The 144,179-nt window shown below is 45.2% G+C and overlaps 1 protein-coding gene and 1 long non-coding RNA gene across 3 annotated transcripts; one reads left to right on the top strand and one right to left on the bottom strand.

Moving 5' to 3' along the window:
• Positions 1 to 61,090: 61,090 nt before the first annotated feature.
• On the bottom strand, positions 61,091 to 100,602 carry LOC138540565 (uncharacterized). 2 transcript variants are annotated; one of them, XR_011288613.1, is made up of 2 exons: positions 98,659 to 100,602; positions 61,091 to 62,382 (listed from the first exon to the last, which is right to left on the bottom strand). It is a non-coding gene; the product is annotated as an uncharacterized lncRNA (long non-coding RNA). The 2 variants fall into 2 exon arrangements; XR_011288619.1 differs by having other exon boundaries at positions 98,857 to 100,602.
• Positions 100,603 to 117,162: 16,560 nt separating this feature from the next.
• On the top strand, positions 117,163 to 122,285 carry CCN1 (cellular communication network factor 1). The gene is made up of 5 exons (XM_069641694.1): positions 117,163 to 117,444; positions 118,680 to 118,893; positions 119,657 to 120,004; positions 120,917 to 121,119; positions 121,256 to 122,285. The coding sequence occupies exons 1-5, from the start codon at positions 117,388 to 117,390 to the stop codon at positions 121,553 to 121,555; spliced, it is 1,122 nt and encodes a 373-aa protein (XP_069497795.1). The 5' UTR covers positions 117,163 to 117,387; the 3' UTR covers positions 121,556 to 122,285.
• The last annotated feature ends 21,894 nt before the right edge of the window (positions 122,286 to 144,179 follow it).

The following is a 144,179-nucleotide window of genomic DNA, read 5'->3' as shown; positions in this document are numbered from 1 at the left end:
ACATGTGGCCACACTACCAGAAGGGTGTAGCTGAAATCCAGTGTTTGTACGCCAGTATAGACTACCGCTGGCATGTTTAGAATCATTGGCAGAGATTATTAAAAATTTGGAATCGCGGGGAATCATCAGGCCCATTCATAGCACATCCAATACACCTATTTTAGGTGTGTTAAAGCCAAATGGTCAATGGCGGCTGTGTGCAGACTTGAGAGAGTTAAATAAAAGGGTACCAGTATCTAGATGGCCACTGCCATTCATTGATCAGGGCCTATCTCAGGTACATGGTTCAAATGTATTTACCACATTAGATCTCACCTCTGGATATTGGTGCGTGCCATTGGCAGAGGAGATACAACATTTATTTTCCTTTACATTTGACAGGACTCAATATGCCTGGCTTAGAGCTCCGTTCGGGTACATCAATAGTGGGAGTGAATTTGGCATATTTTTGAGAAAGGCCATGCCGGATGCAGCGGAAAGAGGAACAATAGTTTATGTGGACGATGTCCTGATAAAAAATGAAAGCCTGAAAAGCCATTTTGATGAAATAAGACATGTACTTGGCCAATTGTAGAAAGCAGGCGCCAAAGTATCTTTGCAAAAAGCACAATGGTGCAAGAAAAAAGTGAACTTTCTAGGGCATGGAGTGACTGAACATGGGCTAAATCCACAAAATAAGAAAATAGAGGCCATAGAAAGATTAAAAGATCCTAAAAATGTGAAAGGAGTAAAAAGTTTATTAGGGATGACAGGCTATAACAGAAAGTTCATTGAAAATTATGCAGAAATCACTCAACCATTGACTAAACTGCTTAAACTGAATACCCCCTGGAAATGGGAAAAAGAGCAGTCTGATGCAGTGGCTAAATTAAAGGAATGTCTCGTAAAGGCACCATGTTTAGCATACCCCATAAAGGACAGGGATTTCTTTATAGAAACAGGTTTTTCTGAACATTGTATGTCAGCAGTGTTATCACAAAAACACGATTTGAATCACAAAACCATTGCATATGCAAGTAAGGCATTTTCCCAAGTTGAAATTAAATTTAATGAATGTGAAAAGGCCCTATTAACCACTGTGTGGGCGCTACAACATTTCCGCCCCATTGTTCAGGTAGAAAAGGTGATTATTGAAACAAATCATCAACCTTTGCAATTTTTAGAGAGTAAAAGAATTAGATCAGGTAATCTAGCGCAATCCAGAATCACTTCATGGACGCTGGCATTACAAGGTTTTCCCGTAGAAGTGAGATATGGACAAAATAAAAAGAACCCAATTGCTCAAGGGTTAGCTGACTTACATGACTGCGCAGCTGAACAAATACCAAATGAAATGGAAGTGGAAACTAGTTTGCAGGAATTTGAACAATCACCACACAAAGCATTTGATGAAAAAACATGCACGGATTTGCCAACTGTATATGTGGATGGTTGTGCTTTTCACATTGAAAATGACAGTAATAAACAATTAGTGGCAGGAATAGGAAATGTCTGGTTGAAATGTGAAGGTGTCCCCAGTATAGGGATGAGGATTGGAGATAGGAGCAGTCAGGTGGCGGAATTGGCAGCCATTTATAAAGCAATTGCTACTGCAGTTGATACAAAGTTCAGTGAAATTGTCCTGGTGACTGATTCTGACTATGCACGGAATAGCTTTGTGGAGTATTTGCCTGGTTGGAAAGCAAGAGGCATGGTTACATACAACAAAAAGCCACTTAAACATGGAAAAATGATACAAGCCATAGACAAATTGGTGTCAGAGAATAATTTAACAATATAAGGGAGAAAAATTTGTGGGCATTTAAAAACACCAGGAGAGGATAAGGAGGGAAATGATAAGGGAGACCACCTGGCTAAGATCGGGGCTGTGATGGGAGAATTGCTACCTATTGATTATTAATGGGTGAAATACAAATTGATGCAGTGACACGTTCTAAAGTACCAAAGGAGGTAGATCAACCGGTGGTGCAGTGGAGTCATGACACGCCAGACCAAGATTTGATTGAGGCACAAAAGAATGATCGAATTTTGGGAATCTATTATAATCATTTGATAGATCCTGAACAAAATTCTTTAACAGAAAATGATTGTATGGGAAAAGAAGAGTTGAGGGTGCTATTAAAGAATCCTGAGATTTTGATTGAAAAACACTTGAACAATATCGGAATTAAGATTGAACAGACTAAAGGGTGGCTGGAAATAAGAAAAGAGGACACTAAGCAGTCAATAAGAGATATATTAATGCAATTGGAAAAAACATTTGTGAATTCAGCAGACATTAAGAAGACGAGAGGAAAGAGAGGTGCGGTGATGCTCGCGATATCATTGGTAATGTCTATAGTTGGAGCCATAATAGGTACCACAATATCAACAGCCAATTCTATTTCGGTAGGAACACTGAGTACTAAAGCGCAACAACTGAGTATTGACCTAGAAATTATACAAAAAACATTAGATGGAATTAGAGGGGGACTGGATGAACAAGTAAGATTCATAAATGAAACTGCAATCATTCTAAATGAACAAGCGGATGTAATGCAACGGGCGACTAAAATAATACTTAAGCATGATAGAACTTTAAATGAAATATTGAACATAATGAGTCCTGTTGATAGATTATTAACGAATTATATGAGAGAAGTTCAAACTGCAGTTTCACAATTGATTCAAGGACATATCCCCTTGTATTTTGTTTCGCAGGATATTATTCGTCAAATGATAGAAAGATTGACCAGGAGGGAAATTGATATAATACAGGTAAAAATTGCATTCGAAATGGGTAATGCAATGCCGTTATATGTGGACTTGGAAAGACTAGAGATCGTATTTTTGCTCTGCATCCCATATGTAGCCCCTGAACTTATTTATCAAACGAAGTGGGTACACAACGTGGGATTTTGGCAAGAGGACAAATGTATTAAGATTAAGACTCCAGAAGTGGTGGCATTTCAGTCATGGGAACCTGAAGTTTATTTAATACCAAACCTGGAAACATGTGTAAAATTTAAAGAACAAAATTATATGTGTCCAGGTAAACCGTTTGTTCCTGATGCCACAGATGCTATTTGTGGTTTGAAATCTGACCCAAGTATATCAGAGGGATGTAAAGTGATTATTAGCAATATGGGGAGTGAAGAAATGGCACAGGCTAAGATGGTCAGAGGTAAATGGTTGGTCAGCACCTGTTTAAAGAACATGACGGTAGTACATTTAAACCATGGAACATACGTGGTTAAACAGGTGAAATATAATGTTTTTTATTTACAGGTTCCAAAGGATACAATTGTGTCAATTGGGGGGTTAACATTGTTTCATGTAACAAATGATGTTTGGGAAAGCCAAGTGGAAAATATTGATTTTTTCCAAAGGGATACTTTTCCAATAGATCCGGATGTGGAATATTTATTGAATCACAAAGAAAGACAAGTTATAAAAATGAATTTGAGAAAAAACAATATTACAATTAGTAATCTGGGGATAATAGAAGTGGAAAGATTTAATTGGGGAACCTGGGGGGAACACTCAATAGTGGGTTTGGCTGTCCTGGTGATAATCATGGGTGGATGGTTGATTGTGCTATCAGTAAAAATGAAAATGTTACTGATTTTACTAGCTACGTCAGGAAGAGAAAGATATCCCAATACACATGCATTTTAAAAGAAAAAAAGAACAAGTTGTTTTTAGGAATTGGCTTGGATTGTAGCCAAGTTCTAAAAACAAAAGGAGGGTATATGTAAGGATATTTGGCGTGTTACAGCACAGAGTACAGCACTACTGCACAGGTAGCAATTTTTTGATGCAGCACCACCACATGGGTGTGGTGCATTGCTATATGTGTTGCCAGATTAACATGGACATATAAGTAAAGACAGGCTATTCAGTCAAAAATGATTTTAACATATAAGATGCAAATCTATTTTTACAGTTAAAAGCACACGTGCACATTCAAAAATGCACACTATTTTTCACCTGAAATGCCTATGGTGCAAGAGACACATTTGAAAATTAATAACTAACATTATTAATAAATAACCTGACTAATAAAACTGCATTTAACATAACCCACTAATAAAAATGTGTCTCCACTGCAGAATTAGGCCTACTCTGAAAGTGAACTTTTAAACGCACATTCATTTTTTTCTTTTTCTCTGCTGCTCTGTCCACATAACTACAGGAAGCAAAAGGACTTGAAGGAACAGGAAATCAGTTGGTTACAAATAATTACTGTAGAAATGAGCCATTGTGTAGTGAGGGAGGAGATGGCATGATTGATTTCTGATTGGAGCAGCGTCATAGCAAGTATCATGCTAGAGGCAGTGATGAGAGTTTTGCTGGGGGAGCTTGAGGAGAAGGGGAGGACAGTCGGGATTTGGCAGAGCTGGGAGAAGGGCCTGTTTCCTGGCTGAAGCATTCCTGCTGCAAAAGCTGAGAATTCCAGGCAATAACCCCGGTTTGAGAACGAAAGACGCTTGTTTTCACTGGGGTTAATCTTCAAGGGAGCCAAATTCAGAAAGAGAACAGCTGAAGAAAACTCATGCTGCACAGATAAGGTAATTACAGAAGTGTGGGGGCTGAGTGTGTACGAGAATATTCAGTCAGTGTAGGAAAGGAGATTCCTGTGCTTTACTCACATGTTTAATGTTGCAAATTGAGTTCTTGTCTCCGCCACTCTCTTTTCAGTGTATCACAGACAATGCTGTTACTGTGCTATTTTATTTATTTCTGTAAAGAGTGAGATCATGTTTAAATGCAACTCTTATAATACACAAAAATATTTGAAAGCAGACGGGTGGTGTGTTTTATATTTACCAATACAGTGCTGATGATGTGGGGAGATGTTTAGACAGTGCAATTGTCATTTTCAAGGTAGCTAAATGTCAAATTTGCTGCAGCCGCGTGCACAATGTATTTCAGTATGAGCAATTATAACTAACTGTGTGTGTTGTAGTTTGTCGGAGGTCTATGAGTCGGCAAAAAGGGAGGCCCGGGACATAGTTCACTACCGTATATGAGATAGTGGAAATACCACATGATAGCTCGCTGCCGTAGATAAGACAGAGAGAAATTGCCCATGGTGGCACACTAAAAATGAAAATGTGGTGTTCCTGAAATGCAAGCCTGAGGTCTCTCTAGTGATTACACGAAAAATCTAAACAAAAATAAGGGGTTCTGGATATTGGGGCCACAAATAAAACAAGGGAATTATGCTCACCAAAATACCACCAACCACGCATAACAACCACGCATACCAAATACGCATGTCTGTGTGCTGAAATAATGCATGTCCACTGTATTATTGTTGTACATGGCCCAATCTGAATACAAGGAGTGATTTTGCTAAGTTATTTTTCGGCGGTAAGAAAATATCGTCAGGCCCCAAATCTCCACAAAATACCCTACAAGCCTCTGCTCAGAAGAGACCAGGTCAGATTGTACCTTCTCTAACGCCATCTGTCGCCTATTTGCCAGATCTTGGCTTTCAGTACATTTATCCTGCATGTCTCCCATATATAGGTACAGGTATGCCGCTATCCTGGCAATCTTATTGTGTTCATCTTTGGCTTTTGGAGCCATATATAGTTCACTCAGGGCCACATGTAATGGACCCTGATCTCTCCATGTGTCTGACCCTGTTGCAGTGACCTGTTGCGCGATGGCCTGCAACCAGACCGTTTGGTCCTGGTGAGTCCACTCACCTCTCACAAATAGCTTATGTAAGAGGTGCTCCCTCGCTATTTTCATGTGTACCAAGGTCATCATTCTAGAGATTGATCTCTGTCCTGACTTACAGAAATTAGTATTTTATTTTTGCAAAACAGACCTTTTCCTTAGAGTGTCCATTTGAAGAGTGCTTTACAGCGTAAAACAGCGTGGTGATCCGACCGGATGTATGTATCCCGTCAGTTAGCACACTGTATTAAGCTGCACAAGTGATAGATCTAACCCAGACGTCCGGCTCGAGCCCCCAATTTGTAAGAAGATTCAATTCAACACTACAGTTAAGTCAATGCCTAGTCTGGGATACTGAATGGAAACCCTTATTGATATATCTTTATGTCCAGTTCATGGGTTCTGGATGACTACCCCTATATAACACCCCTCTCTTAGAATCCCCCTGACCCCACTGAGCCAAGAAGTAATTCTGTTTTGCAAGTTTAAAATGTTTATTTGAGAATTTAAACAATATATATATGTATATATCACACTTTATAATAAATTAATATCTGATAGTACACTTAGACATTTGATGTTGATCAACAATGGGTAATCTGGCACTAGCACACTTCTTTACAATCAATGAGGAGTTAGTATAGGATGGATAAAGTAGCAAAACTACTTTTATGATTTCAAGGGAAAAGCAATGAGGAATAAAATGCAGTACAGAAATACTTGATATGATTTTAGCAAAAGATAAAATAATCACTTTTTCTCTGGCAATTCACCCCTCTCCCCTATGCAATGTAAGAAATGGAAGGAGATGGAAGTAACACACACAGTTCTTAGGAATGCAATCAAATATAATTCAGTTCACCCCAGCAAGCTTAGACCACAGATAGAAGTTTGAAACACAGGCCCAAAATGATTTTAAAAGGTGATGGCAATGAAGTGAGAAATATGCTGAAAAAGCTTTTAATTCCCTTTAGGAGGTTCTGGGTGAGTGAGAGATACTTGGGATGAGTTCAGGCTCACTATAGCAATGATTCACAGATGGTGATTAAGAGGCAAACAAATTTTTAGCAAGGAAAGAAATGACTGCTGATGGTTACACGTGGCTGGATTTTTAACCAAATCGCAAATCGCGGTAAAATTTGCGAGTGCGTGAATCGTGATTGCGGAAGAAGTATATATTCAGAGGAAAGTTAAACCAAGTTCGTAGCCCAAACGGTTCCAGAGATATGAACGATTTTGTAAAGGTCGTTTTTCGGATTTAAAGTAAACTCAAAATGACAGGTGACAGCTTTGCAGCTGCAGAATTAACAAGTGACAGTGGTGCAGCTTTACAAATGACAGGTGACAGTTAGGAGGCAGTTCTACATAGGTTAAAGAGATTGAATTATATTACTTTAAACTAAGAGATTTGGTTTTTGCCCCGTCCTAGCTGTACTCACAATATATTTGGAAGGACTGGGTCTCGTCACGGATCTGATCAATCAGGCTAGCGGCACTTCACAGTGATCTGGTCTCTGGGTCTGCGGTTCTGCACGGTCTGGTCTGGCACTGGTCTGGTCTGTCCGGATACAGCGGTCTCTGCACGGCTCCTGGATCTCTGCACTGGTCCTGGCAAAAGTTCTTGGCAAGGGATTCAAGCAGCTCACCCGGCTGTGAGTAGCTTGCAATTATTTGCGGCCTGCTGCAGAGAACTCAGCTTGTGGTTTTAGGCCTCTGATTTAGGTTCTAAAGTATAAGTTCTAGGTTCTGGAGTATGTAGCTGGAGTCAGTCTGGAACTGGTATCTTCTGGATGTTGTGTGGTCCGGCAAAATGCTCCGTAGCAACTGGATTTGAATGTCTCTACCTGTCCCAGCAGTCTCTTTTTATGTGTTTTGAAAATGGGTGTGTGCCTGGGCCTAGCTAAGCCTGCCCCTCTCTACTTGTCATTGGCCCAATTCTCCCCTCTGTGATGTGAGTCAGAGTGATGCTGTAGGTTTTATGGGTCAGAGGATCCTCCCCTGGTCAGTTTGCCTGCAAATCTATATTTGATTCAAATACATATTGCACAGATACACAGTTGTTTAAAATTGCATGCACCCATCACATATCACATGAGGTATACTCTGTTCAAACTCTGCTCTTCCTGGGGCTTACATTCAGAAATGGCAACATTTTGCACTTTTTAACTGGTTTTGCAATATCGGACATTTACCCAAATTTACACACATGTGCGCAAGGAGTATGGACATTAATTGATGAAGTGTCAGATTTTTAACATGCAGACATTTGGAGTGAGACCCTATTTTCCGCTAGCAACCCCCCAGAATACACCACAGGGTCCTAACGCATCTCAAAATGTTCACAGAAAAATCACAAGAATTGTGGTATCATTTAGATAATTTTGACAAGTCCACACCATGAGTTATACATCTTTCTTAAAATCATATTCTGGCCAACAGGGGTGTGTCTTCCCAGGTCACATGGTGGAGAAACCAGTCTATCCACTTTCTTTAAGCTCAGCCTGTCCTCAGAGGGGGCTGCCCCTCCCCGTTTCTGCCAAGAGGAAGCCACTTTTACGACGCCCCCAATATAACATTTGCCTGAGTCCAGGACAGGCCTTTGTTCAACTCCCTGTAGTTGCTCCACCCCTAATCTAATCAGAGAGGTGACAACTCCTTTTGGCAAGGGGAAGAGTGGCTGAGCAGGTGTTAACTCCTGTGGGGGTAGATGTCAGGCAGAATTGGAATCTCTTTAAGCCAGTTTTTAGCTACATGTCATTTTTTTGTTCCCAGTTTAAATCACTTACAATTTTTACATACACATTAAATAATTACTTCCTTCAAGTCATTTCAGAGTATAGTTTTACATTGTATCCACCTATTAGCAAGTCTTTCCTTGGTCTGGTTTTGTTTCATTTGTTCAGTTTTACACAAAAGTCTGGTAGTTTTAAAACACCGGCTTTCTGATAGTGGTGAGTACTGGTAATGCAACCATTTTTGTGATTTAAGAAAATGAATTCCCCACAGTTCTAGGTTGCTTTTGGCAATCAGCATTGCCATTCCCAATGGTTTCAAGCTACTGTGTGGGTAGCCCAATGGTGGTTTTAGGCAGTGCCCTCCTGTGCTCACAACATAGGCAAAAATGGGTGGTAGCCTATTCTTCATGCATTTCCCTGTGCATTTTCTGGGAATTTCTGGCCATCATGATGTTTTCCATGCCAGTACTGCACAGTTTTCCTATTCTGGCGTACATGTGGGCTTTTTGGCCATTTTGGATTTTCTAAGCCCACAGCACCAAATGTTGCAGCATGATAGCTCAAACGTGGGTCAGGACACCCAACAAGATCCTGATTTAGTACCATTTTTCATCCCGTCATGAGCTCAAATGTGGACATTTTTGTTGCAGAAGATGGTGTAGACCTAATGGACAAGTGGTAATCAGATGTCCCAACTAGGTCCAGAGTCTGCCACAAACTTCTTCAAGATGCCCACAATTATTTTATTGTACCTCTCAACCCCCCACTGGCGGCTTGGCGGTGGACAATGTCAGTCCGACTCAATCCTTTGGGGAAGGCCGAAACGAGAGAAAATGTGATTGATCATTAGTGCCGCAGCTGTCTCCGCGTTACCATTTCAGGCCCGAAGACATTCCACCCACGTGGTAAACAAGCATGTCACAGTCAACATGTACTTGTTTCCTCTAGAGAAGTGAATCACTGGCCCAATGAAATTGACTTGCAAATCTGACCAAGGCAGTGTCATTCCCATTTTCTGTAGGGAAGCTCTGTGTGTGAGAGAACTCGACTGAAACTGAGCACACACAAGACAACCCTTTACGTATAGGTTAAGGTCCTGACCCATGCGTGGCCAGTATGCGACCTCTCGCAAGATTTATAAGGTTGTATGAAACCCCCTATGACCAACAGTGGCCCTTGTCATGGGCCTGACTTAACATCAGGCTTCAGAATGAGGTAGGTACCACCTACTAGTCACATCCAGAATTGGAACTCCATACCAACAAACCATGTTGAATTCAGAACATTTTGGAAAACTTCATCAACACGCAGAGATCCTCTTTTCTGATATAATTGAATTCTGTCAGGGGAAAGCACCTTGGTGCTTTCAGGGTCATCTGGGTGAGATTGTGGGGTTTACGAATGTGTTGCTCTGGGTCAGTCTCCATACTTAAATCAGGGTCTTATGGCACCCATTATTCCTTGGGAGGGAACCCTCCATCCCTGAAAGAGAAGATTTTCTTCCCTGACTCCTCCAGGGTTTCTTCCCCTTCAAACGGGATGATGCGGACTTCCTCAACAAAGTGGGTTAGCTTTTGCTCTTGATTTCTCCTACTTACCCTCTGTTCCCTAAGTTTGAGATTTTCAGGGGTAGAAGATTTGTGTTTAGGTTCAGAAATTTCCAGGGGTTTTGTTCTGGTGAGAAAGGAAGCTTCCTCTAGGACTTTGCATCTGTGGGATGTATTGACCCACTAGGCTCTGCCCTGCGACATCACTGTGTGCTGCTTTCACCAGAACAAACAGAATGGCCGCAAAAAGCCCTGTGCATGCTAAAACCACTGAGAAGTGTGCAGTGAAACCGGAAAAATTGGATGCCAATCTACTTTGCCCGTGTCATTGGTAGAACAGGAGACCACACTGCCAAAACATGTCATTGGGCTGCCCACAGAGTGAAATGGAACTACCTGAAAAGACAGTGCTTAATTGCAAGGAAACCCAGAAGTGCTCTAAAATCCGTTTTTCCTTGGCTGTTGAAATTACAAAAGAATGGTTCCCAAACATCAGAAAAGATCCAACATCCTGGCTGGGTGTTAACCATCACCTCATTTAAGGAATCCACATAAGCGCACTACGTCAGCAAAAGCAGAATCTATTAGAGAATATCCACATTAAAAAGGTGCTTGCCTGGGAAAATCTATCAGATATGGGCGCAGTACTGCTGGCCGCCTGTATCAAAGCTGTCATTTAATTACACTGGCAGTTTAAAACTTGTGCATTAAAATCAAGCTGTTGAAAAGAAGTGACTTGCCACCAAAAGCAATGTAGGTTGCCACTATTCAATCTCTATGTTTTAAAAATACTGGAATTAGAGATCTGTGTGTCTATTTTTGAAACTGTAAAGTTTATTTTAGCAAAGACAATTTTAAACAAAGTGTGTTAAAGTAACCTCTGATGCCAGCCACAGAACTTCAAAGGCAAATTCCACAGCTTGGCCCAAACAAAAGGTACCTTCCTTTGGTCTCTGCCCCAGGAACTCTCAGTTGGATGTTAATGAAGGGGAAGGAGATGTTGTTCTGCTTCTCTGGGGAGAGACAATAGACTTCCTGGACTGAAAGGGTATGCAAATTCAAGTGTCAACAAGAAACCCCTGCCAGCAGGAAGAGAGGCCTGAATTGCTCTTGGCCCAGCAAAACTTTGGGGGCGGGCCAGACAGATATGTGTATCCTTAAACCACAAGAACATATATTTTTGAAAAAGACTCATAGAGAACTGTGCAAAATTGTAAAAATCTGTAAAATATAGTGTTCTTAACATGAAAATCCTGGTCACATTTTGAAACTACTCAGGACTGTGCTATGTTCAGAGACATGACTACGGAAATGGTGATTTTGTAGAAATTGTGATGATGCTAAAAATATGAAACTTCACAGGATAATGCCCAGATGTCCTGCGCATATTTGTATAAAAATGTGGACAAATCTGACATTGGGTACCCAACCAAAAGCAGGAAAAACTGTCAAAACTGAACTAAAGCTCTCACCGAGATGGAACTCGGCCGGATACTTGCTACACTAAATCTGTGATGTAAATTGCTATTGCTAGCAAGTTGGTAATATTGTAAATATGCTTTATATGAAAAATAGATTTACTGTGCAGAACAAAGGGGAGGTTCTCCCTGGATTGTAAAATACTGCATCATCATGACACCATGTGTTCTTTTCAAATCAGGGGAGAGGACAGACCCTAACCAATAGGATTCCTAGAGGGTGTGCCTAGTATAATTCAGCCTACCCACCCCTTTGGGAAATAAATAAATAGAGACAGCTTAGGACCTAGAGAGACACAGACACATTCACCCATCAACTGATTGCTGGCGAAGCACTCTGCAGGAGAACCCCATATCCAAGACTCCAGAAGTTTGAAAGCAGAAAGACCCAATTCCAAAGCTGAACCCTTCTCAGCTTGGCCTTTTAAAATCCTGAAACCAGATTTTACCCCAGACTTCCAAAGGAAACACAAAAAAGAACAGCCTGGCTGTGCTGTTTCTGCTTTCTTGCAAATAATTCTTGCTAGACTACAGAGATCCAAACCAGTAGAGCAGAGCTGTAACTAGATAGCCGTGCAGTATCCAGACTGCTGTGCTGAGTGCAGAACCCTAGCGCCCTGAATCCCGTCTGGTGGGCTAGCAGAATTCCAGTCCAGAAATCTTTGACCAGATCCCTGACGGGCCCATTCCAAACAGTAGTAGTGAGTATCTATAGCATAGAATTGTCACTAGCAAGTATCTTATCCAAACCCATTCTATCATAACCAGAACTGCATTGTAGAAAATCTTTTGTCTTTCCTGAATCTTTCTCTCATTCCTATAGTCCTTTGGTAATTGTAGTGATAATCTCATCTTTCCGCTCATATATTTGCTGAAGAAAGATAAGTGTCTCGGCGGGCAAAAGCCAGACAGCGGCGTCACTGATCTGGTGGCTGTACCGTTGCTTTTTCCGCAATCGTGCTCCCGAGCGCGGAAAAGTTTGGCGCAAATTTTTCATTTGGCTCAATTTCATCACGTGTAAAAAAGCTGTTCTTTGCATCCGACCTCAGAATTAAGTGTTCAATCTGCTAGTTATTCAATAATCATTGCTAGTGTTTATCTGATACTATAAAAAGCGGCTCCCACTAGTTTTGACTCCAGTTTACTGAATTAAATCAATTTTTCAGTGTGTGTACCCATTCATTCAAAGCCACATTCAAAAGCATTTGACCTGTTTGCTATCATTCCTGTCTCTCTCTGAGTTTGCTGGGGGAAATTAGGATTGAAACTGTATTTGTTGAATTTGTATTCTTGAAACCTGTTTTCTCTCCTTCCATCTCTTTATCTTGCATATTGGGGGGATTGAGTGTGCAGGGGGAAAGGGTGACATTGCATTTGACTGAACCCACACAAAGTATTATTCTATGCTGCATTATTTTTCTTATCCATACTTCTTCTGATTAAAGAGATTGTTGATTGTAACATCACCCCATTGGTGATCCTTGAATAAATATTAAATAGTGTGATATATATATATATATTGTTCAAATTCAGAAAATAAATCTTTTTAATTTTGCAAAACAGCCTGCTTCCTGGTTCAGTGCGACCGGGGCGGGGGGGGGTTAAAAGAGAGGGGCGTGATATAAGGGTATATCATTCAGAAATAAAATAATTTATAGACAAAAATATATAATTAAGGGTTTCAATTGTGCATCCCACGCTAGGCATTGACTTAGGTGAAGTGCTGGGTTGAAATCACTTACACATCTCACTTTTCCCGGACCCCCTCCTTTGGAACCTGTTGGTTGTCAGATGTTTCTTACCGTCATTGCTCCGGGACACCAGACCCAGGTGTCGAGTTGTTCTCGGCAGCAATTTCCAGTTGAGGGCTCTTCTGACCCCTCAACATGCGACCCAGGTCTTGTATTAAGTGTGGGACTTGTCGCTCTAGCGGAGACATCCTTTCCGGGTGGTAGGGGTCTGGATTCAGACCTTTGCTGCTCCCGCAACGGGTAGCTCTCCCTTCTACCAGAGTAGCTTGGTTATTGGGAGTTTCCCTGACAACCATCCATCCTAGGTCTCCCTTCTCCCAGATTTGGTTTTCTATTGTCCTGAAAGCAGGGAGAGAGAGGAGGATTGTTCTGGAAATTGGGTCTTGAAAGGTATCTGGGAAAGAAATTTAGGTTGGGGGGTGGAGTATTTCTTCCCTCCTGAGGGAAGTTATGAGGGAAGTTTTGAGGGAGGTTTCCTGGGGCAGTACTTACCTGATTGGGCCCCCCCTTGTGCCTGAGGAGTCCATACATACCCCAACATGGGTCTGTTACCCTTATATCTTGGGCTGACATAGGTGGCAGGGTCAGATGGAGCGTTGGTCTGATACCCTGCTTGGCTACCACACGATTGGGTTGGATCAGAGTCCAATCCAATCCAGGGTCCTCCGCTAATGGAAGTGCCTTACCAGTTGGGTCATAATGTATTTCAGGAGCGCATAGAAGTAAGTGTTGATGAACTCAAGGCTATTGGTGTTCACCCGCCTAGTGGCCTGTGCAAATGCCTGTTTCAGCTTTACACAAACTTTCATGGTGCCTGGTCTTCCCCACACTGCAGGTTGTAGGCTGCCTTGCAGGCTTCCTGAGGGTTCCTGTGAATGGAGAAAGGCTTTAAGATAGCCGCCTTATAGGTGGACCATCTTTGGTGATCTTGGTGCTCCAGCCCTGCAAAGAAGCTGGAGTATTCCGGGGAGAATGTCCATTTGATGAATTTCATGGAATTTTTATCATTCTTGATACCAAATGAAGTCATCATTTGGTCATAAAGTTCTAGATGCTCCAATACTGAATATTTGGTGTTCTTCTGGTAGGGAGGCATAAAGCTCTTTATGGCCTTTATCTGCCGAATTGGGTCTTTCACAAGACCTCTCATGTGTTTGGCAGACTTTCTTTCTGCTGCACCTGAATCCACTAGGTGCTCCCTACCTCTATGAGACTGGCAATCCTTCCCAGAATGACGAGGTCTAGACTCTTCTCCCCTGTGGTGCTGTGGGCTTTCAGGGTCATTTCCCTGGTATTCCCCTTTTTTCACAGGGAAGTACTCATCCTCCTCATCCCTTCTTCCGGGTATGGTGGAGAATTCCTACCACCTGCCTGAATGGGTGAAGGTTTTTAAATTACTCTTTTGAGGCCTGGACTCTGGTTCTTCTCTGGTGGGTGGTTGGTGGTGAGTGAGATATATATGTGGTTGTAATGTTTGTGGGTGTGGTCATTTGTTCATGAGGGATGTTTACATTCTGAGGTGAGGGTGGGAATTGTCAGTTGGATGGGTGCGGTGAAGAATATTGTGCTGACCTGTCAGGTTGAGGTGTGTGAGTTGCAGTAGAACTGTCATCTCAGGGTGGGGGATGTCCCTTGTCGGGATTGAAGCTGCTAGCAAAATAGGGTTTAATCCACAGCATCTACAATTTTAGCCTGGCTCTATATATGTAACTCGCTCCCCTTAAATTGAGAGTTAACTAATAATCAGCATGTGTGTGCAAAATGTCTATAACATTATAATCAAGCGTAGTAAAGCTCAGCTTCCCCTGGCTCCACACCCATTGACTGTCCCTTTGTGTGTGTGCCTCGCAAGGAGCATTTCCAACAAACACAAGGGTATGCCTTTTATGCTTCAGAATGCAGTGCATTTGCATCAATTAGCCATGAGGGTTGTGCTGCCGGTGCTATGTCTGGAAGGGATGAGGCCCTAAATATGCAGGCCTCTTTAGACCCAAATTACCTGGGTGCTGCTGCTGGGTGTGCCTTTCCTCAGCGTGATGCTCCTGAGCTAGTCGGATGCTATACAAACCACCACTGCATCCCGCCACTGCTGCGCTTTCTCAGACCATACAGCACATGTGGCACGGGACGCGAATCACACGCAGCCCGGGGTTAACACCTCCAGTCTACCGGCTGCACCTGAGCTCCATCTGACCCACTTCTGGTGTACATGGCCCGGACAACAAAGACTTTGTTGTGTGACAAGCTCATCATGGGGACTCCACTGTTGTGGAATTTAAATTACATTTCTATATATTTTTAAGTATTTTACTGCAGCTGCTTAGATAGGTTGTTGAATATCCCTTTTATGCAAAATACAGAAAACACTGGTGTACTGAGTGTGGCTTTGCCTGTTGCCAATTGAATGAAAATGCTAACTAACGAAACAGTGAACCAGAGACAAAGGGGCCAATGCTTATTTGTGTCACCTCTTGTCTTCATATTGCTGCCTTTTTACAGTGCATAATAAAGTGTTTTTAAACAAATATTTAAGGGACCCTTCCTCTAGAACCTTGCTTTCCCTCTACACTGCCTTCATGCATCTTCCCTCCTTCCCATCTCGCACAATCCTTGGGCCAGGGTTGTCCAACTCCAGGCCTTGAGGGCTAGAATCCTGACAGGCTTTCAGGATATCCATCATTAATATTCATGAGACACAATTTGCATACATTTAGAATCATTGTATGCACATTTATCTCATGAATATCAATGAGGGATGTCCTGAAAATCCAACATGGATCAGTCCCTCAAGGGCTGTGGTTGGACAATCCTGGCTTGGGTGGTCCTTGGTCTGCAGGTCCAGTGGGGCACGAGAGAAATATAGAGATAGAGCAAGGGTTATAATAACAATGTTTACACAGTTAGTTCACAGTCTTGCCTTGCCCGCCTATGCCTATCTCTGGCTCAGAGTACCACAGTTTATCCACCTACTACACATATGAGTCCCAAGCATTTTTGTAAGCAAGGGCGGAAGCAATATATAGGCTTGGATTCATTGTTTGTATGCAACTTTCAACAGCTAGGCCAATTAAGAGTTAGGGCCTGTTTGTATCTAGCCTGTACAGTGCTGGTGAACTTCTATGTCTTGTACCCAGACATGACACACTTATCGTTGAACTATGGAGTCGCAGAGATGGCAAACCAAACAGAATTCAGATGAGCCTCAACAATTTATGGAATGTATGCCTTCAGTTAAATTGTGATCTATCCCCTGAGATTTAGAAGAAACTCATTACTTGGATGTAGTTATCAAAGTACTCAACGAGGTGCGATGATTGATAAAGGTGGTGTATGCCTGCAGACCTTGTTGCCGCTCAGTTTCCTTTAGAAGGTGTATGTGGTCTTCATTATTTATTTATATGGTATCTTGTAACACACGGTTGCATACAAAAATCATCCCTTCTAGGTGACATCACTCCTATCCTGATATAAAAAAAGACCTGTATTGTATTCTAGTCAGGTGTTGTGTGGCGCCAAACCTCGAGTGGCACCACTAAACATTTCTAAATCATACTCATAGACAATGACAGTCACATCCGCAAGCATTCAAGCACCTGAGTACACTGCTTCCAGTGGGCCCCAAACACTCATGGTGTGAAATACCAATACTATTTCCCAGAGTTCTTCGCCCAGCAGCTTCAGCATTTTTCAATAGGAAAGGTGGGCACGTTTTCTCTGCATTTCAGTTTCTGGTGCCATATCAATGGGTCTGAGTTGTTGGTCCATGGGATAACATATGGGCAGCGTGTGTGTATACTATGGAAACAGAATTCCTTAGATGTCACGAAATCATCCCATGTGGCAGGAGTACAAATGGGTAACAGTCTATTTGATTGGATTCTTGGAAGTGGGCTAATTTGACTTGTGATTTTCAGAGACCAGGACGTTCAGTGAATTGGGGGCACTATTGGCATGTGGCGGAGGGGGTAACATATTCCATGCAATTCATTTGTGTTTCATTGATCAAATCCTTTGAGTGCCATAGATTATATATATATAAAAACAGTCTTAATATAACGATACAATAAAATGTACAGTTTTATTGGCACATGTAAACATCACTCAAAAAAAGTACATTCTCTTATAGGTTCAACAGTTGAACAGCATCTGAGGTATTTGACATCCTATTGGCAGCTACCCACCACACAAACAATAAACAATCAATCAGACGTAAATAAATCCCACCTTCCCTCCTCAGGTAATCTTCATTTCTAATTCTAATATCTGAGATGACAAGCAGTTTTTTTTCTATCACACTACAATGGAAAACTACATGGAATGGCGGGAGGAAATGTATCCAGCACAGGAAGACATTAAAAAAGAAAATGCTCAAGAAAAGGAACCAGAAGAAAATACATCACATTCAGGATCTTGAGACTAACAATAATATTTTAAGGAACAAATATCAGTGGAACAATCACTTACATGTGAACTACACAGAAAACCAACAGGGTCAAACATGCCACTTCATGCCAAAAGTGGACATCCAAAGAGTTTAATTTGGAGTGTACCATACGGAGAATTCGTTAGGATAAGAAGAAACAGCTCCACTCTGGACACATGATGCAGAGAGTAAAACCACAGCTAGAGGATTCTTACAACAATGTTATCTGAAGAAAGTCATCGAAAGAGCGTACCTAAGAGCTAGAAGTCACGACAGACAAATTCTCCTGGCGGACAAAGAAAAGACAACCACGAAAGAGAATGAAGAGACACGTCTCATCCTAACGTATGATAGTAGAACAACTGAAGTAAAACGAGTGTTGCAGAGACATTGGAAAGTGCTCACTATTGACAAGGACATTGGTAAGTCACTAAAAAAACATCCAGATATCAGCTTTAGAAGAAGCATTTCGATTAAAGACAGTTTAGTCCACAGTTTTATGGATAAAGAAATACTTGATGATGCGAGTTCCTGGCTAAAGAATAGGAAGAAAGGTTTCTATAAATGCACAAGGTGTAATATGTGTAAGTTTGCTAAAAACTGTGCTACATTGGAGCACCCAGTAACAGGGGTAACTGTACACATCAACGAAAAAATCACGTGCGACACCGAATACGTGGTATACATTCTGTTATGTAAGTGCAACAAGTGGTACGTGGGAAGCACCAAGTGCAAATTAAAAACAAGAGTGCAACAACATGTCAGGGCTATACACAACAAAGATGCGAACTATCCAATGGCCAAACACTTTACTGAATACCACGAGAACAACATGGAAAGTTTCACATTCTTCGGAATCCATGCCATTGAGAATGGCCCTAGAAGAGGAGACCGAGAAAAAAAGCTAGGACAACAAGAAACTCGTTGCATTCTAGATTTCGAAACTAAACAGCCAAGAGGCCACAACATTGACGAAGAACTTTACACCTTTTTAGGACATTGATTTGCATGACCAATGGTCCTTATGTCTGATATATAACTGATTAGAAGTGATTTCATTAACTGGATTCCAAATAAGTGTGAATCCAGATTTGTTGCAGATTTTAACTAAATGTTTATCACATGTGTTGTTGTGGTGATGGGTATTTGTGTGCTTTTTGTGGAGAGCCACGATGGTGGATTGTTGTATATTTTTATATATTTGGAACAGTATGAACTGACACATAATGTAGGCTAGAGACATGCAGGTAACATTAATTGGGATATTTCCAAAAAATTAATCTGATCCGAGGCTGCTAAGTACTAAGCACCAAGCACTTTATGGACAATTAAGTCTTTATGCACGTAAGCACCTGGCACTTTGACAAACTGCACTAGGCACTTTATTTGACAAATGTCGAATGCACTATGCACTTTACATTAAGGCATAAGACACTTTTAATAAAGGGAACAAGGTACTAGATCAAAACCATATAGTACCACATTACTCGGATCAAGTGGAATATTATTCGAACAAATTGCAGGCACTATGCACTTTATTTGCATAAATGGCTAATGCACCATGCACTCTACATGAAGGCATAAAACATTTCATACTCAGGGAAATAGGCAGCTTATGGTAATTAGAGATTACCACACTACTTGGATCACGTGTAAACCATTCAACACACCTGACAACGGCAATACCAGTACAAAGTGTGCCGTAGATGAGACCATACTATTAAGAAGTTATTAATAGTTCACGAATGATAGTACTGGGTATTATGAGAGTCTGTAATGATTATTCAATTACTGACTTCACATGAACCAACTCAAATGGGATAAAATACATCATAGGAACTAAGCCTATCTTAAGATGGCCGCTGGCACACAATCAACTAGTTACTAACATGCAAGACCCTTGTTTGTTACCACTAAATGTCGATCCAAATGTCCTGTTTCTATGCCTACAGTCTGTCTCTTTGTATTTTAACACTATGGTGATAGGATACTGGTGTTTTGAGCAAGCGGCGAGTAACGCTGCGAAATGCGTCAACTTTTTGTTGGGAAAGCCGATATGCAAGGCGTATTATATACGTGGATGCCAACTTTTAACCAATAAAGAGGTTATAAAAAATATGCTGAGAGTGATGTAAATCTCTGAAGTAACATCCGAAGGCGAGTGCTCCTCGAATGACTGATGGCAAGTCAGTTGCATGGATAACACATATATATATATATACAAAAATACACACGTCTAGAGGAAGGTTGTAGCACTTCAAAAAACCCTCAACAACAACATGTAGCACAATAATCCCTGCACACAAGACCAAGCCGCTTGCTCAAAAAAGTATTTTTATTTCATTACAAAACATCTCATGCAACCAACACTGCCTAATGGCTTAAAAAGGGTAGGCATCTCTCCTGCCTCCCTTACTGATAAACAGGTTATAAAGGCACTCACCCCACCAGGGTGGAAATCGCCACGCGTTCCGCTTGTATACCAAGCTTCCTCAGGATTTTTTTTTCCTTTTTACGTGAGAACACCTTCCTTTTATAATATATATCAGCTAAATACCGTGTTGGAGAAATACAAAAGCAAATGGGAGAGGCTGCCTACCATACGCCAGAACCTGCTTCCTGACACCATATTAAAATTGTAATCATGTGTTCATGCGCGCCAGTGCGCAAAATTGTATAAAAATGGTTCGGTTTCATCCTACATGATGAAACGATCGACCATTTTACCTCATGGCTTAGAATGCCTTAAGCAAAAGCCAGAGATGAGCACAGCGCATTTCCTTTCTTAGGTATCTTGTTACATGACCTGCTGAGCACTATTTTGGCATATCAGTTGTTTTCTTATATATATATATATATATATATATATATATATATATATATATATATATATATATATATATATATACATACATATATATATATATATATATATATATATATATATATATATATATATATATATACATATATATATATATATACATATACATATATATATATATGTCTTTCAAAGGTGAGTGGGTTCTGTTTTAGGCATTAGTCTAAGTACCATGTCACTAGCAGAGCAGGGTGATTTTTGCTTCCTGAACACTCTTGGATGGCAAAAGCCAAAGTTCAGCATGCCAGACATTACAGGTATTGATCACACCGATTTAGACACACCATTGATCAATGGAAGTGCAGAATCACCCGCTCCTTCTTATTCTGGATTTGGAGATTATCTTCATCAACTCAGTCTATTCTAAGGGATGTTCTATTCTTCCTCATTGGTGCTCCTGAAGCAGCCCATTAGGATGTTGCATACCATCTAAGTACTCTCTCAGTGCTACCATGGTTAGTGGGATATATTTGTTTTTCATCTGTCTACTGATGGCGCCGCAGTCCCTGTCATCTAGTGAATATTTAAGAAGACTCACATTCATGAGTTAACAACAGGGTGAGTGTGCAGAACCCTTGGAGATACTCTGAAATCCTAATACTACAATTCAACAATCCAAGGAGTCTTATTCAACACAAAAACCCTAAACTGGGTCATGTTGAAGACCACTGATGCTATCAAGATGACACATTTTAAACAAACATCTCCTATGAATGGCCGTTTAAAACACATCAGCCATGCAGAGCATAGCAGGCTTGGTACAATAACATGCTCTAAAGTTGGACTAAGTGGTGTCAACAAAGCTTGCCACTTTTAAATGGAACTCAAGTTTTCAAGCAACAAATACCTTCTATGGAATGGGGCCCAAAAAGGTGTATGCAATGTTTATTTTACAATGATCCTCGAATTATGCCTTTAGAAAGTGAACTGTTGATGAAATCTGCTCATTTGGAATAGAACACTTGAAATGCCTCCTGCCGGACCCACAAGGGCAGCAGTTGGCTTAACACATATTCAAATGTATCATCGTGATGTGCAACTGCAATTCCTAGAGAGGCACTTGACTCAGTTCCACCTTGGGTCCTGAAATCCAATAGTCTAGAGCTTGCAGAGCTGCTCAATGGTCTGGTTAATCACTATCCACAGACTGGCACCATTCTGGGATTCCTGATACATGCATTGGTCACTCCTCTGCTCAAAAAGCCTTCCCTGGACCCTACAGTGCCTGCAAACATTCGCCCTATTTCACTGCTGCGTTCTTTGATGAAGGTTCTCGAGTCTATCATGATGCCTCAACTGAGTCACTACCTACGTGTTGATCATGATCAGAGGCTGCAGCTGCTTGTTTAAAAAGCTGCGTGTCTGACAAAGTTTGGATGCGCATAAACTGGCTCAAGCTCAATGCAGACAAGACAAAACTGATGGTTCTGGGAGCTGATCCCTTGCAGGGTTCTGCCTGGTCCACTGCCTCCTGGCTGTCTGCCTTGAGCCCACTTCTGAGTCCTGTGGCCACAGTAAAGAATGTGGGTATTACTATCTATGCCTCCTTCTTCGCCGCCCCTCAGGTTAAGGTAAGAAGCAGTGCTGCCCATTTCAAGCTTAAACGTCTGAAGAAAGAGATTCCGTTCATGCGCGCGTATCTTCGTGGTTTGTTGGCTTCCACTTTTGTCAAGGGGAATCTGGATTATTGTAATGCAACCCTTTTTTCCCATCACAACACCTTTCTCCATCGTTTACAGATTGTGCAGATGGTGGCTTCCCGCTTGACGATGTGTTTGCCTAAATTTGCTAGAACCTCAAAGGTACTCCAAAAACTGCACTGGCTCCCTATTGCCGACAGGATAATATTTAAAATCCTCTGCCTGGTGCATCAGGTCATGCATGCACTGGAAGTCATCTTTTTATGCCAGAAAATCAAGCATTATTCTCCCTCCCGAAATCTTCGCTCTACCGGCCAAGCCTTATGCCAGGTCCCGTGTTTTTTCGCAAATCTACAGTTGGGGGTTGAGCCTTTTCGGAGACGGATCCTTTGTTATGGATTTCCCTCCCCACATCCCTGCGGAAGACTGAGGGCCATCTTCACTTCCGTAGGGCTTTAAAAACGTTTTTGTTAAATCAATAACTTGTGGTGCTCTCCTTTTATCTCTCTGCCTTTCTGCCGGTAGTCTCCCCACACCACGGGTGAGGGGTCCTCTGCTTAGGGCCGCGATGCCTTAGGGCCATGGTTGTGCTTTGTGAAATGCTATAACAGCGTTAACAGGCAGTTGTGAGAACAAAGCTACAGAGCTTGCTGATCCGATGCTACCAATATTGCCAAATTATCAGTGGAACTGCTTGCATTTCTAAAAAGATGGAAAAAACGCTTGGTTACTTAATTAGGAGGAAGAAGTAATATGCTGTAGGTGTTCACTCAGGTGGTAGCTGTAATCTTTATTCAGGTCTGCCTGTTTGAATATGGGGGCATCAGACTTCTGCTATGAGAGATTCCGCCAGATATTTCTCCATTTCATCATTGATGTCGCTATCAATTTTCTTTGCTGCGACTGGCGAGAATTCACAAACTGCATCTTAGAAGAGTAACTAAATTCTATGGCAAGCAGAGCCTACTCTTACTGACCTAATAGGTTCGGCAATCTCAGTGTCCAGGGTTCTCTGGGAGACACTCGAATCACTGAATCATTATCCATAGCTTCTGTAAGAGACTCAATGGGAAACCACTCATGTGAAAATGAAAGCTGGAACTCACTGACTGCAAATCTAACATCCTATCGGAAGAAAAACAGATATGGGAATTGAGGGAATGATTTGGCTCTTAGGAACGAGCAATGATGTCTACAATGCAGTAATTCCAAGCTCTCTGAGGGACATAATGTTGGGGCCACTGATATACACTGCAAAACTGGAGAAGCATGGATACATGGTTATGAGCAACTGATAACCTCTGGTATTGCTCTGGACAACCTTCAAAACCATTGACATTACAGAAGGGGAAAAATCATATGCATATCAAACTTGGTCACACTGCATAATAAGTCCAATGTTTATTGCTCATCCATTCTGCATGAGATCACAAACAACCCGAGACATGTTTCGGCCTCATTGGGTGACATCAGTCTGGGACTCTAGGTGCAGCACATTTGGCACCCGTATCTGCGCGTATCGTTCCATTGAGTAGGACTATTCCAAAACTGAAGTGTGATGGCTAGAAGAGCTTGAATGAGTAGTAACCACTGGCCTTGCAGTGGGAATACCAAATCACCATTGGTTAGGTTGTGATGTATTCGAATCCTTCCATTGATCACTCTTCAATTTTGTATAGGTCACTCTAATTGGGATGGGTAAGACCAGATGTTAGTTGAACGTTTTCTCTGCCCCAAAACTCATGCTGCACCTCACTGATGATTGATGTCTAACAATAGTGGTACACAGGCCTGGGTCTCAGCTACAATATGTGTCCTGGGTGATTGCTCTTCAAACTTTTTAGGAGGGAGAAGAACCTCTGAGCACCATGCCCTTCAGTCTCTTTTTCCTTAGAGTTTGATGTGAGCTTGTCCCATATTTCAGGAGTTTGAGTTCGCCTCATAATATCTGCTGACCCAATAGAAGATCTTCTGAAGCTTCAGTGCTTGTGATTCTGTACATTTGCATCATCAGTGGTTTTCATGTGGCAGCTCAGGATTTCATTTCCACTTTTCAGTTGTGCTACTTATCTTAATTTGTTGTAGTACTTGTTGGAGTTTAGTGCTTTGGAAGCAGTGTAACCTGGTGATGTTGTAATCATTGTCACAATCATTATTCTTTACTCGAAACAATACATTGTTTTATTTTTTCTTTGTGTCCCTTCAGGTCCCTCTGCAAATCAAGGAGTGCCTGTGTGCTTCGCTCTGCCTTTCCAAAGGAAACTAAGCCTGCGCATGGTAACAAAAGGCAAGCTGTCAGCTCCTATACCTACTAAAGGCAAACCTGACACTTCTACCATTATTACTCTCATTGGGGAAGTCTGAGCTACCAGATTAAATATAGAAATTAAAGTATATGCACGCAGGAAAGAAATTGATAGCCTAAAAGCTATTGCTTCTCAGAAGGCTTCTCTAAAAAGAACTCTTGTTGCGATCTAGAATTGCAATGCGCAGAATAACTTTTGAATTTTTAACCTGCCAGAAGCCTAGTCAGTTAATGATTGTAATAGGTTTATTTAGAGGCTTTTCTCAGAATTAAAATAAAGGTGTCTCCAAAATTCAAAGCAGAGAGTTAGATGGCTTCCAGGACACACAACCCTTCAAATAATTAAATTTAAAGTCCTGAGGCACAATCAATTGATTTAAATCAGAAGAGCGCTGAAAGAGTTTCCTAAGTAAACTGTTAAAGAGAACACATTTCTATCCAAGACAGCTTTGCTAGAGAGCCAGTGACTTTAAGAGAGAAGTTTACAAAGTTCGGACCAAAGCTAAAGAAATCTGGCCTTAGGTTCCGCCTGTTAGATTTGTGTCAATGATTCTTGGAGACACTTCACTGACCCTAAAGCTCGGTCGTGTTTTCCTAATGCTGATTGCTATATGGCCATGGATCTTCCTACTTCTGCTGAGATGTCTAGTTGCATGTGCTCTCAATGATATGTATCATCAGTTGTAATGTTTAATTGGTCCTCTAGTTATTCAAATGTACATGTTGTCCCATACATGAACCGCCTAATTGTTAATACAGTGCAGCTCTTGCTGTTTACGTGCATCTATTCATATTTAATTGTTATCCGTTGCTTGAGCTATAGTAATGTAATTACTTTGGCGGAGTGAATCCTTTTGTTGCATTGAGTCTGTCTCAGTGGATCGCTTATCGGGTACATATACAGAAAACTGTTAATTGTTTTCATGATTCATTGTCTTGACTGTATGGTCCTACACCTCGGTTTCCTCTTTGGTTTTAAGTGTTGCCAATAGCTTTGAACTGGTGTTTATACTTATTTTTAATAAAATTGCTCTAATTACATTCAATTTCTCCATTTGAAAGTGAATGGCCTCAGGTATACAGCTTAAAAGCTAAAATAAGGGAACATATAAAAAAAATCAAAGGTGTGGTCTCATTTCTTTCAAGAAACACATTTGATATTTGTAGGATTACGAATAATGTTATAGATCAAATTGTTTTCTCACAATCGACCAGAAACACGGGTGGAGTGTTTGCATTGTTTAATAGAGCAGTAAATGTCCACATTATGAATAAGGTGAATGCTTTCCTGTGACGATATATTCATATTAAAGCTCACATGTATGTATTACCCTTTTATTGTATTTGTTTGTATAGTACAACACTTGACAATCTATTTTTCTGGAGAACAATTATTACAAGCATTCCAGATTCGGGGAAGAAGCCATTAGTGAATGAATGATCCTCTTCTGGAAGGACTGTGTTAGTTTAATATAGATGTAACAAGGTACAGGCTGTTTTAGGTCTATGCTAAAAGGAACAGAAATGGAGCACCCTAGGACATTCTTTAATAAACAGTTTTCTCTGGTAGCAGCATCTCGTTTATCTCATTCCAGAATTGATTGTTATTCAATGATAATCCTTCTATAGGTCTATGTTTATCTCAGACTATGCCACCGTTACAGAACCTTCGACAATGTATCGAGAAGCGCCCTGATGTCTGCGGCGTTATATAAGTATATAAAATAAAAATACATTCAGGTGTAAAGAATTACATGTAGAGACCGAATTCCAATGCCTCAAAGCCTCAGTGATCAATGCATACCAATAGGAACTCGGCTGTTCTGATGAGTATTTGCATCCATGAATCTTGGGGCTACTGCACTGACCCTAATGTTCCGTTGCGTTATTAATGCTAACTTCTGTACAGCCGTAAAGCTTCCTACGTGTCTTCTTCTGATTGATCTAGCTGCCGTAGCTCCAAGTGAATATATTGAATGTGTATACCACACTAGTTGTATAGGTTAATTGACACTGCCCTGTTATTGCAACTTGCATGTTGTTGCTTACCTACAGCCCATTGTTTTCAATGCAGTGCAGCTCTTGCCATTACTGTTCATGTCCAAGTATTCATACTTGAAGAAGACACAGCCCGTTTTTGACATGGTCAAACTCGTATATCATAGTCCTAAAGCTTTTAATCTGGTGATTGGTTTTATGGCCCCCTTTCTGTTTGTGGCTGAACGAATGTTTCAAAACCTTGTCAGGCGAACTATCACTATGCGTATGTCCTTTTTGTATTGATTATAAGGACATGAAGTAGTTTGGATTCTTTACAGCACTAATCCAGTCAGATTTGGGCCTAACACTTACAAGGCAGCATCAGGAATACTCTGATTGGATGGATACATCTGTCTTTCAAAGATAGCACTACCTAAAACAAAGTACCCCCTGCAATGCAATAAACATCTCTCTCTTCTCTGCTGTTTCCTCCTGTGTGTGTTCCGTGTTGCTGGACTGGCTTTCATGTTTAACATTAAAAAAAAAGAAATGTGTGTGGGAGCTGCTTAGGGGTGCAATATAATATGTTTGCTGTGGCCAGGGAGGTGCATTTCAAGGCAACACGTGCTTCAGCATTGAGGCTCCGCCCCAGCTGCCTTGAGCCGTTTGTCTTCCTTCAGTCCTTCCTGTTGCAGCAAAGCCCCCTCCCCATGGTGGCTATCGATGGCCTGTGCTCGACCAGAACCCTCCCGTCTTTGCTGTGCCTGCACAGAGCCCCTACCTCCATTGTGGATCTTGATGCCGGTGCCCCATCACACCATAAAGAAGGTAGGTTTAAAAGTGTTTGCATGCATGCATGCATTTTTCTAATGCTATGTATTGTGTTTTGTGTTTTGACTGTGTATGCACCCGTGTGTGCGTGTATGTATGCATATGATTCTGTTAGTGTGTGTTACTGTGTGTGTATACATTGTACAGAAGGAGCTAAGTACCCCTACCTCAACCATCTCGCCCACAGCACCTGTATGTTGGATGCCGGCGTGTGAAACACGTGCAGTACCATTGAAAATACGGATACCAAGGAGAATCTGGGAGGCAAGGTTCCCATTGAAGAAACCATACTTGCATACCAGACAATACGATGGTCATCTGAATGAAATTCTGCAAGAAACAGGACGGTTGAATGATGAAGAAGAATGGTGACATCATCACCACCACCGTTATACAGAGCAAAGCTGACATATAGGAAAGAGATGCAGAGACTGGAGGATGTAGACAATTCTATAAGGCATCAGGAAAGTATCGAGATGAATGACATCTTGGGATCAAGATGAAGGATCTTATGCTGCAGACATAATGAAGATATCAAGCAATTTCACACATGTACACATGCAAAGAAATGCAAGCAGATGAAGTATTCTTGGAGGCTAGGTAAATAGTGAATAGATTGCGGCATGCGCCAACATGAACATATACGTATATATATTGAAGTCAGTAAAAGGTGGATGTTCCCACTACGTACAATAGCAGTGCTGAGCAAAAGAAGGAAGGCTGCTTTTCCCAGTTTCCAAGTGTGGCACAGTTAGAAAACAAACAAATTAACAAGAGTGAAACTCAGAAAGGCGTGGTTGGATGAGCCAAGAAGCCAAGGCCATATCAGACTGGGGTGAGTTGACATTGGATACAAATCGTGTGAAAGAACGAAACACCTGTTCAGAAGGCATGGACAAAAACAAGAAGACATCAGAGGTCTATTAAAGAATAGTGTTTTAATACATTGAAAGCTCAATTTGTGGTCTCTAGTCATGTGGGGAGGAGACGTTGGATGAGCATGATGGTCTCGCACTATGTCTATAGTAGTACTGATATCTCCCAGTTCACAGATGATAAGGAAATAGCATTTAACGTGTTACTGATTATGTCCTAAATCTACCAATCTCTATGAGGCCACAGTCCACCTTAGTGTTGAAGCACATTAAATACATGTGTTTTGCAGATGTAGCAGGGTAATCCCCCCAAAACTGAGGCCGAAAACAACAAACTTTTTTTATATAATTTTTCGTTGGTTGTGTATATTTTGTAGACATAACTAGATGGCTGGGTTGGTTTAGGAAATGCATTAAGGAGGGGGGCAATCTGGGGATTGCGAGGGGTCTCGCCCTGCATTAAAATGCAAAATGATCTGCTCAAAAAATATATATTTTGGGAAATTCGACACAAAAAAGTGTCTTCAGCCTCGATTTGTTTTATTAGTTATTTCAACATAGAACCGTATATCAGTAGGTGCTTTAGAGCAGAACTGAGGAAATCACATGAGCATGTTTGAGGGCCATTGGTACAGTTGCGTGCTGTTGCATATTATGCGATGACAGACCTGGGGTTTGCTGGAGCTTCCCAGGGCATCCTGCAGTCCAGAAGAAAGCTTACCTTCCTTTCCCATCACTCTATGACCAGCCTCCCTTGGCCCTATCCCTGCTCCCACCTGTGAGGCGAACAACCTCAGGGTCATCTTCAACCCCTCGCTTTCCTTTTCTCCACACATCTTTGATGTCGCAAAGAAGTCAAACTATCAACTTCACCTCCTCAGAGGTATTCTTCCTTTCCTCTCTTTCCCCCAGAAGCTCACTGTCTTGAGAGCACTGGTTCTCTTTAAACTGGATTATTGTAACAAACTCTTTCTAATTCTGCCTGCAACTACTCTCCGCCCTCTGCAACTCATCCAGAACAGGACTGCAAGACTTGTCCTTGGCCTCAAGCCGAGGGATCGTATCTCTCCAGGACTGATATCTCTTCATTGTCTCCCAGTGGCCGCAAGGATTAACTTTAAGACCTTTTGTATTGTCCACAAGGCCCTCTGGGGCCTGGGTCCGTAATACCTTCAACTCTCCCTTTGGAAATACCTTCCTACTCAAGCTCTCTGCTCCTCCACCTCCAACTCCATCAGGGTCAGACACTTCTCCAAGCAACGAGTTGGTGGTAGATCTCTTTCTTTGGCTGGAGCCTCCCTCTGGAACAGCCTCCCTACCTCTCTGAAACTTGAGGAGAACCATCTTCGGTTCCGGAATGCATCTCAAGACCTTCCTCTTTGCCTCTGCCTTTGCTCTTCCTCTCCCCTGCTGATCTCTGTCTGTTTGGCACTGGGCACCTGGCTACCCTCTGATTTTGGGCCCAGATCCCTGCCCACCCAGCCACATACCCACACTGCCTCCCGGCAATCCCTGCTCTTGGATCTGTATCTGCAACCCTACAGTCCCCTTCCTGCACTTATTAGACACCCGCTGTCTGCACCTTATTTTTGCACTTACCACCTGCTGACAGCCCTACCTGTTATCATTATAATCTCATGTTTAGCACTTTCCATTCCTCCCCTGCCCCTTGCACTGTCCCCATTTACTTCCTTGCACTTGCGCGTTCTCAATGTCACTGGGCCTAGTAAGAATGTTGTTTTTGGCCCCCTTGTTCTCCGCCCTTGCCTCACCGCGCACTGAAACACTTGTGTATGGGCGCGATGTAAATAAAATATCATATCATATCATAGCAAGGGGGTGATACCATGGCGCTAAAATGTTTCCATTCAGCAACAGCATGGGGCTATGAAGAACACACTGAACAAATTAAAACATAAATATAGATGTTAGTGATGAATGTAGAGTGATGAATTCAGAGAGCCGCGCTTTGTCTCAGTAGTGTAATAACATGATGTCCTTCATGGTGGGCTTGTGGTGCTTTGCTAGAGCAGTTCTCTGTTCCCATAGAGTAATGACATTGGTTCCTGTCAGGTGAGATAGCAGTGCACTGCTAGAGTTGTACATTGGCTCTCTTTTATAATAAGAAGGTGAACTGGCCGGCATATGAGCATGAAGTGCACTGGCACGGATGTGTGTTGTACCAGTATCATTTTTGTATCAAAGGCTGTTCCTATTCATCAAAGTTAATGATATTTTTGGATCTATCTGTTGTTTGACTCCAAGGTGCAGTAACATGATACATGCATGGTGTGGGGAATTGTTAGAGCTGTGTGTTTTACTCAGTAGTGTTTTAATATTCACAGGACTGAATTGAAATGCTTATAGCTGTGTACTGTCTCAACAGTGAACTAGCTGGCTTTGGTGTAGTGATTTGCATTTTCGAGGTACTGCCATAATGGAACTACCATGCCATACAATGGCAGAAGCTTTGATATAGCATTAGTGTCTGGGCATATTATGACAATGCCTGGCAATTGGCTATCTAATGCAGTACAAGAGCCAAAACTGTTGGCTTTGCCAATGATTGTTTTTAACAAAAACATTCAGTGCAAGGAACAGATGCAAGGATGCACACATGACTTATAAAACAAGTGGGTAAAGGCACATGTTGTTAAGACAGTTTTATTACAGCAGAAGCAACTTTAAAATTGCAATTACCTTATAAAATGCTGTTTGGAAAGCTTGGAAATCACAAAACTAGACTCCAAGAGATCTCAGCGGGTTGTGATCTTGGTTCAAATCAGCAAGTAGTCGATGGGAATGGCCATAGGGACTAGCATGGCCATGGGAGGTCGATGGATGGAATGAAACACTTGTGTATAGGCGCGCTATAAATAAAATATCATATCATACATAACGAACCACACCCAAAAGCTACTTGTCGCTCCTCACATGTCATCTCTCTCCTATCTTCACTTCCCTTGACAATAGTGTTGGCATATGGGAGTGCTTTCAACAACACCTAATCGAAATTAACAAAATACGGCGATCACCCCTTTGGTGTCAAAGGGGGTCATTCCGAGTAGGGCGGTAAGGGTTAACGGTCACCGGTAACGAGACCGGTGTCGTTAAACCCTTACCGCCCTATTCCGAGTTCCCTTTGCGGGTTGGTACTTAACGCCTGCTTTTTGCAGGCGTTAAAAAACCAACCCGCAAAGGGACCTAGGAGCTAATTACGCCACCGTAATTTACGGAGCCGTAATTAGCGCCTTCCCCATTCCCATTGAGCCCTATGGGCCAAAAATGGGAATGGGGAAGGGCCCATGGTGAATGGGGAATTACCGCCCCCGCCAACCTTGGAATGGGGCGGTAATTACGCCATTCACCATGGCGGAGTCGGAAAGATAGCGGCGTCAACCAAGGCGCTAATAGTGCCTTGGTTAACGCCAGGGTCGGAATGAAGCCCAAAGTGTTGCTATGACTTATTACCAGACAGTAGTGTAACAGAAAATGTCAAGAGCCTTGTAGTTTGTATAGACGTGGCTGGAGAGGAGGGTGGAGAACTTGTTGTCAATTGCTTTTGCACGGAAAATGCACTGGGCTGGGTGTCATTCCACATTCTTTATTGGAATCCAATAGCCCGAGTTTGTGTTAATGGAGCACTCTCTCATCCCATCATGATCAATAGTGGAGCCACAGTGGGGTCCCCCATCTCTGCTAATAGTCATCCTATATATGAAGCATTTGCTTCACAAGGTATTGGGGTTGGCCAGGCATCCTACCTCTTAATACTAACGGGGAAGATATCAACACCTTGTTATACTGTAACCATCTGTCAATTTGTGCCACTAAATCTTTATTGACGGGCTATGAATGGAGAAATTATACAATTGAACCAACATGAATATCCCATTCCCCTCCATCAGTGTACATATTCGAGGCGCTGTATCTGTCTACTTAATTAGTAGGGTGTTGATCAAAATCAACAGAACTACCAAAATATAAACATCATGCAATCTAGGACCTTGCGTTGCCAGATATAATTCAATCTTGAGCCACTTTCCATTCACCTGTCCCACACCACTAACAGTGGGGTTGGCATACCCATGTGCCTTGTCCCTTTGCATCGGAGAGCATTACACCATCAGGGTAGCTGCGTAGCTCATATATTCAGCTCTCATTTCTCGTGCGAGGGTATGCATGCCACCGAATTTCATCTCTGCACATCTCATCCAGCCGGCTGTGATATGCTGAAGCTATATACATACGAATCATCATCAGTCCACTCATCAAGTGCAACAGTTTGATCTCCCCCAACATTAAACTCTCTAATCCCTTCCTCAGGCTATTCCTCTAGCTATAAACCCTCCTTTCCACACTCAACAGGACACATCTCTACCACAACTGGACAAATCCAATGTCAATTTAGAACAAAGCATCCCTATACAAACCCTACAATTTAATTCAACCCATTGCATCACACTTGTTCCCATAACCTTCCCCTGTTCATAACACCAGAGGCCTTGTGGGATCTCCCTATTTTCTAAATGGCATCTCCGAGGTATGTCCAGTCCCTCCTCTTTTTAATGTTTCATGACTAATCCAGGTTCTGCTTCACCGAGTACTTCCATACTGACTTGATCCTCCACACTACTGAGTAATTTGGCTTCCCGCTCTCAGGTCGCCCCGTCATAATCCATAAGACAAAACATATAATTTCCCTCCCCTGGTTATTCCACAACCACTACTGATCTTTTTTTTTTTCTTTTTTTTTTTTAAATTTTTTATTAAAGCCAACAAAAACAGTACAAACAAAACAGAGCATTTGTTATCAAAAACCGTTGTACAATCCACATCAATGCACTGCTCCCCCCAACCCCCCGTCTGAGCTCAACCGGCTTCTCATTCCGTATCTGTATCCTGTGGTAGGTGATCCGTCCCCCTGGAGTTACGCTATTAGTGATTTCCAGGCCATCAGGGACTCTGTCCCCTCTGTCCCCTCTAGATCTCCAATCCTGCTCGCATCCTGCCAAACCATTGTTTCTGCCTCTGCCCATTTCTGCAGGTCCTTCCACCACACCTCCACTCGTGGACTGTGACATGTCTTCCATGCCATGGCTATTCTTCTCTTTGCCAACACATATGCTAAATCTTTCAGCTTGCTCACATGTTTTAACTTCTTAGATCTCGGAAACACTCCCAACAGACAGGCCCATACCGTGTCTACAACAATCGTGACATCCTTCTGGGCTAGTTTACATTCCACCTCCCTCCAAAAGCGCGCAATGACCGGACATGACCAGAACATGTGTACCATGTCCGCATTCTCTTCGTCACATTTAGGGCATGCCTGTCGGCCCGCACCCGCAAACCTTGATATTTTCTGTGGCGTCATATAAGCTCTGTGCATGACATATAGTTATATCTGCTGCAACCTGGCATTTCTAGACACTTTCTTATGGTACCCTTGCACCCGTTCCCACACCTCGTCTTCCATCAGGGTCCCCACTTCCGTCTCCCAATCCAATCTCAGTTGGACGACCTCTTTCCCCACTCTGAGCATCAACATCTCATATAATCTAGATATCTCGTGCCCCCCCTCCGCTATGTCGTATATCATATCTACTACTACATCTGGCTCGCCCTCTAGCACAGTTTCCGGCCACAGTGTCTTCACTTCTTTCACTATTCTATAATATGCAATGTACTGACCTGGATGTAACCCAGACACATCCCGCAACTCCTCAAAGGCAACTATTGAGCCCTCCTGCCAAATGTCTCCCATGGTTGCAAGCCCCACCGGCTCCCAATGGTTCCTGATTATTTTCCGTAACTGAGCATCTGCCCCCATCAGCGTGACCAATGGTATCTGCGGAGAGCATGGAGCCGCGTTTTCCAGCATCCTACACGCTCGCCGCCACATTTTCCAACCCAGCAACATCATCTTGGGATGCCCCCTCAGGTCTGCCCTGGGTACCCACATCATTTCCTTTAAGTAGAAGGGTGCACAATCCTGCCCAAGCAATCTAAATTCGGAGGTTTCCTCGTACGAAAGCCATTTAGCGACATACTGCAGTTGACTGGCCACATAATATACCTCGTAGTTGGGCAATTTTATCCCCCCTTTTTCGTGGAAGTTCTGTAACTTCCATAACGCCACTCTATTTCGCGTGCCATGCCATAAGAAATCCCTGCACATACTATTCAGTTTGGCAAAAAACTTATTCGGGATCAAATGTGGGATATTTGCGAAATAATATAAGAGCCTAGGCAGAACCACCATCTTAAGCATCGCTCCCCTCCCCATTATAGCCAAGGGTAACTTCACCCAAAAACGCATGCAGTTTCCGATTTTAGCCAGGGCTGTCTCAGTGTTATGTCTATGCTCTTCCTCTACCGCGTGGTAAATGTCTATCCCCAAGTATCGAAACGTATTCACTGCCCATGGCACCTGCAGCACAGGCAACTTTTCCCGGAGTATACCCGCATATCTGCCCAACGGGAACATGCTAGACTTCTGGGGGTTCACTGCTATACCAGAAAGACCTGCATATCTATCCATTACCTCCAGGATGTATTGGAGATTCTCTTCCGGGTACCTTAGATACAGTAACATGTCATCCGCATAGAGAGAAATCAAATGCTTTTCCCCTTTCACCTCGATGCCTATCATATCATACTGTTGTCTAAGATATATCGCTAGAGGTTCCAGGGCCAGTATGTAAAGCATTGGGGACCATGGACACCCCTGTCTGGTGCCCCGGCCTAGCTGCCACCTGTCCGATATCACCGATCCTGTCTTGACCCTAGCTAGCGGTTCTCTGTACAATATCTGCGCCCACCGTAGGTATCCTGGACCCATTCCATACTCTTCCAAGGTCGCCATTAGCCATGGCCACCTGACCGAATCAAAGGCCTTAATTGCGTCCAATGACACAATCACCATTTCCTCAGTCTGTCCATTACTACTTTCAATAATTCGCTGGAGTCGCCTGTGGTTGTTCGAGATGTTCCTGCCTGGGACATATCCTGTTTGATCAGGGTGTATGAGACTGCCAATCACTCTCCTCAGTCTATTTGCCAACACAGCCGTCAGTATTTTGCTGTCTTGGTTAAGCATCGACAAAGGCCGATACGAACTGCAGTTGTGCCGGGGTTTATTAGGTTTGAGTAGCGGTAATATAATCGCTTCTCTCATGGACTCTGGTAAGTTCCCTGTCTCAAATGTCTCATTCAATACGTCCAGCAATGGGGGGAGGAGCTCTTCCGCATATGCCTTATAGAACTCACTCGGTAACCCATCTGTCCCCGGCGTCTTACTAGTGGGTAACTGTCGTACCACCTCCCCAAGCTCCTCTAGGGTAATTGGTGAGTCCAGCTCCTCTCTCTCCTCTTCGCTTAACTTAGGCAACCCTATATCCTCCAATATTTCTGTTATCGTGTCCCAGCAGTGTTCACCGTGGTCTGCATACAATGCCCCATAATAGTCTACAAACTCTTGGTTGACTCCCTCCTGTGTGTCCGCTACACTGCCGTCCTCTCTAGTGATAGTCCTGATCGTGACCTTGGGATTTTCGCTTTTATACAACCATGCTAGAAGTCGACCTGGTTTATCTCCACCCGCGTGTTGCCTCTCTACGTATTTTCTATAATTCAGATTACACAATCTGTCCCAATGTTCTGCACATTTCTGTTGCAGCATGAGAATCAACTCTGGCCCCCGTCTAGCGTCATCTTCACCTCTTAAAGCCTCTTCCAATCTCTCTTCCGTCTCCTGTAAATCAGCCAGAATGCCACCCTGTAAACCTTTGGATTTTGCAATAGCTGTCCCTCTGATCACCACTTTGAAGGCCTCCCACAGCGCTCCCGCTGAGTCCACACTACCCGTATTTTCCTCAAAGAAATGTACGATCTCTTCCCTTATACCCTCCCTGAAGAGGGGCTCTTTCAATGCTTCCGCTCGCAGGCGCCATGTCGGGATCCTCGCTCTCAAGGGGCGATACCGCCAAGCGAGGATTAGGGGCGAGTGGTCCGAGAGTACTCTCGCCTTATATTCAATTTGTACCATCTCTGCAGATACCTCGGGTGTGATAAAAAAATAATCCAGCCTCGTGTACAATTGTTGCGGGGCAGAATAATGGGAGTACTGTCTCTCCAGAGGGTGACACTCTCTCCATGCGTCCACAAGCTCAAAGTCATTTAGTAATATCTGCAATGCCTTGGCCGCAGGAGCAGGTCTATCTACCTTCCTATCCGACCTATCCACCCTCGGGTCAAGTACGCAGTTGAAGTCCCCCCCCCCCATATCACTGCACTCCCCACGCATTTGCTTATGTTGGTACACAACGTCCGGATATATGCCGCCGTATTCTGGTTCGGGGCATATGTATTCACTATGCTTATTTCCCTATTCTCCACCATCCCTCTCAGGATGACCATCCTCCCATCACTTTCCGCCACCTCTTGTAACCGTTGGAATGGGACATGCGGTGCCACCCAAATAAGCACACCTCTAGCATAGGCAGAGTAAGATGAACTCACCATCACTCCCTTCCATTTCCTAGCCACCATATCTGCTTTCTCCCGGGTCAGGTGGGTCTCCTGTAGCAGTGCAATGTCTATTTTTTGCCTGCGCAGGTAGAGCATGACCTTATTTCTTTTCAGGTAACTATTTAGTCCCCTCACATTCCATGTCATTATTCTAAGGTCCCCCATGGCATCTCCAGGCGCCTTCCCTCCTCCCACAGGCACTATCCGACCCTGAGGTCTCTACTTCCTCCCGCCGGCTCACCTCCAAACCCCAACTCCCCACAACCAAAAACACACCAAACTCCCCATTCCCCAAAACTATATACACTCTACATACTCCTCCCTGCCCACCTCCCAACTCCCCCCATCCCCCAACCACGCCCCTCTCAACTTTTGCCCAGCTCCATTCCTGGATCTCAGGCACTCCCGCATCTAGCCCCGACTAACACACTCCTACGTCCAGGGCCCAGCAGGGTAAAGCAGCCCTAGCGGCCACTTAACTAACAGTGTTTGGGGGAGGATTACTCCAGTTCCGTTACTCCAATTTCGTCAATTATTACGCATTATGTCACTGTTTAAATTACCTTAAATACATTCCCACTATTTTCCAGTCCATTACGAGCCAAGGCCAGCCTTTTAATCATTGTCTTATCTGTCTGCTTTCCCAGTGCAAACCGGATCATCCACCCACTTATCCCCCTGTTCGAATAGCCATGTCCTTCAAGAATCGCCATCTTGCCTGTCCCGGTCCGCCTCTTTCTCGGGGCACCCCAGCAAGTCCAACCATGCCACGACATCCTCAGGGGTTTCGAAGAAGAACGCCTTGTTCTTATGCAGCACTTTAAGTTTAGCCGGGTACAGAAGCATGTATTTGATGCCTGCATCCCGCAGCCTCCTTTTGACAGCCACATAATCATATCTCTGCCTCTGTACCATCATCGTGTAGTCCGGGTATGCTGTAACAGTTGTAGACGCCCTCTCAATCGTACCGCCCTTACGAAAAAATTCCAGGATCTTTTCCCTGTCTCTATAATTCAAGATCTTAGCGATAATAGGCCTTGGTGGGGCCCCGGGTCGTGGTTTCCGCATCAATGCGCGGTGCGCGCGTTCCACCGTGAACCCCTGGGACAATTTTTCGGCCCCTATTGCTTGAATAATCATATTTTCAATATAGTTTGTAGGGTCCCGGCCTTCTTCTCCCTCCAGCAGGCCAACGACCCGTATATTGTTCCTCCTCGCCCTTCCTTCCGCTTCCTCAACCCTATTTTCCAGATTGGCAACCTGCTGTTTCAGCACGTGGATTTCTTTGGCATTACTACTGCCAACTTCCGTATTGGTTTGTACTGCACTCTCCAAGCCACTGGTCCTGTCTGCCAGCGCTCTGACATCCTGTCTCAGCAGGGTTAGTTCGGTCCCCACCGCATCGATCTTAGTTTCCAGGGCAGCCCGTAAGTCTGCCATTGCTAGGCCCCATTTCGCGCTCATCTCTGTTATCGCCTCCAGGATCTGCTGCTTGTCTCCTTCCAGAGCGTCTTCTGCGCCCGCCCCTTCTTTGCTCTGAGTTAGCACAGTAGGGGTCCTCTGCGTCCTTGCGAAAACTTCTATGGTGGGTTGCCTGGCCTTGGTTTTGGCAGGTTTCGTCGCCATGCTGGTACCTTCCGCCCGTATGCAGCACCAGCTTATGTTAACAGTCTACTGCCAAATCAAAGTGCCGATCAAATGGATTGCGGCCTCCCACGTATGTCGGGTTCCTTCCACCAATATACTTGAACTCCTATGACACCCGGGTCAGAGTCACATGGAGCAGCTTAACTCACTGCAGGGCCCAGTTACTTGCACTCACTCTTGGTGCGCACACCTGAACGCAGGGCCTCCAGTCGCCCATGCAGAATTTCGTATGGTGCTTCGTTTATGAACGCTTCAGACAGGCTATAGTGTCAGCCAGACACGCTGCGGGGCCCAGCTGCAGCACTCACACCTCCGAGCGTGGGGCCTATGTTGCACAAATGGTTAATGTAGTGCAGGGGTCGCACCGTGGGCTCCGTGCGGTCTACTGGCATCAGGCCCGCACTTAATTGCACTGCCTCTAGGCACTCCCGGTTCACAACAAAAGTTAATTCCGCTGCCCAGCCCCCTAGAAACGAACTGCCCAGCTCGTGGCTTGTGAGCAGCAGGGGGCTGCGTTGTAATTGTCCGCTCGTGATGCAGGCTTCACTTCCCAGGAGCTTCGGTGCTGGTCGTGGGCGGCCGGCGTTCTCGCAGTTCCGAGCCGCAGCGAAAATCAGCTGTTCGGGGACCGCAGCCCCCGAGGCCGTCTCGCCGCAACCTAGCAGCAAGTCCCAGCCGCTACAATTGCTTGCGCTTACTAGCGCTACTCCGTGTGCAGGCTTCACTTCCCAGGAGCTTCGGTGCTGGTCGTGGGCGGCTGGCGTTCTCGCAGCCCCGAGCCGCAGCGAAAATCAGCTGTTCGGGGATCGCGGCCCCCGAGGCCGTCTCGCCGCAACTTTGCAGCAAGTCCCCGTCGCTACAATTGCTTGCGCGCAGGCTTCACTTCCCAGGAGCTTCGGTGCTGGTCGTGGGCGGCTGGCGTTCTCGCAGCTCCCGAGCCGCAGCGAAAATCAGCTGTTCGGGGATCGCGGCCCCCGAGGCCGTCTCGCCGCAACTTTGTAGCAAGTCCCCGTCGCTACAATTGCTTGCGCTTACTAGCGCTACTCCGTGTGCCCGATGCTGCTTGGGAAAGGGCTGGTCAGATTTCTCCGGTCATTTGCTTCATGCACTGGTCAATGGGGAGTTTCGTGGTCCCTTTCCTTTGTTCTCCGCCATCTTGCCAACGACGCATCCAGGCGGCCGTTTCCTCCAACTCTCGCTTAACTCCCGATCTGCCGATGCAAACAGCTTGCTTTTCATGGCATCTTCAGTCCATGCATTCCAACGCCCATATCTCCAGGTTCTGGGCTTTTCAGTCGAATTTTCGTGCGTACTTAGTCGGATCTACGGCGGATCTCGCAGGAGCTCGGCACAGAGCACGTCCTACTCCATGGCCAGTTGGCCACGCCCCCCCCACTACTGATCTTCACGTTGAAACAACAGATAAGAATTCACAAACAAATGACACCCACTTTCTTCTCTGTTTCATGGGGGATCTCCACCTCCTCGAGGCAACCTATTGCTCTCCTTGCTCTTCTAACTCTGCTCCTGGGACAGGAGCATCTTCATCTCCACTGGCTAATATTACATCCACTCCTTCGATAAGGAGCATTCAAGATCACAAGAACAATATAAAATAGGATGATAGGAACCAGCGCTCACATTTACTCCAAGACATATATGACTGAAAGATCTACTAAAGACTACTTCAATGCTCCTATTGCCTTAGAAAGGCAATGATACCCTGTATTTGGCAGGGTACCGTTTGGCTCCCATACCCTCACTGTAATGACTGACCTTCAAGGCTCCCATTCCCCTAAACACCAGCTGGGTGATTTCTTAATTTTAACACCCTGTCTTCTCCCTCCCCACTTAATTTCTCATCCTTTCACAATTCCCCACCCACTCATTGCTCAATACAGCTCCCCTATCACAAAATCAGACAACGCTCTCTCAGTTAACCCGATGACCGAACCTTCCCCACCTAGTAGCCAGCCAGTTTCCTTAACTGATGATGACAGAGAAAGGACAGTCCATTCATCTTGCATGGCCCCAAAATCCAATCAGATCTGAAGAAACCATCTAATAAAAACTTGTCCATCACCCAGTATTAAACTAAGGAGATCCTTGAACCTGGTAGAGCCTAAAAACACTAGGCACCCCCCTCCTGGTAGAAGACTAGAACTAAATCCTCAGGAGGAATCAGTCCAATCAAGTCAAGTTTGTGTGCTTCCTCACCATGTGGCTCCTTAACAGGAGCATTATGGAAAAATACAAATATGAACTACATGACTTTTTTTAATGAACACGACCCTGCACTGCTTTTCTTCACTGAAACGTGGCTCAAATAGCTTTGCAGGCTATAAGGCAAAAATAAAGTACAGAGCAGATGGTACAGCACTGGTGTATGAGGATGACCTGTCTATGGTTTCCTTCCCAAGTTCAGTCGTCCCGGGATGTCAGTCAATGCATATTCGTCTCAAGGATTCTGCTTCCCTGTCAATTTCTTTCCTACTAATATACAGGCCTCAGGGGTATGGTGCCACCTTTGGTGGGGACGTAAAAAACATTGTAGTCCATGATCTGGCCTCTCACCCTAACCTATTCATACTAGAGGATTTTAACATCTGGTTAGAGCGTTCCCTCAACATCCTCTATTAAGGACTAGAAACCAGCATCCAGCATGGGCAGCTGAGACCTGCATATGCTGAGCAATAATACACCACTCATAGCAGGGCACACTCTTGATGCCGTCTTTGACCCCTGAACCTACTTTCTTTTTTACCTGACAGAAGTCTACTCTGGACAGACAATTTTGCCTCGTTTTTTTAATGTATTGCCTGAATCAGACCGAGCCTTAGGGATTGAGACCACTGGCACCTTACAGGATGTGGAGAAATGTTAACATCAATGAGGGCTACTACTGTCCTGTGCTGGTAACTACTGTGCCAGAGCCAACATTCTATTGAACCCTTTTCATGGCATAATAGCCTTTTATAAATGGGTTAGGGAAGAATCAGACTCCCTTGCACTGTTATAAATGCATAATGCAAAGAGGAAAAGCGCCAAACCCCTGTGGTACAATAACATGAAGAAATCCAGACTCAATATCATAATTGGGAACAAAAATGAGTTCAAATATCATGTACCTTAAAAGACAGAGAGGGCACAAGAGAGGGTGCCATTCAGAGATCAAAAGGCCAACACTGTGCTTCTACTCTGAAAGAATAGGGGAGAGGCTTATAAAATATTTTCAGAATTCTGCAACTCTTTGGGCCTCTCTACCAGATTTACAACCTCTCTGACCTTTTGTAATTTTCTTACCACACACTTTCACATGGAACAACGTACTCGTGACAGATAAAAAACTAAATTACTACTGACTCGTTCCCCAAAAGTACACCATACACAACCCCAACACAGGCAAAATACATTACCCCTCCTTCTGTGCTTTATCGTCTGAGAAATTGCCAACATTAGTAGAGAAGCACTCTGGCATGATACCCTGCTAACCCATGCCCGTCAATATTTTCCATGGTCCTATTCCTTATACCAACTGTTGAAGAGGAGGCATGAACTACCATCAACTTCACCTTTTCGTAAGATATGGTTCCTCAAGTGTTCGAAGAAGCAGTGTGAAAGGGCTTCTGGAAAAAGGGAATCTTGACACTTCTAACCTAAATAGCTTCAGGGCCATTTCAACAATAGATTCCTCACAAAATAAATGGGCACTGCATGTTGCCAACCTATGCAATCTATCGAGGAAAATGACTTACTAGACTTACACAAGCAGGCTTTAGGCAGAAACATAGCACTGAAGCTCTGCTCTTACCAATCTGGGATGACCTTAAACTATTTGGAGACCAAGAGAAGGCAGCTGCTCTTACACTTCTAGACCAGTCTGCTCCTTTTGACCTAACCTCACAAAGCAGTCTAAGGTCTCAACTTTTCCACCTGGGAGTTAGAGAACTAGCTTCTCAATGGAAAATGCCCTTCATTCAAATATTAAGATAACAGACATTCATTCATCCACACTTATCAGAACCAAGACTACCAAATGAATACCTGTTTGGTCTTCCCCAGGAGTCTGGAGTTTCAACCCTACTTTTTAGTCTGAATCTATCCCCCTTACCCTCCTTCTTAAGATCTATCAATCTCACTTGTCACAATTAAACAGATAACATCCAATCGATCTTGAGACTCCCAAACACCAACATGATTGAATTTATCAACAACATAGATCTCTGTATGGCATCCAGCACTTCCTTCTAAATGCATTGCCTCTTTCTAAATCTGCCTGCCTCTACTCTTTGCCCTTTGCAACTTATCCAGAACAGGACTGCAAGATTTGTCCTTGGCCTGAAACCCAGGGATCGTATCACTCCAGCCCTGATATCTCTCCACTGGCTCCCGATGGCTTCAAGGATCAAGTTCAAGACCCCACAGACCATAGCCACTCTCCTCTATCGCTCTGCTCACTTTCACAAGTTACAAATCTAGGGTTCATCATGGATGCAAGTCTTCCTCTCAAAGCCGCAGATCCTAGCTGTGACCAGACAATCCTTCATGCACCTCAAAAATCTCTGGAAAATCGTCCTTATCTAGACATCATGCCATAGTCTCTGTCATTTTATCAAGAATGGACTATGCCAATAACGTCTACCTTGGCATGCTGGCACATTTACTAGCGAGGCTTCAGAGAGTGAAAAATGGTGCAGCAAGACTTCTACTGAGGTTGGGATAGAGCAAGCACACCTCTCCAGCACTAATCTCCCTTTACTGGCTCCCAATTGGATGCACAATAGCATTCGAGATGCCATGCATCACATTTCATGTGATTCCCGGGAATGGGCAGGTCTTTATCAAAAATAACGTTGAACAATACTCTCCTAACAATCGTTGAGGTCTTCCAATCACTTATCTTTTGAAGTCCTCAGTGTCACAAAAAGAAGTTGCGAGAACCTCCTTCTTGATCTTAGCACCACACATCTGGAGTGACTTTCCCACCTCCATCAGAGACTGAACTATCCTGATTCCAAAAAGTAATTACATCCTGGTTGTTTGAGGAGTGATGATCACTTAAAAATATTTAATAGTTAGTCCCTTCATTTCCATCCAGGCTCACTTCTTGTCTCACGGCCTACTCAACCCTTCCCACATACCATGGCACCTTTTTGTCCCCTTTCACTGATAACAAATGTCTACTTTAAATAATATCCTTTGAACTCACTCATAACGATTAACTGTGACATTTCCTACTACAGCACAATCTTACAACGTACCTACCATTGAAAGATAACCTGCAGATTTATATTGGTGTTAGCCTTATGAGAGACATGGAAACCTGTCATGCTAAAGTATAATGCCATCCCTGTGCGGCACAGGTCCTATACACTCTGAAGATTCCTATCCAGTGCTGAGACAACTGTAACTGCCTGAGTCCTTTAAGCACTTGCCTGCTACTTGAACATGAATCATGTTTGTATTTCCCTTTTGTTTACATGTTGTAAACCTCTTTAGACATTCATAAATTCACACACTGATCCTTCTTGTTTTATGATCAACCTTCTTAAATGCACATGTGAATTATATGGGTTTATAATTTTCTTCTTCTGGTGATCTCCTTTTTTTGCTTGAATTTCCTTGTTTGCTAGGTTCTAGCTGGGACTCTCTTAAAGTGCAACTCTGCAGGTCACCTCCAACGAGTTTCCTGATCATGACATCCGCTCCATCGCCCTACATGACATGTCTTACTTATATATAATCTGCGTCCATCTAAATTCACTGTCTCTTGACACAGCACGGAACTTCGAAATCATGGTGGGAAAGCTCCCTTGAGGTCATGTATAGCTCACTCTCACAATACAAATGCCAGAGGAAACTAGGCTTAGCAGGCACCTCTGCACTTAGTTGGTGACAGCCAATAAAGATTCGGGAATAGACACAGTATTAAAAGGCGGCATGCTCTCAGAGTACGCCTAACTTTAGGAAATAAATCCACATCCAGGTCTGTGCAGACTTGAGTCGTCAGAGAGCAGGAAGCTCTTGAAATGATGACAAAGAGAGAAATCCCCTTCCGCAGCTCTCTCTGCAAAGTACCAGGCTTGCACTGTCCAATGGAAGGTTCATACTTAAATACATTGCCTTCCCGCCCTCCGTGATTGTTATCCAATTGCACTGATCTTTCAAACAGCCCACTCTAGGCTGGGCTCCTTCTTGCCTGGCAGCCCTAATCTCTCTCTCCAGGATATGATTGGGGCCTACTGAACCTTAACCCTATTTATTCCGCTATTCACGTTTGGATGGCAACTAATTAATTGGACCTCAACACTAAAAAGACCAAACTGCTGATTGTAGCCTCTGGCACCAAACGTAAAACCTTCCCGTTGGAGTATAACAGTTTTACTATCTAGAATACTGTTATCCTGAGGCCAAGAAGGTGAAGGCCCTCAGTGTCACATTGGATGCCGAACTGACAATGAATCAGCATGTCTCACATATTCAATCCTCTTGTGGCCTCGTCAATAAGCTGCTCTGCAACATCCGGCAGTTCATGTCACACAATAATGTGTCCATCCAGGCCGCTGCCTTTGTCAATTCCCACCTAGAATATGTTAACAGTCGTTTGAGTGGATGCTCCCAGTCCAACCTATCCACACTACAGATCGCTCAGAATGGTGCTGTTCATGCCATTTCTGGCCTATTTAAACATGCTCACATAACAGCTTCTAGACGGGACCTTCATTGGCTTCCCGTAAAGCATAGAGTCACACATAAGATTCTTACACTCACTCACAACTGCATATGTAATTTAGCTCCAAAATACCTCACTGACTGCCTAAAGCCCTACGTACCTTCATGCACCCTCAGATCCAAGGATCAAATCACAATTGTGCAGCCTAGGTTTAGGCTGGTAAGAGCCAGAGGTTGCAGTTCCGACATACTGGGGCCTACTGCCTGGAATGCCCTTCTGAAATTTCTCAGAACCACAGAAACAGCAACTGAGTTTAAGAAAAGGTTGAAGACCTACCTCTTCAACCTCCCTTGTGACTGACTCTACTGCTTTGTTAAAATCTTCTGACTGATCGGTTAGCCAATGTATCCCTCTACTTGTCCCCATGTTTGTGCTGTCTGTTTCTATGTCCGCTCTGAGGTCTTTGGTCATGTAGCGCGTTATGAAATTGTAAATAAATAAATCCATATAAAGAACTTATAGCAAGGAATCTTGATCACACTTTGAACCCATCATGCATTTAATTACTTCAGGCCCAATAATATTTTGCAAATAAACTCCCAATTATTCTACCAATTTTTACACAAACATATAGATAAACCTCCTTCTTCAAGTTGTGACCAACAGTCCTACCAGGGCATGCACACAAATTATATCACAAATAACAGCTTTCCAGCTAGATCATACGTCCCGATACCTGTCTATAACTTAACCCACTTTACCATGGTTTCAGCATTCCCCACTCTTCCTCTTTCATCAGACTAAGGTCTGGTCATCTCGGCAGGGAATCAATATGCCTGAGACTACTGCAGTGGTGATATGGCACAGTATAATAGCTTCATAAAACAACATAATATCAAACAGAAATTATTGCTGAGGAATTTGGAAGTGAATCTGCCTCTAAGTTAAATATATCTAAAAGCATGATTTTAACAACCACCACATTGCCCTGCAATTCTACATTCTGCCAGGATAGGGTTAAGTATTTGGTGTGTGCTACTGTGCAAATATAGATACAATTTGGAGACATATTAAATGCTGATGTTTACACCACGCTGCCCACCTGAATTTATGTATGGTTTCCAGGCAGTGTGGAGTGCTGGATATTTGTCATTTGTGATAGGGATTTACAAGGCAGGAGCAAAATACACTACACAACCAACGGCAACTTCACAGTGACACCGTAAAAGACAGTATGGTACTAGCAGAACAGCCAGTCCTTAATGGCCTTCCAGAATTGAAAAAAAACTCTCCAACTCCCAGATGCTCAACGGTAGAGCTTCCCATGATCTTTGTGCAATAACCACAAATCCCGGGTCTCCTACATGTACAAAATCTGAAGTAGTGATGACCAACCACACCTCGTCAGCTGAACGTAAAGCTTGTGATGGAATATATCTGTTAAGTTTGGTCTGCAGATACAGGGGGGACAAATTATGTAGACTTTTAAAAATGAGACAAAGGGTTTTTGAAATCAAACCATCTGTTGTTCGCTGGAAGCCAATGACGAGATTGAAGCACAGTAACAGAATCAAATTGATTGCTGTGTTTTAAACATTTTTTTTATCATTTAATATGAAAAGGTGATCAGTCTATGCCTTGTCTATGCCTTGTTGTGCTGTGTTGTAATTGAGAATATTCCCCAAAATGCACCTTTTGCCAGTGGAAGAACAGTAAGGGGTGTTAATCTTTGTAGATGATAGCGTACTGTGGAAGAACAGTAAGGGGTGTTAATCTTTGTAGGTGATAGCGTGCTGTGGGAGAATAGTAAGGGGTGTTAATCTTTGTAGGTGATAGCGTGCTGTGGAAGAATAGTAAGGAGTGTTAATCTTTGTAGATGATAGCGTGCTGTGGAAGAATAGTAAGGGGTGTTAATCATTGTAGATGACAGCGTGCTGTGGAAGAATAGTAAGGAGTGTTAATCTTTGTAGATGACAGCGTGCTGTGGAAGAATAGTAAGGGGTGTTAATCTTTGTAGATGACAGCGTGCTGTGGAAGAATAGTAAGGGGTGTTAATATTTGTAGATGACAGCGTGCTGTGGAAGAATAGTAAGGGGTGTTAATATTTGTAGATGACAGCGTGCTGTGGAAGAATAGTAAGGGGTGTTAATCTTTGTAGATGACAGCGTGCTGTGGAAGAATAGTAAGGAGTGTTAATCTTTGTAGATGACAGCGTGCTGTGGAAGAATAGTAAGGGGTGTTAATCTTTGTAGATGACAGCGTGCTGTGGAAGAATAGTAAGGAGTGTTAATCTTTGTAGATGACAGCGTGCTGTGGAAGAATAGTAAGGGGTGTTAATCTTTGTAGATGACAGCGTGCTGTGGAAGAATAGTAAGGAGTGTTAATCTTTGTAGATGACAGCGTGCTGTGGAAGAATAGTAAGGAGTGTTAATCTTTGTAGATGACAGCGTGCTGTGGAAGAATAGTAAGGAGTGTTAATCTTTGTAGATGACAGCGTGCTGTGGAAGAATAGTAATGAGTGTTAATCTTTGTAGATGACAGCGTGCTGTGGAAGAATAGTAAGGAGTGTTAATCTTTGTAGATGACAGCGTGCTGTGGAAGAATAGTAAGGAGTGTTAATCTTTGTAGATGACAGCGTGCTGTGGAAGAATAGTAAGGGGTGTTAATCTTTGTAGATGACAGCGTGCTGTGGAAGAATAGTAAGGGTTGTTAATCTTTGTAGATGACAGCGTGCTGTGGAAGAATAGTAAGGGGTGTTAATCTTTGTAGATGACAGCGTGCTGTGGAAGAATAGTAAGGAGTGTTAATCTTTGTAGATGACAGCGTGCTGTGGAAGAATAGTAAGGAGTGTTAATCTTTGTAGATGACAGCGTGCTGTGGAAGAATAGTAAGGAGTGTTAATCTTTGTAGATGACAGCGTGCTGTGGAAGAATAGTAAGGGGTGTTAATCTTTGTAGAAGACAGCGTGCTGTGGAAGAATAGTAAGGGGTGTTAATCTTTGTAGATGACAGCGTGCTGTGGAAGAATAGTAAGGGGTGTTAATCTTTGTAGATGACAGCGTGCTGTGGAAGAATAGTAAGGAGTGTTAATCTTTGTAGATGACAGCGTGCTGTGGAAGAATAGTAAGGGGTGTTAATCTTTGTAGATGACAGCGTGCTGTGGAAGAATAGTAAGGAGTGTTAATCTTTGTAGATGACAGCGTGCTGTGGAAGAATAGTAAGGGGTGTTAATCTTTGTAGATGACAGCGTGCTGTGGAAGAATAGTAAGGAGTGTTACTATTTGTAGATGACAGCGTGCTGTGGAAGAATAGTAAGGGTGTTAATCTTTGTAGATGACAGCGTGCTGCGGAAGAATAGTAAGGAGTGTTAATCTTTGTAGATGACAGCGTGCTGCGGAAGAATAGTAAGGAGTGTTAATCTTTGTAGATGACAGCGTGCTGCGGAAGAATAGTAAGGAGTGTTAATCTTTGTAGATGACAGCGTGCTGCGGAAGAATAGTAAGGGGTGTTAATCTTTGTAGATGACAGCGTGCTGCGGAAGAATAGTAAGGGGTGTTAATCTTTGTAGATGACAGCGTGCTGCGGAAGAATAGTAAGGAGTGTTAATCTTTGTAGATGACAGCGTGCTGCGGAAGAATAGTAAGGAGTGTTAATCTTTGTAGATGACAGCGTGCTGCGGGAGAATAGTAAGGAGTGTTAATCTTTGTAGATGACAGCGTGCTGTGGAAGAATAGTAAGGAGTGTTAATCTTTGTAGATGACAGCGTGCTGTGGGAGAATAGTAAGGGGTGTTAATCTTTGTAGATGACAGCGTGCTGTGGAAGAATAGTAAGGGGTGTTAATCTTTGTAGATGACAGAGTGCTGTGGAAGAATAGTAAGGAGTGTTAATCTTTGTAGATGACAGCGTGCTGTGGGAGAATAGTAAGGAGTGTTAATCTTTGTAGATGACAGCGTGCTGTGGAAGAATAGTAAGGAGTGTTAATCTTTGTAGATGACAGCGTGCTGTGGAAGAATAGTAAGGAGTGTTAATCTTTGTAGATGACAGCGTGCTGTGGAAGAATAGTAAGGAGTGTTAATCTTTGTAGATGACAGCGTGCTCATTCCCATCTTTTTTATTATTGCGTTTTTCCTGTAAAAGCAATCGGTTGTAGCTCTTTATCAAGGTGTGCTGTATTGCTGCCTCTTGTAAGGTACCTGGTACACTTATCAAGAGCAACAGCATATCATGAGTGCCACAACCGTCTGTCTCTGGGCTTCTTGAATTTCAGGATTGAGTGTCCAGTCCTTTCCATTTACTTTACAAGAGGCAGGATAATGCAAAGCTTTGACAAGATGCTGCAAAGCATGAAACACGTCTTGGCATGTTTTGCTTTCAGAAGAACAATGCATAAATAAGTCCTTACACAATTATATCACACTGTGTAAAAAGGAAAGGGTGCACAATATCAATCGGTCTCTGAACACTTGATAGTATTTCGGAAATAGTATAGCATTGGCTCCTCAGTTATACCCTGATTTCTTTTTTTGGTGCGGCTGAATGTGAAGACCAGTTGGCACAAGATGCCATGACATTAGACTAAACACTGACATTACTCAAAACAAACTTGCGCCATGAACTATGACGCTGATGCAAATTACGGACACCTACCCTACTCCGAGGCTACAAACATTCCCTTGCTGCCCTAACCCCTGCACTGGACTCTGCCAAATCCTCCTATCTCACAATCCTAATCTCCACCCTTTGCAAATACCCTCGCAAACGTTCATGTACCCTCCAATCCATGCTCACACCTCCCAAGCCAATATCCATTACCCCCTCCCTTTCTGGTACTGATGCAAATCACTGCTTTTCCTCTAAAAACTCTAAACTTCCTGGCACAGTCACAGCCCATCACTCCCTAACTCCCCAACCCGACTTCTGGCCACCATCTCTCCCCATACTTCTTCTACTCAGGGGTTCTTCTCCCCTACCTCGCCTATTGAAATTAGCACCCATCCTTTGTAGTGAAAACCAATCTTGGGCTCCTATTCACCATTTGCTCCCTAAATAGTCAAAGAATTAGTCTACATCACTTGTCCTTATCGCTCAGAGCGCTTCAACCTCTCTCTGTTGGACTCTTGCCTGCCACCTTCAAATTTGTAACTGTTTTATCGTTATTAAACAAACCCTTTACTGACCCAAACGTCGCCCAATATTGCTCCTTCCACACTATGCAAAAGTCCTTGAGCTAGTGGTCTTTGAATGGATCACTAAATACCATGAGAATAATGGCCTTGGAGACCCATTCATATGTGGATTCTGTAGTAAACACTCCACCGAGACTGCATTCATGCATGTCTCCAACATTCTCTCTTCTCAAACTCTCTTCTATGCTCATCCTTTTGGATCTTTCTGCTGTTTTGAGCACAGTCGAATACTCCATTTTCTTTCTCGATCTCCAGGATCTTGGGTTTTGCAAATCTGCTCTTGCCTGGATCACCTCCTAGGTAGAATGTTGATCCTTTAAAATCTCTTGAAACTCACAAACCTCTGACGGCAGGCCACCTTCTTTCAGCATCCTCCACGTATCAGTCCTTGGTGTTCTGCTCTTCACCCTCTATACCCCTTCCCTAGCAAGACTTATCTCATCCTTCTGCTTCCACTACTGCCTTTGTGCTCATTTCCCTGCTTCACTCCAGCCATCTTGGAATGCATTTTGCACTGAAATATGTCACTGGATGGCTCTCTGCTTCCTCATGCGGAACTCTTCAGAAATGTAAGTCATCTTTCTCCCAGCTTCCAATGCCAACTCTACCCTTTCTGATTTCCTTAGCGCTTGACCTTCTTTCTCTCTCACCCAAGGCTCATAATCTTGGGGTGCTCTTTCATAGCGACCTATGACTGCAACAATTCATCACTACCGCTGCCACTGCAGCTCATATTAACCACCTCAAAATTATGAAAATGTGTCCTTTTCTTACTAATGATTCCGAAAATGTTCATCCCCACTCTCTTGCTCAGCAAACTTGGCTACTGCTCAAGCTTATTTGTTGGCCGTCCTATCTATTATTTCATCCCTCTAGACAAAGAACTGTGCTACCTGTACACCTACCCAGATCCTCCCCCACTTCTATTAACTGACAACATGCTGGTTGGCACATCAGGCACAACAACTCTCTTTTCAAGTTCCTTGTGCTAGTCTACAGAGCTATCAATGGTCTTGCTGCTCGGTACCTGTCTGATTGTCCGTCAGTTTGCTCACCATCTCGTTCCCTCCGGTACTCCTCTGCACTCAACTTCACCCTCCCAAACCTTCCCTGTGCCTCCTCGTGCTTCCTCTCTTTCTCCATACTTGCCCTGCTCCACTGGAACCCAGTGCCCATAACAATCAAAGCCTGCCCAAGTGTAGATCTCTTCAAAGCTTGGCTTAAACTTCAATTACTTGCTAAGGAGGGAGACCCCCTGCCCTCGCCATCATTACCTGCTCCACCAATGTCTCCAGTGATGTACAGTAATGTAATTGTGTATATTTAACACTTGCCCCTTTAGGTTAATGTTACCTTTGTAAGTCACCTGTTGTCTAATATATATACTTTTAATAATGTATAATCACCACGGAATCACTATTAACCAGATTAGGTGATGCCATGAGGGAAGGTACTAACAGTGCCATGAGGGAATTCAAAAGACAATGGGCCTCATTATAAGTTTGCCGATCCGGGAACTATGGTACCGGTAAGCTTGCCGGTACCATAGTTCCCGGAACGGCAAACTACAAGTTGTGCTCGCAGGTGCCTTTCTACCCCCAGGTCAGAGCACAGCATGTCTGATGCACCGGCACCTTCATAATGGTGCCAGTGCATCTGGCTTCCCCATTCCCATTGAGCCCTATCGGGGCTCAATGGGAATGGGGAAGAATTTTTACAGGTGCCCAGGAATGGGCAAATAGCGGGTCCAGCAAGGCCATAATGACCCGGTAATTGCCCATTTCTGGGCACCGGAAAAATAAAATACCGGCGGCAGCCGTGTCTGTATTACAGGCCCGGCTACCACCAGCCTCGTAATGAGGCCCAATGTGAAAGTTACCTCAAGGCAATTGGCTGTCAACCAGATTGGACCCAAGAGTGTAGATTATTGTTAAACGATCTTAGAATGAAAATACAGGTTTTGGATTGTATAACATAGCAGGAGCACCTATATACCCTGCAAAGCTACAGTGATTACGCAGAGTTGTACAGGAGATTTCTGACTATTCCCAAATATTTAGTAGTTCACCCGTCACCTAAAAAAACGGAATAATTTTATTGCTGCGCTTGGGTCAATTGTCAACCTTGATGGTTATATCTAGATGGTTGGGTATACATAAAACTAAGCGTTATTACAGATTCTATAATGATAGAGATGTCATTGCAACTAATTGGCACATAATGACACAATGCCCGAAATTAGTGCATCTCTAAGTAGATTTTTAGTACGGTTTGTGGACAATCTGGAAGCAATATATAGTGATGCTTTTTGGGGAAGATGATTGGAGTGTAATAGTCTTTCTTTGAAGCTGGTGTTATCAAACCTTTGGTTTTGAAAAGAAAAAGATATCCTTGTATTACTGGAAATGTTCCTGCAACATGTCATTTATCCTATAGAATCTTGAATTCTCATATGATGATTTTGCACTGATGGTATATGATGGTATATAGATGAATGGCAGTTTTTGTAGCTTTGAAGGTTTTAAGGGTTTTATTGTGATTCGTTTTTCTTTTAGATAATGATAAAATGGACAGATGTTTGTGTTCTTTCATATGTCTCTTTGATTATAATGATTGTAAAATGTATAATACTGTATAGTGTGAAAAGTTTAATTAAAACTGGAACACAATTAAAAAAATAAATATGTGTGTATATTGTTTTTCTGTTTGTTTTCTTCCTGGTATATTTCCCACTTTTATTTACACCCTCCTAAACTGGCTCACCACTTGTTCTCATCGTTGTGCTGTTGCAGAGGCACCCTTTGTGGGAATGCCTCTCCTATCTGTACATGTGTTTTTGTAAGTGATTTTGAAATTGACATCCCTGTTCTTGAAATAAATACAAATATAAATGGGTCAAGTTATGAAAAGGAATGTATAGAAAGGTATCTAAGTTTCTTTTCTTTTTCATGCGTGCATATAGATGGCATGGAAGTTGCAAGATTGAATTTGAAAGACTAGAGTCTTGCAACAATGGAAAGATATACAAGAGGCTCCAAAGGAACGGGTATAATTGGAATGGATATTAAAAGCTTGCATACGAACCGGACGTTTACTTGTCTAATGTTAGAGAGAAGCACACGATATGTAAGTAAGGTATCAATATTTCGCACATGTCAAAGACATGGACAGAAGAGACTGCATTGGGTCTCCATCCCAAAGTACACACACATGTTGGAATTGTGGTGTGGCACACAGGCGCTTGCTTGACAACCAAGTCACACTTCTCAGTTGTGCTGACACCCGACTCGATCCAATATCAGGAATTTTCACAGTGTGAAGGTCAAAGGCATAGACAGGGTAGGGGATGAGCTTGCAAGTCCCACCCAAAATCTGGAAATGTCACTGCGGTGGGCCCAACTACATTCACACCAGGCCCAACTTGTTAGCAATCCTGGCTACGCCTCTGGCGAAGGTTAGCAGCTGCCATTGAAATCTAGGAATGCAAGAAACAAAATGTAAACACAAAAAGAGTGGATAGCATCTACTGTTGGAATGGGACGGTTTGGCAAGAAGTTGTCAGGTTCAATGTGTGTGTTTAAATGTCTTCGTCTGCCTGCCCTCCTCAATGCTCAACATTTCCTCTAATGCTGGAACATGGTTCGATCATTGGGTTAGGAGTCGTGCCGCCACTCTTCTATACTCAGACAGTCTACTATGAAAAAAGAGTGACTTATCTCCATTTCAAAAGGCCGCTGCCCCCCACCTCCCCCACACACAGGTTAGCAGCTCTTGCCATGACTGCTCTCACTGCAGCAAAGCAGATCTGAGTGAGGGAGAGGCAGCGCCGCAGCTGTGACTAAAGAGGTGATAAGGTCTGCATTGGTGGTGTGCAGACAGATTGGCTGGTGAAAGTGCCAGCATGCACACTGTAACTTCAGTGCGCATAACAAACCAACAATCCCTCACAACTGTGAAAGGCATGTAATTCCCTGAAAGTGTGGGGGACACTTGGACGGGCAGTTAAATCCTGGGACTGGGACACTAAATCTAGGTCCTATGGTCACTCGATCTCTACAGGTATCTGGAGAAGGTGAGCTGTAGATCAATTAACTTTGCTATTTATGTCCGTATTCTTTTATACTGCACAGGTTCACCACCATAGTGATTTTACAGCACCGACATTAGTCCAGGATGCAGCGTTTTGTGGCCCCGCCAGGGTGGCCCAAGAAAAACAAAAAAGAGAATAGAAGGTAGAGAAATATTTTTATGGTAAAAGGTCAGGTGGCGTTAGAGACATGTGCAGATGTACGATGAATTGGCATCAGAATGGCCAGTTGTTAGCAATTCTATGGAGGAAAGCGTGGCATGCGCAGTGTAATGAGGTGGTCAGTGAATAATGGGCTTTGGGGCGCTGCCCATCCTATTATGCATGGGCGTTCAGTGATGTTTGATCCCGCACAGTGCTCCACGTCGGAATCGCTTTTCATGACGGAGAATAATTCTCCCTTTGTGTGGGGTGCTTTCTTTCTAACAAGGAGGCCTACAGACATCCTAACCTTGCAATCAGTGGGTGGCGCTGTGGTCCGGATCCATAGAGGGCCAAAAGAGTGTATATGTTAATGCTCTCCTGTTTTCCTGGCGCCGATTCAAAATCCAGTCCCCTCTCTGTTTCTAGTGAGAGCAGAAAGGGATGCGGAGGCAACACAGGACTGGCGGAAAAAAGGCAATTGTAAAAAAAGAAATGGTGTACACGAAGGATGTGGATGTGGGTCTGGTGTGTGTGTGAGAGAGAGAGAGGGAAACAGAGAAAGAGAGAGAGTGAATGTATGTGTGTTCACATGTGCATGTGTGTTCACGTCAGTGCATGTGCCTGTACGCATGAGGATGTCAACATGCACCATGAAAAATACGTTATACATGCAATGCTACTATGCTACCATGCTAGCCGGATGACATGTTTCACCAGCCAAAGCTGGTGAATATTTGCCCACAGCTGCATAAAAATATGTGTTTTGCATGGCAGTGCTGGCATATATTTGACATTGACAGCATGAAAATGTATTCTGCATGGCAATGGTGGAATATATTAGGTACTACCTGCATGGCAACATTTTACAGGGCAATGCTGGCATATATTGGGAACAAAGGACATTCAAATGTGGCTCAAATTCCTTTCTTGTACTGTTGGTATCCTGGCATCAAATGGGGCTATTCGTCTGTTCCCCTACAGAAACCCTTGTGTATTGTATGCTCTACCCATCAAACAAGTGTGCTGTAAAATACCACATTACAATGCATTTTTTGAACGCTATCCCTGCCTCGGACTCCCCACCCCCAATACCCTGACAAGTGATTCAGAGTCACAGGACGCCTTCTGGACATTTCAGGGGAAATAGTTGATATCGTCCATTTTAAAAATTCACCTACCACTACTGGCTTTGTCTGAATGTCCTGGGTCTTCCAGACAGGTCTGCTATGTTTTCTAGTTTTCAATGTGGAGTCTTGTGTTTTCTGGTTTTCACTGGGGAGTCCCGTGCTGAATTCTGACTGCAAAATCACATTCTGGAAACTTCCATGGGTGACATTTTATATCGGGCCTCGGTTTACTCGAGCGTGCTTTGGAAACATTACAGCTTGCTTATATTGCTGTAAAAAACTGAACATGTGCGTAGCAGCTGCTACTGTTCTGCAGCCCTGCTGATTTGTTTTACGGTAGCGTGCAAGTGCTAAACCAGTCAGTATAGAAAAGCCACTCCTGAGGTATGTGTCCCAGATGTGGAGCATAAACAGCATTTTTAGCCAACTTTGCTCAAGTGAGTTGGAAGATACCATTGTACTGTCTACTCGCTTTAGCAAAGTGATGTTTTAGTTTATTATTAAATTTGTGCTAAAGACGAACGGAGAGCATTGTAGGTGTGACCTTTGGCATCTTCATGTATACCGTAGCAAGAAGGATGAGGTTCTTCAGCATGTGACGTGGTAAGAAAGAGGAGTTTCCAGGTGTGAGCAAAGAAGCGTTGATGAAACACTCCGTGAGTGTGTGAGGCATCAGATTCATGTTCAGGATAATTCAAAATATTGAGTGCTTCATCCCGCTCAATCGACAGGGTGTGCGTCAATTGACTAAGAACTGCATGAAAATTAGCAAAACTCCCTGAAAATTGAGACAAAATATAGGGGGTAACACAGAAAACTGTAGCTGGTGAGGGGTAAAATTAAAATACAGTAGATTATGAAGCACTATCATAAAAACAAAGAGAACAAAAGATATGGATCCGAATCAGAGCTCGGGTGGGGGTGGGAACTCCTCTGCAATGTTTTGCAAGATACCATCAGGTTTTTAACTCGGTTTGTCTGTTTTTACGAGGACATTTGAGGATTTATGTTTGCTCCATTCTGCCCCATTCGAGTTCCATCAGATTGATTTGTGGCAAACTAATGGGCTACAGATTAAGAACAAAGAGCCTCATCATGAGTTGGGTGATAGCCCTTAAAAGTGGCGGTAACGCTATTACTGCTGCAATTAAGGCTCCACCCAAACAGTGTGGCGTGTTTGCTAAACATGCCGGAAAAATGCAGATTTTCGCCGCAATTAACGTGCAGTAATACCGCCGGCGGTAATTGCACCGAAGATTTCCTGACCCAATGGTGAATTGGGAATTATGTTTACCGCTCAACCCGTGATCCGGCAGTAATACCGGCAGATATGATACCGCCCAACTCATGATGAGGCCCAAAAAGTTTACTTTGCTGGGACATGTTACAGTTCTGAGAAGTAATAAGTCATTCTCAAACGAAAAGCCAAGGGAATTTACTCATATTATATATAGTTTGTTGGTGTTCTGTACCTTGTTCACAGTTGCACTGGCCCGATAACAATTATGAGGATGGTTTTCTTAGTAACCTCATGTCTAAAGTTTTCTTCTTGGTTGATGGTTGTTTTAATGTTTACACAGTGCTAGAATATTGCCTGGAGCTGCTGAGCTTTCGGAACATACGGCTGGCAATATCAGAGACTCTAAGCACTTGAGCAAGCACATTTTAATTACAGCACAGGGATGTGTAGTCCCTCATTAAGCTACAAAGGGTGTTGTTTACTGCTGCAAAAGACGTGATCACCAACTTTTGAAGCAAGTTGCAGAGACATTTGATGCCACAGTTGAGAAAAACCCTACCTCCTTTTCTAACTTGGTAAACACTTGATTCGGATTAAAGAATACTAAGTGGTGAAACATGCGTAAATGAGCTTTCTGGAGGTTTTACTGCATGCAGACATGCTGCCACATGCAGAAAGTGTGGATATCCCGCATGGAAAATCATTGTAGAAAATCCAACTGCCAACAGTTGGTGAAACCTCAAAGAGTACCCATGTGGTTCCATCATAAATTTACAAACAACTTTCCTGCCGGGATACTCTGTGCAGGAAATCTGCACTTTGGAATTCATAATACAGGTGGGAAGTTTTCTTTCCATATGAAACACCAACTTGAATTATCTCAGAGATTCGTGGTTGGCTCTAGGTGTGGAAACAGCCTGTGCTACTGAGGGTTACTGTTAGGGTTGACTGAAAAATATCATGCACTTAGCCCTTAACTTCAGTCAACCCTAACAGTAACCCTAATTTCTTTCAGGGCCCAACAGGAGCCACTATTGTCTACAGGACAGTACGCACATCACAGACCTGGACCCCACATGGGGCTAGAGACTTCTGAGAATAGGTAAGAGGCACCAATCTTCTTCACACATAATCATGACTTACTACCCCTACCACTACCTCGCTAACTTTACTGTGTGCCTTCTCTTCTCTCCCTCTCTCTTGAATGAATATGTCATTGCATCTAATGTATGTGCTATGTTATTTTGAACCACATGCTTAAACGAATTCACTTCACTCAAACACCACTATTTATGCGCTAATACAATCTATGTCATAAATGTCACGAATCACACACCTCTTTGAATTATCTCAGTTCAGGGTTATTCAGAGCAACTCCTTAAACATCCACTTCCTGAAACCATGCACAAATCAGCGTGTGGGGTAGAAATGGGTGGAAATGACCACATTAAAAAAACGGCACCATAGATCGAGAAGCATCCTATTTCGTTGCACTAAGGCACATCTCTCTACTAAAAGCAGCCTTAGTGGGGGAGCCGCAGCCAAGCTGAAGAGGTGGCCCAACAACAGTCCAGCCATTGCCCAGCAACTCCCTGACACCCTACAAAGCAGAAGTGCCGGGGCTGGTGAAGGGTAACAAAAGTGTGATGAATCGAGGGAACTAGTCCCTTCTCTCCAAAGGAGGATAGGGAGGTGAGCCTCCTCTGCAAGACCATCCCTAGAGGTCTGGGCAAGTGCGACTTCACTGGGAGAGACTACCCCTTTGGGGACTGGACTCTCGTTCCTCTAAACAACTCCCTCAGCCGGTCCCCATGATTGCATACACGGGACTATCTGAGATGCCTAACAGCAATAAATCCAGATATTGGTCTGAAGACAAAGTTAACATATACCATGAAGATCAATGAACAGAATTAGTCTCTTTAAGGACAAACCCCCAATACACTATGATGAGGAGGTTTAACAGAGAGGACATGCAAGCCAAGAGGGAGAGCGACACATACGCCAGCAGGGGAGGTCCCCTGAAGGCGTAACACAGGCGAGAGGCAGAGCTGACGAGATGCTGTGAAGTTTAGAACTGCTCTGAATGAGAGCTGCAGACACTGGAGAGTCAGTGTGCAGAATCAGTGACAAAGCAAAGGTACGGGACCCTGAAACTCATTGGTGATGTGACCATGGTGACGTCATGGTGGGCAGCTTGTCCAGCTAACTACACTGACACCAACCCACTGAGGTATCAGCCACTCCACCAGCTAACCGAAGGGGCACCGGAACACCGAACGAACAGAGAGCAATAGACAGACGCTGGCGAGAATGAACCAGTGGAACAACGAAAAGAGAGAGAAGGTCCTGAGCGAGTGCAGACCCTGGAGACATTTTCCTGTGATAAAAGAGCTAAAGGGGAGAACTGGAGTACCAGGAGGCGAAACGGGACATATTATGTAATCAGAGAAATTTGTCCATGTAAAATTGATGAAATCCAAAATGCAAATTAATGAACTTGAACTGTAAGAATACTGAAACGAACATTATAATTAAACCTGAAAAAAAGATTACTAAAAAGTGGATACACCTACCCTGGGAAGAGGGGAAAATATTCCAGTGATTAAGAGTGACCAAGTGGAGTATTTTAGAGAAATGAGAGTCCAGGCAAGAGAAGTGGACAAGGTAAAAGATAACCAGGATAAGCTAGAGCTAAGAGGAGGGAACAATAGTCACCCAAAAGAGGAAACCCATCCAGGAATACCTATCCCAGAAGAATATGCAAGGCCAAACAGCCTGGATCAAGGGATCAAACAAAGTTCACAAAAAGACACCTTGAGAGCAACCCCTAAAGATAAGAGAAAACCCAAAGACTTTGTAAAGGAGTTACAACCATTGATATAGAAGATGACTGGTGACTATCTCAAAATAGTATACATTAAGAGAAACTTTAAAGTAAAAGCAGAACACTGCATCCTCAGTAGAAGGGAGTCATTCTCCTGACCTTAGTTAGTTTGAATAGTGGTAGGGTCAATTAGGATTAGTTTTGGGACAGCAGATGCAGTTGTTTGGACATTTCCTGATGACTGACAAGCACCTTAGTTATTTATATGGGAAGGGAATATCCCATAGCAATAGGGAGAGATAGGTATTTTTCTTATTATTTAATAAGCCTTTCTGGAAATGTCATCACGGTGTCTGCATTCTTCTTTTGACCTGCCAAACATGGTGATGGAAGTGGGATCCACACCAACTGTTAGAAGCTGGGGAGTTGTGCTGTACACTAAGTTAAGCCCCAAGGCCATAGTCACTACGGTTGCCACAGATGAATCAATAGGGTTTGATCTACAAAGCACAGACTAGATTTTGATACCACCCGGAGAAAGACACTTGATTCCCACAGGGCTGACACAGGTCCGTCCCTAAGGCACATATATCAGACCTGCCTCAAAATCAGGCTTGGCTAGGAGATATAGGCTAGATGTTATGGCTGGAGACATTGATCCTGACTTCAGAGGAAATATTAAAGTTCTTACATAATCGCAAGAATAATCTGTATATGGTGAAGTAGGGCGCGAAGGTCAGAACAGAGATACCTGCCATGTTGAAGATCTTCTGTGTCTTGCTCTGCAGTGTAAGTGACTCCTTCCAGGAATTACATGGCACTGGGATGTGGCTTTGCACAGCCTTTTTTCTCCAGAGGCCTTACAGGGGTCCTAGAAACATTGGCGAAATGCATAGACCACCACATTATATGCTACAGCGACTTAAATGCAACCATTGCTACATAAGCAAAATTCTAAGAAGTTGTTGGAGTTTCTAGCGTGGTCTGGCCCTGGTCTGCAGCAATGTGGTCTTTGTACACTCATGGCCCAGGAGCAGTTCTTCCTCAAAATAGACATTCAGCACTACATGAATGCACAAAACCTCATGCAGACATGCTCTTCGCATGTATCTGGATGCTGCCCAGTGGCAACACATGGATTGATGATCCTGTGCAACAGTTGCCTGCCATGCATAAGGGAGGGATTACAGCAATGCCGGCCCTGATTGCTGGGTATGTGTACAATACAACACGTGTACAGAAATTCAAATTATCACAAAGTTAACCTAAATTAGTTCTTGCATGAAAGCACTCCTTCACATGTCTTGGTGATTGATAGCTGAGCGTCTCAGACATGACCTGCATAACTAGCCCAAGACTATCACTTATGACACGAGAAAAATAATTCCATCACAAACTAATGGACATATGATTTCAGAAATTATGATACCTAATTGGTGCATTAATGGCAATAAAAAGACATTCAGTGAGTTGTTGCAGATGGACATGGGGTAAGGATATAACTAGGGTGATACAAGTATATGTGATCATTTATTTCTTTAAATGTGAATTTCCAAAAATATGTATTATCCCTCCATACAACCCCGCCCTCCAATACACCAGCAAAACCAGCAAAACGAGAATCATTGTCATAGCTTAAACAACAATTCAATACTCCAATCGTAGAGGGTGATGGATCCACAAAGTATTTGGAAAAATCAATCCAGGGAGATGGGAGCACTGAAGATCCAAATCCAGAAGTGGTTTAATAGACTCAAACCATTGTGTGTGAAATCGAAATCCAAGCTGGTGTGGAGCATCACAAAACAATCAGGGAGTTGAGAGGACAAAATCAGAATTCAGTGTAGGAAACAAACACGCGTTTCAAGAGATGGTCCAAAATACAGCTTGCTGTGGTTACAAAAAGTAATCAAGGAGGTTCTACAATAGAAATCCAGGATTTAGAGGATGCAGTCCCGAGGGGGTTCAAACTCCAAATCCAGGGTTGAGAACAAAAAGCAATCCAGCAAAGGTGACATACAAGATAAATAGAAAGGTCTAGACTGGAAATGGAAGGGGACATAAAGAGTCCTGTGTCTGAAAAAATCATGTTGGTTTACCCTTGGTAGACATTGTAGGGTATCCATTCGGATTACAAATGAAATTCCTCCATGCCCAGTCTGGAGACTGCTGTAAGAAGGAGATGGGAGTGGGGTTGGGTGAGGAGAAAGAGACAGTGTGTTATAGAGTTCCTCTGTGTGAACACCTCCACAGAGGGTGGCATCTCTTGGCGTGCTAGAAATGCCATCAATGGGGCATGGGGCCAGGTCTGACACACACTGGTGTCTATCATCTGGCAGCACAGAGTGTGGTTGAAGTGGCTCACACTGCTGAAGGAGTTTTCATTGTATTGGGCATCAGCATCTCCAGATCAACCAACAATGACCTCTGGCTGTACCTCTGCTATTTCTATGTTGCTTGAATAACATACCTCCTCAACATGGTCACCCTCAGGGTCTTGGCTGTCCACAATTCCAGATGCATGTCCTCCACAGGTGACATTGCCATATTGTCACCAAACAAAACACCCAGAACATGTCCTCTGGTTTCAGCTTCTGAATTACCAGGGGGCCCACAGTGAGAATCGCTGGAGGTGTGATGGTGTTGGGTTATCATAGGTACAGGAGGAGTGGTGAGGCTGGAATCTGCTGGGGGACGATGATGAGAGCTAGAGCAGGTTTCTCTCCCTGCGTAGAGTTGCACCCTCGCTTGCACCTGGTCGTTGACATAATATTCTGCCTCCTCCATGGTGTCCAATGGGGCCCTGAAAGTGAGAGTAAATGTGAGTATGCATGTAGCCACAACATATACATCTGGCAATACATTCACAACTGTGAAGGTCACACTTTCCTCCACTGCCATTTTTCCTCTCTGCGGTACTCTCTGAGCATTCGTGTGATTCAAAGGTTGGTGATTGTAACTAGCGGAGCGTGATCTCCGTGATTGCAATGCCACATCACTGGGTACAATGTGATGGTCCACATTTATGAATGTCCAACTGGTCTAAGTGCCAATTCAAGGGGGGGGCAAAAAATATTAGCGATTTAAAAGAATGTGTCATTCTCTCCAACACACTGATGGACCAAGAATAAGCATGTCCTTACCCTTTCCATTTGTATGAATCACATTGGTCCTTTAAATGCACAATTATCTTAGCCAATGATGTGCATGAAAATAGACTTTCCTTGTGGATGTGTTGCTCCAGTCGTAGATTCTCAAATTTGTAGTTCTGGATGTCTGGGCATACAAATCCTCAAATTGACAGTCACATCAGAAATGGACATTCGGACATATTTGGTGTGACATGCTGATCTGTATCCCTAAGGACATTATTGTTATGGGACATCTATAGCTATTACTCCCAAGATCCCTCATGCTCAGAGATGCTGGATAGAGCAGGTGGGAGTTGTAGACAAACATCTGGAGAGACAAACGTTGCAAAGGCCTGCACTAGAACTGTGACCACTCTATTCCACATTCTGACTTACACTGAAATATACACATACATTGACTACTGCTCAGCACTTGTGTTTGACTCCAGCAACAAAGTACTACCAGAGATCACATGCTGCACCAGAGAGAGACTCAGAGGGTTGGTTTTCTTCAACATGGTGCCCAAACTCTTAAACACTCTACCAAAGGAAACCTGCATAATCCAGGACCACCTTAGATTCTGGAAAATACTAAATACCTGGCTTTCCAACACCTAGGGCCTCATTACACGGACGGCGGTGGACCAAGGTTCTATTAGCACCTTGGTCCATATCCGGCACCGCCTTGGTGGAAAGGGGAATTACCGCCCTATTCCAAGGTTGGTGGGGCGGTAATTCCCCCTTACCCCATTGCCCTTCCCCATTCCCATTTTTGCCCCATAGGGCATAATGGGAATGGGGAAGGTGCTAATTACGGCACCGCAAATTGCGGTACCGTAATTAGCTCCCTGGTCCCTTTGCGGGTTGGTTTTTAACGCCTGCAAAAAGCAGGTGTTAAATTCTCCAACCCGCAAAGGGACCTCGTAGTAAGGCGGTAAGGGTAAACCCTTATCGCCTACCGTGTAATGAGACCACTAATCAACTGGTAGCCCATTGGCATTTTACACCAATCAACAGCATAGACGAAAGAACATGGAATTTACTCACCATTTGAGCATAAACACATTTTCTAGGAAATTTCACAATGGCTTCTCCACCATAAAACCGACCACTTTAAGGGACAGTCATACTGGATTTACCCATCACCACTACTGAACTTGTGTAACAGGGATTTAACGCATGGCTTCCCCACTTCAGTCACACCACAACAGGTGCCAACCTATCTCTGTCCTACTTCACACACAAGATTTTCCCAAGTTTCACCTGCGCCTGGGGGCCTACGCAATATAGGCAAAGCAAACTACACAGACTCTCCTCTTTCTCAGGTTATTTACGGCCTAAATGCATTAACACAATAGCACAGGAATCTTAAGTTTTTTCCTCTCAATATGGCTAACCAAACCTATTCTGTTTAAGAGCTCCCAGAGCACCTAGACACCATGCAAACGGTAGGGGTGCATGGCATGCACCCTAAAACACACAACATTACTCTACAGGTATACTGGTGTTGATAAATGTCAGTTTGCATTGAAACGGGGGTCACATGCTATCCTTAGGTTATTGGTAGATACCGTTCTCATTTACATTCACATAAATAACCCGCATGGGGCAGATGTGAGACACATGCACAGGAAGGCAGTCCGGCGTTTGCCATTGTGGATTCCCACGCTCTGAGGGTCCATCTCGGGTCCCTACACAGTTCACTTACAAACAGGAGACGGGGATCCGTAGGGATTCTGTCTGCTTTTTCCCCCAGGCAAAGAGCATATGAAGTGCACAGTAATGTGCCGTCAGGACAGGCGCCATGTTTCATCCCAGTGGCCTTAATTACTGATCCCCACCGTGTACACATGTGCACACCTTAGCTGTCTTTACAACAGATCTCTATGGATTACGTCTGCTCTTCGAATGTGGACAAAAGAAAGACTGAGCTTGTAGTGATCTCCGATTCTCCACCAACATCAGACTCTGATGTGGGCTGAGACATGGTCGCGTGCCATGAATAGAGCGAGTACGTGTAGAAAAGGAATTTCCCACCATGCCTCCTGCTGCCTGTTTGTTATCCAGCCATGAATGTCCTGGAGATATTCTGATGTGTGTGAATACTCCCTGAGCCATTCCGAATAAAAGGGGGGGTGTACCTGACTTGCAATGTGTGGTATCTGATAGTAATACCTGCAATATTATGAGCAGTTTCTGCGCCTCTCATGGCAATTCATGGCATAAAGTGACAACATCTGGCATGTGGTGTGAGTGCCAAAATATATGATGGCATTTCCTTGAAAATGCCTATCAAATGCTAAAGCAGTAGGCCTTGCCATTGACTATACTTAATAGACTGCAGTCAGACAAATTGGCAAGCCAGTTCTCAGTGACTATATTGAAATCGTTCAAAGGTACTATGGCTTCATTTGTAATTGCCACGTTCAAGGGGGCTCTGTCATGTCACTCGGCTGTCACAACACAGTTTGGTGTGGAAATGTTATGTGTACATGCATAGTATGGTTTATTGCTTTCTGTTTTTATTTCCTTGATCCTCTTAGGAATATGTGTATGGGAGGAGTTGGGTTACTTGCATAAATAGATGTGTTATTATCTAACAATTGTAGCTTTATTTCCTTCAGATTCCTCAAACTAGTGGTAAATTCATCTTGCAAACAATTTATTTATGTTATTTATTTTAATTATTGGGCATTTGTAATGCACCTATAAAGCAAATGGTGTTTCAAGGCGCAACAAGACAGATGTGGGGGGTGGGGTGGACAGATGACGAAAATTTGTAGTGCAGAACAGGAAGTGCAGGGGAGTAGGGAGGAGGAGGGAAGTGCCGGTCAGAGCAGAAGCGCTAGTGCTAAGGAGGGAAAAGAAAGTGCAGGTCGGGGTGGAGAGCGTGCAAGTAATGGGGGGGAGGAGGAAGGGGGGAAGAGGGCCCGTGGGCTAGGCAAATGCTAAGGGGAAGCCAGGTGGACAAGAGCCAAGGGAATGCAGAAGTTTAGGGAAGTGAAGGTCCACAAAAACGTGCTAGGAATTGGCTGAAAGGGCTCAAGCTAGTGCAGGCCCAGCCAGGCTAGTGCAGGGGTGGGAGCCCGGCAGGGCAAGTGCAGGTTATCGGGGAAGGGGAGAGTTAAGGGAACAACAAAGTGCTGGGGTAGACTGGGAGGGGAGGGCCTGGTGCCCTGTATGAATCAGAGGGAACCAGGCAGTCAGTCACATAGCAGCAGAGGGGGGACATTATTAGGGGATGGGGAGGGAAGGAAGAAAAGAGAAGGAGGGTCTTGAGAAGCTTCCAGAACTTGAGGAGATCCAGCTCAAGTCTGACAGGGGCAGGGAGACTATTCCAGAGGGAGGCACCTGCGGAAGGGAGAGCTCTACCACCGACTCTCTGCTTGGAAAAGCATCTGATCTGCAGAGAGTTGGAGCTAGAAGATCGAAGGGCTCTAGCAGGGAAGTATTTAGGGCGAGAGAGTTGGATGCAACTGGGTCCCAGCCCCCAGAAAGCCTTGTGTATGATGTAGAGGGTCTTGCCTTAATCCTTGCAGCAACCGGGAGCCAGTGGAGAGATTTTAGAGCTGTAGAGATGTGGTCCCTGACTTGAGGCCAAGAATAGGACCCGAGTCCTATTCTGGATTAGTTGAAGGGGGTAAAGGGAGTAATTAGGAAGATTGAGGAAGAGGGTGTTGCAGTAGTCCAGCCTAGAGAGGACCAGAGCTCTGGAGACATTGAGTTTCTGGGGGAAGGTGAGGAAAGGGAGAATACCTCTGAGGAGGTGCAGCTGAAAGTGGGCCTTCTTTGCAAGGTCTGTGAAAAGAGGATAGAAGGTGAAAGAGGAGTCGAAGATGACACCTAGGTTTTTTGCCGCACAGGTGGGTGAGGGGAGGGGGCCTATGGAGGTCAATCAGAGAGCAGGAGGGAAGGGGGGAGCTGGGGTCCCAATAAGAAGGATCTCAGTCTTTCTGGCATTAACACAGAGATTGTTAGCAGTGCACCATGCCTGAATAGCAGACAGACAGTCACAAATGAGAGAGGAAGAAGAGGAGGCAGTGGAGGGAAGCTTGAAGGAGAGCTATGTGCCATCCGCATAACACTGGAAGTTAGGAGAGGAGGCAGAGATCAAATGGGTTCGAGGGGCAAGGTAGATGTTGAAGAGCCACGGCGAGAGGATACAGCCCTGAGGGACACAACAGGTGGAAAGTGAGATGGCGGAGAGAAAAGGGCCCAGTTGAACCTGGAAAGGTCGGTCCGAGAGGAAGAAGGTCAACCAATCCAGAGCCAGGTCCCTGATGCCAAGGGTATCACAAAGCCGACTTATAAGGGTGGCATGAATTACCATATCAAAGGCAGAGAAAAGGTCAAGAAAGAATGGAAGGAGAGTTGGAATTGAGATTAGAGAGCAAGTCTTCTAGGTGATATAGGAGTGCAGTTTCTGTGCCTCTGGCTGCTCTGAAGCCAGACTGGTGGTCGTGGAGACGACCAACAGATTTAGTGTAGTGGATAAGTTGGGAGATGGCCAGCTTCTCCATGTGTTTGCCCAGGAAAGGGATAATGGAGATAGGGTGGCAGTTAGCCGAACAGGAGGGGTTGGCAGAAGGCTTTTTGAGGTGTGGGTGCACAAGGGAGTGTGTGAGGAGCAGTGGGAATGAGCCAGTGGCAAAGGAGTGATTGCAGAAATCGGCCAAGGCTGAAGCAAAGGGGGCAATGTTATCCTTGATAGTTCTGGAGGAGCAGGGGAGCACCTGTTTGGATGAGACTTTCATAGTGCAGACTTGTCTAGAGACTTCATCAGGTGATATGGGAGAAAAAGACGAGAATAGTAAGGAACGGGAGAGCAGGGCCAAGGGAGGCCTGAGAGCAGTTGAGGGAGAAGGGAGTGGTGTAGAGGAGAGTGAGGACAGGATATCCTGAGTTTTAGTAATGAAGTAAGATGTTAGTGCAGTGAACAGGGCAAGGGATGGCAGATGAGAAATGAGGCTGCAGAGATTCTTGTGAATCTGAGGTGATTTTTATTTGTGATGCTGCATGTAAATGAATTTTAACAGACAGGCTTTTTTAGTTACACTTTTCTAGACTTACAAATGCTTAATAAAATAAGTAAAATAAAATAGACAGGCTTTACTAGTAAGAATATGTGGTTGGGCGTAATATGAAAGTCTTTTTTTGAAAGGGCATTTGACGTATTAACCATTCATCTTTATTTTTTTGCCCATGTTTGTTCGAAAAAACAGGGATACAAAGGCACAATGTTCCTCATTATAAATCTGGCGCCAGACTGAAACACTGTTTCCACCGCCTCATATCCAGGTGCCACCGGGACATTGCAAGTCCCAGCGGCCCATGACATCAGGCGACAGACAATGGTGTTCCCCATTCCCATGGAGCCCCATAGGAATCCATGGGAGTGGGGAGGCGGAAGCACTAGCACCATTGCTAACAGTGTTGGTGCTTCCGTGACAACTGTGCTTTCCGGGTCTGTTGCACCCTGCAGGTCAGACCTACCAGGCGCCCATGCCCAGGAAAGCAGAGTTGTAGTCCGGAAAGGGTGCTAGTACGTTGCTACTGACAGCCTTGATTCCAGACCGGCAGACTTGTAATGAGACCCAATGTTATGTCTTTCACAAAATACATAGGGGCTCATTTTATAGTAAATCGTAATTTGATGGCGGGGACCTGGTAAGTTTGCATTCAGGTGTAGCCAGGTTGCCGCCACCAGATTTTGGTCATTTGTAAAGCAGAGTGAGAATTGGCAGGGCACAAGGTGGCATACACGTATGCTGTCTTTTGCCCCGCACATTTTCACTCCTCTGTGCAAATAAGTAAATGCTGCATACTATGCTCGCATGCAAAGCAGTGGTTTACAATTACAATTAAACGCTGCTTGCCATGCTCGCATGGCAGGCAGCGTTTAGAATGCATCCCTATGAAGTCTGCCTGCTATGTGCTGGTGCATAAAGCTGGCAGGCTCAATGTGGATTCCAGCATTTGTGCCAGCTGAAAATGCATGCCGGCACAAAAGCTGGGGCATTTGTATGATGTGAAATGATATGATAGGTTAGTTATAACGCGCTTAATACCCAGAGGTTGCCCCCAAGCTATCCTCCCGAGACTAAGATGGCGGAAAGGAAGTGGGGTGGCAGAAACTCAAGTTACGTTGCACCCCTTCTCTCTGCCATACAAATGCCTTCCATTAACGTTACGCCACCGTAGACAATGAGCTCCAGAGGGAGCCACTGTGATGTGTAAACGGCATTGGTAGACAATACAACCCCTAAGCAAATAAACACACCATTATATTTTTAGGATTCATGGACAAAGCACTTATGTGGGTGCTTTATGATCAAAGACTTGTTGCAGGGAAGTTCATTTCAGGATATGACCATGGCCTCATATTCTCAGGTCCATGTTTACTATGGAATAGTATACATGTTACATATTGTTCGAAATTAATTATTAAGACCTTGCATACAAGGGTGCCTTTTTTATTTTCTGGCATTCTATAAGCTACCTGATTGTGAAATAGAAATGTATGTGTCAGCAACAAGATCCTTCAGAAAACAGAGAGATGAGATTTGGAGTGTGGAAGGGAGGAACCAAGGACTACATTTGCAGGATCTCTACTAGTAGCCAGGTGGCATAGGGGCTCCAAGTCTTAGTGGAAATGTAGAACTCGCAATCTGTCAGGCAAGCAGCCGCCCGAGCGAGGATGATGTCATGGAAGCCAAGATGTGAGAGAGTCTGACAGTGAAAAGGATGGTCAACTGTGCCAATGGTGGGTGAAAGATTGAGAATGAAGATTGATGACAGATGGTAGTGGTGAGTCCATTGGCTTCCATTTGGTGAGTGATGCGGATGAAGACTTCAAGTTCAAAATTTAGGAATAGTGGGGAAGGAGATAGTTGGATGGGTTGTTGGTGTCAGCATTGGATTTCTTCAAAATGTATATGACAGTGGCCGCCTTATGGCTGGGACTATACCACAAGAAAGTGAAAGGTTGAAGGGATGTGAGAGGTAGCAGAAGGTCAGCGGAAAAAGGTAATTCACTGATTGTAGTGTGAATGCATTGACATTAACATAGGAGGGTTTGGAAGAGTGGAGGGCAGGTGACAGTGCTTTTGGGTGGAGAGTGAGACGTCCAGTATTAAAAAGAGAGTGGTTGCAGGGCGGTGAAGGAAAGGAAAGGGGAGGGGAGTAGAGAGGAGAGCAGACACAGTGTCCATGGATTTTGGAGGAGAAGTAGCTTGCAAGGTCATCAGCCGAGAGCAATGTATTTTTATAAAATGTGATCTAATGTAGAGATAGGTGCACATCGGAAGTACTTGGGTCCTGAAAGCTGAACTGAAATGAGGACCCCAGGCACCCATTTCCCCTCCCTTAGTAATATGTCTGGCAAGCAGAGAGCTGCCTCAAACCTTCCTCTACCTTTCTCAGGTTCTGTGCTCAGTTGCCACTTGGGTCTTTTTGCCAGTCAGGTCAACGGCTTTGGGGCAGTGGGCAGGGTTTATCAGGTATTCATCAGGACAAAGGCCCAAAATCCCTGGTCATTTCTCCAAGAGATATACCTCATTGTCTCCCACAAGCATCAAACTCCATTCACGCAGTGCACAGGGCAAAATGAAATTCCTCATATCCCTACCAGCCACCACTCACTCAGTGTTGAAGCAACAGCACGACTTTGGTTGCAGGATGATCCTGAAACTCAACAGGGGGTTCTTCATGATGAAATGAGGGGCAGGAAAGATAAAAGGTGGAATGTGGGCTCCTTGAAGTACCCCACAAATCTGATTGCTTCATCCCTTGGTCTAAAGGGGGTACTATGGTTCCTAGAAGGTGATGGCAGGAATGCAAACACTGACAGAGACAAGGTTGGGGCATGGGGGATAGAACAGGCAGTTCAATAACACTGAAATCTCACATTTGCAGTATATCGGGCCCCTTCAAGTTATTGTTCTCAGCTTAAGCTCCTTAGAAAGCTTTGTGCAGGAGTTTTCTAGGGAGCGTATGAAAGTATGAAACCGCTATGCAGTACCTATCTCATTTTAGGATTATCATGTGCACAAAGTGTAAACTGTTCCTACAGTGGGTTTCCTGGAGCCAGGAACGAACTGTCTCACTCATTAACAGCTGTTTACACTACAAATGAGGAAACAAATGGGGGAGGTTTCCATTCTGGACTAGGGGGGAGTTGACTGATCTACACTTTCGTCAAACATGTTTTACATAGTTTGGAAGCTAGTTCCAAATGTTACTAATGGACACATGTTTTAGACATGTGGGCTCGGCTCCTTTTGCTTTTCTGCTTTTCCATTTTCTCCCTGACCAGGTAAGGTGCATCATATGCAATTTAGGTGATAGCTCAGCTGTCAAAAGGTTGACCGGGTAGGGGGCAAGAGATGCACATTTAGGAGTCAGCTCTGATGCATGAAGCCTGTCCCTGTAGGGACAGTATATACAAGTTAGGGAGATAGTCCTGCTGGCTAAAGCATAATCCTGTCAGTTGCAGTATGTTCCTGTCATTGTCTCTGTCTTCCCTCTGTTCCCCTCCCTTGCCTCGTTGCGCCTTGAAACACTTGTGTGTAGGCGTGTTATAAATGCCTTAGCATAGCATATCAAGAGCTAAGAAAAATAATGAAAATAGGGACAAAAAAACAGGTATGCAGTACTTATCTTTTTAGAGGCTGTCCTTACAGAGAGAAGGGAGTCATGGATCTTCATACTCTCTAAGTGCCTCAAAACAGTTTTACGTGCAGCCAGGAAGGAACTACCTCACCCATTAAGAGCTATTTGTACCACAAAAAGGTGGGCCAGTAGGAAAGGGGCTGCCTTTCTGGAGTGAGGTGGGTATGGTTGATTTACACCTTTATTTATTTATTTTACCAATTTAAGAGTGCACTAAACCCTCAGGTCCTTTGGGAGTGAGAAACAGAAACCATAGAATACAGTAAGGCAGGGTATGATGAGGTAAGTGTTTGGAGAGGAGGGATGCGTCAATCACCTTTAGGACTCTTGGGAGACTCTTGCATGAGTGCCTGTGCGTCATGGGTGGGAGTTCCAGGTTTCAGTGACAGCCATCATGGTTAGATGAGGTGTTTGAATTCAAAGTGGTCTGTATGAGAAAAGGTTTTGTTGCAGAGAGATTTGACATTCCAGATTCCCAAAGGGCCTTCAGTGGAGGAGAAGGAAAAAAGTGGAGGGAAAAGGGAGTTTTTCTTGAGAGAGACAAGAAGCCTAGGAGAGTGGAGAGTGACTGCAGGGACGTGGTCAGCTTGTCTTTGTGTTGAAGAGGTAGTATTGGATAGTGTGGGCAGTTGGAGGGGAAATGGGGGTTAGGAGCAACTTGTGGGGGAGTGCATGGATCACATAGGTAAAGGGTAAGAAGGGGGTGGCTAGAATGAGGATGAGGGTGGCAAGTTTTAACAGGATTTGCCAGAAATCTAACTAGTAACTAAAGCCAGCCACAAAAACCGAATGCAAAGTATACAATGGGGGTACTTATGTTGCGTTACGAGCAATGTAACTGCAATTTGAATTAAATGTGTGCAAGGTTAGTACCATAAACACAGCATGTAATAAGGGATATATAATTATATTGAACAGATACAAAAGTTCAGTATGGATTTAAACAATGTTGAGATAAGTTGTTTACAGAAATCATCCTACCAGCTCTCACAGGTATGGTCAGATGACGCCTCCATGGTACCAAAACCTCTAATGGCATTAGTGAATGTCTTGGGTTGGGGCAGTCTCGAAGAAAGACCATACCCTCCACCACGGCACTTTCTGGTTTTCCATATTGTGGATATTGCAGCCTAAGATCACGTTTTGTGACCAACAATTTGAGATTGATGATATGTGGTATAACCCACGTCAGTGGGCAATGCTGGAAGTTGCCAGCCTAGAAACCTTACTTATCAGCCGGCATGTGAAGCAAGGTCCAATAAGAAGAGCGAAGGATCCACGCCTACTGCTATTGCCCGCTGGCCCACATGTTTCCACTATTACCACTCAGGGCGCAGGTGCAGCAGTCACGTTTGCTATTCGGATTTCATGTTCAAGCACTGCATGGAAATCGTTCACTGTGCAAACGTGAAAACTGAAGACAAAATATTAACCAATTCCAAGGTGGCTGCAGCTAAAGGACGTCCGGCAGCATCGGGGCAGAATAGTCCACGTTTCATTGGTAAAACAGTGAAGCAGGCACAGAACTGAAGCCTCAGTATGGGCCACTCGGGAGTCAACAGCAGAAACCGAGGATCAGGAAAACGTTACATGCAGGCAGAGCTAAGAGCAAAGAGTAGACTGATGGGTACATTTAAAAAGAAGTGCAGTTTGCATGCAGGAGACCACCAACATTTGCACTTAGAGGAGTTTTCATCATTTGCACAGTGGAGTGCAATTGTAAAGAGTAAATCCAAACGAAATTGGCTAAGCTGTAACTTTTACGCTACGGTTTGGAAAAAACTAAACGCTGCCTGAAAATTACTAGGTTCTCTGTTCTTACATTGCCAGGTTTTTTTGATGGAGTTTTTAGCCAAATATTTTTGGCAGAAAAGAAATCATCAAATGTCTTCATTTTTTATTTGGGGGGGGGGTTCCTCCCATGCTCCCTTCCTATTATCTAGTCACTATTCCCCACACTCCCCTACCTCTTGTATCCCCTCACCCACCCCCACCTTCCCCATATTTTTCTATGGTTTTTTTCAGCAAAAGAGTTTCGGCAAAGAACTCAGTGAAAAAATGCTTGGGGGTGTAACAACGTCGTGCCAAATTACTCTGTGCAGGGAGGGTTTTATCATGGATCGCCTGCCGGCTATTTACCAGATGCAAATTTGAGGCATGTTTCAGAGAATTCAACTGGTTTTAGGTCTACATAAAAATGTTATGTAGGCAGAAAACTGGGCGCTCTTCCAAGATAGAGGAGGAAAGCAAAGCAGAGATGGAAACAAAGCGTTGCGCTCCTCCTATTCCTTGGAAAGAGGCGAAAAATGAGGCTGAGCAGTAGAGGCAGTAGAGCATTGCATCTCACTTTTACACCTTCATTTAATGCACCGCAAATACAAAATTACCACCTCAGATTTCATACAACCACAAGGTTGATTGGAATTCTCAAACATGCAAAGTATTATTGCCTAGATGCTTAGGATCCCGATTGGCTGCCGGAAGCTGAGTGGTCCACACCAGGACTTAGTAATACACAGCAGAGGACTATTGGTTATCCAGGGAACAGCTATATCTCTATAGAGAACACACAGGATCTCCCTTGAATGATAACTGGTTGCTTCCAGTGATGGCAGCTTCATGGGGTCAAACTGGAATCGGGACTCTTAGTGTTCCATAAAGCAAATAGTGTGTTCCATCGACAAGCTGGGAACAAATGAAACATTATTAATTGGTTAATACTCCCCCAGCTATTAACCACCAGCCTTTGGATTGAACCTGTGATGCACTGCACCTTCTTGTTCCCAAGATGAGTGCATTGTTCCTGAGCTATCCTCGTGGCAGAGGATTTAACTCTTAGGCTAGTCCATTGGAATTGTACAGGTTCAGAGAAAAACTGGGGTATGACGGAAAACAGTAGGTTTCAATGAGAATTGATATAATATTACTGTGGAGAACGTATGGGACTTCCTGGATGCACTTCGACAAGTTCTGATTATCTATTCAGAAAGCTGAGGAAAGAAAAAAGGGGAAAATAAAACGAACGTGATGGCTTTTTCTTAGAAAGACAAGATAGCAAAGTCCACAATTTCTTTGCGGTGAAAATACTACTGGTGTCCTGCCATTCAGGCGTGGAGGCATGTCAGAGGACGAGAAACAAAGGTGGATATTTAATATCCACTTTGCACTTTTAAAGCTACAGGATGCGATCCAGGAGCTTGAATGATTTCTAGACAACAGGAGAAAGGAAAACATATCCCGCACTGCACTAGATGGCCTCGGCTCATGCATTGGGGTGAGCCATTAATGGTTCTTACAACCTACAGGCTAAGTCAACACATTGATCAAAGGGGCCCTATGTTACTTGGTTAGGTTCTAACAAATGTACAATCTTTCAACAGGCTCCAAAGTCCTTCTGTGACCTCTTATATTGGAAGGTAACCACAAAACTTGAATAGTTCCTCTTTTGTCAGGAAAGACAGCTGCCGCCTGCAAAAGAGTTGTTAGTTCAACAGTGTGCCTAGGTTAAACAAAGGGATTGGTCTGAGGATCAAATAGAGATTTACATTGCCTGGGCCTAATAAGACATACTATTTACACCTGATATACTAGGCCCTGGAGAGGTTATTCACACAGTTGGCATGCTGAATGATGATCTAATGGCAGCATGACTGAATCAGAATCTGGACAAGCTCTAAAAAATCAGAAACAACTACAAACCATTTGACGAATGTATTGATATTGTGCGCCGTAAGGCAAATTGAGTTCTTGTGTGTATACTATAATGCTGTGAGTGACTTAGAGTGCCACAGAAAACTGAGAAACGCAGAATATAAACATGTGTTAAGAAAAAAGAAAAAGAAAAATGTACTCATAGGTTGAAGGGGTATCAATCAAATTTCAACTAGATTGGCGCCCAATTCTCACTATGTAGAAGAAAAATGTTTAAAGAGTGAATACATTCTGGATGAAATGCAAAAGGTTCACCCCATGTGACTGACCTGATGAATAGCTGGGGCATTTTGGTCATTACCAGGACTGGAAACTGTTAAATAGTTACTTGATCTTTAATGCGGCTTGAAGATTGAAGCATTTAATAGAAACATGGCGAAAGACCTAGCGCTCTTCTCTAACCTAAAACATTCTTCGGCTGAAGAGGTAGACGTTTTAGTGTAAACATCTGATTAAGCACACAAAGCAAGTATGAGGCTAAGCCTGGATGCCCTTGCATTAAGATGAGGCACTTTAATATGTGATGGTATGTCATTGGGTTAAATAGAGTGCGCAGCGGCAATTTTGATGTTTTTGGGCACTTTGGACCCTACAAAAAAAGGCTGTCTGTATGATTAATAGGAGCTGAAGGAATAGTGCTCGATTGCCTTGCTCCTGTGTTGATGCGGTCACAACAGAAGGACTCAGGACCTCGTGCTGGTAGGGCACAGTGGTGTGTGTATCCAGGAGCAAGCACCATTATTGAGTGTCCTGCTCGGTTTGCTGCTAACCAAACTTATCTAGGTCAAGGGTTCCGGGAGAGCTGTGGGTGACAAGCTTGTGTTAGAGGAGTAGAGCCCAGAGTGTGTTTGCGTGCAGAGAAAAGGTGAATTGGCTGGTGACATCTGAGGTGTGTGAATGGCTTGTGGATGTATGTAGTACAAGGTAGACATTTGAATGGTGAGCCAGTAAAGAGGTGCAATCAGTCAAGAATCCAGATAGAGCAGGCCATAAATAGCACAGGAAGAATGAACATATTATGCAAGGTATAAAAGGCATAACAAGTAAGGACTACATGAAAAGACCTTATGAGGCAAAATAATATGGCCTCCTTGCACCCGTACCTCTGGTCCGTACCAACGTCTCCCGTTGTTAGTAAAGCGCTGAAAGTACCTATTTTATAGACTCACTACATAAGAGTTACCTTGCACTTAAGGCAGTTTGGTGGAAATGCATCTTATTCTGTCGGTAGTTATGCTTTAAAAAGCTATATGAGAAAATAGATCTGTTGATTGGCTCTCCATTATGCCAGTCATGGCTAGAAGACCAATGGATGTGTACAGTGGCAGCATGGAGAGTGAAAAAAGGTGGTGATTTCCCTTTGAAGCTATTAAAGTAGACACAGAGGCCCTCATTGTGGGTCTGGCGGTAGCCGTGCCTGTAACAAAGGCACGGCTGCCGCCGGACCCGTGATTTTACCCACAATCACGAATGGGCAATTACCGGGTCATGCCGAGGTCGGTAGAACCGGTAATTGCCCATTCCCGGGTGACGGCAATAAGGGACTCCCCATCCCCATTCGGCCCCATGGGGCTGAATGGGAATGGGGAGCTCGGATGCACCAGCATTATTCATAATGGTGCCGGTGCATCCACGAGTTGTGCTCGTGGGTGCCGCACACAGAGTGAGACCTGCTAGCACAACTCGTAGTATGGCGGTACGGTAGCAACGGTGCCGGTAACGATACCGGCGCCGTTGTTGCCTTACCGCCATACTTGTAATGAGGCCCAGAGACTTCGGTCAGGCCGGCAGCAATCACAGGAGCAACCTGTTCTATTGGCAGGGTAGGAAAGAACCCAGTTACGTGTGTATCCTGTAAGTCTGCCGTATGGATGTGTTTGTGGTTTTTAACGTCGGTGTTAAAGTCTTAAAGAAGAACAGGGGTGGACTGGGAACTAAAAGAGGCCCTGGAAATAATTTTCAAAGTGCCCTCATTTTACACATTTTTTAACAATCACAACCCTTTTCCTGTTGGATAATTTGTAAATACCACACAAAAGAGGCCCAAGGTGCAGAGGCCTGCCGGGAAATCTCCAGAGTTCCTAATAGGCCAGTCCACCCCAGAAGAAGAACAAAGGTTGCCTGTAAATGGTTCCAAGTTATTGGGGTTTGACTTGATTTGCAAGGGCTCAGTTTCAGGTGTGCCACATATTTTCTTGGAAAGCGTCTCGTGTATACTCTAAAAGCGCATTACAGTACAATGGAATACTGGATAAGTGTAGGTTGCTTAAGACTCCCAGAATTCCAGAGTCGCCGTCATTGTCTCTCTGATGCTACTGTTGTACCCGAGAGTGCCTGCAACAGACACCACGTCTCCCTGAAAGCAGTACACCCATGGTGGAAACTTCAATTGCACAGTGGCAAACAGTAATACAAGGTATTTGCCGTGCCAGATGAAGATACCTGGGGGATCTTGGGGACCTATTTCAAAATGATGTTTGGGGGCCCTCTTGCCTACATCTACGAAAACCCATCTGAGTCACCTGTGAGGTGGATGGGTTATAATGGAGATGTGTGCATAACATCAACCCCTGCCTGTGGCTTCATTCCATAAAAATATACAAGATACAGCACTGGAGAAAAAGGGTAAGTAGCTGCAGATCATCACAGGACGTGTTTATTGGCTTCTGCAGGGCAGAACAAAGACAGAACACCATAAGGAAGTTGTAACATTAAATGTCCACTTACGATAAGGTATAAAGCTTTCTTTGTGAGCAAGATGCTGATGTAGTTGAAACCCACAGTAGAAGGGCAATGAGATGTAGAGGAGCAGCTGTATACATCCGCAGGAGATCCCGTCCACTTACCTCCTTTGTATTGGAAACAATGGACCGTGCCTTGCCTGATGCCAGCTATCGCGCCAATACTGCAGTGAGTATTTGGAAGGAGATATCCATTGAGACAACCCTAGCAAATGTAGTCTCGAGTTGATGACAGCCTACAGGAGGAACTCCTTGAAGGAATATGAGAAAGAGCTTGAGAAAGAGCAAAGAAAATGAACTGATAACATCATAAGAAAGTGTGCATAACATCCCTAGATACTGAATCAAGACAAGTATGGATCCTAGAGGACAAATGACGAAGTAAAGAATCAAGTGGACTATCAAAGTGGAAACGAAGAAGATTACACGTTAACAAAGTGCTGCAGAAACCAGAAGTTCACTTAATGTAGAGACGCTGTAACACAAGGTAGATCAAGTCATCGTATAGGCTAGCTATGAGTAGTGAATAGAATGCAGGCGAAGCTGGCGTTGTATAGAAACTGGACTTTTGTATCATGAAATGAATAAGCCAGAAACAATGAAAGGGGAATGAAAAGCTGTGTCGCAGTAGAATAACAGGTTGCTGAAGCTGCGTGGAGAGGCTGTCTAGCCTGAAGTCACAATCATAGAAATCAAGGTCAGCTATCTACTCTGAAGAGAACGAGTGTGCAGAGGATGGATCCTCTCACATTAAGATGCAAGAAAGAACACAAAGGATGCTAAGTTTTAATTCATTTAAAGCATGTTAACGGTACAGAATGGTCCAAATCGCAGTCTCTTGTTACGTGAGCCAAGGATGGAAATAGAGTTCGAACTTGAAGTTCCAGACATGATAGCGAGTGCCCTCACTCCTTTGCATTCCCAGGACGAGAATACTCTGCAAAGCCAACTACAAAGACAATTTCATGGTATAAGGCATGGCTGATGAGATGTTGGGCTAATTGGGTGGTGAGGTAGTTTCATGTCATATCTCCCTGCACCTGGGTCTTATCGTTTGTGCTGCTAAATGAACCGAATGTTCCAGACATGGCACAAGCGTGCAAACCAATTGTATTAGTCTGTATAACGTGGGACCTTAATAGCTTAGAAGACCAATGAAGCATGGTGTAACTATTTTTTCTTAAATTACATGTTTGAAGTGATAAGCATAAATTGTCCACCTGATAAAGGACAGCCAATAACATCTCTATCTCCTATATGATTGTATATCGAGATGTTTCCCTTAACCAAGCCCGACCCTTGATAGGTTTATCACTATTGCTCCATAGTTTGACGTCACTCAGATGCATAATGGAGTATATAAAGTGTATTTTTTCTCGAAATCATTGAGAGACTGAACGTACGTCTGTTGATGTTCGTTGAAACCACCCTGATTTAGATAATTGGTAATAAAACAGTAACTTGCCACCTTCCTTAGGTTGCCCAGTTATTTGGACTCAGAATTATTCTGATGTAATCCCATCCATTAATAAATGCACGTTCCAAGGCCCATAAGATCAGAGGTGATACGAACTCGCACGCTGCTAGTGAAGGGTGTAGTAAAGGGAGTGAACGGCCTGAGGGCGCCAAGGATAGCATGTATTGTGTGCGTGGCAAAGCGTATAATTAATGTCCTGCATTAACGAAGAATGTTGCTTTATGGTAGAACTGCCAACATGGGAGCAGCAGCCGGGACCCCCCTGAGGCTAAAGGCACATTCCAAGTGAAAACATTGAAAGGCCCTGGTACCATCCCTGGCTGAAAGCGCAGAATAGCTATTACTGCTCTAGTCCAGATCTGTAGGCCCCATTCGAGACATCCCAGCACACGTGTAAATAATTGATTTGCATAGACGAGAAGCATGCTAGTCAAAAAGTACATTTTACAGAACAATAAATAAATATAGATAAATAACATGGTCAATAAATAAGTATTCATAATTACAGCAATGATAAATGCCATACATAGGAAAGCTTTACACAGATTATTTTTACCCACTTGCTCTGATGGTACTTATGTTAAGGTCACTTCTGTGAACCCTTTAAGTGTGGCATCATTGTCTGCGATGTCACTTACAGGAGGGCTTTATGTCCCGTTTGGGTGGTGACCGGGGCAGGAGGGCGGTGTTCCAGCAGTCGCCAAAAACTGATCCTGGGTCAGGGCGCTACCGGGGATCTCTGTCCTGAGTGTCCTCTAATGAACACATGCAGTGCCTGTTCCTGGGCACAGCAGAGTCTGTCTGGGGACTCGCACTGGTTGAGAATTACAGATGCCAGTGAAAGCCGAGGAAGGAGTCCATTGATGAAAGTCAGCTTTGGGTGATCACATCCCAGAGCAGTGTTTGGCCAGATGGTGCATGCCGTTTGTGGTTTGCAGGCACTTTACTGTTAGGGGGAGTGTTGTTACAAATAAGTTGAGCACCAAGCCCAGTGCGCATTGTATGCTCATGTGGGTTTCATGCTTGCATCACAAAGATATTTTTAGGAAATATATAAAGTTGCGATCATTCCTATTGTCCCAAAATTGTCTTTAATTTCTGCAGAGCAGCCAATGAGCCTCATTGGAGTTATGTGCACCCCTCATTCGAGATTTATTTACAGAATTAGTTATTTACACACTTATTGAATTATGTATATACTCAGTGAGTGTTTTATTTATAGATAACGATTTATTTATGAACCGATCGAGAGAAATGTATTTAAAATATAGAGACTGGATGCAAATAAGACCACCTGAGACCATGGGGAGGGACCCAACATACATGTTTTCATGATCATATGTGTGGGTGAGACACTCGTCCAGCATCCTTTATGCCATGCCCCCTTGCGAGATCCCCCTACTCGGTTTTGAATTCCAATTAACGCGCTGACGCAACTACATATCCTCACGATGGATCCTTCACGTCCACAGCTGCACACGCAACACAGTTCCATGGCTCGCCCAGTGCTCAGACTCCCACAATTGATGGTCAGGTTGTACGACTGGGTGTGCCTCAATCCCTAACTCGTGCAGTTTCAGAAATAGAGACAGGATTATGTCTCACACACAGTCCTGGGGTTTCTTCCATGTGACAGCCATGTTAGGTTTGACTAGGTTTGATAGCACCAGCTTTTCCTTCCCTCTGGGTGATGATCAGACCTGCTTATATTTGTGAAAGAAAAAAACCTGGAGAATTATCTCACTCACCACTCCACACCTTTTGCACGCACCCTGCTTGCCCACATTCAACCAAAAAAAAAACAACTATGTGAAATGCCGTCAATCTGTCCAGGATTTGTGATCAGTACTTTGTCTCTGCCCACATCTCCATGTGATTGGCCACTAGCAGTCTGTTTGTAGCCAATCACGTGGAGGTGTGGGTGGAGTTGTTCGGACTGCCAAAAATCCCCAAAACTCAATTCTCTTCCCCGGAGACAAGAAGAAGAGCATAAAAACACAGAGACTAGGCAGATCTGGTGGTGATGGGTTAGCACACGCCTTACATAGCTTCCTCAGGGCACTGGATGGTTCGTGATTAGGAGTTATCAGGTGGCTGTGATCCCCCTTCCACTGAAGGCACCGTAAAGGGGATTTATCAGTAAAGATTCACTAGTGCTGTATAGTGGGAAAGGGGGTATGCAGAGCAATGCTGGTCTACTGCTGCATGTGGACATTGTTGGCAGTGGAACGAGTGCTTGGCCGGCAGAGGCTAAGCAGACAGGCCACAGCTCCGAGTGGCAACAGAGGCAGGTTCTGGGCTTAAAGTGGGCAGGGGTCAGCCGGGGTTGAGCCCCGGCAGGCTCCGAAATCTCGTTTTGAGGCAGGGCCCTGCCGGGGCTCACTAATCTCCTCTGGCAAGCCCCGGCCTCTACATGACAATGATTTTTTCTAAAGCCTGAAGCTCTCACTCGTGTGCGAGAGCTTCAGAAAAAAATGCCTTTCATCCATAATGGTGGCACTACACCTGCAAGGCATCCCTTCAAGCAAGAGATGCCCGTGGACTGGTGCCACCATTATGGAGAGAAACGTGACGCTGCTGGAAGCAGAGGCCTTGTTTTCTAAATCCTGAAGCTCATGCGCATTTGTGGGAGCTTCAGTCTTTAGGAAAAAGGCCTCAGCTTCCAGTGGCTTCACCCTTTCAGCCTTAATGGTGACGCTGCCCCTCCCCAGCTGGGGAGAGGCAGCACCACCATTAAGGCTGAAAAGGCGAGGGCTGTCTGCTGCCAGGAAAGCCTATAGAAAATAAATGCTGGGATCAGCACCCTCTCCCACAGTGGGGAGAGGGTGGTGATCTTTACAAAATGCTGCCTGGCGGGGTGCATGAAGCCCATTGAGCTGGGGTCATCAAGGGGCGTGGCCTAATGAGCCAGCAGGTGACCCCTGCCATAAGGCCATGCCCTTTGATGAGTCCCGACTCATTTTGCAGTGCCACCTAAGGCACTGGGCAGGGTGTAGCTGATTTTGCTACGTGCTTCTAATGGGATGCTGAACAACAAATGAAAATATCCTGTGCATTTTCAGCAACCAGTAAGAAAGAGGTGCCACATTCGCTTGACGTGCGCCATGCATGACGCTTGCATTAATTGGAGAGAAGAAGGAAAGAATAAACATACTACATTTCAACAGCATTCCACAGACGTTATGGATGTCTTCTTACTTACAAAAGCTTTTCGAGTTTTTCTCTCTCTATTCAGACCTGGTGGCAAGTGCATCAGTGCCTAACTGAGCAATCAGGAGGGTGGGATCAAACCCGTCACACCCTATGTGCCGGACTGTCCTGGTGAACAGGACCAGAGGTCAAAGGTTGCTAAGTGGGAGACACTTTGGAGGTTCAGAGAGACTGCTTTATTTATGAATGTATTGCATTTATAGGCAGCGCCCAACCCCATAAGTATCGCAGCGCCCAAACTCGGGAGGATAGTTCAGGGGCAACGTGCTCACCTTGGAAGCAAGACGACAGAGAGCACCACAGGTTCGATAGCCGGATCCACGCTTAGAAACCCCTGGGTATGAAGCTCTTTATAAATAACCTATCATATCATAAATCCATCTCACGCTCATCCTGATTCTTGGTTGCACCGATGCATGTATGTTTTGAGCTGGGTTGCAGAGGTCAATCAAAGTACCACTAACCCTGCACAAACGTGCCATATGATGGAGCTCCAGTGATCTCAGGGGTCTGCAGGCTGCCACAGTAAAGGACCTTAGTCTGCAATATTGGCCTCGATCTCCTATTGGTTATTTATTTTCAGTGCATTAAGATATATGTAGTGAAGTACCCCAAGCATGTACAATTGACATAAAGAAAATCATTAAGGATTCCAGTGATCCACAATGGTGAAATCCATGTACCTTTGTAAGCAAACCCACAGGATTCAGTGACAATGATTTGAGAAACTTGCAACATTAAAAGAAACTACTTTGTGGAATTGCTACTTCATTAAAATAGCAATTAATTTAAACGTATAGAATCCCATTGCCTTTCTTAGGTGTGAATGTTTAATCAGTTGTCACTGCAATGGGGCATTTCCAACGGAAAGACCCCATGCAGCACCAATTAACGACCAAACCCTTCTCTGATTCCAAAAAAATTACATTCTCTTACGACATAAACCTCCCTTTTTAAGAAAATTAGTTAATACCCATGAATTCCACTACCATGACATAAAAAAAGGGTCTGCTTTCATGTGGATATCAAATGTTCTTAACATCATGTATTGCAGGCTGGAATTCTGTGACAAACAATCTCTGAAACAGGTGACCTTTTCACACAATTACATTCACAATGGGGATCATGTGTATTATGACGTAGCATAAAAAGCAAGTTTACGATGCACATGTAAAAGCTCTACGCATGTATTTTATGCCGCGCCATATTTTCATTAATTTGTATGCGGACAGTGGGCACGGAATGAAATTGCCTTTTCTGCCTCCCTATCCTCGCCGACATACAAAGGCACAAGCATTTATGGCAGTATGGCATTTCAAGCTAGCACAAATCTGTTTCATACTTATGGAATCTTATTGCTTTTTACACCAGATAAAAGCAGGAACATTCCAAAGGAAAACGTTGCAAACACTGCCTGGCATGTATGGCATTTACTCAAGCTGCAATGCAAGTTGTAAAAACTAAGGCGTAAAGGTGCTTTATCCTGCACTCATGCCTTTGTAGTCCAAATTGGCATTCGGGTGATCCATTTGCATGTAAGGGCCTGTGTTACAAGTCCCTCCATGCAATGTACCTTTTAAGTAAAAGGATCCCCTGTATGTCTTAAAGTGTTAAAAACACAGCGCTGTACAATACGAGATTTGTCATGCTTTCAATTTACATTCTAATACTTGTAGTTTTCTATTCAGGATGTTGAAAATAAAGGTGCAATTGGAATATTTTAGTTAACATGTTGCTATAAGAATTTATATATTGTCAGGTTGCTTTGCTATGGGATGTGTGTATTTTTCAAGTTAATGCTCTAAGACTGTATTACAGTCGTCCTTGAAGGCCAAAACTCAAATATTTGTACCAAGTAGAGCTCAGAAGGTATGTGGTCGAGTGTCTAATTTGCAGAAGGATTTAAAATCCCAAATTCACTGCTTAAACAAAGTGTGTAATCTCAATGTGACTTAATATCAGAAAGGGGAGTCGTTAGAATTAAGTTTGTAGTAATGGAAAAACATGACTGCTTTACTTTGGGGCAGATTTCATTGGTACGGCGTCCTTTCATCGCGGAATCTTTTTTCACTGGATTTTTTACCGCGATTTTTTTGCTGAAAAAACTCATTTAATTTTTTGGGGGTGTTAGAAAAATATATGAATTGTGTGTTGGTGTACGGGATTATAAAAAAAATTAAAGGGGTCGGGAGGTTTGGGGGGGATAACCCCCCAAAAAAAAATGAGATGAGTTTTTTTCGTACAAAGATCTGTGGTAAAAAAACCAAGAAAAAACATCCCGCGTTGAAATGACATGGAACCATTTCATTATCTTATAGATAAAATTGTGTCTTCTGTCCTGCTGCATTGCTTGCCCCAGTGTCTTCCACCTAGAATTGTGCTATTGTTGCAGTGACCCTCCCTCAGTTCGTATATCACGTAAATTGATAGGCAGAAATATAGTCTCATTTGTTATTGGGAGTACTGACAGAGACTGTCAGTACTCTGAAACCTTGTTTCCCGTAGTCTTTTAGTTCTGATATCTGTTTGGGTAACTTTTTAATATTGCCTAGTGCATCTTCCAATGCAGTGCAATGAGGTTTCTTTTGTATGACCCTAGACTACACTCAGAGGATGTTTTGGTTACTTCCAAATATACGTAAAGACAAGCTGGTGGCAGAAATCCCCATGTCACCATTTTACAGTATTTTAGGTTTGCTGTACTGTGTTTGCCACATTTGGCTACTACCTGTGGCTACTACCTGTGGCTAGTGTCCTAACATGGCTGTGCCACAAGGTTTTTTGCGTCTTCTTTGGCCATTTTGTCTTTCAGCCTTCTTCCTGCCTTCTCAGGAACTCAGGAAAATCCTTGTATGGTCAAGCGTTTGCCCGGGAAAGCTTTGCTTTTCACGAGCTAGTGCATGCCATGTGTGTTTGGAAGCCAGGAAGTGAGTTGGGACTGGCTGGTCCCAATTCGCAAACTGGTTTCTGTATGTCTGGAGTGTATGCATGAGTTTCAGCAACAGTTTTCCCTGATTGGACCACTGCTGAGGTGTGTGTGAGGGGCAGGTCTTCATTGGTTGGCCTGAGTTTCTGTACTCACCTGAGTTTTTCCATAAGAGGAGTGCTGCAGCCATTCCCCAGAGATCCTGCAATGAACCAACTATCCTGCTTAGCCGTGAAGACTTCGGGAGACCCTTGGACTAATCCTGAGAAGGCCTGGTGACCATCTGTTGCTGCAGTCCCGCTGGACCCCTGTCTGGCTAGTGATCTTACAAGACCTTCATCTGTGTTTCGACCCATAGCAGTGGTGGGAACAACCATTCCCGACTTCTTCTTCGTGCCAGTTTACTTGGAATCTTCAGAAGTGATCCTATATCATCCAGTGAACACACCAACTCCAATTTGGGCTATCGTTCTGCATTTTGGTTCAGAAGTCGGTGGTTGTCTTGTCAGCTTGTCCAGAGTCCTTCCTGCGAAATGTTGGCCTCCTATCATTGACAGGGCCTGAGCTAGAGGACCAACTTTGACCGCAACACCTGTGTCCCCTGCTGTCACTATGCATCGGTGACCGTCCTTGAAAATGGCTTTCCTGCATCTGGTTGACCATCCTGAAGAGTCCTGCACCGGTGCCTGCTGCATTGTTTCAGGAGAAGAGGCTGCACACAGCTCCTGGACACGACCAAATCTCTTCTTTCAGCAGCAGCTCTTGGCCTTTTTCAACCAGAACCAATGGTGGGAAAAGTTACCTCAGGCGACCCTCCAATGACCTGCCAAGTCAGGAGAAAACTCAGAGTACAAGGGTAAGTTACAGTGGTACTTACCTGCTCCCGTATCTATGCCCTTTCAAAAGTTTGAGAACTTTTGAATTGTTCTACCACTGTTTGGCTGTGGTAATACTTGTTTGCCGAAAGCCATTCAAAAGCTAAGAATAGTCTGACTCAGCAGTATACGTCTTTTTCTGACCTTTGGAACCTGCTTCACTTCCACAGGACCCTCCTCCTAACTTGTTCCCACTCCCTAAATCTATTGGAAACTTTGTGAACTTTTGGGCACAGGGCCCCATACAATTTAGGGTTGAACTTTACAAGTTAAGCCTGATATTCCTGTGGACTGTTGGTGTAAATATGATTTACTTACTTTCCCTTTCAGGTATTGTGGGGGTGAACTGAATGTTTTACCCTAACTACCTGTGATTGTATTTATGTATTTTACTATTTAGTGTTGTGTGATATTGCTACCTGTTATTAGTCATTTTTCATAGTGTGTGTTTTTGGCCAGTAATAAATAGAATATTTTTGTACTTACCTGTCTAAGTGTAATCCTTGATGTCTCACTGTGCTGGACTCATTGTGGTCCTCTTACCACACCCACCGCTCCTGAGACTCAGCCTTGACTACTGTACATGTAGCCGTGATTGGTTTGGATAAGCTACCAGTTACCTTGTTCACTATATCTAGGTTGACCTCCTAAACATCTGTCCACCAGACCAGAGTTTAGGAATCTAGTCTAACAGCGCTATACAAATATCAAATAACATAACTTTATGCAACTCATAATTGTCTAAATAAAGTCGGCAACATTTTCAGTGTTACTGGAAATGTGCTTAATTGCTGACTATGTTGCTTAGATCATTTCTGCCCCCCAAAAAACGTGTAAATGCATCAAAACCACATGTGAATCCATGTGGTTTGTGTGCACTTCTGAAAGTGGCGTTTGTCGTGAAAGTTTATCTACTATCGCTTTGGCATCAGTGCAGAGCCTGCTGATGCAGGTTCGAATCCCGGCAGGGCCAAACTCAGCCTTTCATCCTTCCGAGGTCAATAAATGAGCACCACACACCATGGGTAATAATAAGCAGTTGTCAGATACCCGAGGGTTCGTAGCGCTATATAAATGCTAAATTATTATTATTACTGTAAAGGGAGCTGGGATTTCTATACCAAAAGTGTTGTTTAAAACAAAATCCGCTGTCGGTATTGTCCAGAATATGTCTCAGTTGCTGAATTCGTCGCAGTGATGGCTAGTATCAGATTGGTCCTTCGTCAGAATCAGACTCTGCGTGGTGAGAGATGTTTCTAGCCAGGGGCCGCAGCGTCTTGTTGCCAAGTTTGCACACAATTCTCCTGGATGACAACTGTGCACCGCTGACCCCTGACACTTGCAGGCATCAAGAATTAGAAAGTCAGGTCAGGCCTTTTCCACTTTGGCGGCTGAACTTTGAAAGGAGTTACCTTCGAGGTGAAGGTCACGAGAGACCAACTAAACTTCAGAAAGAAGTTGTTAACGCTTCAGGCATTATTTTGGCTAAAAGGCTGTCGAAACAGGATGGTTTTCCACGCCAAGAGACCATGAACTGTGGTGGCAGTGTGCGCTGTACAAATCACCACAGAATAGCATCGCCAAATGTGATAAACTTGATGTTCTAAAGTTAGTAATTGCAACTGTGAATTATCTACTGTTTTACTTGGGCGGGGGGGATATTATTGTTAGGGGGGCTTTTACGGTCGTCATTTCAAGGAAACAAACGAAGGGTTTACAGGAATAGGTTTGCCAGCCCCCATTAGCTCATTAAGAAGTATGTAATTTTGTGACTGGAAGATAGCGGCTGCTGCAGAGAGACATGGCCGGAGGGCAGGTCGTGGGTGTTTGGCATACAGCCAGGAGGTTACGGCCTATTAGTTTCTTTAACCCGCCAACGTGTGCAAGTTCAAACAAGGGACATCTCGGGTTAAGCGAGCGGTGCTGACGGGGAAGATGCCGCCCCGCTCCCCAATGCCTGCACTAGGAGCAATGGTGTTCCTTTTTGGCCATAAAAAAAAAAAAAAAACACTAAAATGTTTTTATTCTCCAAGAGTAATAATGGGGCCGCCGAGGGCGAGATGTGAGCTATCAGCGTGCGTCTGTGCCCAGCTCCCATGCTGCTTCTCATGGAATGCAGTAGAAGCATCGTCTTCCTCCTGAGGCTTTTCCTCTGGCCTGGCGCATTCCTAAGCGCTGACGTACGACGTGCGAAGCGCCGACTTCCGCCTTGGCCGCTCGCCCCCCCCCCAACCCAACCCAACTAAGGAAGGAGGCGCGAATGCCAGAGGGCCACCCAGGGGTTCCGCGTATCTCCCTGGGTGGACTCGTGTGCTCAATAACCTGCTCTCCCAAAGAGCGACACGAGACCCCCTCGCAGGGGTATTATAATGCGATTATAAGGCGGGGCCTATCGCGGGAATCCCGGCCTACGCTCCTTGTATCACGAAGAAAACACGTCACGGAACTAGCAATGTCGGTATTTCTCGCACACTAAGCGAATTCCACCCAGATGAATACATGGCACGCAGCCCTTTAAATCTTAATGAACTCCCTCAGTGGTCACACATAAGTGTGTGTTTACTAAATATGGGGTTACTTTGATTAAGTCCAGTTTGCAGTTACCCGTAGACCCTCCTTGATCCGTTTGCAGCTTATGGTTGTTTGGGCATTTGAATATACAGTGTCCCATAGCTCTCAACCATTTGTGTCATAAAGGCGGGAGACCCGAATGTATTTTTGGCGGGTGAAAGGCCCATTGAAACAAATGGGCGTGCAGGAGGCTTGGCGGGTGAGTCAGCGGTTTACAAGGCGGGTGACAACCGCCAAAAGCGTGTGAGTTGAGAGCTATGGTGTCCAGAGCACAGATGTAGGGAAAGTCCACTAGAGGAATAAGAAGGCAAATCAAGCCGTGAGTGCACCCTACTTGCCCTCTGCACCAAATGCTTTCCCAACCCATATACCTCATTTGAACCCAAATATAACCAAGGTGAATAAAAGAGGACACACGCCTGAGGCGTCGGTGGAGGCAGCCTGGGAAGAGGAGACACCCTGAGGCGTCGGTGGAGGCAGCCCGGCATCAAGGAGAAGGACGCCGTTGTAGACGGTGCGTGGCGACGGCAGCAGGGACATTTCAAGCGGCAGCGAGGGATCAAAGACCGGCATCCGGAAACACGAGCCGGCAAGGGGCTCGCAAAGAAGCGAGCACACGCTGACGCCACTGCAGAGGGGCAGGGCTACAGTTAAAGCTGTAGCTCGAGAGAGCGAACGCTGAAACAGTGCAGAGCCTGCCGGGGCAGATGTAAACACAGCCGCCAGTGGCTCAACTGATAAGTGCTTGATCTTGGAACGCTCGGGGACCTGAGTTCTAATCCAAGGTACTGAAACTCCCGGGCATATTTTCAGGAGCACCGCACAGCGCTCAGTTACCGGAGCGGGTAGCTCTTTTAAATTATTTTCTTTCTGCTCGAGAGGATCTGGAGCTCTACTGTGAAAGTTGGAAGGTTAGAGCCTAAACGCCAACTGCACAGAAAAGAAAGCGTGGCTCAGTGGAGCAGCAATTAGAACTTAAGGTGGTAAAACGAAGGCAAAGGTCCTGGGTTCAATCCCACCAGCGACAACAGTTTGGAAGGAAAGGCAAAAAAGAGGCGAAAGGACAAAATGGCAGAGGAAAGAGCAAGAAGAGCACAGGAATTCAGTGCATGGGTCAAAAGATGAGAGAGTGCAAAAGGGTGACATCTGATACAGAAACTAGCGAAGACGAAGAGAGGGACCACCTTCGGGCCTGGGAGAAAACGAAGGGGGTAATATGTAAGGAGAAACAGAAAAAGGATAAGGCAGGCGAAGATCAGGGAGCAGGAGGGCAAGGACCAACAGACAGCGGGGTTCCCATCTCACAGGGGCTTCCCCAAAATCCTGGTCCCCAGGGGATGGCTACCAGCACACCAGTAGCTACGGCAGGGCCCGCCATGGTGAAAAAGACAGAGCCTGCCACAGTTATGACTAAATATGGCAGGCCAACGATAGGCAAGGAAGCGCAAGGTCGTTCGTTAAAGGCACAAGCTTGGTACATTTGTGACAAGGTGAAGGAGAACATATGGAGAAAAGAGTTGATAGATATCTTCTCTTTGCTAGATGTACAGAAAAGGGGACATGATGTATCAAGGGAGGATATAAAAGAGGATGAGAAGGGCTTATTAAAAAGAACAGCAGTGTCAAGGAATTTTGACAATTGGACAGCAGCGTTCCAGATAATGTCCTCCATCATTTTGCAGAAATTTCCTGAGGACGGTCCATCACTAGTGACATACCAACAGAGAGTCTTGAAGGTGTACAAAGCATTTGGGGGTGATGCATGGAAAGAATACGACCATGAATTCAGGAAAGAGATGGATTGCTTTCCGGATATAGGGTGGGATGAAGAAAATTACAATCTATACATATTTAATGTATTGAAAGAGAAATGGGATACCAAAGAACAATATAATGCAGGTAGCTATTATAGGAAACAGTATGGCCAAAACGATTATAGAAGCGATTACAGATACAGCAACAGGAGATACGATAACAATTATGACAGAACAAGGGAACAGAATTTTCGGAGCAGACAGTACGAGGCACAGAGAAGTTGGCAGAGCAACATACCACCGACAGCACAAGGGGGTGATAAGGGGAGTAACGGGGCAGCAAGGTCAGATCCAGCCCAATGCCGAAATTTCGAGAAGGGAATACCATGTAGCTGGGGGAAGAAATGTAAATTCAATCACAGATGCGAGAATTGCGGAGGAGAGCATATTACTGCCAAATGCACCAGAGCAGCATCCAGTAAGTACAGGGTACCAGAGAAACGGAACTAGGAGCGAAGGAGAGAGAGGGGCCACACGGGTAAAAATCGAGAATATGGAAAAGTGGCTACGGGTGTTTCCAGACCAGGAAGGAGCAGAAACAATCAGGCGAGGTTTCCAAGAAGGTTTCAAGATACCCTTTAATGGACACGGTTCCCAGAACACCCCAAAAAACCTGAAATCCGCATTAGAAAATAAGGAGTTGGTGGGCAAGAAAATCAGAAAAGAAATTGAACTAGGGAGGATGGGAGGCCCTTATAGTTCTCCCCCATTTAGGGAATACATATGCTGACCATTGGGCTTAGTCCCAAAAAAGGAGGCAGGCGTATTTAGGCTGATTCACCACCTTTCATATCCACCAGGGGCCTCGGTAAACGACGGCATCGCACAAGAGGCGGTGTCGGTAAACTACTCGGATTTCCTGGAAGCAGTGCAGTTAGTCAGGAAGGCGGGGCAGGGAGCTTGGATGGCGAAAGCCGATATAAAGTCAGCGTTTCGCCTATTGCCAGTGAGGAGCGAATCACAGAGGTGGTTATGCATGCACTGGGAGGGCAAATATTTTGTAGATAAATGTCTCCCTATGGGCTGCGCCATCTCTTGTGCATATTTTGAGAAAGTGAGCTCATTCTTACAATGGGCTCTTACAAAGGAAATTAAGGGGGCACAGGTAGTCCATTACCTGGACGATTTTCTATTTGTAGGACCACAGGGTTCCGAGCTGTGTAAAAATACTTTGAAGAAATTCACAACATTAACAGAAGAGTGGGGTTTTCCGCTTGCAGAAGAAAAAACAATGGGGCCAACTCAAGTAATACAATTCTTAGGCATTGAAATTGACTCACGGGTAGGGGTGTGCAGGATCCCGGAAGAGAAGGTGGCGGACCTGCTAGGTACAATCATGGATCTGAAAGGAAGAAACAAGGCCACAGTAAGAGAGTTGCAATCACTAGCAGGAAAATTGAACTTTGCGGGGAGGGTCATACCGCAAGGCAGGATATTCCAGAGGAGGGTCGAACAAAGAACAAAGGGTGCTAAGGTGGGGCACCACAGGGTGCGGATCGGTGGAGCAATAAAGAAAGATTTGGAGGTATGGGCAGAATTTTTAAAGTCATTCAATGGTTCAGTGATCTGGCGCACACCGGTAAATGAAGAAAACGAAAGGGTGTTGTTCACGGATGCAGCTGGGGGTTTTGGCTTTGGTGCAATATTGGGTACAGAATGGTGCGCAGAAAAATGGCCAGAGGCATGGCAAGAGGCAGCATGGACAAGTAATATTACACTTTTAGAGCTATTTCCGATCTGGGTAGCACTGTGCGCATGTGAAACAGAGCTGAACAGCAAGTACATGTAATAAATAACGGAAACGCATCTTGCCCGCTGGTTTTGGAGTTAATGAGGGCAATAACACTGGCTTGTCTGAATAATAATGTGAGCATAAGGGCGAGACATATCGCCGGAGAAGCAAATATGGTCGCTGACGCCTTGTCTCGTTTTCAGTGGAGCAGGTTCAGAGAACTGCGGCCGGATGCAAGAAGGATGAAAACGCCCACGCCAAAAAAGGCATGGGTACCGCTAGAAGCATGGGAGAAAGGTTGGTTAACCACAAGGTTGACTCAGAAGAGGAGGAAGACCCACGGGAACAAGTAATAGAAAGATTGGCCAGAAACACCATAACATACAAAACTGATGAGCAGTATAAAAAGCATGTGAATAATGTGTTGAGAGAAACAGGAGTGAAAGATGTGGGGGATATCACAGTTTCCAAATTGTGTGTCTTTTTGGGGAGTGCATTTACACAAGGAAAGAGGAAAAGCTGGGCGGCAGCACATTTGGCCGCAGTCGCATATACGGCAAAGGTGGCCGGGTTGGCAGACCCGACAACGAGCCCACGGTTAAAATACGCAATGAAGGGGTGGGCAAGGTTAGAAAGTAGGAAACCAGACAGCAGGAGACCCCTGAATTTTTCGAAGGTAGTGAAATTGTTACAATTATTGCATAGCACATGTAGCGACAGTTATGAGAGTATGCTGTTCAGGGCAGCATTTGCATAGGCATACTATGGTGCATTCAGGATCGGAGAGCTAGTAGCGCGTAACACAATGGCAGGGGACGGGCTAGCAAAGAGCGACATCAGCATAGGGTCTAAGGGTATGTCCATACTACTAAGGAGATCAAAAACAGACCAAAGAGGGAAGGGGCGAACAATTGAGCTAAATTGTATTAAGGAAAGGGACCACTGCCCTAGGTGCATTACCGAACAATTTCTCAAGGTACGACCTGAAGTTGGGGGGCAGCTATTGATACATAGGGACGGCAGAGCCCTCAGCAGATACCAATTCCAAGCAGTGCTGAAGAAAACCATACCGAAAGCAGGGTGGGATGCAGCTGTGTTTGGGACCCACTCCTTCAGGATAGGGGCAGCCACCTCTGCATGGGCAGGGGGCTTAGGAGCAAAAGGAGTAAAGAAAATTGGGGGGTGGAAGTCACAATGTTTCAAAAGATATGTGCGAGAGTATTTGATATGATTCATCTCCCATCCACCCATGCAGATGAGACCCCCTACAAGTCGGCATGGATAGTCGGCCATTCGTTCGTGACACGAGCAGGCAGGTGGATCGAGGAATTCAGAGAAGGCTTGCATTTTAAACGGACAATAACATCCTGGTGGGGCCTCCCAGGAATGCATTGGGAGGACATCCACGATCGGCTATCGGATCTGATCGGGTTCAGGGATCCTCCTGAATACCTGGTCATCCACCTCGGGGGCAATGACTTGGTTAAAACAAATAGGGGCGAGCTGAGCTAATGCGCAACATGTGCGAGTCCTTAAGGGCAATAGCACACTGCTGGTGGAAAACTGAAATTTTCATGTCTGAGATAATTACCCGCAGAATTTGGTATGGGGCACGCAGGAGGCAGGCTATTGAGACGGCACGGAAAAAACTAAACAAAGCTGTAGAAAAGTACTGTAGGAGCACGGGTCTCCATTTTATAAGGCATGGGCTATCACAGAATGACCCAGATTGGTTTCACCAGGACGGGGTACACTTATCTAACAAAGGGATGGGCAGATTTACGGATAACATCTTTCAAGCATTAGCAGCACGGGGATGCAAATAGGGTCGCTGTTTGGGGGGACCTGAGCGGGTTAGGCAACACCCACTCAGGCGTGGCGGCACGTGTCCAGGAAGGGATGCCACAGGGTAACGAAAACTAGCCTAAGGGAAGGCTGGGCATCCATAACCCCTGGACACGAGGTGCCCAAAAGCGATTGCTAATTTTTGGCTGTCATGATTATTGTGTGGCATTATTTTCTGTAGAAAATAAAAAGGCCTAGGGCCACAATTTTTTCCACGAAACAAAAAATATGGTCTGTACTATCATTTCGTTATCCCAGGTAACAGGTATCAGGTACAAGAGCAGGGGGGAGCCCACACTACTCAGCCTATGCCCCAGGCCCCGTGCCATACAAAGTATGGGGGGTTAGGCGCGGGGTGGGGGAGATGAACGGCGGGAAACACAGAGGGAGGGGCAGCCAAAGCGGCGCCCCCACCCTCGGCGTTGCCAAAGGAACGCACCAAACAGGTGTGAAAGAAAACAGCAGGGGGGCAGGAAGAAGCCCGGCCCCCAGCAACACAACAAAGGAGGTAGGGGGTATAAATACCCCAGAAAAATCCACGTAAAGCACAAACAGGTCCGGAGCTCACCTCACTCGGGTAAGCTCCCCGGGCCTGGAAAAGGGGGATAAGGAAACGTTTTACCACCCAACCCACCCGGCAAACAAGAAGAAGAAAGAACCAGGATCGGGAACGCCAAGTACTCTTCATCGGTACATGGTAGAAGAAAAGTCGTAGGCAGCGGCACGTGTCCAGGAAGGGATGCCACAGGGTAACGAAAACTAGCCTAAGGGAAGGCTGGGCATCCATAACCCCTGGACACGAGGTGCCCAAAAGCGATTGCTAATTTTTGGCTGTCATGATTATTGTATGGCATTATTTTCTGTAGAAAATAAAAAGGCCTACGGCCACAATTTTTTCCACGAAACAAAAAATATGGTCTGTACTATCATTTCGTTATCCCAGGTAACAGGTATCAGGTACAAGAGCAGGGGGGAGCCCACACTACTCAGCCTATCCACTAGAGGAATAAGAAGGCAAATCAAGCCGTGAGTGCACCCTAGTTGCCCTCTGCACCAAATGCTTTCCCAACCCATATACCTCATTTGAACCCAAATATAACCAAGGTGAATAAAAAAATAAAAAACACTTTGAACTCTTAAGCGCCCCAAAGGCGATGGCCGTTGGGACATGATTTTCGTTCTATATATAACAACGATTTAAAACGTTCAAAATACTGTCCATGGGTAGTTAGCTTTTTTAGCATAGAGGAGGGTTGGTCGTCCAATGTTAATGGCAGGATTCCAGCTCAGTGACATGGTTGGAATACTACGAATATGACGTGGTGGGCCTACTTTGTTAATGAAAATTATGAACTCATGCAAAACAGGCGTCATCCTATTGTGTGCATGTGTGTGTGTGCCACTCGAGGACAATTCGCCTGGGAGAAAAGGTATTTCACACAGCATCCTGTGGAAACAACTCTCCTCCGCGGCTCCTCTGCGCGGCGGTTTATGGAAGAAGCGACCCGTGGGCTCTCCCGGCTGAGTCATGGCTCTGGAATGCGGGTCACTGACCCGCCATTTCCCTTCTCTCCAAACGAGTCCGGCTGCATCAACAAAGATGACGAGCCGCTTCTTCCCAGCCTTTGACCAAATATGGATTCTAGCTGGAAAGCTGTATTCTGGAAACTTTCTGCTTCGCGTCCTCTGTAAACGAATGAAAGCCAGCCATGCTGCAGACTGAAATGCGGCCAGCGGGGAGACTAAGCCAGCTCCGGCAGCCGTACTGGCGTGAGCGCTGCACATGGAAGGAAGAGTTCCGTTCACACCCTAAAAACGCATATGCGTGTACTATAACCGAGCACTGGCTATGTGTAGGTTGCCTAAGTCTCCCAGAATTCGAATGTCCCTGTCACTGTCTCTGATGCTAGCGTTGTACTTAAGATTGTCTGAAATGCTGTTGACCACAGGGGCCCTGAAAGGGTTAAATAAGATACCACATCTCCATGAAAGTAGGGCACCCTTGGTGGAAATGTCAGTTACACCTTCGCATTGGGTTAATACTGAATCCAGTTGCTGTACATGGGATTTTGGACATGTGTCCAAGGCAAAACAGAACATTAAAAAAAAACAACCATTACCAATGCCAACAGTTTTGTTTTTTGTATATTCATGGGAAAGGCGTTTGCCAGGCACTGCTGTATCAGGTCCGGCTTTATGCTTGGGCCACTAGGGTGACTGCCTGGGGAGCCACATTAGCCCGCCGGCCACGCTAGCATGTGGGAGTCTTTCAAGGGCTCCCACAAACTAGAGTGGTGGGGGGAGGTGCGGCAGGCACCCTATCACAGTGAAATTGTTCCTGCTCGCCTGCTGCTGCTGGGCCTGCCACCGGGAGAGCATGGTACTTTGTATTTCAATACAGCGTGGCTGTCAAACCAGAATGGGGCAGTAGCCCCATGCTGCTTTGACAGCCAAGCTGTATTGAAGTGCTTAACTTCCTGCTCCTGCATGGGAGCAGGGATTTAAACACTTAATTAAATAGAGCAACAAAAAATGTGGCTTCCTCCCCACCCCCCCCCAGACCCTCCACCCCACAGGGACCAAGTTGGGGGGTGCCGGAATAGGGGTTGGGGTGCCAAATTTTGTTGACTCACCCAGGGCACTTCCAGAGATAAGGCCAGTCCTGTCTGTAGTGGTAGTAACTGGCCATCGAAGGTAGCATCTGCAAAATGGTGCGAGTACCTGAGCATATAATAGCAGTGCCTGAAAAATGGAAAATACTTCTACTCAAGCCCAAACTGTTGGCTTTACCAATGCTTGTTTTAACAGGACTCAGGTGAAGGACATGCATAGTGCTTGTAAATCGAGTGGCTGATGGCAGACTTGCATTACACCAGTAGTGATTTTACAGCTCCAATTAAGACATTAACTCTTAGAAGACTGCTTTGAAAAAACAATGGCAGGCACCTGGACCACAACCTTTGATGGTAAGGCTTGATTAAGCTAGATCAAAGACAGCCCAGGAGGGTGTGATTTGGGTGGGGAGGAGCAGGATGTGGATGTGGGTGTGAATGGCCATAGGGATTAGCATGACCAAGGGCAATTAATGGGCGGGTAAGTACCGAAACAACACCTACAAGCTGTGTGTCCCTCCTCATATGCCACGTCTCCCCGGCTGTATTGTAATGCAATAGGTTCAGCTTATAGGTGGTGCTTTAGTGCCACCAAACAGCTAAAATGAACAAATGTCATGGTGTCCATTAAATAAATAAAACAGCATTAAAACGATTGAACCCGTTAGATATCAGGAACCACTTCCCATGTAGCTTGAATCCTCTGGCATGTTCTCAGCAGTGTGACATAGGCTCTAAAACACAATGCTGGCAAGGGGATCCAGTAAACACAATGCTAGCAAGGGAATCCAGTAAACACAATGCTAGCAAGGGAACAATGCTAGCAAGGGAATCCAGTAAACACAATGCTAGCAATGAAATCCAGTAAACACAAAGCTAGCAAGGGAACAATGCTAGCAAGGGGCTCCAGTAAACACAATGCTAGCAAGGGAATCCAGTAAACACAATGCTAACAAGGGGACCCAGTAAACGCAATGCTAACAAGGGGACCCAGTAAACGCAATGCTAGCAAGGGGACCCAGTAAACGCAATGCTAGCAAGGGGACCCAGTAAACGCAATGCTAGCAAGGGGACCCAGTAAACGCAATGCTAGCAAGGGGCTCCAGTAAACGCAATGCTAACAAGGGGCTCCAGTAAACACAATGCTAGCAAGGGGACCCAGTAAACACAATGCTAGCAAGGGGATCCAGTAAACACAATGCTAGCAAGGGGAACAAGTAAACGCAATGCTAGCAAGGTGGCCCAGTAAACATAATGCTCGCAAGGGGACCCAGTAAACGCAATGCTAGCAAGGGAACCCAGTAAACACAATGCTAGCAAGGGGATCCAGTAAACACAATGCTAGCAAGGGGACCCAGTAAACGCAATGCTTGCAAGGTGGCCCAGTAAACATAATGCTAGCAAGGGGACCCAGTAAACACAATGCTCGCAAGGGGACACAGTAAACGCAATGCTAGCAAGGGGACCCAGTAAACACAATGCTAGCAAGGGGACCCAGTAAACACATTGCTAGCAAAGGGCTTCAGTAAACGCAATGCTAGCAAGGGGATCCAGCATGCATTATTTGCAACTGGTGAACTGCAATATCCACAATGGGCGTCATCACAAATGAGAAAAAGATGATTGCTCTCCTAGCAGACACATTTTTGGGACTGCCACCTGGAGGTCGATTCCTCAAACTGTGGTTGTGTGCACATAAACAAGCTCGTGTATTAATACACGTGTAGCTAAAATTAGACCATTCATTGCACTGGGGGTACATACCACTGCCCTGCTTTTTTTCGTCTTCTGCCGCGCTCCACCAACAAACGGGTTCCTTGTGCCGAGGATTATTTTTCCAGTGGGGAAAGTGTTTTCCTCAATGCAGCCAACAAAGCCGGGCTTCATACCTCTATATGCTGCTATATGGCTGCTTTAAAAAAAAAAAAAAAAAAGAAGGTGCTTGAGAGAGTTATTAAATACCTGGCGTGTTCTGGCCACGCTCCCGCTGCCGATTAGCATAGCTGAAGCCCTGCCGCTGTGTTTTCTCTCCCGGCCCCGTCCGTTCTGCCCTTGGAGCTCTTTCACACCTTCACGGTACAGCGAGGAGAGGCCGCATTCCTGGCAGACGGGTCCTGCATTCATGGCATTCTGGCGGAGCGCGGGAGACCGCCGGACGGCGAGCCGCCCCGCAGCACCCAGTGCGGGGCCAGGGGGGCAGGGCAAACAACACACACGGAAGCCCGAGCCCACAAAGCGCCTAGGTGCGCGGGCGAGGAGGGTTCGGGAGGGCGCGGAGCAGTTGCACAGGTGCAAAGTGGCAAGCCAGCAGCTGAAAGTTCACCCATACCTGTGCACTGCATATGTGAGGGCTATTGTGCGGCAGCTGACCGACCATATTGTGCATGTGTTTTGCATTTCCGTGTCGAACATTTTAAGTAAATGTTGTTTAAAATGATGTCCCGGTTTTATTTTAACAATAGACTCAGCAGCAAGTGTTGTACTTGCCTGTCATTTCTGATTAAAGCGTTCACTCATGTCCCAGGCAGGTGCGTCCATCTCGACCTTTTCTCCGGAAGTAGTAGGGCAGCAGAGCCAGTCATCTGAAGTGTGATAGACAAGACGGACCGTTGGCGCCGCTGTTTAAATGGGCATCCGAGGCAAACACGTCCCACTGCATCGGGCTGCGCACATCGAAGCAAGGGCCCGCGAGTCGTGGGGCCCCAATGTAGCAGACTTACACCTCTCTGTGACTTCTACGCGCTCACCGGACTGTGTGCACATCCCACTCGGAGCTATCCGTGCAATGCATTCTCCCTCCCGAGGGTGGGCACGTGTACAGCGCACCCGCCACCCCCCTCTGCTCACCTGTACGCCCTGGGCTCACGGGCTCTCCGCCTGTCTCGGGTTCAGAGCATCAGATGGGTCTGGCGGTGAAAACGCACTGCCCAAGGGGGCGGGTGGCGGCACCCCGACGCCTCAAAGAGTCTTAACGGATGGCCAGGCAGCCCTCGTTATTAATAAAGGCTCCCGTGTAACAGGGCTAGCCGTTGTGTTGTAATAAAAAAATATCAAGTTTGGGCAGTTGAAGATGAACTCAAGTTTTCCACTGGGCAGATTGCGTGAAGCGCAGGAATGCCGCGGAATGCGCCTACTTGCGACATCGCCCGGGTCTATATTTAACATCAGCCGAAGCGGAGAAGAATGCAGTGTGGTCGGATAACAGGGACCGAAAAATGTGAAAAACGCAAGCTACTGCTGCACCAAATATGGAGATATTGTTACGTCTAGCTGGGGATCCACATCTGGAAAGGCTTACTGGCCTGCAGAGAACAGACCCAAAGACTCCTCGATGCGAGGGGAAAGCCCGCCAGAGATATACACAGCGAGCGCGTGCACACGCCATGCAGATATACAGAGCAGCGCCCGCGGCCTGTTGCACTCACTTCCCCCCTCTCGCTCAAAGCGACTGGCATGAACGTCTTGAGGCACCTGTGAGGACAGACGCATGCTATGTGAGAGCAAGTCAGTGCGTGCTTTGAGGGCAGGCATCAAAAGTGATGCTTGGGTTCCAGTTTCTTAGTCCTTAACAAGATTACTGATAGTGCTACTCTTCCTCATCCCGTTACTTAACTACATCAAGGCGATTCACTTTCCCACCAGCAATCCTTTGAAATATTTTGTTTCTTTCCGTCCTCCACTACCAGCATAAGTATAAAGAGACAGACTTTACCCACAATGTCCCTGTTTAATAGCAAAGGATTAAGATGGCCTGGTATTCCGGAGCCGTTGAGAAGGATGTGAGTACTGTGACGAAGAATGACACGGAGTAATGAGGATTACCGGTATGTAATCTTAGCAACAACCTCTCATTCCTCTTCCTTGTACCGGTCCTTACTTTCATGAAGTGACTAATAGTCAGGTTAGTTCGACGTACCCTAACAGAGAAACTGACCCACTGATGCTGCCAAACCCAATCAAGCTTTATTACCCTACAAATCTCTTCAAGGTAGTGCTGCTCGAAGAATGGTAGACCAAAGCACCTTTGACCTCCTTGACGGACAAAAACGAAAACAGGAAGATTATGGGTAAAGTCTACCCCTTCATACTCCAAATCACAATGAGAGAGGAAAAGAAAAGAACATTGTTGCATGAAAGAATTTCTGGTGGGACGGCAAATCCACATCATGAACAAAAGTCTGGGACGAAGACGAGGAGCATCGGGATCAGTGGTGAAATATAGTTAAGCTCACGGTCATCGGCGGGCAGAGATCCACAGCACTGAATTGCACCGGGGCAGCACACAGGGATCCTGGTTTTGGCCCATCAGGTGAGGATATCCAGACCCGCTCGAAGTTGGGACCAGTGGTGGCCCAGTCTTGGATGTTGCTGAGGACGCTGCTGCGTGCACGGAAGGATGGAGGGAGAGCGGTGGACACCTCTCCCCTCTATAGAGGCTCGGTCTGGATGACCCTGTGAAGGCCATACTGTTCTGGTGTGCAGTTTTTACCGCCCCTGTTCGGTGGTGCTCGGTTGGCCGCCATCTCCCTGAGCGCTTGTGCCAAATCAACTTCAGGGGCACCAGTGATCCAGGGATGAATATTGGTTTCTAAACCATCAATCAGCTCCACACCTCTAGTACACTAAAAGGGATCCAAACAGATTAGAAACAAGAGTAAATTATTAACATCCTTGTACAATTTTGGTAATGTAGACCGAACGGCAGGGTTGTGGATTGTTGGTTAGTTGCAACACAGCGAAAATACAATTATTACCCAATGATAAAAGGGACTGTCGAGTCAAGGTTGTATAAAATTAGGGGTGTACCGAATAGTTAATTTACTATTCGGCTGAATACCGAATAGTTGGTCCAGCTATTGGGCCGGAGCAGAATAGAGAGCCGAAAAGTTATTTTTTAATGTAAAGATATTGTAGGGAAAAATAAACAACATTTCAATGAATAAACTAAAGAGGCATTCTGTTGCATGGGTATTCGTGTTTATTAATTGGACAAACAAAAACTGCATCTCGTAAGGCCTTGCACATGTTAGCTGCATTATCGTGAAGAATCACGTGCACTTTGGAATGGCTAATTTGCCACCTTTCAAGCATTTCTTGGAATGCCAAGACTATTCTGGCACCAGTATGGCTTCCACCAAAAGCCTCACACTACAACAAAACTCTATACCTTTTCATGTTGCTGGTTGGGAGGGGACAGGGGGGGGGGACAAAGTGCTCTGGTGGCCTTGTGGTGCAGGACACCCCAGCGGCCTCACTGTTTGTTGAAGGGGAGGATGGGGGACTTTACAAATTTCGAGGCCGCCATGGGGACAACATGCCGTTGCAGCCTCGTCAGTCTGGGGCCACTCTCAGAGAGTGGAGAGGCCCCCTAATACTAAAATGAAGCTTGGTCCACCTGATTTGCACCGGTGGCCCAACGCGACTATTGCTGGCCATTGCTATGAGGCCGCGGGGTGCAGGACACCCCAGCGGCCTCACCTTGTGTTGAGGGGGGGCAGCTTTACAAATGTTGAGGCCGCCAGGGGGGACACAGTGCTCCAGCAGCCTTGTGAGTCAGTTCCAGGATGTTTTGCAGCTCATGCGACAGAGTTCAAGATGGGAGACAGCTGCGTGTATCAGGCAGCAGGCAGTTCGCCAAGCAAGGCTGGACAGATGGCTCCAGGCTGGCCTACATGGCAGCTCAGGGTCAAGAATCGGTGTCTCTGTGCTTGTTGGCGGATCTGGAACGCTGATTGATGTGTCTCGGATGGCTTTAGTGACTGCAGTGTGACAATAGTCAGTAGTGCAACCGGTCATGGTTCGAGGGCTCGACTGTCTCGAAAATGTCCTTAAAAGATGGACGCTGGTTGATGCTTGTTGTGGTACTCTTCCTTCCTTCTTCGCAGGGCTTGTGTCGTCCTTTAAGGCAGACAGCCCAAAGCTGAGAAGAGTGTATGCAGGCAACAGCCTTGTCCTTTTTTCAGAGACACTCGGGCACTTCCCACCTAGGAAGCTTGCTGGCACAACCTAGCAGGGTACGCTGTGTGCTGGCTGGTTACTGGTTCTGGAGCTGCTGGATGGGTACTCTGAGTCCGGTATCTCCCTCTGTTCGCTGGGAGATGTTTATGGGAGAGATCTTGCTTCCTCCTTGGAAATCCTGGCCTTCTTTCACTGGTGGAAGCTGTAAAACAGACTGTACCTTCAGCAAGGGTCCAGATTAGTCCTTCATACTCCTTTCAAAGTCATTGGATGATCTGCTAAGTGAGGGGCTCAGCCCTCTTTTAAAGCCAAATGGGTCCCAGTGATTGGTGCAGGCTAATCCTACCTTAATGAACCAATCCTGGGTCCCCACAAGCAATTTTCTGTTATGTGTGAGGTCATAACCAGAGTGCTCTGCAACAGGAAAGGGGTGACAACATGTATTACTAAGTCCCACCCATCTTCCTGTCTGTTGTGGATCAAAGTGTCTCTCTGGTTAATTGAGCTCTCTGTGAATCACGATCAAAGCGCAAGTCTCCCTTGAAGTTTGTGGTGAGAACAGACTTTCTGACTCCATCAAATCACATTCATCTTCCCTAAGGGGGCTCTCTGTAGGGGTTGTCTACTGTAAACAGTTGTCCCAGACATGACATTCACTGCCCGTCAAACAGAGGGGTCGGAGCTATCTTCAAGCTGACACATTGCATATTAAAGAGGTGTTGGTGTGTCCTGTCCCTTGTGTTAGTTCTGTTACCAGGCCTCTTTGCATTTATCTCTCATCAGTATATGCTGCCACCACATAGAACATTGGCAACAGAACAGGGTGGATCCATGGAGCCTTTGATATTTTAATTAGGGTTGCCATCGCCAGAGAAAGGTGTTGCCTTCCCCCTTCGGAGATGCTGTCACATTTCAGAAAAATGTGATAGAGAGGACTGCAGTTGTATCTCTCCGACTATCCTGCAGAGGGCACGAGAATGGGTTGATCTTCAATGACAGGAGTCCAAAATGTCCTAATACCCAGACTTCACTCTCTCTATCAAGAAAGCCTGCCTATACTTCATCCCTGTGAAGTACCAACTGAGGGAAGGAAAACTTCAATATGCCATGCTGTCCCCTCAAAGCGCCGAGTGGTGCACACTAACAAGACTCACTTTTTTACTGAGCCAGCCGATGTACTCTGCTTTTTAGAGTATTTGCCTAAGAGATGATGGTGAGGTTGTTGTGATGAAGAAGATAGAGTACCACTGCCTGTTTGATTATGTTATATGGTATTATTCAATAACCAGTGCATACACACTGTAATCTCTGTCGTTAGGATAGTATGTTAGCATTAGGTATTTGTACCATATTATGTTCTATGGGAGCTATTGGACATGTCCAGGAATACAACATTGTGGCCCATCCTTGATTTCTATATATGTCATGAGTGGGTGTGGCCTCTCCCAGATCAAAGGGAACAGCTAGGTTGGTGCTTCTGGTGTGCCTGGTTGCTACCTGCAGTTACTAGTTTGGCAGTGCCTCCTGCTGCGATGGGCCCTAGCTCCCAATTGCCAAAGTCTTGGACTCTTGTGAGTGAGAATGAGTGAGGCTTGAAAAATCCTGTTAACATGTGCAAAAGTGTGGCCTATTGTGAACAACATGGGGCAAACATAGCCCTACTCCAGGAAACACTTATGGTGGCCACCAATGAGGCCATGGCTAGATCTTGGGGGACCACCAGATTTTACAACTCCTTTGCCACATATTTGCTGGGTGTTAGCATAAATAAATAAATAAGACCCTACATTTTAAAGTGTTGCAGCATGGTGAAGACCCTGATGGTCGTTCTGTTATAGTCTCTAGCATTTTGGCATACACACTTCTGATGTTTGTGAGTGTGTACGGACCGAATGTGGATGATCAGGCCTTTTATAAACATATGATAGACAAATGCCTTACTTATTTGCATACATACTTGGTGTGGGCAGGAGATTTCAATACGATTTTGGACAATAATTTAGATAGGTCTACTGTTGGTCTAAGAGAATTCTCATTGTCATTCCGAGAGATACAGGGAGGGGGATGGAGGACTTAGGGGGGCTTGCTATATGGAGAACATTACATCAGGGGGATAGGGAATATTCATTTTATTCATCTGCCCATGATATGCGGTCGCAAATAGGTTATATTCCGGCTGGGACAGAGATACTGCATGCAACGAAAGAGTGTACCCTACTTCCCAGGACATGTTCAGATTATTTCCCAGTTCTGTGGGGATTTGGATTAGATAGTGGGTCCATTCATAGGCTGTTCTCGTGCTTCAAGGCACAGGTTCTGCAGGATATAGTGTTTCAGGGGGATATATTGGAAATTGTCAATTCATTCTTTGAGGTACAAGTCGGATCGCTGTCCTCGATTGGTACATTGTGGGAAACATTCAAGGTATATTTCAGCTCTGCCACGGGAGGGGTGGCAAGCTTGAGCTTACTGATATGGTCAATAACACCCCGCAAGGAGTTTTATCGATGGGAAATAAAGTAGATGTGAGTGGGTTGGTCCCATTGATTGGGAGGAAATAGAGAATGTGGAATGATACAGTTTGCACCACCACAGACTTGTGCTAACCCATGGTGATGACTCGGCTAACACAGAGGAGGCAATGGTGCATATCCTTGCCTGGAATATTGCAGGGTTGTTTAGGAACGTGGGGGAAAATCAGTGGGTAGAATAAAATGATCTGCTTGCAAGAGATCTGGGCCACTGAGGTAGTCCACCTGCAGGGCCTTAGTACCTCTGAAATTCAAGAATTTAAGGACAGGCAGGGGAGACCACGTGGTGGTCTCTTAGTATGGATTGAATCTTCACTTGATGTTAAAGTCCTACAGACTGAAAACTTTATAACGCATGCAAGGAAGTATTGGAGCTTCATTTAAGAATCAGAGATGGCTCTGAGGTGCTACTAATAAATGTGCACATAAACCAAGTCAATGTGGTGAATTGGAGTTGTATGATCTCCTCAAGGCCAAGATCAGCACCTGGAGAGACAAGCATCCAAGTAACCCAAAGGTACTCATCATGGGGGATTTCAACATCCAGTACGAGCCCCTGCAGTCAACTAATGGGATATGTGTTCAGGAGGATAGCCTCTGGAACCTGGAAAGTGTATGTGCTGCACATACTAGATGCCCCAAAAAGGAATGCTATTGCACTTGTGAGCCTGTTTATGTTTCTAAGCATGCACACTTGTAATGGGAGGTTTGTAGGAGACTCTCGGGCTAAGCACACATTGTGAATGGTCTTCAGGCCTCACATATAGTTTATATTTTGGTTGATATGAAAATGTGAATCAGATTGACCATCAACCACTGACGCTGAGTATGGCTTTCCCAGCATTTGGACTGCCGGGGTAAGTGAATTAACACACAATGTAGCTCTGTGGGTCACAGGAAGCACAAGAAAGGCAGTGAAGTGGGTGAGAATTAACAAAATCGAAAACATACATGCCATTTACAAATCTATTCTCCCAATGTTGGAAAATGTCTTACAAGTTGATGATGGGCACCATTACATGCATTGTCATCTCATCTAATGCTCATGGAAGCAATTAGACTGCTGTTTATGGTGGTGAGTTTCAGACTGAATCATAGGATTGCGGTTAAAACCCACCCCTGCTATGACCAAGATTGTAGGAGGGCAAAACAATAATTTGATTAAAAGTGTCAAAGATTCTTGTCCACCCAAAAAAAAGAGGTGGGGTGGATCTTCCAGGCGTATGTTTGTATTACAAAGCAGCGCAGCTTAGGGTCCTGATTCCACATTTGAGGGAGTTGAGAGACTGTCAGTGGGTGGAGCTAGATAATCTATACTTTAGACCAGTAACAGTGGGGGAAGGGCTGTAGGACTCTAGGGACCAACTTCCCAGAAGGATTAGGGAACACCCAATTTTGGGAGTCATTTGGAATATATGGTGCAATGGTTCTAAGATGAGGGGTGTCATGGCGTGGCTGTCCTCCCTAAGTAATTTGTGGGCACCAGGGATCAGGGACCATATCCCGAATCTGTATAGATTTCAGACTTGGTTCGAGGCGAGTCTTGCAAGGTTCAGACATTTATGGATGGATGGTCAGTTCATCAAACCAGTGGGATTGGAGGGAGAACTGGGGATAGGACAACTGTCTGTGTTTTCTTACCTGTAGCTGAAGGGTGTACTTATGGCTGATTCATGGAAAGACAAAATACAGAGAGAATCAACACTGGTGGAGAAGGTTCTGAACTCTAGTAGGGAAATGAAGGGGCTGGAATCATGCCTGTACAGGGCGCTAGTGGAAGTGGGGAGGTGGACTACGGAAAAGCTCTGGAGCAAGTGGCAAGGGGAGTTGGGGCTAGAAATGGATGAGGCATTATGGCGTAAAATGTGCTGCAGGGCATACAAGGTCTCGATCGTCTGCCAGTGTAAACTGCAAACGGTTAAACTGCTTCATAGGTAGCAGTATGATCTGGTGAGTCTCTCCAAGATGTTTTTGGGGGCAAGGCCCCTTTTTTGGCATGAATGTGGTGAGAGGGATGATTACTGGCATGTGTGGTGGGGGTGTGAGAAGGTTCAGGTCTATTGGGACGAGGTGCTTGGGTGGATTAAGGATTTGGAGTGGATTTCTAGAGCGAAGACACCATTATTTCATTTATGTATTTTTTATTTGCTTGTTATGTGCTTATACAGCAAGTACATACTGTTTCAAAGCGCCAAGAGGGCAAGGGAGGAAACAAGGGATCGATACATATTGAATATACAACAGAGGATGGGAAAGGAGAAGGATGAAACTACTATGCCTTGTTAGTAATTCAGAACGTGCAAGTACAGCAAAGAAAGGACAGAGGGGGAAGGGGCTGGAGTGTCCGTGCTCGTGAGTGAACAACAGATGAAGTGCATGAAGAGGTAGGTGCTACTCGGCCAAGAGCCGTGTTGGGTGTTAGTGCGAGCCTCCAGGTGGAGGGAGTGCCAGGGCAAGTGCTTAGAGAAGACAGAAGCTGGGGCGATTGGGTGTGGGAGGTCCAGGCCCCCAAGGATGCATACGGGCACAGGATACCAATCAGAGCAACTGTGAGATTAGCAGAGTAGAGGAGATGGGAAAGTAAAGAGGAAATTCTTGAGGAACTTCTGGAATTTAATGAGGTCCTGCTCAAGGTGTAGAGGGAGGGGGAGGCTGTTCCATAGTCGGAAGCCAGCTGAGGAAAGCGATCGACCTCCTGCCCTCTGTCTAGCAAACTGCTTTACACAAAGAGAGTTGGTGCCAGAGGAACCTAGAGGTCTGTAGGAGGAATATTTAGTGAGATAAAGTTGAAGATAGTAAGGACTCTGGGCCCAGACAGTCTTGTGGATGAATCAGAGGGATTTGAATTTAATCCGTTCAGCAACCGGGAGCCAGTGAAGACATTTTAGGGCAGGAGAGATGGGGTCCCTGGGCTTAAGGCCAAGGATAAGTCTTGCTGCTCTATTCTGTATTAGCGGGAGAGGTCACAGAGTGCAAGAAGGTAGATTCAGGAGGAGGATATTGCAATAGTCAAGCCTAGAGAGAACCAGGGCTCGGGTAACATTGAGCCTTGGGGGGAAAGTGAGAAAAGGGAGAATCCCTTTGAGAAGGAATAGCTGAAAGTGAGACTTCTTGTCAATATCGTGGGTGTGAGGGAGGAAGGAGAGAGAGAGAAGAGTTGAAGATGCTTCCAAGGTTTCTGGCTTCAGAAGAAGGAGCAGGGGGAGAGTCCAGGGAGGAAGGCCAGAGTAAAGGGACGAAAGAGGGTTCAGGGGTCCCGTTGGAAAGGATCTCAGTTTTGGTACTGTTGGGGTTGGAATATAGGAGCCTCCCACATCTGCCGCATTCTTTGCTGTTAGCAGGGAGGGCCTATCTAGCGATGTGTTGAAATATATTGTTGCTCCCAGGTAGGAGGAAGTGGATATGTACAGGGAAGAACATATATGTAATGGAGAGAATTACAGCACCTATTCACAGCAAAGGGGCTAGCCTGTAAGCAGAGTGGACAGGATATTGGTCCAAGTATATGCTTTTGGAGCCAGGACCTGAGAGGGGGATCCTTACAGGGGAGGGCAGGTATGTGGGGGAGGACTTGTGGAGGGAATGGATGCTAAAGGGTGCACAAGGGGGCGGTCGCCAGTAGAGGGGATGTGTGTGGCCTCAGAGGTTTTTTGGGGTGGATGGGACAAACCTTAACATTTGTTGCTTACACTGGGTCAGACGTTGAAAAGATGGTGGTGTATCTGGTGGGCGTAGGGGGCGGTGTTGAACTATGAATGGGATTTGCTTTGTGAAGCGTCAATGTTGAGGTTGATTGCTGGTCTTTTTTTCTGTTTGGCCAATGTACGATACATAATATTCAAAATGCCAATAAAGTAGAATTTTTTTTAAAAAGTGTCAAAAGGATATCTCAAGGTGGGAGGGAGGCTGTACAAGCAGCTCGCTTCCACTATAAGAATTTGGTAAAAGAAAAAAAAGAAGGCGCGCAGTAGAGACATATGGGATTGTCTTCTAAAAGCCATCTTGCAGAAGGACTCAAAGACATTTTGGAGTCTAATAGGAATGGGAAATGCTTATAGCAAGAAGCAGTTTCACTGTAACATTCCTGAGTCGGTCTGGCACTTATACTTCTCTGTGTTGTATACAGAATCCAGAGTTGTTACAGATAGAAGTTCCTCCATGATGTTTAATAGTGAGGAGCAACCTGTACCACTTAGTTTTACACTGAGTGAAGTCAGCATTCCTCTCAAGTGTGATAAACCCAATAAAGCACCCGGTCCAGATAAGGTACCAGCAGATTTCTATAAATCTGAGCACATGGGTGGGTTCCCTGCCGTAACAAACTTTTCGATGCTGCCCTCTTAGCAAATTCTGTCCCCCATTCCTGGCTTCAAGCTGAGATTGTTCTGTTCTATATAAATGGTGGTTGAGAGGATCCAGGGAATTACTGCCCAATTGCTCCATTGGATGCGCTGGGGAGGTTTTTGCCAAGGCACTATTGCCTGCTTGGAATCCTGGATTGGTGATATGAATATTATTCATCACCTTCAGGCTGGTTTTTGGGCTCATGATAGTACCATCGATCAAGATCGGGCCTGTTGTGTGACAAATATGTTATGTTAAGAAAAAATAGACTATATGACACTATTGTCGATTTAAAAACAGCCTTCAACACGGTGCCCAGGTCGAGCTTATGAATAACCCTAATAGATATGAGCATTCCCACAGCCCCTTTTAGGGCTATACAAAGTGTATATACTAGGAACAAGGCCGTAGTAAGTTGGAGTGTAGAAGACAGGGTTGCTAAGAACGTTCCCATTCAAATGGGAGTGCGCCAACGTTGTATGTCAGCCCCAAAACGTGTTTGTCTTTTTATTAATGGGTTGTCCATAAATTTACAAAAAAACAAAATCAATGGTCTTCAGGAATAGGGGATTGAAAGGAAATAATAAATTAAACTTGATGCTTAATGGAGAAACAGTCGAGCGAGTTAGTGAATATGATTACCTGCGTGTCCGATTTATTGAAAACTGTAAATGAACTGCACATGTCACAAAAGCTGATATTATCCTGAACTGCTATAGTGGCGCCATTGCCAAGCTTGCTCAGAACTATGGCAACAGGGCAGTGAGTGTATCCCCGAGGCCTATTCCACACAGGCTAGACAAGCTGCACTCGATGGAGCATAGCTATAGGGAGGAATTAACTGTGACCAGCTAATTATTAGCGAAAATACATTTGTGGAAATTATTGGGGCTGCCTAAGAATTTACCTACTATTGCTGTATTCCTGGAGGTTGACCTTCGGAGGATTGGGCCCATTTGTAAGTCCAAGCCTCTATTCTATTGGATTAGAGTTGGTCTGCTCCTGGATTGACAGGGTACAGACTGGCTCTCGAAGATATCTTATCTCAGGAGGGTGGTCAATCCCTGCCCTGGATGAAGTATTTAAAAGAGACCTTTATCTCACTGGGACATCTGGTTGGATCCACAGCTTAGCAACAGGAGTTCTAAACAACTAATTAAAAAAATATATTTGTATGATGAAGGATGTGGACTTATTACCGGCACTGCAAGCAGCGAAAGTGGGAGGAGATACTCAGAGTCGAAGCAGAATGTTGGTTACGAAAAGCACTTGGATGTAGTAACCCCCTAGTTTTCAAGGGCACTGTATCTCAAGCAGTGCCTATGAACATTACAACCTGCAGAATTACAATACAGTGGAACTATAAGGGTTCTAATGAAAGTCCCATGCGAGAATGCAACTGACATTATAATGCACTTTCTGTTATTATGCCCCCTCTGCCAGGCAATTAGGAGAAAGTACCTGAAGCCATTATTCAGATGTAGAGCAGTTAGAGCTTTCGCCAAGCGCTGGCATTGTATAGAAACTCGAACAATGTCTTGGCTGTACACTTGGTTGTAAACTACTTGACTAAGGCATGGAGGGTAAGATCACATTGCATGGTTAAATAGCATTTCTTGGGTAAATACTAGAGATAAATTAGGGTCAGCGCTGCTGGAATCTGTTGCATATATATTCATGACTTTGTTATTTTATTAGTGTGCTATTTTTATCCATATGTGTCATTATTAATTGCACTAAGCACTTTCCTGGGCTGTCATTTTAATATCTATGGATTTTTACTTTTTATGCTGATTCGTCTTATATTTGCAGACTGAGATTCTTTGTTCTGTGGATAATGAGGGATCTTATAGTAATTGTATTAATGTTTGTGCATGGGTTTAAAATGTATTATGATATTGATTGTTGTGATTATGTTTTCTTTGTGACAGCTATTTTATGGTCCCCAAAAGAAATAAAGTTTATCGAATCAAATCGGTATATTTCCAGGGGCTTTGGATTGCTCTGGAGAATGGTGTCTTAAAGGAAATATATCGGCAACTGATGGATTTAGAGGACAAATTAAGGCATCTACAACTCGTGGAGGGACAGACACCAAATGGGGACACCTTAGCTTCTATTATGGCTGAACCTTTTAGAGCAGAGGCAGACAGAGAGGTAAAGTATCTTGCCACCCCTCGAATGGCTCGCAAATAGGAATAGAGGGGAAGAACGGGTCGTCACTTAGCCAACCTGCTGAAGTGCCAGAGAAACCCAGTGGACATAGCAGTGATCAGAGATGAGGAAGGGTTCCTAGTGTCGGATCCTGGTGTAATTTGGGCGCTTTTCAAGGGTTCGATGAGAGGCTATATGCAGCTAGCTCTCGATCCGGTGGCATTGCATGCGTTTGTAAATGATATCCCCTTTCCCAGATTGGATGGAGGTTCCAGGGAATTGCTTGATGCTCCCATCACAATTACTGACATATTGGCAGCTATTATGTCGTTGCCATTTTGTAAAGCTCCAACGGTATTACGGTTGAATGTTTTTAAGAATTTGGGCTGAATGTGGCCACCCATCTAATGCAGATGTGGTAGGAAGCATTTCAGGCTGGTAGTCTAAACCCCACAATGAGAGAAGTGATTGTCTCCTTAATTTCAAAACCTGACAAGGATCAGACAGAGTGTGCATCCAACAGACGGATATCACTGATAAACCTGGACACTAAGATCCTCTACAAGATATTGTCAGACAGACTTCGTCTCACTTCTATCATCCATTTCGAAGAGTCAGGGTTTATGCCGGGCGCTCTACCACCTTGAATCTGATGTGGATGTTCGCTATACTTGCTCATATTGACCGTGGGATACAAGCTGTAGCTGCTTTGTTAGATGCTGAAAAAGCCCTCACTCAATATCGTCGGAATACCTCTTTGTTATTCTAGAGAAGGTGGGTATCCCTAGTTACTTTTTGAGCTTTGTGAAGTTGTTATGTGCAGATGCCACAGCGAGGATCGGTTTATTTAGTAAGCACTCGGCCCCTTTCCAATTGGGTCGGGGTAAGCGTCAGGGATGCCTGTTATCACTGCTATTGTTTGAGTTGGCCATTGAGCCACTTGTGGTGCGGTTGTGATTGTGGCATCGGAAGCAAGACCTTGCTTTGGGTGGAGTACAAGAGTTTGTGTCCATATATTGCATTCTCTAGCCAATGTATGGAGAAAGTGAACGACAAGTGATCTTGAGCAAGCAATGAAGGTGTTCTATTCAGGGGGAGTGCTACTCATTTAGGCCCAGTTGCCTTTCTGTGGAACAATAGCGCTGGGCCACCCAGGTGTGCACAAAGTCAACTCCCAATACAACCAGAATGCACTGCCTGCTGTTTATTGGCATGTCCTGCCCCCTCCCAAGTGCACTGAAAGGGATGCACGGAATGGGCTATGGCCTGGCAGAGTGCAGGATCGCTTTCTAAACAGGCACACTTGTAGAGGTACTCCCTGCCCCTTCTAGCACTTGTTTGCATGAGAACAATATCTGATGAATGCCATGCAGTATTTATGAAGCTCAAGGACTAACATTTACATGATGTCTCACTGCTGATGGCTATCGCTGAGCAGAAACCGTCTTCTGCTGATTGAGGGGTTTGGATTTTGCAACCTCTCTCCACTCCCTGTCTTGAGTTTAATTACCAGGGCGTGGAAGATGCAGCTGGGTTTGGTCTTGCAACCTGTCTCAGCACTTGTGTGCGCGTGCCCTTGTTTGTGTGTGTATAAGCTTCATACATATGAATACATTCCATGGAGGAGGGAAGGTGATGTAAGAGAGAGTTCATCATTGCTTGAAAAGATGTTCTGGCCAAAACACCAGCATTGCCGATATTGGACAGTCTTTAATCACTGCTGTCTTCTTCCCCGGAGTATATTTACCAGGAAAGGCAGTGTGTGTGCATTTGGACACGAAATATGGCTGATGTGTAACACAATACAACAAAATAGAAACAATAATTGGGATTTTTATATATATGCTATCGAATATATCTCATTTTATAATATTTTGCTATAATGGATGTGTTTCTGTTGATTGCTATTTTTGTTGTATTATGTTTGCTTGAGTGTTAATGCATGCAGAAAGGTTTGTATATCAACCATAACCATAAACCATAAACCATAATACCAATAAAACGAATTATGATAATTTCCGAGTTGTCATCCCCATGTCATCGCACACTTTAAATCTTGTGCCTAGTTTCAAGAAAACATCCAGATCCATTAAGCGGGCCGAATGACTGGGCCGCAGCATGGGTCTTTAAAGCCCCAAAGTTAAGCTTTGTGCAGGAGCTTTAAGATCTAAGGACATTTCCGAAAGTCCAAAATAACATGAGAAATAATTGGCATGTTGCCATCATTACAGGAATAGCCAAACTGCAGAGGTGCCTTTTCCACTGGGAGGGCACACGACCCCCACGAGGCACTGCTCTGCATCCAGGGAAGATTCCTACTATGGGCCATAACTACTCCCTATCCGGAATTCTGTCTATATAGGGCCAAGCCATGGGGCTTGTTCAGAGCCGCTTGTCGCGGTCTTGATGGGGTCCACTATTGACATTATGAAGAGACTACTTTCAGGCTCGCCTTGGTTGGACGCGGGTTCCAGTGCCCCAAGTTCACGTAATGACATGTGCAGCCATTGATTGAACCCTTTGTACTCTACAGGAATATAGGTGTGTTGCAGTGTCCTGAAAGTGGAGAGTAAAATATTACATTGACACGAATACATCCATGAGAACAATTCTCATCTGTTCCTAAAAAGGGGTGAAGACGTGCCCCTGAGTTAGGTTGCCATTGAATCGGGCTATATAATTCCAGCGTCTTCAGTTCATCTCATTTTGTGCATCCAGCCAGTCATTTGACTTTACAAAAAAGGTAGCAGGCGCCCCTCTCTCGAAAGAACACAGCATGACAACCTGTTCAGTGGTTATTAACCACTTTGAGAGTTCGCAGCCATCTGCTTTTTGCTCACTGTACCTTACACAGATGGGAAATATCCATTTGCATATCGGTCTTTACCCTGCCCACATGGACAGTCCAGGACCGAAATGCTATGGCAATTCCTTTCTGAACAAGAGTACCAACAGCAACCCCATACACGTGTTTCAGCATAGTTGGGCCTCATCAGTGGGGTGAAGCTGTGCCTCTCTGAGCACATTGAGCAGGGAGTCCACGTCTGGTTGCCCCCAGGTAACTTAGGGTGACCAACCCCAAGTTCCTTCCAAAAATACAAAAAAGGTAGCAGGCGCCCCTCTCTCGAAAGAACATGGCATGATAACCTGTTCAGTGGTTATTAACCACTTTGAGAGTTCGCAGCCATTCTAAAAGGGGGTCACTCCAGCTAACTGCACCCATACAGTGAACTGGCTGAGGATAACCAATAGGCAGACACCAACATAACCCTCAGATATGAATTATGCTTCTGGTGGAGCTCACACTTGCTAACGATGCACAGAATAAACGACCCTACTAGCCTTCTTTTCCTACTTATTCCTCATTTGGGGAAAATGGAGCGGTTACCCCAAATGTGCCTCAAGTAGAAATCCCTTAACAACCATTAACCATAATGAAGTATAAGATTGGTTGTCCCTCCCCAATGGTTCTGGTTAATAAAATATACCAGATAACTGAATGTTGGTTATCCCACTGGCAGACAGCCAAAGGACAGAGTGCAAAGAATTGATAACAAGATCCCCAGCCTTCTCCTCTGTTCAGTGGCACTCTGGCATCCAGTGCCTAGGTTATCGGGCCTCAGAACACTGCGTCTGACATTTCCTTAATGCGGAATACTGTGTTACTGGCAATGACATGATGGTTAGTAGAGAGCGCCGGTTAACAAGGTGTCAGATAACTAGGTTTCTATTGCACTCACTAGAGAAATAATATAATATGGGCATGATTCACAGAGCATTTTCCTATGGGATCGTGCCATTAGAACACATGTCTGTGAATCAGGCCCTGTCGCTGTGCGCTCCTTCTGCTCCGTCAATCAAAATGTGCTCCACATCCACAAGAAATGTGCAACTCCAAAGGTGGACCATGTTTCTTAGTTCAGGTATCTAGACTAGGGAGGCCATTTAGACCACGTAGAATCACTCCGGCGGCAAAGAAAATCTAATTCCCTAGCCAGGAGAGGCAATTCAATGTGTGGCACTGTGCGACACAAGCAATTCATTGAGCTAGTCATTCAATAATTCATTGTTGATTTTGGTGCAAGGGGCGGTCAATAATAAGTGTGTCAGCGGGAGCCTGGGGTGCGCACTGGGTACCAGGGGGAGACCGCCCCCCCTGGCTCTTCCACTGCTTGCCCCCCTTTCCAGGTGCACGGCATGGACAGTAACTGGACATATCATCGAATTTAGTAACACATGGACGTAAACGGGTACAGAGGTCAGTAACATAATGTCCACTGTTTCCAATTGATCAGGCACAGGTGGTATTTACAGTGCTACACAATTGCAAAAACTGAAGTGGAAAGTGCTATGTATATCAAAGGGTAGTATATTGCTATAGTTCATCATTGTATCCGTTCTGTTCTGGTGTAAGTACCGGTGCATCTGTTCGTGTTTGAACTAAGTCTTGCCTCCCATTAGGGCCCTTATCTGACCTCTCAGCTGCTGGCAGCAGATATGGGCGCATGGGCTCTCCCAGCACACTTCACCCTGACCTTCCCGGCGCCCTCAGGCTGCAGACGCTCCACTTCACCGAAAACGTGTCTGGAGCTGAGGTAATGCTTGAGCTTCCCCAGTCTCCCAAGCACGGACAAAAAAATGCGAACGTGTTTGCCAGCCTCCCTTCATTTATGGACTCCCTAATGGAGACACCTCGGATCCCTGCTTGGAATGCACTGGTACAATGGGTTACATGTTATTACCCTGGATTCAGGCGGGACGCTATTATTTAACCAAATGAGAGGATGGTTTTTGCTGCCCCCCCACCAAGAAAATAGATCCCAAAAAAAGGACATTTTTTAACGCAAGCCCCTCAAAAGCCCACCGCCCCCAGTGTACTGTGTGTGGGGAAACATTTTAGAACTACCCAAATGAAAGCTCTTTGCATTAACTGTTTGACTTTGAATTCGGCGTGGGATATTTTAGAATGGGTGGAGGAGGGAGAACACGAGAAAATAAAGTTGAGGAACAGAAACAGTTTCTAACTAAAAAAGAGGGAAATTCTTTCCTAAATAGGGAGAGTTGGCATACGCAGGCACATAATGCTCTCAGTGAGAGCCCAAGCCTCCCCCGCCCTGCCCCCTCCCCAGGCCTTCAGACACAGGGAGGAGGTGCAGCTGGGATTATAGAACCGCGCCAAAGAACATTCCTGGGATGCCTGAGCCCAGGAACGCTCAGACAGCGGCGACGTCACGCTGGCGGAGGCGCACGCGGCGGCGGCTATAAAGGCGCGCGCCTCCGGGGTCCAGCACAGAGCTGCCCCGCAGAGCCCGGCGCTAGCACAGAAGAGGGGAGCCCGGCAGAGAGCCCCGCCAGAGCACAGCAGACAGAGGCACTACTCGCCAGAGCACACCAGCAGCAGGCGAGACACTCTCCCTGCCAGAGAACAAGAGAGAGAGAGACAGCTCGAGACAGAGACGCTCTGCCCCGTCCTCGCGAGAGCGCCCACAGACGCACGCACGCAGACATGAAGCACGCCGTGACGCTGGCGCTCGCCCTGCTCGGGTCCATGTCAGTGCACCTGGTGAGTTTCCGTGCAGGACCAGGGGAGCTTCCGTGGGTGTTCGGCGATGCGTACACGAGTGTTATGGTCTGGATGGAGTAGACGACGAGAACTCGGTGTGTCTCGAGTAGGGATCGGACCCGGGGGGTGGGGGGCATCAGGCGTACAACTTGTACAAGAACACGGACAGCAGAAGATGAGGGCCATGGGTCATAGCTCTCAACTCACACGCTTTTGGCGGGTGTCACCCGCCTTGTAAAGGGCTGACTCACCCGCCAAGCCTCCTGCACGCCCATTCACTCCAATGGGCGCCGTCTCACCCGCCAAAAACAAAATCGGGTGATTTCACCCGCCTTTGCAGTACAAATGGTTGAGGGCTATGCCATGGGTGGGACGAGTGGCCGTGATGTAGCTATGGGTGCCGAGGTTGAATGGGGCAGGGGCTGTATTCTCAATACTGTAATGTTCCAATAATTGTCGGCCTTCTCTGCTACCAAAGTTAAGTTGGGGGGGGGGGGGGCTGTGCATATCACGCAGCTAGCAGAGCGCCACTGCGTGGGAACATGTTTGGCATGTAAGTCTTTTTGGCGCTGGGGTGCAGGTCTAAACGTCATTTGCAGTACAGGTATGCGCTGGTGCTTTGAACGGCGCTGGGGGGCGAATAACTTAAGGTACTAAATGACGTACCACTAACTCGCCAGTGCCTGCCAATTTCTAGTCCTGGTATATAATTAACTCACGCCCCATCAGTCGTACTGGCAACACGGACGGTGATCCACGTCCCCTCCGCCCTCTCCCTTAAGTGTGACTGATGCCACGAGGCGCGCACTCACACGCAAGTGTGCAGGGTGTTAAAAGGAGTGCACTTTGTCCGCTCTCGAATGGCGCGCCAATGAGCTGAGTGCCCTCTCACTCTGGCTGGAAATGCCCAAGCCACTGCTGGAAAGGAAGTCCCTGCACTCCCTACCACGGAGATTGCTGGTCTCCTCTCGTTCGCATGGACGACCACAGTACTTGGAACGAAGTGTGGTGAAAGTCTGCCATCCTGCGCTGGCGTGACGACTGCTGGATGTGTCTGCCCCACTGTGCGACTGTCTACTCCCATGCCCGCCCATGTGCTGAATGTCACGAGGAGTGTGATGAACGTGTGCTTGACATGAAGTGTGCTGAACTGTCCTTGCCATGACTGGTATTGTTGAATCTGCTGCCTCGTCGCCCACCCCTGACAGTGTCGCCCTTCTTTATCTCCCCTGCAGGTGATGGCCATGTGCCCCGCTGAGTGCCGCTGCGCCCAAGAGGCCGTCCGCTGTGCCCCCGGCGTGGGGCTTGTCCTAGATGGCTGCGGCTGCTGCAAGGTGTGCGCCAAGCAGCTGAACGAGGACTGCAGCCGACGACACCCCTGCGACCACACCAAGGGGCTGGAGTGTAATTTCGGAGCCAGCCCCAGCGCATCGCACGGCATATGCAGAGGTAAGGACTTGCCGCCCGTGTATGGCCACTGGGGCTGCTAGGGCCCAGGCAGGAAGGAAGCACGCACGCGCGCACGACTTCAGCAGCCAGGAATGCAGCATCTGGCCCCAGAGAGCGCAGGCTATTGACTTTACTATGGGCAAGTTACTCCTTACTGGGCTGCAGGCACAATGCATGTACAATAGCTGTCGCAGCAGGGGACGTGTATGGGACTGGAGGGCGATATTCACACCTGGTACCTGCGCTGCTTTCTTTAGGTTCTGTGAGAGATCAACCCTACTATGTAGAATCTTGCTACTCCTTAGTTCTGTACTTTAACTCCCTAAAGATCCTGCTACCATACAACGATTACCTGTTAACCCATTGCAGCTCTCTGTCAGAAATGCATCATGCCCCCAGCCCACATGCACAAACTTGGGGCGTGGGCAGCTGAGTTTCAGACAGAACCATGGGAGGATAGCTCGGGGGCAACGTGCTCGCCTTGGAAGCAAGATTCGATCTCGATGCCAGCGCTTAGAAACCCCTGCGTCTTAAGTGCGTTATAAATACCCAATTGCAATTATAAACCTTAATACCCTCCACCCCCCCATGCACTACAGTAAGGGTCAGGGCAAAGTTTCCCAAGTGGAATTTGGACCTGTCAGTGTTTACAAGTGCAGTATAGACAAAATATGCAAGCAGGCTCTTGAACTTGGTTACTGCAAATCAAAAGTGTGTTGCTCAAAATGCAGGCGCTGACTAATGTGTTCTTGTTTCTTTGCAGCAAAGTCAGAAGGCAGACCCTGCGAATACAACTCAAAAATCTACCAGAATGGGGAAAGTTTCCAGCCAAACTGCAAGCACCAGTGCACCTGCATCGATGGGGCCGTCGGGTGCATCCCACTATGCCCGCAGGAGCTGTCTCTGCCCAATCTGGGCTGCCCCAACCCGAGGCTGGTGAAGGTGCCAGGACAGTGCTGTGAAGAGTGGGTGTGCGACGAGACAAAGGTTGCCCACGATGACATGGAGGATTTTTTCGGAAAAGAGTTTGGCTTGGACGAGTCCGAGGGCGAACTTACCAACAAAAACGAGCTCATTTCTGTCATAAAGGGAGGACTCAAGATGCTGCCTGGTAAGTTTTGCTTCAGACAAATGGAACAAAGGTCATTAAGGTCATTTGGTGATGCACGCACTTGATCAGAATCACTGCCATCCCATGCATGTGGTTGTCCATGCCAGTTTAGATCCCAGTATGCAAAGGGGCCTCGTTTATTCTGGGTTCTCTTGCATAAACCACAGCCATTGGTTTGCAGGAGGATTCTGACTGCAGAGCCCCTGGTTGGGGAGGCAGATCACGCTGTGGACTTGATTGCAGAATGTTAGATCATTTCACTATTCTGCCAATAAGTGCCCAGAATCACACATCCCTCACCTCTAGGAGCAGGCCCGTTCTGTCAAGATTTTTCTAAAGAATCTTAGGGTCTGATTAACAAAAATGTTTAAACATGGGGGGAAAGTCCCATTGAATATATGCTTGTAAATCAGAGCCTTAAGCTTTGACGTGGCGGGAATGAAAGCACATATTTGTGTCAAATAGAAAGAAGCAGTCCTTTATTACAGCGCAACTGGTGGCGGTGAAGCTGTAGGGTTAGTAGACCTCTAATTTTGAATGTTATTACTTTGACGTTCTGCCCAAAAATAATAATGTACATGCATGATAAGAAATATGAACCCTAATATATGCACCCACTGTGTTGAAAGATCAGGCAAACGTTTCCAGCAGTGCAGTGTCATTAAACCATCTCCTGCTTCAAAAAATCAATTATTTTACACTGTCTACTGGCGGACATGACCACAAGTCTCAAAATAATTGGTACTCCAAAAAACATTACTGTGTGTTGGGGAAAGAACATACACTTATAGACCCCCGGATCACATGCATAGATTAACCTTTCTGATATATATGTTCTTAAGTTGCATTGCATTGACTGCATCCCAGTGTAAAACATGTATATTTATCCGAGTTTTGCATTTCTTTTCATAGTCTATGGAAGTGAACCCCAGAGCAGGACCTTTGAAAACCCAAAGTGCATCGTTCAAACCACCTCCTGGTCCCAGTGCTCCAAAAGCTGTGGAAATGGTATATCTACGAGGGTTACCAATGACAATCCAGACTGTCGACTCGTGCGGGAAACCCGCATTTGTGAAGTCCGGCCATGTGGCGAGCCAAGTTTTACCCATACAAAGGTAAGATGAATATTGTTTGTGCTTGTAGTGGAAATGTGTCTATGGTCTTCTTTGTGTTTAGTTGTAGGCTCCTTCAAGGAACCATGATGTGTGTTCTAGGTGCTAACCACGGTGTTATATCTCTTTTTTTTCCCAGAAGGGGAAGAAATGTACTAAGACAAAGAAGTCGCAAGCACCAGTGAGGTTTGCTTATGCCGGATGCTCAAGTGTGAAGAAGTATCGCCCCAAGTACTGCGGCTCTTGTGTGGATGGGAGATGTTGCACTCCTCAGCAGACCAGGACTGTTAAGATCCGCTTCCGCTGCGATGATGGCGAAGCCTTCTCCAAGAATGTCATGATGATCCAGTCCTGCAGGTGCAACTACAATTGTCCACACACAAATGACGCCTTCCCTTACTACAGACTGTTCAACGATATCCACAAATTTAGAGACTAAGGTCATGGCTGTAACCAGTGGAAATTGGGCCTATATCAGGAAACAGACGTTTTTTTTCGGACAGGTTGGGTGGTTTGAAATGCTTGTGTGTCTACAGTACAGGTCAATGACATGTCAGGCGTGGCCTGACATGACTGGCTCTGGCCCTGCCGGCCTTTCAGGTGTAACTTCCAAACTGAATCGCCCAATATCCTACAGGCCAGCTTGCCCGTGAGACTCGCACTCCATGTTGGGATGATGGGGACATGAACTTTGTTGTGGGAAAGTTGCCATATTTCTTTGGAGGAAATACAATCTTTTGGACTATAAACGGTGCACTATTCAACTGGACTACCGTGCAACAAAGGTTTACGCGTTTATACTTCATACTGGAGTAGATGGCTCGCTTCTTTTTTGGGAGCATTTTATTTGTCATGTTGTTTATGTGACAAACCCTTATTTGTTTATAAAAAATGTTTATAGATTCTGTTAGTTGATTGCTCCTAATACTTGTGTAACAGCAAGTGGGACGTTACATTCCACCCGGAGGTGGGCACTTTTGGTGTGCTCATCGTGGCAGCTAAAATATATGAAATATCCTAACAGCAAACAGAAATTGTTTTCCAACTGAATGTCTTTTTGTTATTTATCAAAAATGTAGATTTTTTTATTAAATATGTCATACTGGAATAAACTGTAAATGTTTAATTTTTATACTCGCTGAATTAAAGAATTTATTTATGAAAATCAACTTTTGGTAAACATTGTATTTTTTATGGTACAAAAACGCGTTTTGAAATATTGACTTTCATCTGCATGAAATATGCAGAAACGTTAGTGAAGGATTATGTGAAGACAAAAGGTTAGGGTCACTATAAAGTTAGTGGCGTTCTTGGGGATGTGTCATGGTTTACTTGGAGAAGTGGCAGGAGCATTGGATCTCTTGCCTTGCATCTTAATATGATGGGTTATTTATAACGCACTTAATACCCAGAGGTTTCTAAGCGCGGACCTGGGGAGCAAAGCGGTGTTGCTCCGTGTTGTCTTGCTTCCAAGGCGAGCACGTTGCCTCTGAACTATCCCCCCGAGGAATCTTGAGCAATAGTGGCCTGGATAACAGATTTGTGCATTCCTTTCATAAAGCACATTTGAATCTATGTATGTGGTAAAGAATGCCTCCCCGGGTGAGGAGGGGGCAGTTTGCATCTGTTAAACAAGCTTAAAGCTATAGCTTGGCTTTGTTAATCCTAGCAACCCTGTGATTAAAATACAAATGCGGTTGCATTAAGGTCTGGCATGACAAGAATGCCAAGTAGCTTTTCAGTTGAAGGTTTAGGCCAGGAGTGCATTTCCCTTCCTATAATTACACTTCATTATATTTGGTGAATACCCCCAATTTTTCCAACTCCGAAAAAAACGTAATTCTGAATCATTTAATTGCCAATAATTATGATTTGATGTCCCACTTCCGCTCTCGGCTAAACACCTAACCATCTTAACCCCACCAATTAAATCCTCCTGTGTCACACCAGCAGCCAAACCGCCAAGGATGGGGGCTGGTACCACCTCTTCTCCTCCAGGGCTAGACTTCGGTTGTATAATAGGCTATTTACTTGGTTAATGATGAATCCAAAATGATATGCGAGTCAAATGCTAGCCATGTGTGCGAACATGTACGTGTTCTACTGGAGCTCAGTCTTGATGGACAACTTTGACCCAGACTGTCACAAGGAAGGATGACACAGTCAAGTGTAACCCACTGTGCTTGTGTTTCGAAATGGCCCTGCTTTTATGCTGGCCTGAAAACGGCTCAGTGCTCCAACGACGACCGCAAACATTCTAGTAGTCTGGAAGAAAAAAATGTAGGAACGGCCCCACAGAAAGTTCTGCTATGTTCCGCTAGCATTTCTAAAATCTATGCAGGTACAAAACTCTGCTTTCCCCTGTCAGTTTTCAGATATTCGGCAAGGACTGGCGTTTTTAGCTATTGTATTGCATCTCTGTGGTCTTGTACTGCAATCGTAGCTGTGTTTTCTCACTACAAATGCAGGACTAAACGTATTGGATACACAAAAAATCGAGAGCCCGAAAACCATAAACCGCCATTTCATAAGGCTACTTGAGAACTCTCCTCTGAGGTATAGCCATGCAGCTATAAAACTAAAATGAAGATTCTTTACAAAGTCTTTAAATGTAATTTTTATTGGGAATCGGGCATAGATTTAGAAAAGTGGGCACTATGTCTATTTTGGCTTGGGGTGCAGAGTGAAGAAAACCATCACTGCTGTCTGCCTTGCACACCCCAATAAAAGAATTGGCTTGGGGGTGCAGAGTGAAGAAAACCATTACTGCTGTCTGCCTTGCACACCCCAATACATGAATGCTCTAAAGAAAATAAGGGTAAAAAGAAACTATTTGTCAGCGCAAGCCAGCACTGGGAATATAGCGCCGGTCCCTGATATGATGACTCGGCCTATGCGCCCTTCTACTTTCCAGAGTAGGGCTGATTGAAATCATCCACCCACCTGCCCCTCAAAAACAGCAATGTTCGCAGTTTAGTGATGGTGACTGGTAAGGGAGGCCCTGCGGGTTGCACTAGGTGTGTGGATGTCTGGAGCTGTGAGACGTCTACATCCTATTGCTACCTAGCACCTGGCCACCAAGCTCTCTGGCCCCGCGTGCACATGCTGCGCCTCGTGTGCATTCCAGGATCAAACGAAGTGTCTCTGCCTGAGACTGGGGATTCTTCAACATTGTGTGTCGTGGAACCACTCACTCGGCCCACGTCTGCCCCCCCCCCCACAACCATTCCACCACCATGCAGAGATGCAAAACCGCCACGCAGCTGACGGCACCCACGTGAGCATGCAGCGGGTGCTGAGTGGGAAGCTACACTCCAAGCATGCAGCGTCACGATCGCTTGGACTTGGCGCCGGGTGGCTGCACAGTGAAATACAGTGCGGATACATATGTGCCAGGCTTCTGAGATTAGTTCAAATCCAATTTTACCCCACAGTTCAGCGCCACTTTCTCGCCACGCGAGGCCACCTTTGTTTTCACTGGCGATCGGGCAGTCTATCCCCTACTGCAGGAAAAACGCATTTGTCCACAAACAACCTGCACTCGCTAAACCGCTCACCTGTAAAAAAAAAATGATCTTCTCCCAGCAGCTCCCGTCCTGCCAATTGCAACGTCAATCCCTGTCCCTTTACTCTCACCACAGGCCGAGCCATTGCGTTCCCGCCTTTTTCATGCACCCGGAAGCTGGGCGAGTTTATACATTCTGCAAATACCAAAGCTGTATCTCATTTCCCTGCCACATGTGAACGTACAACGACGCCTCCTGTTAGCGTGTGCGTGTTATAAATACCACTCAACATGTACCTCTGATCTCCCGTCGCAGCGCTTCGGTGAGCCCAATCAGACCATGCACTGCCATGCAGCCATGCCATAACAACGCTGACATGACACGGGCTGGCAAAACGCACCCCCATTCCCTCAACTGCTGTTTATGGGATCCGAAATTAATAAATGTTCCCTACCAGAGACTTACCCACTGTATAGATTAGACGAAAACGGATGCCAAAACCAGAATGAAATGCCGGATTTGTGTGTGTGTTTTTTTTTTTTTTGGCATGAATTTTTTAAATGTACATTCTGGGGTTCATAAGGTATGCAGCATTCAGACTTTGCCAGCACCATTATAGGAACCCCTCTTCTATCCACTAACTCCTTTCTCAAGGTATTTTGGTGAATGTTTTCCTGCAAGGCCAAATGCTCATTTCTCCAGAGCACTTTCTACGATTCAGTAGACGCCAACTGAATGACGTTATCACAGATCACCCGTCGCGCCACTTCCGACTGCATTTGTTAATGAGTTCCCCGCCTACCCCAACTCCCACCCCCTCACTCCCCACTTAGGCCCTCCATGCTGCTTACATCACAGAGAGCTCTACCGAAAAAAACTCAAATTTTGAAAACTATTCGCATCGTGGTAGGCGTTGCAGCCAAGCCACGAGCTTAGCACGCCCCTCCCCGCCCGCCCCCGCGAAATTAAGCCACGCAGCCTGCACAGCAAGCACAGACACATGCGCAGGTTTCAGCTGTTATGCACTTGGTGCATTGCTTTTGTCTTGCACTGTAAAACCGGTATTGGCATGAGTGTGTTTCCATGTTTTACCAGCCAGGCAGCAGGGCCCTGCAGAGTGAGAAAGGGACCTTCTCGACGCCAGAGATTCATTGAGGTAAGGGAGAGAGAAGACATAGGGATTGAGGGGATGGCGCATTTGCGGTGCTGGTGCAATGCATCCCAGGTGGGATGCTGCGCGGGGCGGGCTCCAATCACTTTTCACCAGAACGCAACGCACCCAATGATACACAGTGATAGCAGCAGCCATTACACTTCCAATTCAGGCGGGGAGTGGCACTGAGTAGAGCAGGCTGAGGGGAGCACAAATGTGAGAGACCCACGAAAAGGGCAGCCTCATCCCCGGTGCTGTCGGATGTAATCGCATGTGGGCAAAGGCGGCATAGCTACAAAGCATGGGAGTGGGACCTGGGTATGCTCAGTGGATATAAAAGGGGGCATGGTAGGTTGGCACTGTCTTGCACAAGTACTAGTGTGTAGGCCATGGCTTCCAAATTGGAAATCACCAGAGCAACTGAAGATGATAGTCTGAGGTCACACATAACATTACCAAACGTGTGCATGAAAAAACCCGTTGTGGGTAATCAAAGGAGATAAGGTTGCAGTGGCAGCACCGGACGAGGCAACAGTGCTGTCCTTCTGGACGAAGTCTGATTTGAGAGACTGGAAGACCAGTGGCTAGACGTGAACCAGCAGGTTCAGATGGTGAAGGGATTCCCCCCGGTAGGGTGTATTTAGAGGCGGGACCTGTGCCAGAAGCATTAAGGTTGGTCTCAGGATTCAGCAACAGAGGTTCCAGGGGCAGCGTTTGGTTGCATAGTAAGGTCCTCTGGAGAAGATGGCTGCTGTGCTAGGAATGGCTGATGGATGGTGCCGCTGAATGACCGTCAAGATGGTGGATGCTAGCAAGGTGGGTGTCACGAGTCTGGGCTTGACAGAACACCTGTGAAAGAAGACCAAGAGCCCGATTAGGCCCTCTAGGGAATGGGGGAATGGTTGGCAGAGGGGAGGGCTTCTATCATAGTTGGGCAGACCAGGTGCCTTGTGAGATTGGGTAGGTAAGGTCAATATGACAGAAGGTACAGTAATGGCGTAGAGAGCTGGAGACTGTTGACATGAGACATATGGTGCGTTCAGCTGGAAGAGGGGCCTGGAGTTGGAATATCCTAGTGATTCTGAGCAAGAGGAATGGAGAATGGGGGGTTTAGTTATGTCCACTGATATTAGTTCGCGTGGAGGAAAGAAAGCAAACAGTCTAGTGCAACAGGCTTGCTCAAAGTCATGAGGTAGGTGTTTCAGAAAGACAACTGTATTTTGTTAATAGTACTTATTTTGTCGACACGTTTCACACTACTGGTGACCCTTTTTATTACATTTATTATGGGCTGCCCCATTATGAGGCCTGCAGCGGGTCCCCCTCTGGAACGCCTGGTCGGACCAGACGTCCTTAGTGCGACCCGCTAGCAGACCAGGATGCTAACAGCGGCCCCGTTAATTAGCATCCTCCCCATTCCCATTGAGCCCTATGGGGTCTCAAATGGGAATGGGGATGTACTGGGTCCTGGGAATGGGAAGGGGAATTACCGGGCCCTCCAAGGTCAGAATGGTCCGGTAATTCCCTAATCCTGGAACCCGGACCCGGTACCCGGTATGGGGGTAGCCATGTCGCTAATAGCGGCATGGCTACCCCAATACTTGTAATGAGGCTCATTATCTTTAAACTGGCTGACAAGGGAGGAGCACTGGTCATGATGGACAAAAATGATTATCTGGAGGAAGAGAACAGACAGCTTGGAGACAAGGAGACTTACAAGGAGATCAACATTGAACCTACAGACAAAGTATGTGACCTCATTAGAGGAGTATTGGAAGAAGCAGAAGAAAGAGGAGTAATCAGCAAAAAGGACACACAAATTGTTGGTTAAGACTCACCCCATCATGCCGGTGTTCTACATTCTACCCAAAATCCAAAAGAGCTTAGACAAACCACCAGGCCATCCTATAATTGCGGCAACCGAGAGCATCTTGGAACCACTTGCCAAGTATCTGGATGAAGTCCTGCAACCACTGATACAAAATAGCCCCACCTAGGTAAAGGACACCATGCACTTATTAGCACATCTAAAAGATATCGGGCCTCATTACGAGGTTGGAGGGAGCCATGGCGCCATTAGCTCCATGGCTGCCTCCAAAATCGTACCGACTCCGGTCTGGTGGATGGAGCAATTACCGATCCATTCCGAGGTCGGAGGGACCGGTAATTCCTCATTCACCAGAGCCATTCCCCATTCCCATTTGAGCACCCATAGGGCTCAATGGGAAGGGGGAAGGCGGCAATAACGGTACCGCAAATTGTGGTACCATTATTGACCCTGGTACCCCTTTGCGGGTCCCGTCCTTAACGCCTTGTTAAACCAGGTGTTGGGGAAGGACCCGCAAAGGGAACTCGTAGTAGGGCGGTAATGGATTACCGGCACCGGTGCCCTTACCAGTGCCGGTAATCCTTTACTGGCCACTTTGTAATGAGGCCCATCAACTTTGTTAAAGGTTGTGACATCCTGTTCACCATGGATGTCTTGTCTTTATACATAAATATAGTCCATGAAGTTGGCGTTGAAGCAGTAGAGTGGCTATTACACCAGGCAGATTCATGCCTGGGAAATAGACTCTTTGGGCCTCATTACGAGGCTTGCACTCCCGTAATGAAGGGTGCCGGTACGGGACCGGCCCCCATCATTATAGGAGCGCGTATTACGAGGTTCCCTTTGCGGGACCCGGATCAGACGTCTGGTAAAACCAGACGTCTTTTCCGGGTCCCGCGAGGGGAAGACGGAGGTAACAACAGGACACTTGTAATGTGCCCGTTGTTACCTCCCTCCCCATTCCCATTTGAGCCCTATGGGGGCTCAAATGGGAATGGGGAATGGTTCCTGCAAGGAGGACTTACCGGGTCCTCCTATGTTGGAATGACCCGGTAAATCCCCATTGCAGGAACGCGGTAATGGAGCCCAGTTTGGAGGCAGCCATGGTGCTAAATGAGGCCCTCTGTCTTAAAACTCCTTCAGCTTGTCCTCATGAACAATTTCTTCAAGTTCAAGGATAGATTCTTCTTACAATTGTCTGGTGCAAGCGTGGGGCAGCAAGGGCACCAAGCTATGCCAATGCATGTATGCTATACCTCGAGACAGAACATGTCCGAAATTTGCCTCAATGGTTAAGTCATCTATCTATGTTTGTCCGGTATATCAATGACGTCTTTCGAATTTGGACAGGTCCAACAGAAGAACTGGAAGAATTCTTCCATATGATGAACAACATTAACCCAAGAACAAAATTCACAACCCAAACCAGTGACACTACCATTAACTTCCTGGTTGTGCACATTTATTGGGATATGGATCTTTCTAAACACAAGAATGTATACCAAATCCACAAATAGGAATAGCCAACTGTTGACAACCAGTTTTCACCCGCAGCGCACTTTGGATAGTGTACCCTTCAGCCAATTTTTAAGATACAGGCAAAATATCTCAGACATTGAAGAATATAAACGTCAGTCCAAGACATTGGAAACAAAATTCCTGGAGAGAGGATACAAGTCATCTACTATCTCCACGGTAGCAAGAAAAGTGGAAGGTATACAACGAGAAACCTTACTGGAGCCCAAAACCAAATCCTCAGAGGGACAAATGGTATACATAACCATTCACTCTCTACAAAGCAACAGAATTAAGAATGTTATCAAGAGAAACTGGTTGATGTTCCAACTGGATCTACAGTTACAAAATCTTTTCCCCTGAATCCCCATCTTTGCTTACAAGAACAGTAAGGCCATGCACAACAGTTTGATAAAAGCTGAACTGCCCGAAGAGCACAGTGCAAGACCAAACATCGTGGCACACAACCGTACCACAACTGCCAACATTGTGGAAATATCATCACTGGAGCAACGATCACCCACCCATATTCGGGAAGGAACATTGAATTCAAACATTCATGCACTTGTGATGCCACCAATGTGGTATGTGCTCTGAAATGCCCATGCAGTCTGTTCTATGTAGGGATCACCACCTGAAAGGTGAAGCTTCGATGGGCCGAACACAAGTCTAACATTAGGACACAGAACATGAAATCACCAGTGGCAACACATTTAAAGGAATCCAGACACACAGTGGCATAATCGAAGTGTAAAATCTTAGAACAGGTCAGACTAGGTCCTCGAGGAGGCGGTCTACAAAAGAAGCTGTTTCAAAGAGAAATAGCCTGGATTGACACACTAGATACATTTACTCCTAGGGGCATGAACTGTGAATTTGACCTAATGTGCTTTGTTTAACTCAGAGCATGGGTGAATAATGATAAAACTGTGAAGTTGACCTAATATGCCTAATTGGGTCGAATATGGAAAAGACTGTGAGTGGGTCTCAGACCTGCGAGATAGTGTTGAGATGAGGTTGAATGACATCAGTTCTCTAACATACTCTTGCACAGAGTGCCACGTTGTATTTTTCCATGAGTCACACGATTGTAACTTCATGTTTTTGTACATAGCTGACCCTCATTTTCATTGCACTAGATTGGGACATGAAGTGGGCGTTGACACGTGTGGCATCAATCTTTATTAGAAGAAGGGGGCCCTAATACACTAAAACTATACTTTTCCTTTATGTGCAACATATTCCCTCTAATAGCCTGAAGACAAACTAAGCTCTGTATTTTCTCACATGTATGTAGTGGCACTATGTGGGATTAGGGACCTACACCACCCAGTGTGAATCTATTCACATTTGAAATAAATACGACAGGACCAGGGGTGCTCCGGAGGGGCACACGGTCCTCAGCCTGGCCCCCCCACCTCTTTTGCACTCACAGCCTTGTCTGAGTTAGATCCTGTCATGACCTGTACGGCACACCGAATCCTGAGTACAGGGATTTGGTCATGTGCCATTCAGAGATAATGAAATAACATAATTACACATTTAAGAATGTTCCACACATGATGGTTCGTATGTATGATAAGTCACCTATAGACCCGACAAAGGGGAAAAAAACGGTCATAATGACAACGCTTTAATAACATACAGTCTCACTCCCACACCAAGATGAAGCTTGAATAATGGCGACAGACAACCAACCGTATCAGTAGGATGCATACTGCTCAAAACCACCACTGTTGTAGTATAGATGTTATATCACCATATGGCACACACATTGAATAGTATGAGCAAGGCGCGTTTCACTTTCGGCTCCTTCAAGCTTACAAATTTGAATGAATGAAGGATGATATGCACAATGACAGTTATTTTCTGTCAATTTTATTTTCCATAAATCATTAGATTTTGCTTTATATTCTCTATTTAGAGTGCTCTGTGAGACCGCAAGAGCCTTTAATTTCCATCCGTTTACACGCAGCCCTGCATAGAAGACAATCCCTGTGGGGAGGGTGAGTACACTTTTGGAAAATCATTCTAATATCAGACCTGCCTTTTTCACACGGATAGGCCAGGGCAGATATGATTATCTTTTAATTTACAAAGGAAGAATACTTCTCGTTAGTAGCTTAGGAAACTGACCATGGCACATTGTGGTTTCTCCCATAGGTGCATGTACTTAGTGACATTTCTGACACAAATGAAGAGGTCAGTACCTAACACTTTATTGGCATTTTTGATTTCAAATTTTGTTAAAGAGAAAAACTTTTCAGGACCTCATAAGACTAATCACTGCTTAAACCAGTTATACTTCCAAGGTGAAAAAAAAAATGTGGAACATTTAATCTCACATGCCCTGAAGATGAATTAATAGTTCGAAACGCGTCGGCTATAATTGTTTGACTCCAACAACTATTTGCGTTTATTTGGACATTGCATCTTTTGAGTCTATGGATACTTATTTTAAAGCTTTGTGAAACAATTGGAGTTTATGCTGAAACAAAGAACTTTACTGTTGTAAACACCGATGAGGTGGATACGTATTCGCACACATGTAAGATGTTCATACATTGCTGCTGTTTTTTTGTTAAAATGGTTTATTTATCACTGAATTGATTTGCATTTTACTTTTCTGAGAAAAAAACACACACGGGACATCACTTTATGCCCCTGGTGCATTAAATACATGTTTTGTACATCTTCCCTGAAGTCCTTGTGTGTTTATAAATTGTGTGACTTGCCGCTAGGCAACAGAAGCTTGTATTTTTTTACCTGGTGGAAGGTGTATGTTTCTAGACCTATCCTGTTGTGCCATCTCTGTGTTATTCAGCATATTACCTTCCTGCTGCTGTTGCCTCTGTGGTCTAGGTGTTCATTCATTTTTCCAATACCCCTCCTGTTTGCAATATTTCAGAATTAACAGGTCTGGTGCCATGGCTCTAGGGGCCTGCTGGTTGTTCCAGTATCCCTGTACCTGCTGAGCCTGTACTCCCAATCCCTGCTTTTGATCAAACTGTCCCCAGTGTCTCTGTTTCTGTTGTTGTTGTCCCCCACATCCTCCTTGCTGAATCTAATATGTTTGCTGACCCATCTCTCCTCCTCCTCTCGGTTGCCCCCCTCCCCCATTTTGGGTCATATTGCCTGCAAACTGAGCCGTTCCCTGAACCTGTCCCTGAAGGCTCTGCATCTGTAACAACATTCATTTATTCTCAAACCTTTCTTTCCTCTGCTCCTGGCATGCAACGCAATGATTCACCACTGCAAACAGCTTGGTCTGCCAGCCCATGTGCACACGTTCTTAAGTTGCATCTGTACCTTCGGCAGTATGCCTGCAACAAACAAATTTGCTATAGCCTTCTGTGCCGTTTGCTCCAGTTTAGGAATCCTGAGTGCTGTGTGAATACAACTTTTAATCTATCCAAGTAATCAGCTGGAGATTCACCCTTATTCTGTTTGCAGATTGATCTTTTTGCTCAATCACTTTTTCTAAAGAAACCACCATCATTATCCTATCCCTAGCATGCATCAGGGCATCCCCTGTGCCTGGGCCAGTGGCTGGCCAAGTCGCCCTTTTTGTTAGCCTCTGTCTTACCTCTGCTGGCATCACTAATCTCATAAATTGGTTCATTTCAGCCCATGACGGGTTGTAACACTGCAATACTCTTTGCAGTTCTTCCACAAATCGCGGTGGCTCATCTCAGATGCTGGGAAACTCTTTAGCCAACGTCCTGAGATCCCAGAGTGTCCAGAGTGTCCAAGCCACATGGGCTGTAACGAATGCATGTTGTTGTTTGCTGTCCTCGTGACTGGATAGTACTTGTCTGAGGGGAGCATGGAAAATATTTGAATCCATTCCATATATCCTGAGGGTCGTACGATGGTGGGGGGCCACTGAGCATCAGTATCCCTGTGGACCCCAATCCATTCAGTCCAGATGCCCCAGGGGCCGTTGGCCCATGTTGTGGCATCTCCACCACTAGTGCCCACTGTTTTGCCTCCCCCAGTCCTGCGCCTCCATGTTGTCTCATACTAGTGAAAAAATGAAGTGTATCGTCTTTTGTTTCCCTGTGCTGATCCTCCTGATCCTCCTCTGTCTTTCTGGTGTCCCTATGTCTTTCCTTTGTGATCATCTGGTGGCACAATCATGCCCCTTCTCTGTTTAGCATACCCCTCTAAAATTGTGTCTGTCTGTTTTGTCAAGTCACATAATGCCACAAATCTAAATAGTAGTAAGCTGTGTAAACATAGAATGGGCTGGTGACCCTTTTTCGGGGTAATCTGACTGTTTTGTTTGTTGTTTCCCCATTTTTTCTTTCCCTGTTTATCCCTACTTTCACTCGTCACTTGCCCTCTTACCCATGCGCCCCAGTACCACTCATTCTTCTGACTCCACTCCTTTAATGCCCTGAGAGGGTGAAGGGTATAAAAACAACCGAAGATACTGCGGAATGGATAAGGGCTCTCACTATACACTCATCCACCTGTCCCTAAGTACTTTGGGGCTTTTTATTCTGTCCCCCGTTAACATTTTGATTTTACTCTGTGTCCACCGGCCCAGTCCATAACCTCGGTATTTTGCTATGTTAATCTCTGGATAAAAGAGAGACAGGACTATGTAGAGTCACAGTTGTAACACAAGCAAAAACGATTACCAATATCACATACCCAGCCCAAAATAGCCATCCCAATTTAGCATATCCCTTGAATACATCCCCTCCCGCATTTTCCATTCCCAGGTCCCAAACGGGATCCTCAGTTCCCAGTGTGGCCCTGCTTGCACACTCACCAGCCCTGATATCCTCCTCCGGAAACCCCCTGTGCAGAGGCCCATTTCAAAATGATGTTTCTTGTTCTCTATGCCCATAGCTGGGAAAACGAATCTGCATATGTTAATAACAAAAATTAATTGGGCTGCTGTAGTTTAAGGTTTTTAAAAACAAAAGGCAGTGTAAACATGTAATTATTTAGTTTTTGGGGCACAAGCAGTTTCAGTTGTTTCAGTTTTCTACCACAGGAGCATATATCTTATGGCAAAATCAATCAATCAAATCTGGGATGGGAAGAACAAATTCAGGTTAACATATGGAAAGGACGTAGGTTGGGGTGGCAGCTGTCTGGTGCATACTTTTTAGTGCAGAAAATATTTCCTAATAAAAATTTCCCTGGTTTAATCATTATGGTTTCATAACATGGGCCACACATTGAGCTTCATTAATCTCCAACTATATTAAACATAACTGTAATTATTGAACATCTCAGTTCTGTCTTTGGCCAGCAAGTACATGTTTAAAATTGCACAGCCTTAGTTTGAGGTCACTGAGGCTACCTTTGTGCTTACCATCACACCCACAATAGGGATTTATTATGTGGCAAAATCCTAGCTAAAACATTGGACGGAGGCGCTAAATGGCTGAAGAATATCACAGAACAGGGTTGTTTGCCTCTTCGCTGCACACAAAAGAAAGGCAGCCAGAGCGAAAGCTAGGGCAACAGAACGCCTCAATGACCACTACATGCTATTAAAATTTCTTTGTCATAGCCCCCCCGCCACCCAAGGTGTTGGCACTGTAGGGTGTTTTAATCATGCCAGATCTAGTTCAGGGGAATTTCCCACCCACACCATTTTTATTTATTTTATAAAGTTATTTTTAGGATCCTGTGACCTCCAATTGTACAATAGTGATTCCCAACATCCTCTCTCCTCTTTCGGGAGAAGAATCATACAGAGTTGCACATACAGCCTATTTATCAAAGGAATAGAAATAAATGAATCAATTTAAATATCAACAAGATATGCATCTATGAAATTTCAATGAGAGTAGTGGCTACGATGGAAAAAGATCAATACACTGGTTGCATCGCTTTTCTATGCTACATTTACTTGAATACACTTTTCTTAACACACACATCCGTGTATGTACATTTGATTGATCCTGAGCATATGTTCACCATGCATGGAAAATTGTATGAGGGCCCAGGATAAAATGTTCATTTTATAGGAAACCAAATTAAATCAGAACATTGCTGCCTATCTAAATATTTCTTTTTATTTGACATAAACATAAAAACCTCCCCTCTACCCAATAGGCATGTGAGTATCTCAAACAGCAATCCTGAAACTCTATTTAAAAGACAGGCTACTTAACATTCCTGCAAATTGCTTGAAAAAGGAAAGCGTATGTTCACTGATCTGTTTGCTAAATTACCTTCCATGGTGTTTCTATTGCATTACTGTGTAAAAATGTGAATTTCTCATATTCAATGGGCAATTTAAATGGTGGAAAATGGGTAGCAGTTAAATATGCTTTCCTTCTTGTCTTTAGCAGTTCAGCACCAATAACAGGATTCTGCTTGGTGATGTAACTAGCAATTACTTTATTATATCTGTATATGTACACAGTGAGGTATTCTTTTACTCCCAGAATACTTCTTCCGTGCTTGATCATTACACAGAGAAGGAGACAGGGGATCAAGTGTATACACACAATAGGACCAATTCTATCAACTCTATGATTCCAGAAGCACATTCACTTCTGAAATATTCCCTAACTTCATAAAATGTATGGCCAATGTATCTAACCCACCCCCTCAGTTCTTTCACTAATATAAAAGGCTGTGATTTAATCTATTCTCGTTTAGAGTGTAGCCCCTATCAAGATTATTTACGCTTAATGTTATACTTGCATATTCATTTATTTTGGCTGTCTCACAGAAAGATGGGCACCCGCTTAGGGTCTGGTTCCATTTTCCCCCTCTAGGAACAAGTGGGCATCAGTCAGCGAGATGGGGTCAACTTCCCTCAGCCTGGTTTTCTTCTTTCTGTCGGCTGTCTTTTCTACTGAAGAAGGCCTTGGTCTTTAACTCCAGGTGGAGCTCACTTACAGTGCTCTGCTTTTAATCCAAAATGGTCCAAAGAAAATCAATCTATTCCATTCCCCTTTCTGTTGTTATCAATTCTACTTTCTGCCCTTATTTAGTCAACCAGTCAGTTTGTGAGTGAGTGTGTGAGTGTCACCAGAATCTATGGGTTTGAAGTTTTATAAAGCAGAAACCAATTGCATTAAAGGTGTGTATCATTTCTCTGATCTATTCGATCAATGTATGTGATTGGGCAGTGTTCCAAAAGTGACATCATGCTAAACCATCCTCTGTGTGCACATTTGGCATACTAATGAAGAGGGCAGTCTAATGGGAGAGACTTTTAAACCTAGTTTCCTTCCCATTTGATGTGCGGTCATCTTGGAGATCACTACTGTAGGATGTTTTAATTTGGCCACATCTAATTCACACATCCGTCCCCCCAAAATAGGTACAATTCTCCTTTGTTCAATAAAGTTCTATTTATGAATCTTTGACCCTTAATTGAATAACATTGATTCCTTAGAGCTTCTCTCCCCTTTTGGGAAAAGAAAAACACAGGGGTGCACCAAAGGTATATTTATTAACCAAATAGAAATACATTGTATCAATTTAAAGATAAATAAGTTGCACATCCCTTAAATTTGAATACAGTGATGACAAATAATCAACACGCTAGTTACTTCAGTTTTCAATGCCACAGTTATAGAGATAGAGAATTTTGTAACACACACATCAGCATTGGCATCTATACATTTAATTCACCCCGAGCTTGCATGCACCATGGATTGAATGCATGAGAGGCCAGGACGAATCGTTCACTTAAAAAAATAATAGTTTAAAGTATCCCTGCCTATCCAATTCAACAGCATTCTAAAATACTCAATTGCAACATACTACTGGAACTTCCTGTATATAAATGGCTTGTAGAAAGGAAAATGTAGGTTCAACATGTGTGTAGGCTAGAGTCCCTTCAGTGATGTTTCTATTTACTTACAGTGGAAAAGCGTACCTTTCTCACTTTCAAAGGTCAGCCCTGGTAAGAATGAGTAGCGATGAATCATCCTTTTTCTTTTGTCCGGAGCAGCTTAAACTTAACAAAAGTATTCAGCTTGATGGTATATCCAGGAAGTGACTTCAGTTACTTTACATGTCTTGGTATGCACACAGTGATATCTCCATTTAACTCCCTGATAATTCTTCAACGCTAGACGTCTTTGTGCAGAAAAAGAGTGACGGGATAACACTGTAGACCAGTGGTCTTCAAACATTTTTGGCCTGGGCCCCCCCTGAGCAAAGTATGGGCAGGCCGGGCCCCCCCAAAAGTGCCAGATGGACAGTATGTAGAAATTGCTATGAACATTTGCGCGCCGTCACCGTACCCTACTCCCAGTACAGACCCTGGGCTCTCCCCACCCTACTCCCACCACGATCCCAGTGCTGCCGCCCATCTCGCTCCCACCACAATCCCATAACACAAGCATACACACATCCATACACATTCTAATAAAAAATAAATCGCCATAAACGTACCTTCTGCAGGGGCCTGCGCGTGATTGCTAAAATGCCCCACTCCAGGTTGCTCTGCCCGTATGTGTTTGGAGGCGCAGGAGCACCCCCCGCACATACATACATACATGCAGTGCCCCAGCCAGCATTTCCAATGAGCTATGCAAGGCTGGCGAAGCAAAACGCCCCCAGCGTTGCATGGCTCAGTGATCATGTGCGGCTGGGGAAATGAACTGTCAAAGGCAAACAGAGTTTCCCTTTGACAGTTCAGCCAGCCCAGGAGCACTCCCTCAGCTGGAAAAAGCAGCTGAGGGAGTGCTCTGTGTTTCACTGGGCTGGCTCTTCGGCTCCTCCATAATGGGTGAGGTGGCCAGTGGGTGGACGCCCCCTCACCCATTATGGATGAGCCGGCAGGCTTGGACTGGCCTATAGGGCAATAGGGCGATGACCGTACCGAAAATGCAAAATGCTAATGTAGGCCAGTAAAAATGGGCCACTTTTTTGGCCAATGTGGGCCAGTTTGAGGAGTTACTTCACTATGCAGCTAGAAGTTTTGACCATTGTTGCTGAATAAATATTCTTTAAATATCACCATTTGTTTACATTTGAACAAAAAACAACCCCTTGGGTACTGTTCAAACAGTCTGTGACTAAACACTGAATATCCATTTGCAACTGCTGGCCATTTTTTCATTGGTGCCTAAGACCAATGTATGGCCCAGTCTGACCATGTGAGCTGGCCCTTCCCATTTCGTCCAATCTAAAAAAAAAACTAAAAAAACCAAAAACATTTTTGTATTTTTTTTTTACATTTCATGCTCGCCTCTGGCGCCCCCCCCTGGGATGTGGCAGCGCCCCCCCCGGGGATGCGACAGCGCCGCCCTGGGGGAGCGCACCCCACATTTGAAGACCTCTGCTGTAGACAAACCATTGGACCTACTCTATCAAATATATAATTTTCCAGAAGTGCATACACTTCTGAAATGTTTCCTAACTTCTTAGGATGCACAATCAATTTATATGTTCCCACCCCTCAATACTGACAATAACAAAGGCCAGGATTTACTCTAATTCCCTTTAAAGTATTATTATTATTATTATTATTATTATTATTATTATTATTATTGTTTTTATTAATTTCATTTCGCTTTATTTCGATAATAAAATATCATAAAAAGCAACATACATCCAACAAATTCATATCAAACAAATGAGCAGAACACATAAATACATAATCTTATTCAAATAGGTCAACATTAAAAATGAATGCATAGGGGCGCTGTTGAGCAGCCGTCAAGATGGCCGCCTGAGAGAAGAGCTCCAGCCTCGGATACATCAGCATCTCAAAAATATCCGTTCCTGCCCAGCTGCTTGACAATCAAATTGCAGCCTGATATTCCTTAAGGCCATGACCACCGGTGGGTGAAATTTCATGTGAAACTGCTTTGCTGTGGCTGCACAATGCACATCTGAATAGCCCAGTTGCGCGATCTGAATGACACCCGGCCTAGTAAGATCATTGTCTGTCCTCCCTTTGTCCCCCCCCCTTGCCTCGACATGCCTTGAAACACTTGTGTATAGCGCTGAGTGACGAGAAAGGAGGATTTGGCGCGCTGCGGCCGAGTGTTCCAGTGTTCCGAGTGTTCCATCCCCTTCTCGGTACCTGTTGTGGCTGACAGACTAGTGAGGAGCTGAGCTGCCCTGGCGACTGACCCTCCCGAGCCGCCTCGTTCGACCTACTGTGTGGCTGGGTTGGCTGCAAGGCGGGCTTGGATCATTCTTGCTGCAGTGTGGGGGACAAATTGCAGGGGCACACAGCATGAAACAGAGCTGCTGGACCGCGACCTGGATGATCCCAGGGGTGCAGCGAGATACTGGCAGTAGAAGCGTGGACCGCACTGGCTGGAGGTGTGAGCCCTATCCTGCCCACCTGCAATTCACTACAGGAGGGGCTCACCCATGTCGGACACAACTGTTTTCTTGTCCTGAGGTCTATATGCACCCTGCTTACCCCGGGGCGCCCTCTGTGGATATAGGGTGCTGCGGGGCACAGGGTGGCCTGCTGAGAGGCTGCACCCGACGCACCAACATCCCGGACTTGGCTTTGGTGCCTTGATTCCGGCCTGCCGTGCCCCCCTGTTGACCTGGCGGCAGAGTACTTGGGCTGCACCAGGGATCAGCAGCCACCTGGACTAAACGAGGATCCTCACACTAGTGGGCTGCGTTTGACTCTGGGGCCCCCACCCAGTGGCCACGACTCAGCTGTGGTGGACTGCTGAGATTGAATCAACTAACGTGGTGACATGGGCCCATGCCTCTGAAGGTGGGTGTGTGGGTGCCGAGGTGCTGCGTTCATTTGCCCCTAGGGCTGCTGTTGGTGTTGGGCTTGTACAGATGGGCCCGGGGTCTGAGAAGGGTAGTGTGGCTGGCCCGCGCTGGGCCTATGATTCTGACCCCATTCCTCCAGAGATACCCAGGCATGGGGTGACACACTCCATTAATCACTGTGATCCTGAGAGTGCACTCGCTGGGCCCGCGGCCAGCGCACCGCCAGCTTGGAGGCTCGCCCTCTTAAACCTTGTAATCAGAGACATCGTGTGTGCTGGACGGGGCTTAGCATGGACCTACTACACAGTGCCCCGGGATTCTACACATACAATTGCCAGGCTGCGTCCTGTGGGTCGCCAGCTTGGTGACTGGCCCTAACATTCACAGCAACGTAGAGCTTGGTGTGAGCTGGGTGGACCCCGCGCAGATCTCTAGAGCGAGGGCTGGGGTGTCGGGTAGCGCCCTCCTGGCTGACTCTGCCTGGCCCCGTCAATGGGCCTGCTGCTGGGCGGCACCTGGTCCCCTGCTGTGATCCAGGTGGTGCACGTGGCAATAACGAACTGACTAGGGCAGTGGCCTGCAGTGGCCCGATCTACTACTCTGGGAGAGGTGAACGTGATTGCCCCTGGCCTATGAGACACTCACAAGCAGCACTGGCCTTGATGCACGACACCCCTGACATCTCCATGCAACATCAACTGGTGCTCAATCTATTTAGCGCAACCTACGTGCTCTGTACAACACTTGTGCCGGCTGACACCTTGTGTTCCGTGCTCTGCTTGCCCTCCGACCGGGCGTGGTGTTTGGCCGACTGGTCCCCGGCTAGCTGACTGGATGCCTGCTGTCCCTCATGCTAACTGAGGATGCCCTATTGACACTTTCAAGTTGGCCTTTTGTTGTTGGTCACTATCTGACCCTTTACTGGAGGGTGGGCAGTCAGCCCACTGTGGAGGTGAAGCCGTACGACATCATCAAGACCCCCGGGCGACCACTTCTCTAATATTGTAAACGGTGCAGATTTGCATCTGTGGCCAACATGACAAAGGGAGCGGGATCCAAAAAGAAGGGCCCAATGGACATGTACAAAAGCACCCCTGCCAGGAACCCAAACCCAGTTGCGACACCACCTGATGAAGAGGGCACCTCAGCATCCCAAACTACCAGGAATGACCATCTCCTCACGGCTATGAAAAATGGCTTCTTGGTTGTAAATGTAAAGCTTAATGATATCGTCTCAACTATTGGTTCTTTGAAATCCAAGCTTGGAAAGGAGGGGGCTCGCATTACTGAAGTAGAGGCAAGGAGGCAAGGGTAAGCGAGACAGAGCACAAAACTCTGAAACATGACCGTGGCAATGCATATCTGCAGCAGGAATTCAGCAGAGTCCACAGCAAATACGATGACCTGGAATCCAGGTTGCGGAGGAACAACATGCATATTGTTGGGATTCCGGAGGTCTCCTGCAGGGGCCCAATGGAGCAATTTGTGGAAAGCTTGCTGAAGACAATGTTCGATCCCACCAGATTCTCGCAACACTTTCTTGTTGAAAGAGCGCACCGGGCCCTAGACCCTGTTTCGAAGCCGGGGGCCCCCCCTCACACTACTTTGGCCAAACTATTGAACTATCGCAACAGAGACCTGATCCTATGCATGGTAAGAGAGAAGGGGACACTACGATTTGAATCCTCAGACATCCTTAAGTACCCCGGCTTTGCCACGAGTAACTACTACCGCAGGGCTGGATGCCATCTAACTAGCCTTGCAGACTGCACACAGTGCACCCTCAGAGTGTTCTTCAATGTTATGATTTTGTGATGGTTGATTCATCGTCAAGTTGGGGGAGATGATGTGGGTGGAGGGGTTGGCTGGGTCGGATTGCAACTGTTTAGACTGGATTGGTACACCATTTTGTGTATGTTTAAGTTTTGGTGGCCAACAATTAGGAGTTTGTGTGTAAATGGAAATTCAGTGAAGACAAACACCTCGAACACGACATATGATAGCATCCTCGACATAGCACGACTGCGTCCGGGCCTCGAATTCAGACACCCCACCTATGCTGAGTACTAACATAACGTTTCTATAATGGAATATGCAGGGACTCAATCACCTTATTAAGGAGCGTAAGGTTGCTGCCTACATTAACAGACATGGCCCCAGAGTGGTTATTTTGAAGGAGACGCATGCCCAAGGGATCACCAATGATACGTTTGCTAAAACATGGGGCCCCCAACAGTGCTATACTAATTACTCGACCCAGTCCTGGGGAGTACTGACGTTGATACATCGCTCCATACCATTTCAAGAGATCAAACGTAGCATAGATCCCCTGGGTAGATATGTTATCCTATGGGGCGAACTGGCGGTTGTCACTACAACATTGATAAACACGCACGGTCCAAATGTGGATGACCCTCAAATCTATGGTCAGATCTTGGATATCCTACTCGGCAGCCCCTGCCGACACATCATATGGGGGGGACTTCAACTTGATCTTAGATTGCCTTGTGGACAGATCTAGGGCCACACAAAGGGAACTCCTCTCTGCCACGGGTCAAATGTTGTTGAATGTGACGAGACACTTGGGACTGACGGATGCATGGTGTGAATGGAACCCAACTAGTCAGGAATACCCATTCTACTCCACGGTTCACGATGCCCACTCTAGAATTGACTTCTGGTTAGTCCCCACCTCACTGATTTCACGTGTGGTAGAATCCAGGATTCTTCCTTGTACAATCTCAGATCACTCCCCCATCACATTAAGCCTTGAGTGGAGTGCGCGAGCCACTGCGCAACCACTCTGGTGCATGCCTCCATCCTGTCTGGTTGACCCGATATTTCTTGAGGGATTGCACATTTGGACGGTTGATTTCTTCCAGAGGAATGATGGGACGGTACAATGCCATAGCACATTATGGGAAACCTTTAAAGTGTGGATTAGGGGGGACATCATCTCCATGGCCTCTGGGACTCGCGAAACTAGGAAAGAAATGGATGGGGTGGAACGGACCTTAAAAGACTGGAAGACGAATATGGCTACACTCATGACCGGGCACTACTGGGCTGCATAAAAGGTAATCTACTGAGGTTCAGAGAACTCACTAATAAAGAGGTCCTTCTGCTTTATAATCCTGTGTGGGCCAGGAGATATGGCAAGGCTGATAGACCAGGTCGCCAGTTGGCAAATGCGGTTAAAAGTGAATCCGGGATGCAACACATTACTGGGATTCGTGATTCCTCGTGTCATACACTAAACACCTCGGAGGAGGACAACTCTGAATTTTACAGATTTTATAAATCCCTGAATGCCAATTATGACAACTGTACGCCCGCTGAACTTGACTCATATTTTGATGGTATACCGCTAACGGTCTCGGATGGGGCCCCATTGGCAATAAATCAGCCCCTTTCTGCTGATGAAATCATCAAAGCCATTAAATCCCTCCCCTCAGGTAAGGCACTGGGCCCTGGTGGGCTGGGGATCGAGCTCTATAAAGAGCTGAGCTCCATCCTTGCTCCCAACTTTCTGAGGATATGGGAAGAGTCACTCCACACTGGTAGACTTCCCCCTTCAATGACAGAGGCAGTCATCACAGTATTGTTGAAACCCAATAGATCTTCTTCGGATATGGGTATGTATAGGCCACTGTCCTCAATCAATTCCGATATGAAGATTCTTGCTAAACTATTAGCCACCAAACTGCTCCCGTACATGTCCGACCTGGTGCACTCTGACCAATCGGGGTTCATCTCCGGGCGGACGACCGCATTCAATTTGCGTAGGATCTTTGGCATTATCTTGCAGCTCAACCCGAAGTCACAGTGGTAGTGGCTTCCTTGGACGCCGAGAAAGCCTTTGACTCGGTCCTGGCGGTTCCTGTTCTCGGTGCTGCGCCAAATGAGACTGGCTGAATTCTTCATCCAGTGTGTTCGCTTGTTTTATTCCTCTCCGGTGGCTAGGGTCAGAACAGGTTCCACACTGTCCCTAATGTTTATGCTCGAAAGCAGGACGAGACAAGGATGCCCGCTGTCGCCACTACTCTTTGCCCTCACTATGGAGCCCCTGGCGTGTATCAAACGACTCATACATCGTGGGTTACGTATGACTGGCCCTACTCACATTATTTCATTGTACGCGGACGACTCGCTGTTGTACAATGGAGACCCTGCTGCGAACCTGGCCCTAATCCTGGACGAGATCCGCAAATTTGCTACATATTCAGGTTACCGTATTAATGAGGCCAACTCGGAACAGTTTCCTCTGAATGAGGCCACAACCCCTCCCCCTAAGATGGAAGGTTTCAGATGGGCTCATGGTAAAATGAAATATCTGGGCATTGTGCTCACACGGCAACGCCATACACATCTA

This window comes from Ambystoma mexicanum, chromosome 1q (genome assembly GCF_040938575.1).
Source record: "Ambystoma mexicanum isolate Mex_15411 chromosome 1q, UKY_AmexF1_1, whole genome shotgun sequence".
NCBI classification, from domain to species: Eukaryota; Metazoa; Chordata; class Amphibia; order Caudata; family Ambystomatidae; genus Ambystoma; species Ambystoma mexicanum.
Note: the sequence above shows the minus strand (reverse complement) of the source record. Positions and strands in the feature narration are given on the sequence as shown.

Excerpts from the sequence above, each read along its gene's own strand:
- CCN1 (XM_069641694.1), top strand. The coding sequence starts at position 117,388 with ATGAAGCACGCCGTGACGCTGGCGCTCGCCCTGCTCGGGTCCATGTCA. Across the intron at positions 118,894-119,656 it reads ATCGCACGGCATATGCAGAG|CAAAGTCAGAAGGCAGACCC; the intron begins GTAAGGACTTGC and ends GTTTCTTTGCAG. Across the intron at positions 120,005-120,916 it reads AGGACTCAAGATGCTGCCTG|TCTATGGAAGTGAACCCCAG; the intron begins GTAAGTTTTGCT and ends TTCTTTTCATAG.